Source organism: Xenopus laevis, chromosome 3L (assembly GCF_017654675.1).
Source record: "Xenopus laevis strain J_2021 chromosome 3L, Xenopus_laevis_v10.1, whole genome shotgun sequence".
Taxonomy (NCBI): Eukaryota; Metazoa; Chordata; class Amphibia; order Anura; family Pipidae; genus Xenopus; species Xenopus laevis.
Window position 1 is genome coordinate 137,974,229 of NC_054375.1, and position 133,493 is coordinate 138,107,721.

The following is a 133,493-nucleotide window of genomic DNA, read 5'->3' on the forward strand; positions in this document are numbered from 1 at the left end:
AAAGAGAAAAAAGAAATAAGAAGGTTGACCCAGGATCGTGTAGACCAAATTAGGCCGGACAAACAAAAAGTGTTTTTTGTCACTGAATACAGTGAGGAGTATGGCCATATTTGTAAGATCATCAAAAAATATTTACCTATATTAAACGGTGATGTAAAAATGTCGGGAATCTTGGCCCAAACCGAGGTTAAATGTGTCCCAAGAAAGGCTCCTACTTTAGGTAGTATGTTGGCACCGAGTCTAGTCTCATCGGTTGCACCCAATGTGGCAGAAAATTGGTTAAAAGTAAAGGGTACATAAAAATGTGGGGCGAATACCTGCAAGACATGCCAAGTGATTTTTACTGGGCCGGAGTTTAAATCTAATGTATCAGGGCAAGTCTTCAAAAATACTGGCTTCTATAATTGCAACACTAGGAATGTTGTATACTTACTTGAGTGCAGTCACTGTAACAAGCAGTATGTGGGCCGTACATCCCGCATGCTGAAGGAAAGGACAAGGGAACACATCAGAAGTATTACCAATAGAGAGGAGAACACCCCGGTTGGCAGGCATTTCAAAACATCCTCACCCAATGGTCTAAAAGACCTAAGGGTGAAAGTTATTGAAAAGGTACGGGTTCCCATCAGAGGTGGTGATATTATCCATAGACTAAACCTCAGAGAGGCTTTTTTTTTTAAATTACAGACATGACATTAGCTATTTGTATTAAAGGGATGAACACAGGGACCCCCATTGAATCAAGAAAGCTTACCGTGGATGGACGTATTCAATTGGTTGTATCTAAGTAGAACTTTTCTCCAGCCCCCTCGTTGTAAATGACGCTCACTAGAGGGGTAATATATCTGAATCACCTTCTCCATAAGAGCTACTCCGACAGTTTGTTTGGTTTTTAATTAATGAACACTGTTTCCAGGAAATCCTTTTAACTGTTTCATTTTATTTTAATTGTTTCACTTTGTTTCAGTTTTTAATTGATTTGAATAAAGATGCAATTTTACTAAGAGCCCACTAGAGGGCATTATCACCTTGTGTATAAAAAACCCAGCTGTAGCAAGTGAACTGCTAACCTATGACTAAGGGATAACTCCCGAAACGCGTTAGGTTTTTCCAGCAGGAACTCCAATAAACCCCATTTTCAGAAGTGCCGTCTGCCTTTCGAGTCTTTGTCGTACTTACAGTGGGGACACTGTTTGACTGTGCACCTGATCTGAGGGGAGAGCGGTGAGCATGTGCGGTCCTTATATGCTTTTCTATTCATTGCCAAGTCAAACTTGAGTCAGCCCTGCCCTTTGAGAATTCATTTTTATAAGGCGCAATTACACTAATAATTGGATGTAGGTGGGGGTGATCTTAACCATTGTCATATTATGGGCACATATGCTTTTAAAATGTAATATTGGAAAGCAGAAGCCTGACAGAATCTTTGGGGTATCAGAAATTCCCGCTCTTTCAATTCATTGGTAGTTCAGTTGCAAGGCAGATTAGCATGAGCTTCAATGTGAGATCAGGTGTTCAGCACTGTCTCCCAGTTTTCTGCTATAGATGATGTGCCTAAAGCTGCCCATATACTATGACATTTGTTTTCTATCAGAGCTCATTTGGCAAGGTTGACATACGAGTGTATCTTTGACCAATATGCCTGCTTTGACGACGAGGTGGGAACTTTGGGCCGATCCAGTCCTTTGACCCTTGGTAGTAATTGGATAATGTGGGCTGTCAGATTGAGGACCGCATCAATGCGCTGATGCAGACTCCGGTCCCACAGGAATATCAAACCTCCCCAATTGGCATCCATCTGATCTGGCTAGATATCAGTCAAGTAGGCCTGTTGAAGGTCTGTCATACACCGGCAGATAAGCTGCTGAATAGGTCTGAAGGGCTCCAATCGGCAACCTAAAGGCAGGGGTGATGCTGAACTCTCTGCCACCTGACGCGGCTTTCAAGATGGCGCCCCCTCTTTCCCCCCCCACTCACCTTTTTGGCGCCGGAGGGGGTCCCAAGGTCCTGTCAAAATCTGCACTAAGAGACAAATTTCTGGTTGGAAAACCAAAAGTCCGGCTCTTAAAGTTACCAGGAGCATCTTTTTGCCTCTCCCAGTAACCTGCAGGGGGCTGCCCTCAACTCCCCTCATTGACCCTGCTCCCCTGCTTAAAGAGCACCTGTCATCTGAATTTTTAGGGAAGACTCGCTCATTATGTGCATATGCTCTATACAACATGGCAGCACACACCAGGAGCTCCCTCCCAGTGTGTGTGGCCTAGCCCTGAAAACTATTGTTTCCCCCCAACCAGATTGCGGGCTCTGTTAGTGACAATTCAAGTGACAGGTGCCCTTTAATTATGCCCGTGTATGGCCACATTTACTTACCTTTGCCATCTCAGGTTTTAAGTTGCAACTATTATATATTTGGTGGTCACAGTGACATGGTTATGGAGGTTGGTATTAGATTTTAAACCCTGGATTGGAGCATAGAATAGACTTGACATTGGGACAACCAGAGTGAATAAACAAAGCTATAGCTCAATTCCATTTCAAACTATAAGTTAAATTCAAGCTTTGAAGAGCAGACTCTGTTTTTCATTGGGGGTGCAGTAAATGGCCACACTCATCACTATCCTATGCCTGTTCTCTTGGATTTAAATCTGCCTTTCAGCCTGGAGGATCTACCGTGTGATCCATGCATCTCCCAACCCCACCCTTCCTTCCTTTTGTTTTTTACAGTTTAAGCCTGTTGGATAACTAGTATGTGACCTACGCTATGACTCCCATGCTCCCCAGGCACTCACACCTTTCCTTATGTAACATGGGAAAGTTTCCCTTTCCTTCCTTTAGCCTGACATACCTATCTCATGATTCTGGGGCTCAGTGTGCATTTCTATTCCACCCACAAATACTGTAGTTCATTCTGTTCCGAAAGAAAATCACATTTACTTAGTAAAGCATTGTTTATGATTTATTTTATTTGGATCCAGTTTATATCTTAAATAAACTTGCTGACTCAAATTAGTTTTAAAATGAAGTATATGTTACCTTTGAATTATTTTTCCGCTGGAGACAATTTCACTGTATTAAAAGGCATCATGATAACCCATCATAAACAACATGGCAGTCACTTTTGCAGAATTACAATTTGGAACATCAGCGCTTAAATATAGTTTGAATGAACAGCACTTTATGCAAAAGATTTTTTTTTTATGATATACACACTAGCTATGAATAACCTATTACACACACACACACACACACACACACAGATATATATAGATATATATATATATATATATATATATATATATATATATATATATATATATATATATATATATACGTGCTGCTCAGATATTACATCACCTGGTGCTTAGTGACTTTGCTTTTCCTACATAACATAAAACAGTATATGACTTGTATAACAGCACTCAGCTTGCAGCTATGTGCCATTATATGGGGAATAATGTACCCCCTATTGTAAAATATAAGGATATTATAAGTCACAGAGGAGTTCCATGAGCATAAAGGGACAATGCCGAAAGCCAGGTGCATTTATAAAGGTCATGGAACCCCAAGGTGATGTCTAATAACCTCATATTTTACAGGGTACATTATTTATTATAATATGCAAGTTTCAGTGAGTCATGTGATAGAAATTACATCATTAAAGGAACAGTAACACTAAAAAATGAAAGTGTTTTAAAGTAATGAAAATATAATTTACTGTTGCTCAGCGCTGGTGAAAACTGGTGTGTTTGCTTCAGAAACTCTACAATAATTTATATACCGTAAACAAGCTGCTGTGTAGCCGCGGGGCAGCCAATCGTGGCTGAAAAAGGAGAAAAGGCACAGGATGCACAGCAGATTACAGACTAGCTTTGCCAGGCCCGGATTTGCGGCAAGGCCGCATAGGCCCGGGCCTAGGGCGGCAAAAAATAGGGGCGGCATGCCGCCCAACCGCATTATGGGGACGTTCGCGTCCCCGTTCAACCACACCAGCTGCGCCGGCGTTTTTTCGCCGGCGCGCTGGGAAGGCGGGCGCTAGGACCACGCGGCCGCCTGGTCGGACCGCGCGGCCTAGGGGCGCCCAGAAATAAAATCCGGCGCTGAGCTTTGCAGTATACAATGTGATATAACACAGCTACTGTGTATCCTGTGCTTGTATAGATGCCCCCATGGCTACACAGCAGCTTGTTTATATAGACAATAGTTGTGTTTCACCAGTGCAGGGCAACACTACATTATATAGTCATTCCTTTAAAACACTTTTATTTTTTTTGTGTTTCTGTACATTAAAGGAAAACTTTACCTTCAAAATAAATACTTAAGCAACAGTTTATATTATGTTAAGTGGCATGTTAAAGGGTTTGTTCACCTTCCAACACTTTTTTACCTTAAAAAATACTTTTCTCAATTACTTTCCATTATTTATTTGTGACCGTTTTTCTGATATTGAAGTTTAAACTTTCATTTCACCTTTTTATGTCATTTTAAAGCAGCTCTGGGAAGGGGGTCGCTGACTGTTCTAGTTTGATACATGAGTTGATACATTTTTTATTTTTGGCCCTGCTGAGATGGCTGACTACTTTGCTGAGCTGGCTGACTACTGTTACTTTGTATCAACAGCCATCTGTCCTCAGCCAGCATCCTCCAAATCCCACAATTCCCTGCACATGTGATTTCAATAAGGAACGGAACATCCCAGTGCAATGCATTGTGGGTTATGTAGTTCCTGCATGCTGTCTGTAAGCTGTGGAGAAGTTGTTACAATTTGTAACATCAGTGTTTAGTCCCTCCTTCCCTGCCAGGATTTCAAATGACGCAGAAAGAGAAGAACTGCTAAACAGCTGGATTTCAGCATAGAAAATGGCATTTATTCATACTTTATGAAGCAACTGGTAACTATGATGGGTATATTAGGGGTTTCTGTGTTATGTGGGCCTCGCCGCCTCTTTATCAAATTTTGGTTTGGAAGCCGGAGTTCCCCTTTAAACTTCTGTGATTAAAGTAGGTATAAGACTTTTTTGTTCTAATGCAGATACATAAAAAGCACGTTATTTAAGTATCTTAAGTATTTATATTAAAATTTTCTCTAGATTGTGAAGTCACGTAAAAACATCATTAAGGTCAGACAAACTGCCATTGAGACAGAGGAAGCTTCTGAATGACCATTACTAAGAGCAAGAGGTTTTACAAGTAAAAAGTAAATTAGCTAATTACAAGTAGTGAAGGGTGTAGCAACGTTTTATGCATTCAGATTAAAACAATGCTGGAGAAATAACAAAAGGAGATTGTCATTTTAAATATTTTATTTTTTACAAATGGAAAAGGGACTTGCTTGAATATGTACTATCAAATATGTAAGACTGAATACTATCATTTGCTTGCTCAGACACCACACCAGATTCATGCAACCGCAGTGGTCTGTATGAAACTGCTGACACAACCCACATTCTCCTGTATTGACCCACAGAGTTATTTCTGGAAAGGGATATACTTAAATGATTAATAATATATATTGTAAGGAACAGGGCTAAAGCTGTCCCTCCAGTCCAGACTGAGTTTGCAGCTTACTGACCCTTGTATAAGGTGCCTCCCAAGGAGCTGCCCAACCATTTGATCATAAATCAGACGCGTATCGATCGGGCAGGTCTGAAAGTCCTCTTGAGTGAAGGCTGCAACTGCACATTGATGTGGTCCATGTGTAAAAAGGTAAAATATACTTTATTATTAAAGTATTAATTGTAAACAGTGAGGTATCATTTAGTTTAGCCAACAGGTGGCACCAATCCTTAAGGATGGCCTGTAGGGGGATACCTTTACAGGTGCTAATGTAAGGAAGTTCAGGAGCCAGAGACTTCTTCTTTGGCCTGATAATATCAAAGGCAAGACAGACTGTAGATACCAGACCAGTATATAGGCTGCACCCTGCTATGATAAGACAAGGTTATTACCAGGCCAACCTCAGAGGTTAGAGGTAGCTGTGCTAGTCAACTAATCACAGCCTGTGACCCCCATCAAGGAATTAGGGTTTGGGGTAAGGACCCCAGACAGTTGTGTGTGAGTTAGGGAATTGGAGTGTTCAGGAGTAGGTTAGTGGTAACCTAAGGAAGTTATTATGAGACAACTAGGGAGAAACTTATGAACTGTAGGCTGGATATGACAGAGATGCATGGCAAGAAGGTGTATTTGGAGTGGAGGTCCACTCAATGGCTAATGGCACTCTGCTTGTGCATCTTCCACATGACAGTGGCTTCTGGAGATGGAACACTGTGTGTGAGGATATGAGAGGATCCTCTGGAGAAGTGTTGTTGTGTAACCGATAAATATTGAAAATGTCAGGCCTCCCATACCTCAGTCTTCATCTTGCCGTCCCTGTAAGAAGCTGCTAAATAAAGTCTTTGCTTCAGTTCATCACATTAGATGCCTACTTCCTACAGCAAAGGCCTACTTAACTACTTTCCCTGAGGTGGGAGTCGACCAGTTGCGGGTGGCCCTGTTACATATGACCAAAGGCTCCCTGCACACCCTTACTACAATCTCAGAGAGTGGTTGGCCAAATCGCCAAAGGGGGACCTTCTACACCTGACAAAAATCATCTCTTCTTCCTCTGGTTAAGCTGCTGATCAGGGCCGGATTTACATAGTGGGTGCCCCTAGGCCCACTGCCAATCGTTGCCCCTGTCCCTCCTCTTTATTTGTGCAATTTTTCATAAACTGGAATGGAGCAATGGGGATTGGCGTATGGGAAATTAAAAAAAATTATTGTATCCCCAGCATGCCGCCCCCCTAAAATCCTGCCACCCTAGGCCCGGGCCTAGGTGGCCTTTCCACAAATCCGGGCCTGCTGCTGATTACTAACGGATTTGCAATTCACGTTGATGTGTGAGCGCAACCTGAAGTAAAAAAAAAACCTCTACATTATGGGTGATAAAAATGTCAGTTGTGCCTGAAATTGCACTGTATGCACCACACTTGTGGTTTTAAATTTTCACTTTAATGTGTCCATTTCTGACTATTTTCATCAGTTAAACGGTTACAATATTCAAAAATGTTCTCCCAGTTCCCCTTCATTGGCTTCGACATCTGAGACAAAAGAACTATAAAAGCTGAAACAAACAGCGTTATTTATGAGAACAAAAGGCAAAGGTTTTACTAGCGTTAAGGTGGATGTTTTTCAACTTTGGGAGAAGATTAATGTTCCTAAAGTTCCTGAGACACTCAGTAATGTAGTCTTGGGAATTTAGTAAAATAGCTGATTTCCCATCGTCTCTGGGTGTCCAATGATCCAACCTTTTAGAATAATAAGTACAGATACTAAAGTCTCTAGAAATAGAAATGCAAATCTCATATTGCTTGATACTGCTTGTTGCTGTGAAGACCATTTGGAGTCCTTTCATCATTCCAATAAATGACAGCATCGATTATGAGGATAATGTCAATTCAATCATATTTTATAGCATTTTATTGAGATGGTAATTTCTCTCAAGGTTGAGTGCCTAAGTTTGCAATCTATCCGGGTTTTGGACTGGCCAGTCCTGTTTTAGCAGCTCCTGACCTGGAAGGAATTTTTTGATTTTAAAAGCTGTGAAAATTTGAAAGAAGCCAATAATTAATAAGGGATGTATTTTCCTTAAAGCATTTGTATACAAATGTCATCACTTCTGGCACACAGCCGCAATAACAGCACAGGAGGCAGATATATTAGAAATCAAGTTTCAAGGATTTTTTCAAAGTTTTTCAAAATCTCAAATGTGCCCTTATTTATTAAAGAACACAAATCTCTCAAACTTGATTGTGTAAAAAGATGAAAAAGCAACTAAAAGACAGTGAAATCATATTCAATACAATTCACTAAAATTTCAAAATAATATCAACACCTCTAAATGAAATACAGTTTAGCTTGAATTTTGCCAATACAACTCCTATTGACTTCCACATGAACTCGCCAGCTTTTACTTGCCAGCTTTTACTTGCCAGCTTTTTAGCAAAAAAACTCAAATAGCAATAAACAGATGATTGTTAAGTGTACTGATGTGCATGAATTCCACAGTTCCCTTGGGTCCATTATAACCTTTGCATTTTTTCAATTTGCATGCAACAATAAGCAGTTCATCAGAGCAACATATGGGGGTAAATTTACTAAGCGGCGGAAATTCTTCAGCAACGGCTTTGCAGCCATCGCAACACTTCGCCAGAACGAAAATTCACCTGGCTATAGAGTGCGAATCACCGCTAGCATCTATCTCCTTCACTAGCGAAGTGATGCCTGCGCTCTTTAGTAAATCTGCCCCATAATATGAGCCCAATGAATATCCAAGGTGTACAAAATGTGTTTTGGAGCAGTTTCTCCTCTGACATCACATTTTATGTATTTATTTCCACACTAGAATTAGTGGAAGTGTTTTTAGGATTATTGTATTATTGTTTTCTTTAGCTCTGTGTTCCGCAGATGATAGGTTCTGTATTTGTGGGTTATATGTAACTCTATGCGAAAAATGATTTACCTAGAAAATTGTGGTGCCGGTTGTGGTCCTCATATTAAAGGTAAATCTTTATTACATTTGATTTTTATTGCATTTTATTACATTTGAAGGTATCAAGTAAAGAAAATGCGGATTTTTGTAAGTAGGTATTAAGAAGAAAGTGGCTGCACTGAAACATTTCAAATAGTACAGTATAGTATTAGTGTACTGGCGGGCATATAGCATGATTTGCTATAATGTTATTATAAGTAGGGATGCACCGAATCCAGGATTCGGTTTGGGATTTGGCCGAATCCTTCTGCCCGGCTGAACCGAATCCGAATCCTAATTTGCACATGCAAATTATGGGCGGGGAGGGAAATCACATGATTTTTTGTCACAAAACAAGGAAGTAAAAAATGTTTCCCCTTCCCACCCCAAATTTCCATATGCAAATTAGGGTTCGGCTTTGGTTCGGTATTCGTCCGAATCTTTCGTGAAGGATTCGGGGGTTCGGCCGAATCCAAACTAGTGGATTCAGTGCATCCCTAAATATAAGGGTTTACTGTAAAATGGGGCATTGTATTTGTATGGATGTTGGTATAAGAAATGCAAACTTTATTTTCAGGGTGTATTGTCCTTATGGTGTTTTAAGCTTTTACAGAAGAGGGAACTCTATAGGTTTGGGGTTTTGGACTCTAGCTTTGGGAATTGTCATCCACGATGTTTTCCAGTACCACTTTTAGCTTCTGCAATAAAGGCAAGCTTTTTACACAGGGTTTATTTATTTGTTTATTTGTGATGCCCGAGGCTATTACATAAGGTGGAATTGCCATAGCTTTTGGGTTACGGACCCTAGCATTAGTAAATAGCTTATAAATGATTTTTGGTTCCACTTCCAGCTCTACAGATAAGGAAAAGGCAGTTTTTTTTGTTCAGGGTGTATTTGTGGTGCTCCCATCTTTCGGGGTTATCAATATTTCATTAGTTGCTATTTGTTAAATGACCTGGTAGAAACTGTGGCTTTTTATTTACTACACCCATATTTATGCTAAGCCCACAGGCAAATCCTGTTCATCATCCTACGCTGCAAGTTAAATAAACCACGTGAGGCAATATTTGTAGGCCATGCTAATTATTAGTCATGATTTTCTACTGAAACCATTTCCAAAGCCACTGTGAGTAAAGAGAAAATAAAGATAAGTATCTAGTAGAGGCTTGCAAGGGATGGTGAATTGTTAAAATATCATTACATGGGGCACAAGATAAACACAGATCACAAAAAAGATTAAGTTACTTATGCAAGTTTGACAAGATATATCGCTCACATACTGAAATTCAGAAAACATCTAGAGGCAATAGGGTAACAAGCAGATCTTATCAGTAATGGATTGAGTCATGAGCCCCAAGGTTATACTCTCAAATACATTAAATACAAAACCTTTCTTAAATATCATCAAGGGAAAAAGAACAATATAAACAAAAATATATATATACCCACCGGCATTGCCAGTAATGGAAAAACGAACTCCAGTCTTCTGAGGATACAAAAGGGAGGACATGTGAGATTAAACATGTTATTTTAGTCCACTGATGAGGCGTGTTTCATGTTCCAATTAAGTTACAATACATAAGTGCATACTGGTATTCGAGGCTCCATTCATCAGGAAAGTGCAGGGTGCTGACAGGGAGCAAAGTATGAGAAACACTGTGGCATATGTTTGTTTTTTTGTACTTTGCACCCTGCTCCACCATTTTTGAATTGACACTAATAGGTGCTCTTAACACATTATACAGTTATCTACCCCACCTAGCTGAAGATCCAGAGTGCTGTATCTCATCCCCCTGTTAGTCCTTTGAATTTCACTTCATACCTGTCAATATATTATTATTGTCTACTGTCCAGAAGACCAAGACAGATGTATTCATAAAAGACTTAGCCGGTGACGCTCGCTGTTTGCTTGGTTCCATACAAGGCCATTAATTCTATCCTGGGTAAAAGTCTAGAACGGGAGTCCCCAACCTTCATTACTCTTGAGCAGCATTCAGATGTAAAAAGAGTTGGGGAAAAACACAAGCATGAAACATATTCCTGGGTGGTACAAAATAAGTGCTGTGATTGGCCATTTGGTAGCCTCTATGTGGATTAGCAGCCTACAGGAGGCTCTGTTTTTCAGTACAACTGTTTTTTATGCAACCAAATCTTGCCTGCAAGCTGGGAATTCAAAAATAAGCACCTACTTTGTGGCCACTTAGAGCAACATCCATGGGGCTGGTGAGCAACATGTTTCTCACGAGCCACTGGTTGGGAATCACTGGTCTACAAATGGTCTCTTAATATTCTGGTGTCAACATTTTAATTATGTTGGTGAACTTTTGTCAGTGCAAACACAGCACTGTAACAAGACCGTAACCGTGGCAAAGTGAGGTGGTGATTTCATCCGAGATCCCTAGTGCCAGCTGCCAGAAGTATATATGGATTATTTTCTGTTGGATCACTGCTTGTTATTGGTAAAAGGATGTGGTGGAAATACCACCTAAAACTGGATTTGGTTAATGGGTCAAACTGATCATCTTCCAGCCCCACCTGTTCCCTAGTCAACAACCTTATGCTTAGGATTTTTTAATGCCATTGTCAAAAAAGCCCACAGGTTCCTCTTCCTGCCATATATAATACTTGCTATACAATACTTACATCTGGGACTAGGTCGAGGAAAAATCTGGGATTGAAAAAGTCCCATAGGTTGCTCTTCCCGCCAGATACAATACTTGCTTCTCGTGTTCTGTGGCTTAGAGGATCTACAGCTACATCTGGGACTTCTGGCTCCAGGTCAAGGATTCTCTTCCACTAACACCAAGCAATATTAGAAAGAAGTCTGGCGGAAAATTCTTGACTACAATGGCTCTGGTAAACATCTTTGCTGTCTTGCACAAACTGTGTTGAAAGAGCTATTCTAAAATATGAGTCCCACTCTAAAGGAATGTCAATTAGAAGACTGGAAATAATGCACCGATATTCTGCATAATGCAATGAACTACATATATTTATCATCATCATTCAACTGGCAATTCTCTGTAAAGTGTGGTGTATGAAAGGCAGCAATTACAGCAATCTGAAATCTAAATATAAAAATCTGAATATAAAGTTTAAACCCTTCGCAGACTGTGGCAACAAAGCGTCAATTATTAAATCCTCTTAAAAACCCTAGAAGTGCTTCTGTTCTTTAAACACAAGTAGAGTATGAACAAACACTCAGGGATGGGGTGGGAAGCACTTCATCCCTATTATTCTTAACCAGCAGATATATATAATTTGGATCAACCTCAGCAAAGGCAGACTGCTACAATACCCTGAAAGACATGGAGCAAAGCAAAGCTGTCCTGATGGAGAGACCACCCGTAAGTAACATGGATGGGTTAACTTGGGATCACTCTGCAGATTGTGTGTATCTAGTCAAAGAAGGGGCAGTCACAGATAATTTAATGCCAGTATCGCTGATAACTTGACTTACATATCAGTAAGGAACAGACAAAATAAATATCTGTATGGGTTTAGGATGACAGTTGAGCTCTGCAGATACATGGCAGATAGTTAATGGAGATATGTCCTGCTAAATCAGGGGTCCCCAATCTTTTTATCCATGAGTTACATTTAAATGTAAAATGAATGTAGCTCACAAGCATGAATAAAGTCTGTGATTGGCTAATAGGTAGCCCCTATGTGGACTGGCAGCCTACAGGAGTCTCTGTTTGGTAGTACCTCTAGTTTTATGCAGTTAAAAGTTGCCTCCAAACCAGGAATTCAAATATAAGAACCTGCTTTGAACCCATTGAGAGCAGCATCTAAAGGGTTGGAGAGCAAAACATTGATCAGGAGCCACTGGTTGGGGTTCACTGTGCTAAATTTTGTATCATTGGGGTTTAAACACATCTTTTATTGCCTTAAAGAATTTTTTTTAGCTAGATTATACTCAACACCCTCCTTTTCTTGCAGGTCTATTCAGAGTTGCCCATTCCCAGCATCCCATGTCTTGGTGGAGTTAAGAAGCTTGTCTGCGTGGTCCTTGTGGTGGTGGTCCTTGTGCTGGTTCTGGTTGGGGTTCTGCTGATGGGGCTACACATGAGTCAAAAACACACAGAAACGGTGAGATTTTAAATTTTACAACAAATGTCACCATTATCACAGCTAGAAAACATAGGGTGTAACCAATAGACATCTCCTGAATAATAAAGGAGTACCACTTACATCTCTAAGCTTTTCACACACACAACAATTTGTACTCAAGCCAACCCAGAACAAATTAACCAATCTGATTTTTATCTGATGGTCTGATGGGTGATTGTAACGATCGCCGCCCGGAGCAGGCCCAGGAGCTCCGGGCGGCGCGTCCATCTTCGCCGGCGTCGCTCCCAAAATGGCGGCGCCCATGGCCGCCACGTGGGTAGCGGCGCCGGGCGATGACGTCAGCGCGCCGACGTCGGCGCAAGAGCGTCAATGACGTCAGAATGGCGCCAAATTTGAAAATAAAAACTCCAACTAGACGCCAGAATGGCGCCCAAGAATAGGATTACTTTCCTGAAGCATATCCTGGGTTTCCTGTGTGCCTTATTGCCTAATATTGTTCCTGCCTTGTATCCTGACCCTTTGCCTGGACTTTGGACTTTGATTGTATTCTGCCTGCCTGTGAACTCTTGCCTGATCCTGACTATTCTCCGTTTAACCCTTTGGATACCGCGACCTTGTTCCCTCAAGAGGGCTTCCTCCTTGATCCAGACAACCTCCCTGGAGGGAGCTCCCGGCTCCCTGACATTATTCTTGGGCCATTTTGGAGAAGCGATCAATAACAACCCAGATCACAGTATTCCCACCGGAGGGAGGAAGTTCGACAATAAAGTCCATAGAGAGGTGCGTCCATGGACGAGAGGGTACCGGCAAAGGCTGTAACAACCCACTGGGGCGGGAATGGCTAGGCTTAGAAGTGGCGCAGACATTACAAGCAGCCACAAAGTCCTTTACATCCTTGCGGATATCAGGCCACCAGACTAGGCGCCTCAAGAGTTCAAGGGTCTTAGCCGAACCAGGATGTCCAGCTTGCCTGGAGCAGTGGGTTTGTTGCAGGATGGCCAGGCGAAGTTCTGGAGGGACGAAGGCCATGCCAATCGGAGTATCTTGAGGAGCCGAGGACTGCCCAGCCAGAATCTGGTCGGCAAATTGGGGATACAGAGAGGCAATGATCTTGACTGGTGGAATGATTGGTTCCTGTCTCTCAGGGTCACGGTCCACCGGAGTGAAGCTACGAGACAAGGCGTCGGCCTTCAGATTTTTGGAACCTGGGCGATAAGTCAAAACAAAGTTAAATCGGGAAAAGAAAAGGGCCCACCTGGCTTGTCTGGGATTTAGCCTCTTGAGGGACTGTATGAACTCCAGATTCTTGTGATCAGTGAAAATCTGGACAGGAATTTCAGAACCCTCCAGGAGGTGACGCCATTCTTCAAAGGCAAGCTTGACTGCCAAGAGTTCTCGATTCCCGACGTCATAGTTCTGCTCTGCGGATGAGAACTTCTTGGAGAAAAACGCACAGGGGTGCAATTTTCCATCAGAGGAATGTCTCTGAGACAGGATAGCTCCGGCTCCGACTTCAGAAGCATCAACTTCGATGCAGAAGGGTAGTGCAGGATTGGGATGTCGAAGAACAGGAGCGGACGTGAAGGCCTCTTTCAAGGACTGAAAGGCTTCTATAGCAGATGGAGGCCACAGGCTGGGTTTACCCCCTTTTCGGATGAGGGCCAGGATAGGTGCAATGCGGGAAGAGAACCCCCGGATGAACTGTCGATAATAATTAGCAAATCCGATGAATCTCTGGATTGCTTTGGTACTCAGTGGGAGAGGCCACTCCTGGATGGCCGACACTTTCACGGGGTCCATCTCAAATCCCTCTGGAGAGATAATGTATCCTAGGAAGGGGATCTTGGATACCTCGAAAACACACTTCTCCAACTTGGCGAAGAGAGAGTTCTTCCTCAGACGAGAGAGTACCTCCTTCACCTGGGAGCGAAGACTTTCAAGGTCCTTGGAAAAGATCAGGATGTCGTCCAAGTATACGACTACGAACCTTCCTAGGAGATCTCGGAACACATCATTCACAAACTCCTGGAAGACGGCAGGGGCATTGCATAGGCCGAAGGGCATAACGAGATATTCATAGTGCCCATCCCGAGTGTTGAATGCCGTCTTCCATTCGTCACCCTCCCGGATGCGAATGAGGTTGTAGGCCCCCCGGAGATCCAACTTGGAGAAAATCTTGGCCCCTTTCAGCTGGTCAAAGAGCTCGGCAATCAGGGGCAGAGGGTATCTGTTTTTCACGGTGATCTTATTCAGACCCCGATAGTCTATACAAGGCCGAAGGCCTCCGTCCTTCTTCTCCACGAAGAAGAACCCAGCCCCTGCAGGAGAGGTAGAAGGGCGGATAAACCCCCGCTGGAGATTTTCTTGGATGTACTCCTTCATAGCGGTAGTCTCTGCAGGAGAGAGAGGGTAGGTGCGCCCTCTGGGGGGCATAGCTCCAGGCAGGAGTTCAACCGGACAGTCGTAGGAGCGATGTGGAGGAAGGAACTCTGCAGACTTTTTACAAAACACATCGGAAAATCCCTTGTAAGTGGAGGGCAAAGTCTTTAATTCCGCAGAGGAGACATTCACCTTCTCGAGGGGTTTTGGCGGAAGGCAATGTTGCAGGCAAAATAAACTCCAACGAGAGATCTGCCCAGTGGACCAGTCTATGGTGGGGTTATGCAGACGTAACCATGGAAGACCCAATATCACTGGAGTAGAAGGACAGGGGATGATGAAGAATGAAAGTTTTTCTTGATGCAGCGCCCCAACTTGTACAGATAGTTCCGCCGTGAACTTTGTGACGAATTCAAACTCCAGGGGTTTGTCATCTATGGCAGTAATTCGCAGGGGAGAAGACAATGGAAGCAGAGGAATCTTCATGCGTTCGGCAAAAAAGGCATCCATGAAATTGCCATCCGCTCCGGAGTCGAGGAAGGCCCTTTCGAAGATAGACTTACTTGCCAGGTGAATCTGCAAAGGAAGGAGAAGCCTGCGTGAATTTTCTTGATACTTCTCCAGAGAACCTCGAGTGATGCCCCCTACATAAGAAACCTGAGACATACCTCGGGGTACAAAACTCTTGGCTTTGGCAGGACAGGCGTAGGCAAAATGGGAATGCCCACCACAGTATAAACAGAGACCTGCCATACGTCTTCGGAGTCTTTCCTGCTCGGAGAGGCGAGTCTTTCCTACTTGCATGGGTTCCTCCAAGGGAGACGTCGACACATGGGTCACAGGAACAGCGGGTGTTTCCAAAATGGCCCATTTCATCCCTCTGAAGAAGTTGCCCTCTGCGGTGGAGTTGTCCCAGCTTTTTATCCAGTACATCTTCCGCCTGCATGGTTTCCCGGTGGAGATCGTCTCCGATAGAGGCACCCAGTTTACTGCCAAGTTCTGGCGTTCCTTATGCAAAGACCTGGGAATTGTTCTTCAGTTTTCATCTGCATACCACCCGCAAACGAATGGGGCAGCTGAACGTGTCAACCAAGCCCTGGAGCAGTTCCTGAGGAACCACGTATCCCTCTGCCAGGATGACTGGTCTGATCTCCTCCCATGGGCGGAATTCGCTCATAATAATGCTTGTCATTCCTCTACAGGAAGGTCTCCGTTCATGTCGGTGTATGGTCAGCATCCTCAAGCTTTTCCCCAAGACTTTGTGCTATCTGACGTCCCGGCTGCTGACGACTCCGCAGCCCATATGTCTGCTATTTGGGCTGCGACCAAGTTGAACCTAGAGAAGAGTGCTCTTGTTCATAAGACTTTCGCGGATCGTCGTCGAAGATCCTCTCCTCTCTACAAGGTGGGTGATAATGTCTGGCTCTCTTCCAGGAATATCCGGTTGAAGATACCATCTCCCAAGTTGGGTCCAAAATTCGTGGGACCATTTCCCATCTTGGAGATAATCAACCCTGTGGCTGTCAGACTCCAGCTTCCACCAGAGATGAGAATCCCCAACGTGTTCCACGTGTCTCTGGTGAAACCCGCCATCACCAACCGGTTCTCTGGCGGTCAGTCTCCTCCTCCTGCCATCTCAGTGGAGGGTCAACTCGAGTACGAGGTGGAGAAAATCCTAGACTCCAGAATCTCCAGAGGGTCCCTTCAGTACCTCATTCAGTGGAAGGGCTTTGGCCCTGAAGAATGCTCCTGGGAAGGACACCGTGATGTTCACGCTCCTCGTCTGGTGAGGGAGTTCCATTCCAAGTTTCCCCAGAAGCCAAGTCCTGGTGGTCCAGAGGCCCCCCGTGAGGGGGGGGTACTGTAACGATCGCCGCCCGGAGCAGGCCCAGGAGCTCCGGGCGGCGCGTCCATCTTCGCCGGCGTCGCTCCCAAAATGGCGGCGCCCATGGCCGCCACGTGGGTAGCGGCGCCGGGCGATGACGTCAGCGCGCCGACGTCGGCGCAAGAGCGTCAATGACGTCAGAATGGCGCCAAATTTGAAAATAAAAACTCCAACTAGACGCCAGAATGGCGCCCAAGAATAGGATTACTTTCCTGAAGCATATCCTGGGTTTCCTGTGTGCCTTATTGCCCAATATTGTTCCTGCCTTGTATCCTGACCCTTTGCCTGGACTTTGGACTTTGATTGTATTCTGCCTGCCTGTGAACTCTTGCCTGATCCTGACTATTCTCCGTTTAACCCTTTGGATACCGCGACCTTGTTCCCTCAAGAGGGCTTCCTCCTTGATCCAGACAACCTCCCTGGAGGGAGCTCCCGGCTCCCTGACAGTGATTAAGTGGCAAGTCAAGCGAAAAATAAAAATTTGCCTATTAAAAGAAAACATAATATTTGGCAACTTTCCAATATACATTTATTAAAGATTTCCAGTGCTTCTGAAAGCACTATTTTATTAGGTAAAACTATTTTTTGAGTTTACATTCCCTTTAATTTTACCAGACATAAGTCGGTTTCGTTACAAGGCATAAACAAGTCCAGTAGCCAAGCAGCCCGTATGAGATTCATAATCTGTAGCCCCATCAAAAAAATCTCCCATTAATTAATTGTACAGATTATTGTTAATGAGTAGACAAAAAATGTGTGTCCTCTGTAATGAGTAGACTAACAAAATAGCAGAGCCTCAAAAATAAGACTATGCCTGTAAGAAACAGCTCCACTAATTAGAAAGATCAGATTAATTAGCAGTTCACTGCAGAGCAGAAATCGTTTCTATAAAGAAATGACCCTACTAATGAGAAGAGCTAAGACAAATTAGGACATGCCTCATGTATAGAGACATTCACTTAATTCAGTTGCTAATGTAATGGGCAAAGCCCAGCCTCATTTATTGTGCAGAATCCTAATTAGTCAATAATCTTTTACAGCAAAGAAGATACCAATTAATGAACAGTCCTGGGGACACAGATGCATTTAATAGTCCAGTTAGTTTCCCATAGGCTGAATTAAAATTCAGAGGATTTGGCCTTCCCATCACAGTGGATGAACCCTAGATGGAATGTCCTCCTGAGTATTTCATTACTTGTGAAATGAACATTTTCTGCCTATTCCATTACTGTTGGTGGTAGTTCCATAACTGATGGAGCAAATATAAACACTGTTTATGTTCGGGTTATATATTGTTTCAGACTGGATTTAGAAGCTCCTATGGGGAAAACAAAAGGGTTATATATTTACTATGTGCAGGTTATGGTGCAAAGTGTAAAAACCAGGCACAGTCCGTCATGTGATTTCCACTTTGTGCTGTACCCTGCATGTAGGTAAATTGCTGCAGGTCTCTGCCCTCAAAAATGAAGTGCAGAGACCGTATTTGCCCCATGAATACAGCAGTGCCTTCATTCAGCAGCCCTGTATTTATTGACAGGTGCAATGGGCAGCTAAAATAGTGTCCCCCCTGCCTGTCCTCTTACTTATGCACTTTTGCCCCGCTTTGTGCTTTTGCACTTGTGTCCAGGATCTCAGTGAATAACCCCTTATGTCTCATGAAAAGTCCAACAGCCAGAGACAAAAAAATATTAATAGGCCCATAACTATGTTTAATAGGCAGGGATTGGTAACCTATGTGTCAGGACCCAAAAATAGTTTCCTTTCCTGTTTAGGGTGGAACTTTCTTCCTACAATACTAAATAGTAAATACAATGAATGGAGTGTATAACTTGCTCTACACTAAATTTAGGGTTCTGAAGCTAATTTGCTGACTTCATTTGGTTCCCCTGAGAAGCAGTTTAAGCACTGAATTGGACACTAAAAAAGCACTATATTGGACTAATTTTTCAACACTGGGCAAAGTTGCCCGTGGGCAGTAACCTATAGCAACCAATCAGTGCTTGGCTTTTTTCAGGAAGCTGCAGGAAGAACAATGAATGCAACAATTTAATTAGTTGCCATGAGTAACTGCCCAGTGTTGATAAATGACCCGTAGTTATTTTAGAGAATACTAACCCTTCCCAAGGTGCAGAGAGGGAGGCTACTGAGCACATTTACTGCCTAACTCCCATAACTGGCAGATAGCATTGAAAATCTTGTCTTTGGAAAAGATGGCTGGAGTTGCCAATATGGAAAGCTAAGCCCAAGGAGAATAAATATGTGCCAGGTCAGAGTCTGGTGATTACAGATGAAGCAGTCTATATTAATTCATACACGGCATACCATCCATTTCAATGGCAAAAGGGTGTGGCTGCATGTGCCAGATTCTTCAGTTAGGACTGACCCCATCTGTAGGTTAATTATTAAATCGGCCAAAGCTTGCAAAAGCAGGATTAAGAATACATGTATATCAGATTCTCTGTGTGTTATAATGGTGGCAGCAACACATTCCTGAAAACAATGCAAAGCTCTGATAGGCTGGAGATATTATTACAGCCTATCAGAGCTTCATGACACTCCTCCAACACTTGTAATGGCTGAATGCACGGTAAAGAGAAAAGGATCCTGGCACTACATGGTAACGACAGGACAGGCAGATTTTTGAGTGAAGCAATCAGTCCTTCCCAAAATGATCATGGCATTACTGAGTAATTATATATTTTATATTCGTCAAATAGTAATGGTTATCTGTATATAAGAGAAATAACAGCACCCTGACCAATAATACGCTTCATTCCAGATTTTTCAGATGTCTCTGCAAGAAGGAACCGGCTCTGGGATCCATGGGACAGGAGCGGCAACTTTTCACCTGGATACAGGAATCAATTCCTCTGCCTCTGTTGTGTATGATTACAGCAAGGTATGTCACATGATCTATTAATAAATACATACATATCATTGGAGATATCTGACTCAACTTTCTCTGTTGAGATATTACATTCAATAAACTATATACTGATCATAAGCTGGCTAACCCATAGCTATTGAATTTACCTGCACGGCTTTCAGTCTGTGGGCTGAACCCTGCCCCTTGTTTAGTAGAGGTCATCTTGGTGGCAAACATGTGGGTTTCCTTATGTATAGAGCTTGCAATAAGGGTTCCACCTTTTGGACAAGGCAGAGTAACACAAAAAGGCTGAAACAAAATGTTAACTGCTTTTCCTAGGTGGACACTTAAGCGGGTTCAGGGGCGATCCTACCCAATTTGCTGCCCTAAGCGGCCTTCGTTTTTGGCGCCCCCACCTCCCCACGGCATTCACCTTCAGCGACAGATGGGGGGAGGTCGGGGGGGTCCACGTCGCTAGTGCAGAGATCGCAATTGTGCTCTCTGCACCTAAAGACCCGAATTTCCGGGTTGAAAACCGGAAATTCGGCTCTTAGTTACCAGGAGCGGCACTTTTGCAGCCCCTGGCAACCAGGGGGGCACTGCCCCCTGAGGCGAGTGCCTCAACTCTCCTCATTGGCGGAGTGCCCCTGAGGGGGTTATTTATTAAAGTCTGAATACCAAAAAGTTTTTTTTAGCTATGAAATCTAAATTTTAAGTGAGAATAAAGAACTCAAATTTTTCGAGATTTATTAAACCCAGATGATGGAAAAAGTCCAAATCCTGAAAATCCGGCATCTCAGACTGTCCAAACTTTTCTGGGAATTGTGATTGTGATTTTTAATAAAAGAATTGTGATTTTTTTTTAATAAGGTCCAATAGTGGATTCTAGTTTGGTCTGAGTTTTTCCATCAAAATAGTCAGTTAAATTCGGATAATTAAGGTCATACGTGTTTTTTTGCTGTTTTAGAATACTAGGTTTGATTCCATTATACTGGTAAATAGCTATATTTATCATGCCTTTATCCTGGTCTGCTTCAGGTCTTGTAACCCATAGCAACAGAACATCAGGTATCATTTAATGATTATCTGCTTGGAAAACAGGAATGATAACAAAACTCCATGTTTGCTGTTTTAGAGTTCAGTCTGGAATCAATAGAAGAAGATTGTGATCAATAACCTCCCTCATTCTTTCTCCAAAGCTGCTGATTGCCACCCGCCCCCGCCCTGGACATGCATGCTACGTCACACCAATGGATCCGGAACAGGTTCAAAGCCTTGAAACCATTGCAGAAAGTGTGCTCAGCAAGGTGAGGATGTTACTGTCCTTTACAGTCTTGTATAAAATAATATTTATATTGCCCTACCCAACACTTAAAGAAATTCAATAGGACTTTGTGGTCAAAAAAGATGCACCAGATAATTCCAACAATCCAGTTGTACTGTGTGTATCTCATACCAGTGGGTACATCAAGTGGGTACAAGGGGTACCATTATAGGGTTTTTTAAAACAAATAAATAGTATGAGACATAAGGGGCCCCCATTTCTGTACTTTTCCCCTATTCTTAATGCAGCCTATCTCCCAATGGATCAAGGGACTATTAAATTGATTGACTGATGACTATACATTCCTTCCTCTACACCAGATAACCTCTAATGACTCCATGAAGCTTGTGACCGACCACTCTCTGCTGGGCACAACCATTAAAGTCCTGTGTGGAAGCCTGCCTGTTTACTGGACTTAATAGCCTTCAACTTTACACAAATTGATCCTTCTGTCTTTCCCTCCTACATAACAATGTGAAGAGCCATATGCTATAAAAACACTTCCAATGCCTCAAACACATATGGATTTTCCTCTCAATAAATGATGAGGTCACCAAATTACTTGTTCAACACAGGGAAAGTGTCAAACGTTTATATGTTCGCCCTGGATTTATAGTCATATTTAGAGTCAAGGCATACAGTCAAATTCGGGGAGATCAGTTGCCCCGCAACAAATCTCCTCTTCTTCGGGGCGACTAATCTCCCTCTAATCTGCCTCCCCTGCCTTCCCTTGCTAAAATGTAAATCACCGGTGGAATGGCACTCGGCAAAATTCATTTTCCGAAATCGCCCGAAGTTGCCTCACGAGGCAGGGTAGGCAGTTCAGGGGGAGATTAGTCGCCCCCAAAGAAGAGGAGATTTGTCGCCGGGCGACTAATCTCCCCGACTCTGCCTGTGTGCCCTGACCCTTAGAGTTCATCTTTTAGGATACAGAGATACAAGAGATAATATCCTAGTCAGCACTTGATACAGCTCTGCCTTGAGTAGGAAATATCATCTTTACCCTTTTCTATCTTGTTGTTTCCTCCAGAACCCATCCGAAATGCATGACATGGCATCTTCACCCTTATCATAGCATGTTCCTTAATTACAGATACATCTTATTGTAACATCCATCCTACACCCTCTGTGTATTGTCTTTCTTACATAGACTTGTCTCCCTGTTCCTCAAAACAGCATACCTCCCAACTGTCCCTTTTTCGGAGGAACAGTCCCTCTTTTGACAGCTCAACCCGCAGTCCCTCATTTGTACTGGAAAGTCCCTCTTTTCTCTGCACTGAACAGCCAGAAAAAGAAACAAAGTTTCTCACTTAATTGGCTTTTAGCAGAGAGCCCAGAACAGCTAACAGGTGCAAATAAGATACTTTGTAACAATTTTGAGACACAAAAACACAGTTTAGATAAGGAGAAATATTTTCAAACTTTCATAACCTGCCAAATTTTGTAAAACAAACATGGTAATTAGGGGGTGTGGCCACAGAAAGGGGTGTGGTCAAAAAATTGCTTCGCTACGTGCGGGGAAACATTTTTTGTCCCTCTTTTTACTTCCAAAATGTTGGGAGGTATGAAACAGTTCAAGTGACAGACCCACCACTCAGAGCACTGGCATTACCCTCTCACCAATCCCTTTATTCTTTCTTCTATCCATCCTCCTTTGTTTGTTTCTTGTCCCACTTTCAAACGCAATTCTACAGGTTTTCTAAAAAGATGCCTCTTAATGCCCTCGGTATAATATTATATATATGGAATAGTTGAAGTGTACACATGCTTTTCTTTATAGCTGTCATTTCTAATGGTATTTCAAAGGAAATTGGTGTTTCAGAAAATAAAGTTTCAGCATTTACTGTTGTGTATCGTGTGTGTATTTATTGTCTGCAAATCTGTAACTATTACAATATGTGTATGAGACAAGCAAGGGCTAAAAGTGTGACGGGAAGCAAAGTGCCAGGATATTTGCCTACACTTCCTTCTCAATCCCTGCTTCCAATTTTGCCCAAAGGAAAACAACATTATAGAAATAAAAGGATCACAGAATTAAATTATTTTTCTTTTAATAATCTGGGACACCTTACTGACTAATTTGTAGCCAATATGGCAGACACATGACCACTTTGCAGGTATTATGGGGACATCCAACCCGATGCAGGACTCTACACAATGGGCACTGGCTGATTCACTGTTTCAATATTTTCCAGCCTATCTAACATAGAAAACGCATGGGCAGGCAAGAACTATTATGTTCCCTGCCATAATACTATGAATACCCTGCAGTGAATCAGAACCCCCATCAGCATCAGACTGGGGGGGGTCTGGGCCTACAGGGGCTGCGCATTCAGGGGCCCACCGGTGTGTACCTTCTTATTTCATCATGCAGCCATGTTTGGTGTGAATGGGGTAGGTCACGAAGCAGCGCAGGCAAGCAGAGGCTCTGGCAGTCATGGGGAGTGGGTCTGGGCCAGCAGGGCCCAGAGGGTTTTTTCCAAATGTCCTGTCTGCCCGATCCAACCCTGGCCCCCATTAAAAAATAGGCAAAGCCAAGGCAGAATATAAGCACTGATCCCTTATCTTACCCTAACTGGGCAATAGGCCCTTAACCCCCACTGAACATATGTTAGGGCAAGGTCATACATGGCGTGTTTACGTTGTGTTTTTAAAAACGTGCGGTCGAGCATACATACACCAATGAAAGCCCACACGCATGATAGTATGCAGTGGCAAAACTAGATGTTACTGGGGCCCGCAGCAAATTTAATTTAGGGCCTGGGCCTAGGGTGGCAGAAATTAAGGGGTGGCATGCCGTCCAGCCACAGAGGTAGTTGGCTCCCTTCTGGAGCACTAAACGCTAGACGATTAGTGCTCCAGTATGAAAGAATGCGCATGCATGCAATTCTGTTGGAGGAAGGGGGCGCCGGAGGGCGCTGGCCTCCGGGCGCCCACCTTGGAAATCCGCGCTTGGCCCTAAAATATTGATAAGTTGGCCTATTCTACCAAGATATGTTAAAATTGCTCATTAATTAGGGTCTCACTGGGCTCCCTAAACTCCTGCCCCCCCCCTGCAACTGCAGGGTCTGCTTCCTCTGTAGTTACGCCCCTGATAATATGCTTTTTTCAGCCTGTAGTTTTCTTTATCAACATGTGAAAAAAGCAAAGCGCAAAAGCAATTTACATGCAAACTGTAGCCATAATGATTGTCAATATGCAATGTAATTACGTCACCAGCATACAATGCCACAAATATGTACAGGTATATGCGTTTGGCCACCATATTGAAAATGTGCGGCGTATTTCAGCGAAGTGTGTTTCCAAACCTGCGGATCCCATAGAGTTCAATAATACGGTGTTTCCTTGGCATATTGGCATTTCTGCTGAGAAACGCAAATACTGGCATTGCGTGGTGGATGTTGGCTCGCATTTGCCCCGTGGGAATTGCTATATTGAGTTTTCCATTATTTTCAATAGGGCTTCATTTTGTGCATACTTACGCTCAACCGCGCGTTTTTAAAAACACAACGTAAAAACGCCACTTGTGACCTCTCCCTTACAGGTGTTTGCAGTAAATATTTCAAATAAGGTATTTGAGCGCAATTTAAAAACTTCAGATTCAGTTGAAAAAAAGAGCTGAATCCCTAAACCTGTGCAGGGCTGGATTTACATAGTGGGCACCCCTAGGCCCACCGCCATTTGTCCCCCCATCCCCTCCCCTTTATTAGTGCAAATTTTCATCATCGGGACAGGAGCAATGGGGATTGTTGCATGGGAAATTAAAAAAACTATTGGATCTCCTGCGCATTCCCAGTGTTTCTGAACCAATGGTTGAGCAGGATGCCGCCCCCTAAAATACTGCCACCCTAGGCCCAGGCCTTGGTGGCCTTTCCACAAATCCGGGCCTGTATTTCTGTATTAGAAGCAACATTCCCAGCAGAATTCTCATCCCAGAGATGTCAACCTCCTGGCAACTGAATTCAGGAGATTTAACATGTCCTGTAAACTGAACCACCCCCTGCTCATGCCTTATTACAACTCAACCATGCCCTTGCTCTGCCACCACCTGGGGTATAAATATTGGTGTCCCCCAAAAAGTTCAATCTCATACTGCCACCTACACCCTTGTTTATGCAGTGAGTCCTGACTAAAAGGGATGTAAACCCAAAATTATCTTTTCTTAAACTATGAAAACAATGACATTTTCTATCACTAGGGAAACATTAACTTTTGTACTCATATTGCCTTCAACTTAAATCATGCTTTGCTCTCTTGTTCTCTTTGCAATCTTTGGTGTTCCGGCCAAGTCTGCCCCTACCCTGTCCCTTTCTAGAGGTCGCCATGACTTTCCCTGTTTAGTTGTGTCTTCTCTTCCAGCCTTGCCCCTTGTCCTCCTTACCCAGCACTTCTGTACAATATGGCACAATTAACCTTCATCGTGGACTGGAAATCTTGCCTTGTTATCACTGGTGGATTGATGACACGTGGGGCCCCTGGGCTACATCCACACATGCCCCCCTTCTAGGCTACTGCAGGGTCTGGATGTGTGCAGATCCAGGCACCTAAGCTCTCTACTCTGGGTCAAGTTTGTTGCCCGATAGTGACATCACTAGATCTGCACATGACTTGTCTGTCTGCTTCTTCTTCAGAACGGTTGGGCTATGCCTCTCAATTTGATACATCATTATAGACATACTGTACATTTCAAGGGTCCAGTTGCATTTGTTTGTAACCTGTATACATAATGATACATCCAAGAACATATATATATAAAGTCCATAAAAAACACATTGGCCCCATCTAATTTAAATACACATTCCTATAGACCCATCTCCTAAATATTTTTACTCTCATACTTATCTTATCCTCTTAGGAGACAATAGTGAGCCTAAACCTAATCTAACACATGCTTTAAGTAAAGCATGTGACGTCAAACTTATAATTAAGGCCAAATGGCAAGTGTGAAAATCCAAAAGACTTCTCTCTTAAGGTGGCCGATAAAAGGGTTGATAAAAGTTGTTGACAGACCGAGTTGGCAGTTTATACAATAGGCCTGTGTGTGGGGTCCTCCGACGGGCTTCCCCGATTGATATCTGGACAAAAGCCGGCCAGATGTCGATCGGGCAGGGTTAAGAATCCTGTCGGATCGTGGCCACATCTGTTCGTAGATGTGGTCCCGCGATCCGACACCCATATTGGCAGCATTGGGCCCTAGGGCCCACAATCGGATCAGCCCGATATCGCCCACCTCAATGTGGGCATATTGGGGAGAGGTCTGCTCGTTTGGCGAAATCGCCAAACCATCGGATCTCTACATGTATGGCTACCCCCTCTTGCTCCTAATCTCACTTCTCAATGCTTTGAACTGAGAAAAAAGAAATGTCACCATTGCTACATTGTGCAAAATGTCTTGTGACATTGCTCTTTTTTATTTGGTTCAAATGCTCCCTCACTCTTTCTTTTTACTTTCTACTTGTGCACCCTACGTATTGTTTACGACATTGGAGGCATGTGATGAAGGGGTATTACAATTTACATATCCTTTAATTTCTTATCCGTTACTGTCGACTCAAAATTCCTTGACACTTTCACATACCAACATGTAATACATCTATGGCTACCACACTTGTAACTACCTGATACTCCAAGGGGCCCTAGATTCCTCTTGTTCTTCTCTCCCACGATATATACCCCTGTATGGAAAAAACATATTTGATTTGCTCAGATGTATAAAATTGTACCCCAAGGAATCCAAGTGAAGCAGAACTCTGGGAAATGGTTTAGCCATGAAGTGGAGAATAATGTATAGCAATAAAAAGCATATATATTTTACATAATGGCATATATTGAAGCTATTCCAGTGGGGGCCACAGGATGTCACTGTCACACACAAACTCATCTGAATGTGCTGCTGCGGGGCAAATACGGAGAATTATGCAGAATTATTGGGAAATGATGAGGTAACAATACTGGCCTGAATGGTTGGTATCTCCATTTTTATTTTATTCCCAAGGGGCAGTATGTGAGCCAGCCATGCTGAAAAGAAATTCATAGTTTTACCCATGAGCAGGAGCACCATCAGGGGGGCACAGGCGGTACTCCTGTACCAGGCCGGGGCCAAAAGGGGCGCCTGGCTGTGCTGCACTTTTCAAAATATCCGTGCCTCCCTTAACAGTACTGAAGCTGTGCCGCACCTGACAAAGTCCAGAACCGCCAAAGTCTCGAACAGCCAAAGTCATGAAAAGCTGCAAAAAGACCCAAAGCCACAAAAGGAGCCGAAGTTGAAGTCCTGAAGCCACAAAAGGAGCCGAAGTTGAAGTCCGGAAGCCTCAAAAGGAGCCAAAGTTGAAGTCTCAAAGCCGCAAAACTACCTGAAGCCACGAAAGGGGCTGAAGTTGAAGTCCTGAAGCCGCGAAAGGAGCCGAAGTTGAAGACCCAAAGCCACAAAGGGAGCCGAAGTTGAAGTCCCGAAGCCACAAAAGGAGCCGAAGTTGAAGTCCAGAAGCCTCAAAAGGAGCCAAAGTTGAAGTCTCAAAGCCGCAAAACGACCCGAAGCCACGAAATGGGCTGAAGTTGAAGTCCTGAAGCCGCGAAAGGAGCCGAATTTGAAGTCTCAAAGTTGAAAAAAGACCCAAAGTCACGAAAGGAGCTGAAGTTGAAGTCCCGAAGCTGCGAGAGGATACAAAGTTGAAGTCCTGAAGACAATTTCAGTTCTGCTAAACACCAATGTGGTTTTTTTTTCATATTATTAAATCCCTGGCCACCAATGTGATTTTGAGATTATAAATGCACCTGCCACCAATGTTTTTTTTTTAAATATACTCTGGGGCCCCAATATTTCTTTTTAATTTATGGGGGCCCTGACCACCAATGATTTTTTAAAAACTTTTATGGGGGGGCCCTGGCACCAATGGTTTTTTTTAACTTATAGTGGGGCCCTGGTCACCAGTTATTTTTTTTAACTTGTAGGGGGACCCTGACCAACAATCTTTTTTTAATGGGGGGCCCTGGTGCCACAGTTTTTTTTTAACTTATAAGGGGGCTCTGACTATCAATGGCTTTTTATAACTTGTGTGTGGGGGGGGTTTACCGTTGTTAGAGCTGATGTCTGTGTGGTCTTTTAACTGTGGAATTTAATAATAATCTTGTAGCCTTACATAGGATTTGTTTTTAGATGGGATGAGCCCCATTTGAAAGATGAAAAGACAATAGTTTTAAAAAACTCCATAAAATAAATAAAGAAGACCAATTGAAACGTTGCTTAGAATTGACCATTCTATAACATACTAAAAGTTAACTTAAAGGTGAACCACCCTTTTAATTGCACCAATGCAGTTGCCTATTTAAATGTGTCAGAACTTTGCTTTTGCCCTTTATACCACCTTTATTGGTCAGTATTTATATATAATACACAAAAGCCATGAATATCTTGTAAATTATATCCTTATAAACGGTGAGTTCTGATGTCATCAGTTATAAACGGTGAGTTCTGATGTCATTTCTGTCACATGACTCACTGACATTTGTGTATTATAATAAATAAAGTTTCCCCAGTTGTAAATTATGAGGATATTAGAAGTTACCTTCGGCCTCGTGTTTTTATATGGTCATGAAACTCCTGGGTAACTTATAATATCCTTATATTTTACAAGAGGGGCTACTTTGTTCACTATATAATGTAACCTGTTGTACAGCAAAGAATTTTTTGACAATTTAGAAATACTTACGTATAATAATATTAATAACTGGGAGTAGACTGATCACAACTAACTTATTTGTTGCTAAGGGCATCTGCACATGTGCAGTTTAGCATCTTTGTTAGTAAATTAGTAGGGTTGCACCGAATCCACTATTTTGGATTTGGCTGAACGCCCGAATCCTTCGCAAAAGATTTGGCTGAATACCGAACCTAATCCTACTTTGCATATGCAAATTAGCGGTGGGAAGGGGAAAAATTTTTTACTTCCATGTTTTGTGACAAAAAGTCATGCGATTTCCCTTCCCGCCCCTAATTTGCATATTGAAATTAGGATTCAAATTTGGTTCGGCCACACTGAAAAACGCCGAATCCTAAACCGAATCATGGATTCGGTGCATCCCTATAAATTAGCCCTAATGTGCGCTAGATGCTACTGTTTAATGTAGGAAGGTATCGTTTATAATATATAATATATATTACATGAATATCCTGTAAATGATATCCTGTAAATGATATCCTTATAAACGGTGCTTAGTGATGTAATTCGTTATAATCAAAGCTTAAAGGAGAAGGAAACCCAGTCGGCGCAAAAACCCTCCCCCCTGGACCTGCGCAGAAGGGTAAGTAACAAGTTAGGGGCATTTGCCCAGCGGGACGGGTAGGCCAGGGGGGAGGAGGGAGGGTGGGCAACACACGGGAGGGGGGAAGGGTTTTTGCGCCGACTAGGTTTCCTTCTCCTTTAAGGATTTTATATGGTCATAGAACGCCTTGGTGACTTATAATATCCTTATATTTTACAAGAGGGGGTACTTTATTCAATATGTAAATAAATATATTTACAAGCGCAGAGCAGACTGCAAAGAGCAAACCACAGTTGCAAAACATGTTATGTTGTACTACGAGCAAAGGTCTTTGCATGCCAGATTGGAGCCCAAACACCCTGTCGTGCTATATTCATAAAGGGCAGTCACATAGGAACCCCCATACTGCCCCCTAATGCCAGCAGATTCAGGGTGCTAGGGATCGCTGTAGGCGGGTGGAAACGACATGGCTTCCTTGCAGGCCTGGACTGGGACTCAAAATAGGCCCTGGCATTTCAGGTACACAGAGGCACAACCAGTCTCCCACCAGCCCACTCCACAGTGACTATGTCTATGGCATCTTACAGCAGCCCCTCTGGCATTTGCCAGAACTCAAAGATTGCCAGTCCGCACCTGCTTCCTTGCACCTACCAGTGCTGTGCTCTGCTCCTTGCAATGGATTTGTAATCTGGCGGGAGGTGCAGAGTGCGGTAAGCCCCTGAATGCAAGTTATTCCTGAATTCGGCTAAGGTGAAAAATGTTGATCCCCTTAGTGGCATAGGGCTTATGACCAGTGCTTTTGTAAATGGTCCCTTGACTATGGAATGTAACAAATGCCAACTCTCGTTCAGCCGCTATTTCATTTTTCTTCTCATAAAAGCCCTTTTCATCAGCTGGCTTCTGCTACATTATTTCAATAGTCAGAACGAGCAGTGCAGAGAGCAGATAGGTACAGACTCAGTGAATACAAGTGATGTTTCCAAGCAACTGAAATGCACCTAAAAAATGGAAACAGGGCAAATGAATTCAAAATATGTTTTTAAAATATCTAAATAATTTTTCCTGTTTCCAGGATTTTTCCCATATGTACAGATGATGTGATGGGGCTGTACCTTTCATTAATGCAGCCTGGGATTTTTATGGCAACTGTTAAAGGGATACTGTCATGGCGCAGAATTCAGCGCTGAAATCCATTTCTCAAAAGAGCAAACAGATTTTTTTATATTCAATTTTGAAATCTGACATGGGGCTAGACATTTTGTCAATTTCCCAGCTGCCCCTGGTCATGTGACTTGTGCCTGCACTTTAGGAGAGAAATGCTTTCTGGGAGGCTGCTGTTTTTTCTTCTCAATGTAACTGAAGGAGTCTCAGTGAGACATGGGTGTGAAGTTTATCAGAGCACAAGTCACATGACTTGGGGCAGCTGGGAAATTAACAATATGTCTAGCCCCATGTCAGATTTCAAAATTGAATATAAAAATTCTGTTTGCTCTTTTGAGAAATGGATTTCAGTGCAGAATTCTGCTGAAGCAGCACTATTAACTGATTCATTTTGAAAAAAAATGTTTTTCCCATGACAGTATCTAAGGTATACTGTATGTTTAGTGATAGTTCCCAGGTGTTCTATACATTACAGCAGCGTATCACAGAAATTGTGATGTAAGGCCGTCTGGCAGCTCCACTAGGGACCACAACAAAAGCCTCAACATTTAAAGAGATCATATAATCGTATCCCATTAACCCTTTACTTGTCGACTATGTAATTAAAAGTCATGTTTGAATCTTACATAAATGCAATTAGTGGCAGTTAGTGCAAGTGGCATTTATTAGTAGTGTCTCTGATTATTTCAGCCTTAGCTTAGATTGTAAGCTCCATGGGGCATGGACTGATGTAAATATGTTATCTCTACAAAGCTCTGCACATTATGATACATTAGCAATACCGTAACAAGTAGGGGGCGGGCCGTGGTGTGTGACGCGCAGCCGGGCCCCGCCCCCTCCGTACGGCCCGCATTTCAGTGGCGCACAGGCTGCCGGGGGGCCCTGAGGGGGTGCGGGCCCTGGGTAGGTATAGTTACCTTTTAAACAGGACACACACAGGCTAAGTATCATAGTGCTACATCTTATCCTGCAACCAACACCACAGTCATAATATCCATTGCCCTGTGGCTTTTATTACTTTATGCTCCACCTTATGAACATAACCTCTGCTTCTACAGTGCTCTCTGGGGCAAAAGGAAACATAGCAGGGCTCAGACACACAGACACCTTAGGGCACAGACACATCTACACGAATGAACGGAAATCACTGCTGCCCTACATATGTATTTTACCCTACATTTCTCTGCTTAACAGGGAATCCTTATAGCTGTAACGTAAATCCAACTCTAGGTGATCCTTCCTATTTCATAATCGGCAGTAAAGAAGTTATATTACTTTAGATAAAAGCCAGGGTTAGTTTCCTGGCCGAGGATGATGTTGTGGCTTTACACCCATGGGAGGAACAATACTAAATTCCCCTAATTTCTAAGGTCACATAAAACATTAGGAAAAAATGAGATATCTGTATAATCAAGTCCCGGATTCTTTATGGGTTGCTGCAAATGTAACAGCACCTGGGATTACTTAGGACACAACTTGTTTCCCCCCGCCAGGCACAGACACTGTGTAGGGGGAGGAGAACACAACCGCATAGCCTGCCGGATATTTTATATACATGAAATCTTACTAAGACTCTTCCTTATCCACAGTGCAGCCAGCAGGTCTCAATAGCCATAATAGTGGGCAAGACTGTAATTCTGAACATATTTCCAATACAAATTCATTGCAAAAAGCCACATCTGTCTGTCCAGTGCCCTGCTTCAGTTCCACTTTTGAAACAATGTAGCCATGCAAGGCTGATTTCTGCTACATTGTTTCAAGAGGCAGAACCAGCAGTGCAGAAAGGGACAAATGTTGCTCTCAACTGCAGTTTCATTTAAAGATAATGGAATATTCGTAAACAAAGGGGTTGTTTACCTTTGAATTAACTTTTACTACGACGTAAAGAGATATTCTGAGACAATTTGCAATTGGTTTTCATTTTTTTTTTTCATTGAAGGTTTTTGAGTTATTTTAGCTTTTAATTTAACAGCTCTTCAGATTGATATTTAAGCAATCTGGTTGCTAGGGTCCAAATAACCCTCACAACCTTGCACTGATTTTAACGAGAGACTTGAATATGAATAGGAGAGAGCCTGAATAGAAAGAGGAAGAATAAAAACTAGCAATAGCAATTTTACAGAGCATTTGTTATTAGATGGGGTCAGTGACGCCAAATTGAAAGCGGAAAAGAGTCAAAAGAAGAAGATAAATAATTCAAAACTATAAAAAACATAGATAATGGAGACCAATTGAAAAGTTGCTTAGAATCGGACATTCTATAATATACTAAGGGCAGAGGCACACAATGCTATTTGGGAGAGATTAGACGCCCAGAGACAAATCGCCTTTTCTTTGGGCGGCTAATCTTCCCACAATGCCTTCCTGCCGTCTAGAATCTAAATTGCCGGCGGGATGGCACTCGGAGCGCTTCATTTTCTGAAGTCGCCCGAAGTATCGAGGAAACTTTGGGCGACTTCGGAAAACATTCTAGCCAGCGGGAAGGCATTGTGGGGAGATTAGTCGACTGAAGAAGAGGCGATTTGATTGGCGACTAATCTCCCTCAAATAGCATCGTGTGCCTCTACCCTAAACGGTGAACCACCCCTTTAATGTTTATTAGAAATATGCTTAGAATGGAATTTTATTTTATTCTTATTTATTACCCACTTATATAAAAGCATATCTGATGTCTGAATTCTTTGGTGCGTCCGTAGAAACCGCATATAAATGCCGAACAGTATTTGGTTTCCCCACCCTGCATCCCATCTTTCATTATGAATAACTGGGATGATTTATAATAAATTCCCAGCAGCTCCCATGGTGGAACTCCCTAAAGTTCAAGTGATGAGAGCATCCAGCAATAAGTGCTCACTTAATTAAACAATTAAGCCGGCTGAGCTCACATTACCACTTGAGAGTAGCAGATGGGAAGCAACAGTCTGTTGATTTTTGAGAAGCTTCATGTGCATCTGGGATCTACTATTACTATTACAATACAAATGTGCCTTAAAGTCCTCACAGTATTGTGACTGCAAAATATGCCTGGACACATGATAAGCCACCATAGATGCTTCATCCCTTTTAATATAAATCTTCAATATTGCTGAATGACTGATAAAATGCTCCGTACATAGGGTTGCTTCAGTTCCCCTTTAAAGGTGTTATTCACCTTTGAGTTAACTTTTAGTATGACGTAGAGAATGATCATCTAAGACAATTTGCAACTGATTTTAATTATTTTATTATTTGTGGTTTTGGAGTTATTTAGTTATTTTTTATTTGGCAGCTCTCCAGTTTAGAATAGCAGCCGTCTGGTTGCTAAGGACCAAATTACCCTAGCAACCGTGCGTTGATTTGCACAAGAGACTGGAATATGAATAGGAGAGGGAGGAGATAGCATTTGTTTTTAGATGGGGTCAGTGAACCCCGTTTGAAAGCTGGAAAGAGTCAGAAGAAAAAGGCAAATAATTCTAAAACTATAAAAAATAAATAATGAAGACCAATTGAAAAGTTGCTTGCACGTTATATCTACATGCTGCCGGCCTATTTCATTTAGATTCACACAGCAAACTGTACTTCAGGGCTATGTCATATATTATAACTGAGATGGCAAGACTTCGGGACCCCATAGCCACGAGCAGGATCTCTGCAGATGAGATTCCCATCTAGTAATATAAGAACTCTGATCAGGCCCAGACTGGCAATCTGTAAATTTGGGCAAATGCCAGAGGGGTTGCTGTTAGATACTATTTATTGGGGCTGTATGGGCCTTTCTTTCTTGAAATGCCAGGTCCTATTTTGAATACCAGTCCAGACCTGACTCTGCTAACACCTGTGCAAGGGTAAAGTCTTATGCTTATACATCTGTGTGTAAGAGCAGCGGCTGCACTCCCCTGCGTTCATAAAGTAAAAATAATTTCATGCAACTTTGCAATATACATCAATTAAAAAATATGCAGACTGTTCATAATTTTTAATGGTTTGGAACAGTTCCCTAAGCCTAGCCCTCTGCTCTCCTGCTGATCTGTCTGACTACTTTGCTGAACTGGCTGACTACTGTTACTTTGTATCAACAGCCGTCTGTCCTCAGCCTGCATCCTCCAAACCCCACAATTCCCTGAACATGTGATTTCAATAAGGAACAGAACATCACAGTGCAATGCATTGTGGGTTATGTAGTTCCTGCATGCTGTCTGTAAGCTGTGGAGAAGTTTTTACAATTTGTAACATTAGTGTTTAGTCCCTCCTTCCCTGCCAGGATTTCAAATGATGCAGAAAGAGAAGAACTGTTAAAACAGATGGATTTCAGCATAGAAAATGGCATTTATTCATACTTTTTGAAGAAATGGGCAACTGTGATGGGTATATTAGGGGTTTCTGTGTTATGTGGGCCTCTTTATCAAATTTTGGTTTGGAAGCCAGAGTTCCCCTTTAAACTTAAATTCAGTTTCTGCCGTCTGTCCATAGTCCCTCCCTCTCCGCTAATTTGCAATGTCTCCGTGGAAGGAAACAGGTTCAGGCCTCTGTTCCCTGGACCCCCCAGCCACTGCAGGGTCTGCCAGGTCGGGACTGGGATTCAAAATAGGCCCTGGTATTTTAAATACACAGAGGCCCAAATAGCCCCCCACCAGCCCAATAAATAATGACTGCCTATGGTATCTTACAGCAGCCCCTCTGGCATTTGCCAGAACTCACAGATTGCCAGTCTGGGCTTGATGCCCACAAATACCCATCCTGGGAGGAAAACAGACGCCGTATCTCGTTAGAAAGCAATATATTACAGATGCCAATGAGATAAAGAAATGCCAGTCCAGTGGGCAGTGCACGGGCCAGTACATTCTTAAAGGGGTTGTTCACCTTCTAAACACTTTTTCAGTTCAGTTGTTTTCAGATTGTTCACCAGAAATAAAGACTTGTTTTTTTCCAATTGCTTTCCATTTTTTATTTTTTTACCATTTTTTCCAAAATCTAAGTTTAAAGTTGAATGTTCCTGTCTCTGGTGCTTGAGTCTGGCAGCTCAGTAATAAAGGTGCAGATTTTGTTACACTTTGCAACATTAATTGATCCATTTCTCAGCAGCATCTTTGGAGTATTCACAACTATTGTATCAATTCTAACAGCTGCCTGTAATGAAACTCAGGGATTCTTTAGCGCTGCTTTAGAAAAACAAAAGAAGGTGAAAAATTAACGGAGAACTAAATCCTAAAATGAATGTGGCTAAAAATGCCATATTTTATATCCTGAATTTATTGCACCAGCCTAATGTTTCAGCTTGTCAATAGTCACCATCTTGGAAAGTGTCTGTGACACTCACATGCTCAGTGGGCTCTGATTGGCTGTTGAGAAGCTAAGCTTAGGGCTCGTCACTAATTATCCAGCAGAAAATGAGGTTGGTCTGTAATATAAGCTGATGCTACAGGGCTGATTATTAAATTCTGATGCTAATTGCACTGGTTTCTGTGCTGCCATGTAGTAAATTATCTGTATTAATTACTAATCAGCCTTATATTGTGACATTTCTATTCTGTGTACTGTATATTGTGAGTGGGTCCCTAAGCTCAGTAAGTGACAGCAGCACAGAGCATGTGCAGTGAATCAGCAGAAAAGAAGATGGGGAGCTACTGGGGCATCTTTGGAGACACAGATCTTTACTGCTAAAGGGCTGTGGTTGTCTTGGGCTGGTACACAAGCACAAAACATAATGTACAACCTTTCTAGCCTACTTCTTTAGTTAGGCTTTAGATAAATGCTCTGTAAGGCCTCTCCTATTAATATTCCTGTCTCTTATTCAAATCAGTGATTGGTTGCTAAGGTAATTTGGACCCTAGCAACCATATTGGCGAAATTGCAAACTGGAGAGCTTGCTGCATAAAAAGCTAAATAACGTAAAAACCATGAATGAATAAAATGAAAACCAATTGCAAATTGTCCCAGAATATCCCTCTCTACGGCATACTAAATGTTAACTCAAACGTGTACAACCCCTTCAATATTATAAAAACAGTCACACATAGAAAATAGAAAGTAAATGAAAAAAGTCTTTATTTATGGTGAACTGTCTTAAACCAACTGAACTGAAAAAAGTGTTTGAAGTTTAATTTGGGGGTTAAATATCATTTAAAGAATGCCAGATTCACACAAGCTTTACTTTAATACTGGAATATGGCATTTTTGTACCCCCCTTGCCCATAAATTGTCATTTTCGGATGCCATTTCAAAATCAGTCAGAAACTCCTTCCAACGGTTTATAATTGGGTCGAGGTTTCTGGTGTTGTCCTTAATAACATTGAATTTAGAAAAAACTAAGTTAAAGGGCAAGTCAACCCCAAAATTAGAATTTGCCTAATTAAAAAAATATATAATTCTAAACAAGTTTGCAATATACGTTTATTTAAAAAATTCAATGCTTATAAAGTTATTTGTATAGGCAATTTGCTAAACAATTTGCTCAATTCCTGGTTGTTACTTTTTAAACAATGTTGTAAAGACTGGTCTGTTAATCAGCTGCCTTGTCTTACATTGTATCAACCGTCTGAGCCATCAGGACAGAGAATAGAAAGGGACAGACACTGCTTTAAATAGAATAGAATATACGTATAACTTTAAAACCATAGAAAATTGTAATGAATGCATGTTGCAAAGTTGCTTAGAATTTAGTTTTCTTTTATTAGGCAAATTATTTTTTGGGTTGAAATTCCCTTTAAAACGCTGAAATTTTGTTAGCTCAAATTTTGACTTCATTTAAAATAAATTCTTCAGCAGAGCGGCAATCAGACAATTAGGAATTTGTTATAAGATCAGTTTCTGGTGTAAATTAATATTTTAATCCAGTTTAGTGCTGAATTTGCCGTATTAAGAGCGGAGCAAAAGGAGCAGCCCGGATGGATAAGAGATCTCAGTGCTTACCATCAGATACTTGTTAATGTCCAGGGATATCCCAAACTAGATTTTGCAAGAAGTCAGATATTGCTTCCCCCACCCCAAGGACTACTATAACTCTCTGAAAGGGGTAAAAAAAAGTCCAGTCTCCTCTTCCCCTCCCCATCAGGTTGGCTGTTTCCCAGGGACACAATGATATCCCACAGGCTGTAGGGGGCTGATCCGAAAGAATCACGCCTCCCTGAAACATCACATCCCCAAAAAAAAAAAAAAGAAAAAAAAGAGAAAGAGAGAAGGAGAGCATAGGCTGCCCAGAGCCCAGGCAGATATAGCTGTGCAGGAGCAGTAGCCAGGATGCCCTGGTTAGGTAGCCCCCCTTTGCTCCTCTGGGCACTGCTTGCAGGGATGCTCCATCTTGGACAGGGGCAGGAATTCCTGGACTATTCCTATGATCTGGAGGAGGTGGTGGAAGAAAGCATAGATTACAAAGACCCCTGCAAAGCTGGTAAGGGGGGAAGAAAAGGAGGAGGAGGGAGGGAGAGAAAGAAAGAAGGGATAGTGTGAGTGTGAGAGACAGAGGGAGGAGGGGGAAGGGATAAAAGGGAGAGAACTTTGGACAGTTCAGCTGAGACTTTATTTGCAGCTGTGTTTTTGTGTATCAGAGTGTCCATTGCTGTGTGTATATACACCTTGACAGTTGGGATGGTATATACTGTGCTCAATACTTTGTGTTAGTTCCGACTCAGTATCACTCTGTATCTATGTGGTGGCGGTTGTAAGAGCCAGGAGTATGCCTGTGTTATCTGTTACAGCTGTGTGCTACATTCCTGCTAGTGTGTGTGTGTCTTAAGGCCCCCATACACGGGCCGATAAAAGCTGGAGACACAATGAGTCGACAGCTTATTGGCCCGTGTGTGGGGCCAATCGACGGGCTTCCCCGATCGATATCTGGCCGAAAGTCGGGCAGATTTCAATCGGGCAGGTTAAAAAATCCTGTCGGATCGCGGCCGCATCTATGCGTGTATGCGACCGCCCGTATTGGATCTATTTTGATCCATTCTTTGGGCATATCGGGGAGAGAACCGATCATTTGGCGACTTCACCAAACAAGTGGATCTCTACGTCTATGGCCACCTTTAGTGTGTGTGCATTGTAGCATTAGGCAGTTTAGTGGGTCTCCCTCAATGTGTGTATGTCACTGAGTGTGTGAACTTTGTCTATTACTGGTATGATTGTTGTACTGATGATTTGCATTTGTGTGTGTATAACGGCTGTATTGGTTTGATGGGAGGTGTTGGAAATTTATAGGGGGGGGGGGAAGTTGGTATTGCCATACAGACTACAGGAAATACAATCTGACAGTTTATGGGATTTGTCTTTCTCAAAAACAACAGGGATTTGCCACGGTGGCTCTGTAGCTGCTGCAAAACTACAAATCCCAGCACCCCCTGACAGCCTAAGGAAGAAAGTGTTGAGCATGGTCTTTGTTTGTGTGGAAATGCATAAAAACACTTTTGATGTTGGAAAATCTACTCATGAGTTGTATTCTCTTTACTCCCTTAGAGGGCTGTAAAATAAAGCCCAGGGTACTGCTACATAAGGGTATTGGTAAAGTCAGGGCACTGATCCTTAACCAGTTGGGCGCAACACTGACTTAAACTGAGTCCCCGGAGAAAGGGGTTAAGAATACTGATGAACAGCATAAGCTCTTAATTAACCAGAACCGGCTGGCATAGATGCCCATACACATGGGTACCTACCAACACACATTTATCTCTGTACTAACACCGCTGCTGTCACTCGCACTCCTACACTAAGTTGTATACTGACACATAGACATCTTTTCTCTCTCTCCCCCCCTCCCTCCCCACACATGAAGAATCAGTGCCACATAAACACAAAGGCAGACACGCAGACACACACATTCCCTGACACACTCATTTATATACAGAGGAGCGGTGAATCACGCACACAGTGACTCATGAGCTGCACACAATACACACATATGGGCATGCCCGAGGGTGCTGCAGGTCACACACACATTTCTGAAAGGTGATGTACTGAGCTGAACTCCTGCCCTGATCCGCTATACTGCATGGTCCATATTCAAAGCTAAAGCTGGCTTCTTAGTATCCGACTGATGGACAACCAACCCTAGTTATTATAATATGGCCACATATATTGGTGGTATAATGGCTGAAAATGGAGATGGACCTGTCTTATGTGTGTGTGACAGTTCCCAGCACTAGACACCCACATCTGGGTCTTAAATGATCTCAGTGTGAACATGTGCTGTAGTGTGAATATCTAGGTCACTGTGCCTGTGTATTTTAGACAGTAGGGGTTACTTTCTGCAGGAAGAAGGACAAGAGCACAAAGAGTGCACCCCTTAAAAAAATCCAACATGGGGTGCACAGTGCAGCATCAAGGGGTACAGGTCAGCCCTGTCCTTTCCAGCCTGCGTCCTATAGCGCCTGCTTAAATTGCACATCTGAGTGACACACAAGCAAGTTAGGGGACAGGTATTGCATGAAAGGGGAGGGTCACCTGAGTGCTTCCCTCCACCCACCCCTCATTGTATTCATGGAAGGGGGTAGCAGCCAAAACAGAGCCCAGAGATCTGTAGCAATTCTCCATGCAAGGAAGGCAATGGGCAAAGTGCAAAAAAAGTTCATATTGCACCCTGTTTTTTGCATTTTACACACTATCTTCCTTATAGTAAATGACCCCTAGCATGTTACATATGAATAAGGGCTCATTTTTTAATCGGAGAACAAAGTTCTCCCATGTTTTTCTTGGTACATCATGCCATCATCTTCCCAACTTGCCAAAGAGAATTCCCTGCATGATAAGAGGGCAAAAGCAAGATGTGTGCAATGGCATCACCATGTGATACTGGGAATTTCTGTAGTGCTGTTCACTGGGCAGACTGGCATGAACTGTATAACCGGTCTGCAGTTCAGTCATAAGGTGTGCAAGAGTAGATAGCAAGCAATACACTAAATCCTGATCTTAAAGGAGAAGGAAAGGCTTGGTGCACTTGGGGGTGCCAAATGTCAGGCACCCTCGAATAATTGTATTGACTATCAGCAGAAAACTGCACCGGCTCAGGGTTATAGCACCACGGAGCGATCCTTTTCCGTCTTCCTCTGTCTTTGTGCGGCTGCGCATGCGCAGTAGAACAAAAGCCAAACTTTAACTAAAAAGTCTTCGATTTCATTCACCTGCGCATGCGTTTGCCCCAGGAAATTTGAAGAAAGAATAAGACCGAAGTGGATCGTTCCGTGGTGCTCACTGGTATAACCCCGGGCCTGTACACCAAGCCTTTCCTTCTCCTTTAAAGGGATACTGTCATGGGAAAATGTTTTTTTTCTTCTTAAAAAGCGCATCAGTTAATAGTACTGTTCCAGTAGAATTCTGCACTGAAATCCATTTCTCAAAAGAGCAAACAGATTGTTTTGTATTTAGTTTTGAAATCTGACATGGGGCTAGACTTATTGTCAGTTACCCAGCTGCCCCAGTCATGTAACTTGTGCTCTGATAAACTTCAGTCACTCTTTACTGCTGTACTGCACCCCTCCCCCCCAGCAGCCTAACAACAGAACAATGGGAAGGTAACCAGATAACAGCTCCCTAACACAAGATAACAGCTGCCTGGTAGATCTAAGAACAGCACTCAATAGTAAAATCCAGGTCCCATTGAGACACATTGTTACATTGAGTAGGAGAAACAACAGAAAAGCAGTTCCATCCTAAAGTGCTGGCTTTTTCTGAAAGCACATGACCAGGCAAAATGACCTGAGATGCACCTACACACCAATATTACAACTAAAAATTACACTTGCTGGTTCAGGAATGACATTTTATATTGCAGAGTGAATTATTTGCAGTGCAAACAGTGTAATTTAAAAATAAAAACATCATAAAAATCATGACAGAATCCCTTTAAACTTGTGCAATTTTTATTTAAGTGGCCACAGCTGCAGAGCCCTATAATATGGCCCCCAAAAGGCAGTGTAGAAGCACAGACGTATACAAAGACTGTTTACTTATGTCACATTGTGTGCACTGTAAGGTGTCGCACTAGGAGCAACATGATGCTTCAGTGTTGCACCGTGGGTAGTAAAAGTGTCGGCTGAGTGGGTGCCTAATTTTTGTTTATGTGAACCAGATGTTGCCCCAGATTGTACATGTGCCAGTGTGTGTGACTTGTGGACTCGCAGTGCTTGTTTCTCACTATTGTGTTGCCTGTCGGCTGCTACTCGATGCGCAAATTATGAATTGTGTATTTATAACTTTCTGTATGTAGTTAGTGGGTCTGTGTGTCATGCCATGTGTTTGTGTATCCAGTCTGTGTACTCTCTGCAAGAATTTTGAGGGAAAATTAGTTTACACAGCTCCCTCTGTCTACAGATTTCATTGCGGACTCTGTTCTCCAGCACACAGCGACTGCTTTAGCATAAGCAATCTATTCTAATACTTACCTGGGACATCCCTAATACATTCTCTGGTCTCACTATAAGCCTTATGTACATATATCAGGGAGAGAGATCTCGATTTTGGTTTTCATATATGTAACTTGTCACAATGGTTACCACCCAGGCCTTGGGATGCAGAGCAGTTCCTAAAGAATCCAACCCACACAAACCCAAATACAAAACTCCGCCATCTATAAGCTGTCTTCTGAGAAAAGGAGGTTTTCAGTTTGCTGAATAAATGTCATGTTCCAGTTAACAGAAGCTCTTAAAGGATAAGTAAACTTTAAAAATAAATGAATGTAAAATTGACGAGGGTGCAATGCACATTCATTGTTTTTTAATTCCAAGATATTAAAGGATACATGTACTGTTAATATAAATGAATTTTGTTACAACAGTGCCACCTGCTGGTCATTTTCTGACCATTCTGACCAACAAGGAAGTTGTCAGGAAAAAAGGAAGAGGCTGCTCTGATGTTCTTCTGGTTGGGAATAAAATTAGAAACCTTTCTCAAATCTTTCCTAAGTAGAAGAACATCAGAGCAGCCTTTTTCTTTCTCCTGACAACTTCCTTGACTACTTGGTGGTCAGACTGGTGAGTAAATGACCAGCAGGTGGCGCTGTTGTAACAAAATTCATTCATATTAACAGTACATGTATCCTTTAATATCTTTGTAAAAAAAAAAAAAGTAATGCATATACATTGCAAAAGTGCTTAGAATAGCACCCTCATCAGATTTTCATTCACTTATTTTTAAGGTTTACTTATTAATAAGTAGAGCCCCAAATTTTCCAGCATTACTTCTTTTACAGTATCAGGCCCATGAGCCTACACTTGGCATAAGATATTTAATCGCTTGTGTAAAGAAAACCTTTTCTCACCTGACAAAGGGGCTGCCCCTGAAATGGGGACTGGTTTGACTCACCATTAGAGTTTCGGTACCTTTCTTTACTCAGGATTCAAAATCTTATCTTTTTCATATTGATGTTCTCCCTGTTAATGAGATTAATGAGAAATTAAATAAACATGACTTGTTACTGTCTATTCCCACTTGAGACATCTACTCACTTGTGGTCTTAGGGAGTATTCTTTGCCCAAATTGGTATAATCCTTCTATAGGTAACTGACTGTGCTCTCTCTCCTTACAGCTGCCTTCTGGGGGGACATTGCTCTGGATGAAGAAGACCTGGCAAATTTTAAAGTTGCCCGAATAGTAGATTTAACAAAGCACACAATATCTACAGGTACTGGCATAATGACTTTTGTGCAGCTCTTTCCACTGAATTGTGTGTCCATACAAAATTGTCTTTCGTTTTCAGGGGTGCAACTACATAGGAAGCAGACCCTGCAGTTGCAGGGGGCGCAGGAATGTAGAGGGTCCAATGAGGTGCTAATTAATGAGCAATTTCAATATATCTTGATAGAATTGGTCAAATTACTAATGTTTCTGGGGCCACTGTGGGGCCCAGTAACATCTACTTACGCCACTGCTCATTTTATAACTTGCAAGAGGGAATACAGTCCCTTTAACATATTATTCACTCGCTCTTCCCTTTATTTTATCCCCTGTGTTAAACGAATCCCGATTCTATTTAGGGTTATCCACATAACAGAAAACAATAAGTAATACAAGGGGCCTCACGAGCCCCTTGTCTTACTTATTGTTTTCTGTTATGTGGACAAAAATGTTAAAGGGGATCTAGACCCCTTCAAAAATGTCTCTTTTTTGAGAATTTGCAATTTACATTGATTTTCTATTTCTTTTTTTTTTTTAAAAGATATTACCAGTTTTATACTGCTGATGTCCTGTTCTTGGCACAGACGCTCTGACAGCTGCTGAGCTGACTTTCCGCCAAAGGGTTAAATAACTGAAGTAGGAGGCATCTCCAGACACTGCTCTGCTCTCTTGTTTTTATCCCAGACTCATCCAGTCCTCTCTGTCTACAAATTAACGTACACATCTGACTTTTGCATCTCAAGCACTTGCTTTGTCTTCCTAAACATAGCTTTGACTTTTCTGCTGTGCTTGGCCTTCTAGGCCCTTATCTCTCTGCGCCACCTTTCTCCAGCATATACCCCACATTCTCTTCCTGTTTTGCTTTGTTTCCTGTTTTGGTGAATCCCCTTGGAAGTCAGGTTCTGATTACATTGAATTGAATACAGACATGGATGCTAAGTGCCTGCTTTGTGTACATGCGAGATATATATATATATATATATATATATATATATACATATATATATATATATATATATATATATACACATATATATACGCATATATATATATATATATATATATATATATATATATATATATATATATATATATATATATATATATATATATATATATTAGGGATGTACCGAATCCAGGATACGGTTCGGCTGAATCCTTTTGCCTGCCCGAATATGCATATGCAAATTAGGGACTGGGAGGGGAATCGTGTGACTTTTTGTCACAAAACAAGAAAGTAAAAAAAGTTTTCCGTTTCCCACCCCTTATTTACATATGCAAATTAGGATTTGGATTCAGTTCGGTATTCGGCCGAATCTTTCCAGAAGGGGGGGTTCGCCCAAATCCAAAATAGTGGATTCGGTGCATCCTTTATATATATATATATATATATATATATATATATATATATATATATATATATATATATATATATATATATATATATATATATATATATACATACACACATATATTCAGGTATATCACTGTAGGAGTACACAGTATAAATCTATTTATAGAGAGAAGATAAACAGTAAGGCTATGGAGCTGTCTGAGTGTACGGACTATCCATACATACCATCCATTTACATAAACGATGGCTGTTTTTAGCAATAATAAACAGATTGTGCATTTATTGGTAACCATCATTGCACTTAACATGCTAGAATTGTTTAGATAAACGTTAGTGATAAACGGTTAAAACATATGTTAGGCGGCTGTGAGACCTTCGCAAAAAATCCTTTACTTCCCAGAAAATGAGCTCGGCCGCATTCATAGAAATGCTAATGTCTTGCAAATACACCCATCAGCTCCATTGTCAAGGTTCCTATCTGTGTCCTGCCAGTTAACTTGTCATAAAAAGGTTAAAAAATGAAAAAACACAGCCTCTGTCTTGCCCAAGAAGCCACTATCCATCATGAGATGCCCATTGTCCTGCTGACTCAGTCTGAAAGGAATGGGAATTATTGACCCGTGTATTAGGCCTGCCAATGTCACAATTGATATTTGGCCCAAAATAGGGCAGATCTCAATTGGGCAAGTTTAATTTTCCTTTTGGGGCAATAACTGCGTTGACTGGTTGATGCCCTTCTCCCCCAACAGCTTGCCTTAACTTTTACTATGATCAGCCCAGTATTGTCCAAGGTTGGCATATCTGGGAGAGATTTGCTCATTTTGTGACCTTGTCAAATTGAGTGATTCTAAAGGTGTATGGCCAGTTTAAGAATGGTGGGCAACATGATGGTAATAGGCATTACTGCCTTGAGTTGTTGAGTGCTTTAAAGTCACATGACTTCAAGGATTTTATTTCTGTTCAGCAAAGCACTGAGGATTCAGCCAAATCCTGGATTCACTCCATCCCTATTATTTTTGACAGTTCTTTAGTTACGATGCTACCAAGCTATAATGTGCAATCATCCCTTTTTCAGCCTATTTTTTAGGTGGCCATACACGGGCCGATAAAATCTGCAGACACACCGAGTTGGCAGCTTATTGGCCCGTGTATGGGACCCTCCGACGGGCTTCCCCGATCGATATCTGGCCGAAAGTCGGGCAGATGTCAATCGGACGGGACTAAAAATCCCGACAGATCGCGGCCGCATCTGTTCGTTGATGCGGTCCCGCAATCCGACCGCCCGTTAGCCATCGTTAGGAGCCGATCGTTGGGCCCTAGGGCCCACGATCGGATCAGCCTGATATTGCCCACCTCAAGGTGGGCATATTGGGGAGAGATCCACTCGTTTGGCGACATTGCCAAACGAGCGAACTCTCCGTGTATGGCCACCTTTAGCCCAGTTTCCCTCTTGTTGGTATGTTAACGTCACCTTTTTTTTGGCAACTTTAACAAGGCCACCAACACTGAGATGCACATTTATCAAAGATCGAATTTCGAGTTCATGTGAGTTTTTAACAGCTCCCATGAACTCGAATTTCGACCAATCGAAATTTATTTAAATAATAGAATTTTCCAAACTCGGGTGAATAAGATTGACCTGAAAACCGATTTCGAATCGAATTTTCTCCGAAAAAAACTTGAATGTCAGAAAGGCCGCAAACAACTCCAAATTGATCTCAGGACGTCTTCCATTGACTAAAACATCAAGTCGGAAGATTTTAGGTGGCGAGTAGTCAAATTTGAGTTCTTAAAGGGCCAGCGTATGATAAATCTCGTAAATCGAGTTTGAATTTTTTAAAAAACATGAAAATTTGAATTTTCACTTCGACCCTTGATGAATCTGCCCCTGATTGTCAGCTCTCTGTTGTTACAGACCACTTTATATTGACTTCACATGTCTTCTTCTCAGTACTAGCTCTACATTTCTGGAGACAGGCACCAGGTTCAGAGAGAAAACAAAAAAAACGTGTGATCTGAAGTTTTCCTCAGCCCTTTTAAGAATCCTTTGACATGGAGGTAGTCCCAACACTGGTTGGTCATCTGGGTACAGTCTTTTGTACTTTTAAAGGGGTTGTTCACCTTCCAAACATTTTTTTTAGTTCAGTTGTCTTCAGATTGTTCACCAGAAAGTCCTTTTTTTTTTTTTTTCTATTGCTTTCCATTTTTTTTTTTTTTACAAAATTGAAGCTTAAAGTTGAATGTCCCTGTCGCTGATGTTTGTCAGGCAGCTCAGTGTTGAACTGTTACAATTTTCTACATTAGTTGATACATTTATCAGCAGCATCTGTGGAATATTAGTAACTAGTGATGGGCGAATTTCTCCCGTTTCTCATCGCCGAAAATCTTCGCTCAAAATTTGTGAAACGCAGAAAAATGAACGAAACTCAAATATTGACACCTGCGTCAATTTGCATATATTTTGCCGCCGGCGTTTTAGTCAATGGGCATCCAAATAGTGTTGACATGCAAAGGTTTTCACGTGAGCGACTTTTCCGACGATCACCCAAATTTTTTTTCCGCGCGAGTTCCGCAAATTTTTTCGCCCATCACTATTAGCAACTATTGTATCAATTATTACAGCTGCCTTTAAAGAGCTTGTTCACCTTTAATGTAACTTTTGATTTATTTAGCTTTTTATTCAGCAGCTCTCCAGTTTGTGAGTTTCCCCAGTGTCCCTCTGGACCAGTCTGAACCTGCCCCCCATTCATTTTAACTGGTATGCTTTTATTTCTGGATTAACCAGTGCACTCAGACCTTTGCGTTCTTGTTAGTTTTCCTGCACCAGCCAATGGTGAACATCTGATTAGGGTGCCATGTTTGTTTATAGGCTCACAGTCCTGGTAACTAATAATGGAATGTTTTATTATATGTTGCACTATATACACTATAGGCAAACTGACTACCATGATTTATAAATTCAGGGCCAGATTTCCCGGGTGGGCGCCCTAGGCTGCACAGTCCTAGTCCCCACCCTCACTTTCCCCTCCCACGAGCGCACATGCACCTCATAAAGCGGCTGGGCGACATGCCATCCCTAATCATTTTTCGCCCTAGGACCAGACCTTTGTGGCCTCTCGCCACAAATCTGGGCCTGTTTATATTTAATGTACAAGTGCTACAAGCTTAAAAATGGATGCCAAGATTTAAGTGGCTGCTATGTAAATTGGCCCTGGAGAGTTTGCTCCATCATTAATTACACTAACTAACATTCCATTTATTTTCACCAATCAAAATTTTTATCTAAAAATGTGTTTTTTTTTTCAATTTCTCTAAAACTAAAAATGAGAAATTTATAAAGTATATACACCACAAAAAAACTCTTAATAAAAAACTTTGACAAGTAAGAGCAGTCAAGGTCCTATAGAAGTCAGTGGCAGCCAGGGGTGTAACTATAGAGGAAGCAGACCCTGCGGCTGCAGGGGGGCCCAGGAGGTATAGGGGCCCCACGCGGCCCTAATTCATATACAATTTCAATAAATATTGGAGAAACAAGTCAACCTCTAAATTTTTTGGGGGCCTGAAAAATAATTTGCTGTGAGGCCCAGTAATATCTAGTTACGCCACTGGTGGCAGCTGCACTGATCCTAATGCACATTTTTTTTCAGCCATTTCGACTTGTTTTCAGGGTTTTTTTTCTCTAGTAATTGTTTGAAAAACTCAAATTTTTTTTTTAAAAAAAATTTTGTACATCATTCAGCCTTTTTTTTTTTTTTTTTGTCCGTGCTTTTTTTTACATTCGAATCTTTTAATAAATGATAAGCCATCCGCGATTTTACAGAAATAAGACTTTAATCGTAGATTTGAAAAAAAACTCTAAAACCACCCAAATGAGAGTGTTAATAAATGGGCCTCCCATAATATCATATCATGTTTAATAGATAAGCACAGTACCAAATAGTAGGTGACGGGCTGCATATCTAGATGTCAATCATGATATTTATAAAGTAAGAAAAGTGTCTATCAAAGGTTTTTCTATGACTTCCTATACAAGGGGGATGAAGCAGAGACAGGTCTAGTGAGTTCTCATTTATCATATAAAGCTGAAACCTACAGTAAACTACAGTCACCAATTAGAGATTTACTTGTATTGTTTCTTTTTCTAATTGTGCGATTTCAGAAAAAAGCAACTGCTTATTTGTTGCTATGGGATACAGGGTTGTTGCAAACTTTTCCTATGTTTAGGCATAACCCTGAAATACATCTAAACACAAATAAATAAATATGTCAGACTGGTGCTCTGTAAATCCCTCGGACCTGTTCCTACAGCAAACAAGTGCTCCATCACTAGATACACATTTATTCAGTCTGGGAGTCATGATTCCTCTCGGCAGCTGCTGGTGCTTTGCCTGGTATGGTGCTGGAATGCACAGTTACACTAAAGGGGATATACAACCAAAAATAAAATATTGCCAAATGAAAGAAAATTTAATTTCTCAGATTATAAACATTTTTAAAGGTCAAAAGTGTTGAGGCCAAGTTGTTACACAGCCCCAGTCATCCTAGCTGCTAGACAGCTTCTCTTCTTTTAAAATGCACCACCCTGGGGTACTTTTCAGTGCCAGGCCACCATACTGTTCCATTGTCCCATTAAATTTTACACATGCTCTCAGCCAGGGCAGTGAAGAATATTATATATAGAGAAGAAAAGTACCACAGGCTGTTGTTTTTTTGAAAGAAGAGAAACACTTACTCAGGGTCTGAAGTAAGCGACTAGTATCACTGGGGAGATTTCAAGCAACTTGGCCCTGCCATGTGACTCTACCTTTTCTTGTCCTTTCTATGTCCTTCATAGTAACTTGTAAATATACAGCAACTGTTATTGAAAGCAGTATCTGTCTGTTCCTTTCTAATCTCTGTTATGGTGGTTCTGACCAGTGTCGGACCTGGGGGTGACCGCAAGGGCCTGCGCACACACCCCTGTGCCCCCCTGCTCCAACCACAACCTCCTCTGCCCCTGGCCCCTCTATCCCAGCAACAACAACCCTCATCCACCCCTGGGCCCCCATTCCAGCTGCAACCTCCTTCATCCTTGGGCTCCCAGCCCTAGCTGCAACCCCTCCTGCTGCAACCGCAACCTCCTCTGCCCCTGGGCCCCCTTTCCCAGTCACAATCCCCTTCCGTCCCAGGTCCAACTGTCCCAGCCACAACCCTCCTCCACCCCTGGGCCCCACACCCCAGTCGCAACTCCCTCTGCCCCTGGGCCTCCATCCCAGCTGCAACCTCCTCCATCCTTGGGCCCCCTGTCCCAGCCGCAATTCCCCTCTGTCCCTGGGCCCCCCAATCCAACCAAAACCCTCCTCCACCCCTGGACCCCCCGCCCAGCTGCAACCCTTCTTTGCCCCTGGGCCCCCTGTCCCAGCTGCAACCCCTCTCTGCACCTGTTGCAACCACAGTGGGGGCCAGGGGAAGGTAAGGGTGCAGCTCCTAGGGAGCAGATCTGGGTTGGCGGGGCTCACCGGGTTTTTTCCTGGTGTCCGACCGAACCCCATTGTGTAGAACATTTATTGGATTGTTGCTCAGAATGACTTTTTTATTAGGCACAATGTTCCCTCTAATTCCTTCTCGGTATGTGCTCAAAAAATTATTTTGTGCGCACGGTTTAACCTGCGTGCTCAGGTTAGAATGAATACAAAATTTAGTGCTTTCACACAACATTCTTTGTGCGCAGCACAATATTTTGTGAGCGCTGGCCTCAATATTTGTGTGCACGGGCGCATACCTTCGAGCAGTGATCCCCAACCAGTAGTTTGTGAGCAACATGTTGCTTTCCAACCCCTTGGATGTTTGAATTTCAGGCTTGGAGACAAGTTTTGCATAAAATCAAGATGTACTGCCAAACAGAGCCTCAATGTAGGTTGACAATCCACATAGGGGCTACCAAATGGCCAATCACAGAACTTACTTGGCACCCCAAGAAAATTTTTCATGCTAGTGTTGCTCCCCAATTCCTTTTACTTCTGAATGTTGCTCACAGATGAAAAAGGTTGGGGATCCCTGAGGGAACATTGATTAGGCACAATATTGTTTTAGGGTTAACATTTCCTTTGACACAGTCCTGAAGAGGCAGATGGATATCTGAAGAATTCTGGGGAAAGTGCAGAGAAAATGCTGTATTGTGCCAAAATCTTGCCCTGGCACAAGAAGTGTGTATGGCCATTTGGTGCTGGAAACATTTGCACAACTGTTATATAGATTAAACCCTGTGATTTCCCTCCTGTGTTTAAAACTCCTTATGCTGTTTATCAAGGGCTCAGTGCTTGGCTCCGCAGAGTTGGTTTCTGGAATGCTCAGGACCTGGGGTTTTTCCGGATAAGGGAACTTTTCCCATAATCTGGATCTCCATACCTTAAGTTTGCTTAAAATCATTTCCTCATTTGATAAACCCAATAGGATTGTTTTGTTACCAATATGTGTTTTATGTAACTTAGGATCAAGTTCAAGGTACTAGTGTATTATTACAGAGAAAGGGGAATTTATTTTTAATCATTAGAATTCTTTGCTTAAAATGGCATCTATGGATATACTGTGTATCTAGACAAGAGAATAATAATATTATTATTACTTTGAGTGCTTTCCTTAAACCCTTAAGGACTTCAAACTCATCCCTGCACAGTACCTTTTCCTTTTGACCTGACTCCCTGTTTTCCTTTCCTTCTGTTACGTGATCTCCTTATGCAACCGCCCCTGGCAGAAATGGGATAATTATTTTACCAGAACTGAACTCTTTTCAAAGATCCTGCTAATAAACAAGGCTAATCTACTGTGAATGTAGGAGGCTGATCGGAAGCACAAAAACATGTAGGGGGGGAAAAACTCATTAAATCTCGGACTCAAGGAATCTCATCGGCTGTGTCATGACATCCCATGTTAATCCCCCATCAGTCTTTCCTACTGACTTTATCCTACTGACTGAATTATGTAATGCAATTCTCTAAACAGGATGTTTTCAAGAGTAATTTGTCCTATTAAATGTAATAACACTTTAGTCAACGGTTGGCTTCTAGTGCTGCCAGGAATCCTTCATCCAAGACGGTGCTTGTTGGAATTTTTCAATTTAAAACCCTTTTCGAGGTTCAGCCTTTGACCAGGGGTTCCCCTTAGCTGGTTGCATAACTAGATGTTACTGGGCCCCACAACAAATTTGAGGGCCCCAAAATATTGGTATGTTGACTTTTTGTATCATGATATATTGAAATTGATCATTAGTGATGGCTTCACTGGGCCCTCTAAAACACCGGGCCCCCCTGTAGGGCCCCAAAATATTGGTATGTTGACTTTTTGTATCATAATATATTGAAATGAATCATTAGTGATTACTTCACTGGGCCCTCTGCAACACTGCCCCCCACTGCAGGGCCCCAACATATTGGTATGTTGACTTTTTGTATCATGATATATTGACATTGATCATTAGTGATGGCTTCACTGGGCCCTCTACAACCCTGGGCCTCCATGCAGGGCCCCAACATATCGGTATGTTGACTTTTTGTACCATGATATATTGGCATTGATTCACTGGGCCCTCTACAACCCTGGTCCCCCCTGCAGGGCCTCAAAATATTGGTATGTTGATTTTTCGTACCATGAAATATTAAAATTAATCATTAGTGATGGCTTCACTGGGCTCTCTAAAATACCGGTCCCCCCTGCAACCTCAGGGTCTGCTTCCTCTGTAGTGATGCCCCTGCCCTTACCTCATAAGGTAACAGATATAGGAAAAACATTGGTGTATCAGTCATTCAGCCATAGTTCCAACAATTGCTCATATTGTTTGCCTTAAAGCCTTCTTATAGCCTGACTTCATTACTAAATACTTTCCTTTTATCTAAGAATGATTTATTTTTCGGAAAGGAAGGAGAATCCACCTGTTCAGTCAAAGTTAAAGCTGGAAGACAAAGAACTTTCTGAAATAAGTCTATTGACTGGGGCTCTAAATCATATTCTCAAAAGAGAAGATGAAGTACAGATGTAGAGGTCACAGTGACCCCTTATACAGCTATATTAGACTGTTCCCACAGGACTGTACATGTATTTGCTATATAAGGATATGGGGTCTTTCCATAATTTGGCTCTCTCTCTCTGCAAAAACTTTTACATTTTCTCCTCCACTTAATTCATCCACCCCAATAAGCACTTCCTAACAATAACTCTTCCTCATATCTATCCGCCCGTCCTTGTGATTGAATACCCTCATATCTTATCCACTCATTGCCCTTGGTCAGCTGCCCGGTACTTACTCATGGTTTAAATATGTATTTACACTGACCTCACATATGCTCACACTTCCATGGGACACAATTATAAAAAGATAGTCTCTTATAAATTGGTTATTCCACCCATCCTTTACTTTCCACTTACTGGCCTGTGCATCTCCGCCAATGGAAAATTCTGCTTTAAGATCCACCTACTTCAGCCATGATACCCATGTGGCCTAAATCTTTCTCTTTCTGAACTCTTAAAACAAGTCACCAGAGCAGAAAACTATTCAATGAATTCATTTTTGCTCTATATCCAACTTTCCTCCAGCTCATAAAGTTTTAAAGGAGATATAAACCCTGGAAACAAATGAAGGCTCTTTTACAGTTTTATATTTCTTTTTTTTATTTCTTTTTCACTCCATTAGCAGTTTTTACACTAATATAATGAATCTGCAACAACTGTTCCATCTGCTGTTGATTTCGGCTGGCTGGACACAGCCGGTAGAAAATTACATTACTGAGAAAAGGAAAGCGATGACACTGCTTAGAACAGACCAGAGAAACATCAAAGGACTCATTTTCCATAATTTGGATCTCCATACCTTAAATCTACTAAAATCATATTATTTTGCCTCCAATAAGGATTGATTATAACTTAGTTGGAATCAAGTACAGGTATGGGACCTGTTATCCAAAAATCTCAGGATATGGGATTTTCTGGATAAGGGATCTTTCTGTGATTTGGATACTCATACCTTGAGTCTACTAGAAAATCATGTAACATTAAATAAACTCAATATTCTGGTTTTGCTTCCAATAAGAAATAATTATATCTCAGTTGGGATCAAGTACAAGCAACCGTTGTATTATTACAGAGAAAAAGGAAATCATTTTTACAAATTTGGCCTATATGGATAAAATGGAGTCTATGGGAGACAGCCTTTCCATAATTCTGAGCTTTCTGGATAGTGGGTTTCCAGATAACGGATTACATACCTGTATAAAGTACTGTTATATTATTACAGAGAAAAAGGGAATCTTTTTTTTAAATTTAAATTATTTGGATAAAATGGAGTCTATGGACTTCCTGTAATTCTGAGTTTTCTAGATCTCGGGTTTCCGAATAAAAGATCCTATATCTGTACTGTACCCTGTGTCTCACCTTTCCCACCCACCCCCGTAAGAGCATTCCCTTATGTGCAGTACTGTAGACAATGTTGGCCCCCCATAAATCAAGGGTATAATAATGCAGAATTTTGGGCATCTTCAAACATTTTCATGTTCAGTGAGCAAGTGCTTGCTTTATAATGGGGGACAAATGTGATTGAAAGAATGAGGGATAAAACTTGCTCACAGGAATCGGCTGCTGCTGATATAATGGGACCCTTGTATGTGTTGGGGTGATAAGGAACTTGGATTGTAAGCTCCATTGGGACAGGGAATGATGTGAATTATATAAAGAGCTGTGGGGTATGGTGGTGTTGATGAGGATAATGATAATAAGAGAGGAGCTGTTTAGAACAGTCTGAGTGTAAATCAGATATGTTGGCCAAGGCAGGAGAACCAAGAGACATCTTGTGTGAGTGCAGAGTAAATAGGAGTGGGTGGCTGCTTAGATCCGGAGTTAGGGAATTTACCAGCAGTGCTTTAATGTGAATGGGTGGGCACCTAAAGTGTAAAGATGCTGCGGGCCTCTGATGTTTTGAGTCAGTTAAGGACATAAACAGCTTGACAACTCTTGTCTATTAGCCTTTTGTGAGCCAACGTAGACTGGAGGAATATAATTAGATTGTGGAACTTGTCCAGTTGGCTAAAATAGTGGCGCTCAGCCTGCGTGTCCTGACTCGAGGCCACAGATCACGTTTGGATCATATGATTTTGAATACGAAACCTGAAGATTTATGGCAGATCTCTATTAGGAAAAAATCAAAATATATAGGAAGGCCGGTATTTTTTTACGTAGTTAAAAAATACGAAGTAGCTGAGGTTGAAAAAAGCAAAAGAAATCATATACGTCTGTCAAGTTTAAGCTTTTGCCAATGTAAATCCTATTTAGATGACCCATAAATAAAAAAGCTGCCTGCAGTTTGAATGGGTAAAAAGATCTTTTGACTCCAATAGGCTGTCCCTATACAAACTGTATACTAGTATTAGTAACTTTGTATTTTCTCAACCGTGCCTGGAAAAAAATCAAGTTAACTCAAATTGTTGCTCTGTGGACAGTATTTCAGGCTAATATAAATTAAGGTGGCCATACACAGGGAGGTCCGCTCGTTTGCCGATGTCACCAAATGAGCGGATCTCTCCCCCCCTATGTGCCCACATTGAGATGGGCGATTTCGGGTTGATCCGATTGTGGGCCCTAGGGCCCAAAGATTGGATCAGAATGGAGGCTATATTGGCAGTTGGATCGCAGGACCGTATCAACGAACAGATGCGGCTGCGATGCGTCAGGATTTTTTACCCTGTCCGGTCGACACCTGGCCGACTTTTGGGCAGATATCGATCAGGAAAGCCCCTCGGAGGGCCCTACACTTGGGCCAATAAGCTGCAGACTCGGTCTGTCGGCAGCTTTTATCAGCCGGTGTATGGGGCCTTTAGAGCATTTTGCTCTCTTGTTTGCATGGACTCAGAATTTATGGTCCTACATAGCTGTGTCCTTTCCACTACAAACTTCCAAAACTGTCCTTCTGCAGGAGGACTGCAATATAAGCTGTTTTTATGGCTTTTAAGCACTTTTTGCGAACACACCAATCTGAACTAATAATGTTTTAGAATACTGATGAGATGCTGCGTTCTCCAGAGAGAAGCTACCCAGGTAATGGTCACCATGTTTTATTGATGACGTCAACTCAAAATCTGTCTTTCATCTGATACCTATTATAGTGCCATTGTAAATGCTAGTTCCCATAATGCTACACGTATGGGATCCATTATCTGGAAAACAGTTATCCAGAAAGCTCTGAATTTCAGAAAGGCTGCCTCCCATGGACTCAATTTTATCCAAATAATCCACATTTTTAAAAAATATTTAGTTTTTCTCTGTAATAATAAAACCGTGATTTGCACTTGATCAAAACTAATATATAATTGATCCTTATTGGAAGTAAAATCAGCCTATTGGGTTTATTTAATGTTTAAATGATGTTCAATGAGACTTAAAGGAGAAGCAAACCCTCCTCCCCCCTAGCTTTTTATTTACCCCTCGGTGCAGATTCAGGCATCGGAGTTGAAGTATTGGGTCTGGAGGTTTCTGAAATAAAAGCCCCAGGTTCATCTTATAAAATGATAGCATCACTGCCCGAGGCTATTAAATCTCCAGCGCTTGGTTCAGTAATACTTGGCAGGCCAGACACATTGCAAGGTAATAACTAGTCTTTGCTAATAACTACCTCTGGGAAGCAGAACCCAAGAACACTTCTCTTTTTACTTCTATAAATACATTCCATTGGAATTCCACCTCAATCCTCCACAATCACGCACTGAATTCATTTTCCCTGGAACTGTAACCAGGGAGAGAGAAAGGTGAGACTAGAATACAAGCTGAGGGGCTCCCACTAGGGGTGGGGGTTACATAACCAGAAGGGGGAGGTGCAAGAACATCAGTTGCCCCTCCTTCTTTGATTGTATGTTGGTCTTTGTAGGGCCTGTTATAACTATGCCTAAGGCTACTGATGCCCCATAGACGGCAGGCACAGATTTCACAGGAAAGTTAGCCCTGAATGACTTCAATTTTCTTTTTAATTTTATAGAAATATTATATTCAGCACCCATTTGGGCTCTTTACAGACTGCACGCTGTACAAAGGTAGCAGATCCCATTAAAGGGGAAGTATCATTAAAATGAAAATTTAATACAAGCTTCATCATACTGAAGTAATAAACTTTCTAAATACAATCAATTAAATATTCTGTAGCGTTTCTGAGATAATCAAGTTTATGTTCACTATCCCTCTCTCAGTATCTGTTTCTCTTCATTCTGTCTTCATGCAGCAGTTGGGTGTCAGATATTCATTGATAGTTAGATCCAATATATCTTATAGGTGCACTACTTTTACCTTGAAGATGTATTAGAGCTCACTCTAGTAAAATTTTGTTTGTACTGGAATCAGTTATTGGAGTGAGCTCTAATACATCTGCTAGGAAAGGGAGCCCCCTATAGATATATTGGATCATTCATCTGACACCCAACTGCTGCATGAAGAGAGAATGAAGAGAAACAGATGCTGAGACAGGGACAAACTTGATTATTTCAGAAACATTACATAATATTTAATTGATTATATTTAGAAAGTTTCTTATTTCAGTATGATAAAGTATTACATTTTAATTTTTGCAATAGTTCCCCTTTAAGGATAATGGGAGATGGGGAGATTTGTCACCCAGAATATATTTTCGCTACTGCGGGTAGACAGATTTCCCAAAAATTCTTCTCCGCTGGCAATAATAGAAATTGCTGGTGGCAAAAGCTACGATTCATTTCTTTTATGAAGTCATCCAAACGTTGCCTCACAAGGAAACTTCATGCTACTTCACTACATGTAGGTTTTACCACCAGCCATTTCAATTATTGCCGGTTTTTAGGAGATTTGTCATCTGCAGTAGCGCAAATTTATCTCGTGCGACAAATCTCCCCATTCCCCTTCAAACAACCAGATCTTTGCATCAGTTGGACAACACACCACCTGACATCCCCGTACTGATATTGCAGTGCAACATATCTGGTGGGGCACAATTCTGTTCTGGAATGCAAAGCAGTGGCGTAACTACTAGGGTGCTGGAAGCGCAATCGCACCTGGTCCTGCACCCCCCTTGAGGTCCACCAGAGACATAATAAAGATGCACGCCGGAATGCTGCCATATGAGGGGGGGGCGGCAGAGGGCCCAGGTTGCGCTACTGGTGCAAAGATGAGTATCTGAGATGGAAATTACAGAGCAGGTTGCAAATGTGCCAAAAACATGGAATTTTGCAGCTACTCTTGTAAATGATGACTCCTGTTTATTTTCCCCCAATGCAGCATTTTTTCCAGAATTCCAGTGTAACAGTTGTCCAAAAAATAGTGTTCTGCAAAATGCATGGAATTAACCATTGCATGCAAGTTCATTCATGTTTTTCTTATTTCCATGAGATGACACCTATAATATATGTTTGTTTACGTGATAGTTCCCTTGTGGTGTTTCTTCAAAAACCAGATAGTTTACCTCCCGTGATTTTCCACCAATGGCTGCCGGTGCTACTGACCAAAATGCCTGCTGCATCCATATAATATATATCTATAACAAATCTATGCAAATAAATATCACTTGATTCACGAAGAAGAAAATGGTGTGCGGCTCTATGAGAAATTTGTACATAATATTTGAACCAGCACCCACATTTACAAAAATCCGGATCCGAGTGCGGCTGCCTGCAGGAAATTATATATATATATATATATATATATATATATATATATATATATATATATATATATATATATATATATATATATATATATATATATATATATAGAATAAATCGTCACTCACCATTCCTGTAGTTAAATGGCCGGGTGCTAACCAAATTCATGAATAGCAGTCCAGTGAAAGCACTCACAGCAATGACCCTTCAGGGTTATATCAAAATATTTTTATTAGTGCATGGTGCATCTCAGCGCATTTCGACTCGCAGAGAGCCGTCATCAGGATAGAAACAGGAAGTGAAGCAAACCATTATATCACCCTCATATCCAATCAACATGTCAGTAATTAAATAAATATTTAAAACACCACATATATATAAATTAAGAGTATCACCCAATTCTCATTATAATATATATAAACAAGAATTTACCTGTAATCATTAAGTAACTATTAAAAATCACTATATTGTAAAGCCGTATCAAGGCCTATATACATCTCGTGTTATATAAAAAAAATTTTTTTAAAAAACGCGTTGAGATGCACCATGCACTAATAAAACCGTGAGTGCTTTCACTGGACTGCTATATATATATATATATATATATATATATATATATATATATATATATATATATATATATATATATATATATATATATATATATATATATATATATATATGTGTATATATATATATATATATATTAATATATTCAAAAAGAGAATAAACTACATCACTTAGCTATATATATATATATATCTATATATATCTATATATATATCTATATATATCTATATATATATATATATATATATATATATATATATCCACAGAAAAAGGAGAGCACTCTCAGGTCTTAAGGATGAAAAAAGAGACGTTTATTTAAACAAAAAAGTAGCTGACATTTCTGCTAGCCCTCTAGCCTTTCTTAAAGTGAAAGCCGAAACGTTTGCAGTTTTTTGCTGAATAAACACCATTTTTTCACCTTGGATAAGACCTGTGAGTGCATGCCTTATTTGGCACAGTTAACTTATTGTTTGCATTTTGCACCCAGGCACACTTAACCTTTATACGTGCTGTGCCGGCTTCAAGCAAGTTTTCGTATATATATATTGAGCTAAGCGATGCAGTTTATATCTTTTTGAATCCCATATCATAGCTGCTAAAAATAAATGAAGCTTCTTGGAAAGAAGGCTCCTGGTATGTCCAAGGTAGACAGGGGTTCTTCGCCAATGAGGCGAGTTGAGGCTGTCGTCTCAGGCGGCAGCGCCCCAATAGGTACCAGGGGCAGCAAAAATGCTGCTACTAGTACTTTAAGAGTGAATTTCCTGGGGAGGGGGGGGGCAGCAGCAACTGCTGCTGCTTCAGGCGGCGGAGGGGCCAGGATCACCCCTGAAGGTAGATATGCACATATTGATTCCTGGTGCTTTCCTGGACAGAGTGTTCTGTGTCCAAAATCCTGCCCTGATAAGACGGGTCACGGGAGAATGATAGGGAAGTGCAAACGCAGACATTTGTGCATCCGTGTGATTCGCAACATCAGCAGAAAGTCTATTGCATGGCTTTTGCTCATTTGTTTCCAACCCTTATTTATGTTACAGGATTTCTTGCCTCCTTCTCCTCCATTCTGAAATAAAGTTATGAACTGTGATATATCTCATGTATTATAAGCAATATTCTGTAGTCCCCTCCATTATTTGGCCAATCAGCAGGCTGTAACTGACAGGCTTCCATAGGGGCAGTTAAAAATCATGGAGAACGAGTATTGAAGCAGAATTTAACTATGCAATTTAGCACTGCAATAATTACAGGCATGGGATCCATCTGGAAACTCATTATCCAGAAAGCCATCTCCTGTAGACTCCATTTTATCCAAATAATCCAATTTTTCACTAAATGGATTCCTTTTTCTTTGTAATAGTAAAACAGTACCTTGTACTTGATCCAAATTAAAGCGGGCCATACATACAGACATCCGCTAGTTTGGCAAAGTCGCCAAATGAGTGTATTTCTACCTGATATGCACACCTTGAGGTGGGCGATATCTGGCTGATACGATCGTGGGCCTCTGGGTCCAACGATCAGATTACAACGAGGAGAATAAATAATTCTTATTGGAAGCAAAAGCAGCCTATTGGGTTTATTTAATGTTTACACAATTTTCTAGTAAATTTAAGGGATTAATATCCAAATTATGGAGATCCCTTATCTGGAAAACCCCAGGTCCCGAGCATTCTGTATAACAGGAATTCTGCCGGAGCTGAACATTTATCCAGCCTGCAACTGAGAATCCATTTGGGTTGTCAGGATCACTAACCCCAGTAACAGCAATAAAATGAGCAGTGAAAGTTCACTTTTATTGTTCTTTTTTTAAGTAGCTTTTCTTGCTTTTCTGACACTGCTGCCTGGTTGCTAGGGTAATAAATTAAAATGACAGTTTGTAGTGCACATCCGTCTCTTTAGTCACAAAGAAACAAACTTAACCTGCCTCTTTCTTGCTGTCGCCCCAGTCTCAGGTGCTGCATCCAACAGCTCCAGGCCACAAAGAGGCAGGCGCACACGGAAGGAAAGACGGCGTTCTCGAGAAAGAAGAGCTGCGACATCCCGGCCTGAGAGGGTTTGGCCAGATGGGGTCATTCCTTATGTAATTAGTGGAAATTTCAGTGGTGAGTTGGAAGCTAGTGGTCCAAGAAACATTGTCATGTCAACAGTTTCCTAGGCCAGTTTATTATGGTGAGGCCAAGTCAATCCCATTCCTGTTCTCTTTCCATTCTACTTCTCTATCATTTCCCAATCTCCTCTAAAACTTGGTTTCTCTACCATGTTTGTTGCTCTTTATTTCCCACTCTGTTTTCTTTTTTTTTCTTTACTTTTTGTTACCCTTCATTTTAATCCTTACTTCATATCGCACCATTGTGTTTCCTTTCTGGCCTATTCTCCCCACCCAATCTGTCACAGGCAGTCAGAGGGCAATATTCCGGCAAGCAATGCGCCACTGGGAGAAGCACACGTGTGTTACTTTCCTGGAGAGGACAGATGAGGACAGTTACATTATTTTTACATACAGACCATGCGGGTAAATACAAACCACAAAAGCAGTCCCCATGTTTGATGTTCTCCTTGGATATACTTCATAAGCCCAGTCTTCTCCACCCTTGACTGTATATACTCATCTTCTCTTCCATAAATAATCATATTTTGTCCATTCTCTGCAGATGCTGCTCTTACGTGGGCCGACGTGGTGGTGGCCCGCAAGCCATATCTATTGGCAAAAACTGTGACAAATTTGGCATTGTTGTTCACGAGTTGGGTCACGTGATAGGATTCTGGCACGAACACACAAGGCCTGACCGGGACGATCATGTGTCCATCATCAGGGAGAATATTCAACCGGGTACTTGTTAAGGGTTGTGTTAGAAGAAATTTGGGAGCTTGGGTAAATGGAACCGGTTGATCTTAGGAGATTCCCTTCTGATAGGAGAAACCTCAGGGGGGAGGCTGATTTAATAACATCGGTGCTAAATTTCATTTGGATCAGGCTATTATAAGTGACAGCAAAGATCTGATTGGTTGTTATAAGTAACTGCACTGATTCAGTTTAGCACCTCGAATACCCAAAAATAACTACACAACATTAATAAATTGGCATACTTCTCCTGACCCACTGTCCATATGCTCCCTAATTTTGTGTTATTCCCTCAGGACAGGAGTATAACTTCTTGAAGATGGAGCCAGAAGAGGTCGAGTCCATTGGAGAAACCTATGATTTTGACAGCATTATGCACTACGCACGCAATACCTTTTCCAGGTGAGGATGCCCCAGGCAATACTTTCTAAAGCTTTACCCAAGTAAACGAGTGCAATTGCTCAATGCAATGTGTGTATAGACCAAGCTATGCCTTATATCTGCTGTTTATTTAAAGGCAAATATAATATTTACCTTATCATCTTAGTTCTGTCTTTCGTTTTGTGTTGTAATGTTTACTCTTATGAAGGAGGATATCCCTTCTGTGCTCATATGTAGATCTAAGTAGCAGAGATGATGCTATTTTTGTAGGAAAATAAAGAATGATGGGAATCAGGGAGGACAGAAGGAATGAGATTCGCACAGTTTGTAAAGCAATTGGGTGAATTCATGTATATGTGAAATAATTCATAAAAATATTTTGTTGGTTTGACCTAATGACAGAGGTCTACACTTTACCATTTTATTTTTATGCATGACTTTTTGGTGTTGGACTTTTTAATGTTACTAATGTTTAAATGTTACTAAAGATACCCACTTTTCTTTTTTTAAATAAAATAACTGATGTTAAGGATGATGGCACAGCTCCCTGAAAACACATTAAACCACCTGCTGTTGTTTCCACTGACTTGAATATGGAAAATGTCTGGGAGCTTTAGTTCATTTCATGCCTTCACCATTAAACTAAAGGTATGGGATCCGTTACCCGGAAACCTTTTATCCAGAAAGCTCCAAATTACCAAAAGTCTGTCTCCCATAAACTCTATTTAATCCATGTAATTCAGATTTTTAAAAATTGTTTCCTTTTTCTCTGTAATAATAAAACAGTACCTTGTACTTGATCCAAACTAGGGATGCACCGAATCCACTATTTGGGATTCAGCCGAATCCTCGAATCCTTAGTGAAAGATTCGGCCAAATACCGAACCAAATCCGTATCCTAATTTGCATATGCAAATTAGGGGCAGGAAAAGAAAAAGTGGAAAAAATTCTTCTTTTGTGACGAAAAGTCTCATTATTTCCCTACCTGCCCCTAATTTACATATGCAAATTAGGATTCGGATTCAGTTCAGCTGGGCACAAGGATTCGGCCGAATCCTGCTCAAAAAGGCTGAATCCTGGCCAAATCCCGAACCGAATCCTGGATTCGGTGCATCCCTTATCCAAACTAAGATAATTAATCCTTATTGGAAGCAAAACCAGCCTATTGGGTTTATTTAATGTTTAGATGATTTTGTTGTAGACAAGGTATGAAGATCCAAATTACAGAAAGATCCGTTATCCGGAAAACCCCAGGTCTCGAGCATTCTGGATAACAGGACCCATACCTGTACCTGATTGCCTTGCTAATCTTTCTCATTTCATTTATTCTGCTAATCAGCCCTATTGAATACTCTGGTATAAAGAATCTCAGCCATAAAGCAGGACAGGACTGTTTTTTTCTTACAGTTGTTTCTATAGTCAACGATTTATTTGTTCTTCAACCTAACTTAACTTTCTGATTGCAACCAACATTCTCATGCCTTGAGTCGCTGACAGATATTCCCTGCTCTAATTAGCTGATTCCAGCATGTGTCAGCAATTTACAATGCACTATTTGCAGTTAAAAAAAAAGTTAGTTTGACAAAATGCACTCAAAAGTCATGTATTCCTCAAACTATAAGGAAAAATAATAAAACCTAATCAGAAAAACGACAGTGCCAATGATGGCTCTGTTTTAAAATAAATTGTCCTGAATTGTATTTGGGACAACCATTGATCTTCTTAAGCTCAACTTCTTGGAAAGCTTTCATTTGTTCATTTGTGGCTTTGTTGCAGAGGAATTTTCCTGGACACAATCCTGCCCAAATATGATGTGAATGGCGTGAGACCTCCTATTGGCCAGAGAACGCGGTTAAGTTCTGGAGACATTGCACAAGCCAAGAAGCTGTACAGGTGTCCAGGTAATACACATTATTTTATTGGCATGCCTGTATATTAGATTACTGTGAAGGAAGTGGTGATGGGATGCAGAGATTAAGGGATGGGTATCACTAGGTATAGAGGGTAAGATGACCTGAGAATCCTTTTAGCTAGGCTGAAGTCTTGCAGAATCAAAGCCACCAGTTGAAGATGAAGGTGTTGGTAGCTTTGAGGGGTAATTCAACTGGACATTAACAGTTTGTTGGAGATAGTGGTATTCCAAGTCCTCAGTCCCCCAAATATAAAGGCCGGTTGGTATCTCTTGGTCCCAGATTCTGTAGTAGGTCAGCCTTGTTGCCTCTTGTCCCCGCCACTTCTCTCTATTCCTTTATTTACTCTCCTTCTTGTCGTTTTCCTCTGTGGCTTGTTAGTTTTAACTTTCCCCCCATTACCATGACAACATTTGGACGAATTTGTTTACCATCCTGAGAAACTGCCTGCATGAGATCCTCAGGGTGTAAGAAACAGCCACTGTATTAACCGACTGCAGTCCCAAAGAATAGCAGGGCCGCTACCTCCATGACACTTCTCGGAAGAGAACCGAAGAACAGTCATTTGAGTACCTCTTGCATGCCACACGTTGGACCTCTACGGCAAGTTAAAGGTTGCCCCCATGGGATTGATTATGTTTCTTAACCCTTTCCCTGCCAGCCGTTTTGTCCTAGATGCGAACATCTACTGCCAAGCAGTTTTTAGATATTTTGCACTCTTTCAATTTTAGGCCCCTTCCTGGGGCGGTCTTTTAGTTTACCCAGGAAAACAATATATTCTTTTTTTCAGGACAACCTGAACTTTGAAAATATGCAAGAATTTTGGTGTAATTCTACTTCTGTAAAAAAATATAGGCTTCTAAGTGTCCAATAAAATGAAAAAAATCATGTTTCACAAAGAACAATCACATATATCAGAAACATTATTTACTTTATGTATGAGAACACAGCTGATTTGGAAAGGTCTATGTCTCCTGAACGCGGCAATACCAAATATATATAGTTTTATGGAGATTTCTCACTTGTATAGATCAAAATCTAAAAGCAGTACACTAGCAAATGTCCAAAGCACCGCTCCCCAAACGGCATACTTCTGATTTCAAGGCCAAACATTCCACTAACAGTAGGTTTACCCTAGAAAACTACCCATTATTAGAAAGAACAGATTCTGGTGAATCAAAAATGGGTAAACATATCGTTGTACTCCAAACTACCAAGTTGCAATTGTTTCCTAAAGTTATAATGTTTTATAGAAATTGGTGAATTTTTTGAAAAATGACCTCAAAGCTTCCAATCTACAGAATCGTATCTCCCACACATCATTAGGTATCAATGTAAAACACCCCAAATATGAAAGCCTGGGGTCCACTGAACAGTTTGATGCAAAATATGTATAGGTGTACCCAAGCACGTGACATATAGGGGCCCTAAAATGTAGATACCTCATTTGAGCTATCAGTTCTGTAATTCCAGATACTGCAAAATCAACACATTTGCATCGTTTTGGGGTGGGGTAAAAGTAAAAAAAAATAAGTTCATCCCAGAAAACCATATATTTTCGGAAAGTACACATTCCCACGAATCTAAATTGGGTATGCATGTGTTTGTACTACAAAGTACCAAGCCGCAAACGATTCCTAAATTTGGTGATTTTGGCGACATTTCCAAAAATCACCTCAAAATTTCTACCCTGCAGCATCGTATTACCCACATACTTTTAGGTATCAAGAGAAATCACCCCAAATATGAAAGCCTAGGGTCCTCTGAACAGTTTGATGCCCAATATGTATAGGTGTACCCAAGCACGTGGCATACAGGGGCCCCAAAAGGAAGACCCCCATATGGTCTGTCATTTCAGGTACTGCAAAATCAACACATTTACATCGTTTTGGGGGGGTCAAAAGTAGAAAAAAGTGGGTTCACCCCAGAAAACCATATATTTTCGGAAAGTACACATTCCCACGAATCTAAATTGGGTATGCATGTGTTTGTACTCCAAAGTACAAAGCCGCAAACCATTCCTAAATTTGGTGATTTTGATGATATTTCCAAAAATCACCTCAAAATTTCTACCCTGCAGCATCGTATTACCCACATACTTTTAGGTATCAAGCAAAATCACCCCAAATATGAAAGCCTAGGGTCCTCTGAACAGTTTGATGCCCAATATGTATAGGTGTACCCAAGCACGTGGCATACAGGGGCCCCCAAAAGGAAGACCCCCATATGGTCTGTCATTTCAGGTACAGCAAAATCAACACATTTACATCGTTTTGGGGGGGTCAAAAGTAGAAAAAAGTAAGTTCACCCCAGAAAACCATATATTTTCGGAAAGTACACATTCCCATGAATCTAAATTGGGTATGCATGTGTTTGTACTCCAAAGTACCAAGCCGCAAATCATTCCTAAATTTGGTGATACTTCCAAAAATCACCTCAAAATTTCTACCCTGCAGCATTGTATTACCCACATACTTTTAGGTATCAAGCAAAATCACCCCAAATATAAAAGCCTAGGGTCCTCTGAACAGTTTGATGCCCAATATGTATAGGTGTACCCAAGCATGTGGCATACAGGGGCCCCAAAAGGAAGACCCCCATATGGTCTGTCATTTCAGGTACAGCAAAATCAACACATTTACATCGTTTTGGGGGGGTCAAAAGTAGAAAAAAGTAAGTTCACCCCAGAAAACCATATATTTTCGGAAAGTACACATTCCCACGAATCTAAATTGGGTATGCATGTTTTTGTATTCCAAAGTACAAAGCTGCAAACCATTCCTAAATTTGGTGATTTTGGTGATATTTCCAAAAATCACCTCAAAATTTCTACCCTGCAGCATCGTATTACCCACATACTTTTAGGTATCAAGAGATATCACCCCAAATATGAAAGCCTAGGGTCCTCTGAACAGTTTGATGCCCAATATGTATAGGTGTACCCAAGCACGTGACATACAGGGGCCCCAAAAGGAAGGCCCCCATATGGTCTGTCATTTCAGGTACTGCAAAATCAACACATTTACATCGTTTTGGGGGGGGTCAAAAGTATAAAAAAGTGGGTTCACCCCAGAAAACCATATATTTTCGGAAAGTACACATTCCCATGAATCTAAATTGGGTATGCATGTGTTTGTACTCCAAAGTACCAAGCCGCAAATCATTCCTAAATTTGGTGATTTTGGTGATACTTCCAAAAATCACCTCAAAATTTCTACCCTGCAGCATTGTATTACCCACATACTTTTAGGTATCAAGCAAAATCACCCCAAATATGAAAGCCTAGGGTCCTCTGAACAGTTTGATGCCCAATATGTATAGGTGTACCCAAGCATGTGGCATACAGGAGCCCCAAAAGGAAGACCCCCATATGGTCTGTCATTTCAGGTACAGCAAAATCAACACATTTACATCGTTTTGGGGGGGTCAAAAGTAGAAAAAAGTAAGTTCACCCCAGAAAACCATATATTTTCGGAAAGTACACATTCACACGAATCTAAATTGGGTATGCGTGTCTTTGTACTCCAAAGTACAAAGCTGCAAACCATTCCTAAATTTGGTGATTTTGGTGATATTTCCAAAAATCACCTCAAAATTTCTACCCTGCAGCATCGTATTACCCACATACTTTTAGGTATCAAGAGAAATCACCCCAAATATGAAAGCCTAGGGTCCTCTGAACAGTTTGATGCCCAATATGTATAGGTGTACCCAAGCACGTGGCATACAGGGGCCCCAAAAGGAAGGCCCCCATATGGTCTGTCATTTCAGGTACTGCAAAATCAACACATTTACATCGTTTTGGGGGGGTCAAAAGTAGGAAAAAGTGGGTTCACCCCAGAAAACCATATATTTTCGGAAAGTACACATTCCCATGAATCTAAATTGGGTATGCATGTGTTTGTACTCCAAAGTACCAAGCCGCAAATCATTCCTAAATTTGGTGATTTTGGTGATACTTCCAAAAATCACCTCAAAATTTCTACCCTGCAGCATCGTATTACCCACATACTTTTAGGTATCAAGAGATATCACCCCAAATATGAAAGCCTAGGGTCCTCTGAACAGTTTGATGCCCAATATGTATAGGTGTACCCAAGCACGTGGCAGACAGGGGCCCCAAAAGGAAGACCCCCATTTGGTCTGTCATTTCAGATACTGCAAAATCAACACATTTACATTGTTTGGGGGGGGTGGGACAAAGGTAGAAAAAAGTACGTTCACCCCAGAAAACCATATATTTTCGTAAAGTACACATTCCCCTGAATCCAAATTGGGTATGCATGTCTTTATACTCCAAAGTACCAAGCCACAAACCATTCCTAAATGTGGTGATTTTGGTGACATTTCCAAAAATCACCTCAAAATTTCCACCCTGCAGCATCGTATTACCCACATACTTTTAGGTATCAAGACAAATCACCCCAAATATGAAAGCCTAGGGTCCTCTGAACAGTTTTATGCCAAACATGTATAGGTGTACCCAAACACGTGGCATATAGGGGCCCTGAAATGAAGACCCCCCCCCATATGGTCTGTCATTTCAGGTACTGCAAAATCAACACATTTACCTCGTTTTGGGGGGGCAAAAGTAGAAAAAAGTAAGTTCACCCAAGAAAACCATATATTTTCGGAAAGTACACATTCCCACGAATCTAAATTGGGTATGCATGTCTTTGTACTCCAAAGTACAATGCCGCAAATCATTCCTAAATTTGGTGATTTTGGTGACATTTCCAAAAATCACCTCAAAATCTCCAACCTGGAGCATCATATTTCCCACATACTTTTAGGTATCAAGATAAATCACCCCAAATATGAAAGCCTAGGGTCCTCTGAACAGTTTGATGCCCTATATGTATAGGTGTACCCAAGCACGTGGCATATAGGGGCCCCAAAAGGAAGACCCCCATATGGTCTGTCGATTCAGATACTGCAAAATCAACACATTTACATCGTTTTGAGGGGGGCAAATGTAGGAAAAATTAAGTTCACTCCAGAAAACCATATATTTTCGGAAAGTACACATTCCCACGAATCTAAATTGGGTATGCATGTCTTTGTACTACAAAGTACGAAGCCGAAAACCATTCCTAAATTTGGTGATTTTGGTGACATTTCCAAAAATCACCTCAAAATTTCTACCCTGCAGCATCGTATTACCCACATACTTTTAGGTATCAAGAGAAATCACCCCAAATATGAAAGCCTAGGGTCCTCTGAACAGTTTGATGCACAATATGTATAGGTGTACCCAAGCACGTGGCATATAGAGGCCCGAAAAGGAAGAACCCCATATGGTCTTTCATTTTAGGTACTGCAAAATCAACACATTTACATCGTTTTGGGGGGGGCAAAGGCAGAAAAAAGTAATTTCAACCCAGAAAACCATATATTTTCGGAAAGTACACATTCCCATGAATCTAAATTGGGTATGGATGTCTTTGTACTCCAAAGTACCAAGCCGCAAACCATTCCTAAATTTGATAATTTTGGCGACATTTCCAAAAATCACCTCAAAATTTCTACCCTGCAGCATCGTATAACCCACATACTTTTAGGTATCAAGAGATATCACCCCAAATATGAAAGCCTAGGGTCCTCTGAACAGTTTGATGCCCAATATGTATAGGTGTACCCAAGCACGTGGCATATAGGGCCCCAAAAGGAAGACCCCCATATGGTCTGTCATTTCAGGTACTGCAAAATCAACACATTTACATAGTTTTGGGGGGGCAAAGGTAGAAAAAAGTATGTTCGCCCCAGAAAACCATATATTTTCGGAAAGTACACATTCCCGCGAATCCAAATTGGGTATGCATGTCTTTGTACTCCACAGTACCAAGTCGCAAGCCTTTCCTAAATTTGGCGATAAAAGCAACGGTTTTTTACATTTCTGAAAATCGCCTAAAAATATTGCAATTGGCCGCATTTATCTCACCCAACTTCTTACATACAATTGTAAAACACCATAAATACTGATGCCAAGGGTCTACTGAACAGTTTTATGCCCAATATTCATTGATATACCAAGGCAGCTGGCATGTGCGGATCCCAAATGTAAATAGTGAATATGAGTTTTCTCTGCTGCCGATTCGCCTTCTGTAAACATAGACCATTGACTTCATATTATGTGCCTCAAGACCCTCCTAACAGCAAAGACCCCCCAAAACCATATGTTTTTGGAAAGTACACATTCTGACGAAAACAACCAAGATAAAGACGTCTTTCTACAGCAAAGTACCAAACTGCAAAACTTTTATAAACATAGAGATTTTTACATTTCTGAAAATCGCCTAAAAATGTTGAAGTATGCCACATTTATCTCACACAATGTTTTACGTACAAAGAAAAATCACCCCAAATATGGACATCAGAGGTCTACTGAATAGTTTGATGCCCAATATGCATAGATTTACCAAAGTATATGGTGTGTACGGCCCCAAATGAAAAATGTGCATATGAATTTTCACGCTGGCCAACTAAGCTGCTGAAAAGAGAACCCCAACTGTGCATTATGTGCCGTAAGACCCCCAAACTGTAAAAAGACCCCAGAAAACCATATATTTTTGGAAAGCATATATTCTGACGGATCAATCTAAGTAAAATGATATACCAAAGCACCAAACAGCAAAACTATACTAAAGATACATAAGGAACAATAATCCAGGGATAAAATTGCAATAAAACCACAAAAATTGTGCAAATCAATGAAATAACAAAATAACTGCACCGACAGCATAATTAGTGGCCGAAATCGATTATCCAATAATCATGCTGCTGAAATAAACAGTTTTTATGGGTAAAAAAAACACAAATTGGTGAAATGAAAAAGTAAAAAAAATAAAATGTGTATACATGTGTGTACACTTCCAAGAATTGTGTGACAGTGTATAAGTGTGTATAAGTGTGTATATAAGTCCATATAAGTGTATATAAATGCATATAAGTGCATATAAGTGGAAAATTAAAAATTAAAAAAAACGTTTTTTTTTTTTTTTTTTTTTACTACTAAAATATGTGTGTATGTGTGTATAATGTAGGTAGGTGTATGCAAGTGTGTAAAATAAAGGGCACTTACCGTTTTTGGCTGATCTAAGAGCTGGAGAAGAGAGATCTGCAGATTCACAGCAAGCAGGAAGTGTGTGGGCGTCGCTGGAACACGAGGTGAGCAGGAGGAAGCAGAGCAGCAAGGCAGACACGCGATTTGCTGTGTCTGCCTCTTTTAGGTCGGCCCTGCGACAATCCAGTCGCAGGACCGACATGACAGCCCCCCAGCCTCGTTGCCCAGGGGGCTGTCAATGCTGCTAAACCTCTGCAGAGGCGGCTAAAGCCGCTGATGCAGAGTACAGCAAGTAAAACTGCAAGCACGTACAATGTACGTGCTTGGCAGTTAAAGCCCTTGCCTGCCAGAACGTACGGTGTACGTGCTTGGCAGGCAAAGGGTTAAAGGAGAACTAAACCGTAAAAATGAATGTGGCTAAAAATGCCATATTTTATATACTGAACTTATTGCACCAGCCTAAAGTTTCAGCTTGTCAATAGCAGCAATGATCCAGGACTTCAAACTTGTCACAGGGGGTCACCATCTTGGAAAGTGTCTGTGACACTCACATGCTCAGTGGGCTCTGAGCAGTTGTTGAGAAGCTAAGCTTAGAGGTCGTCAATAATCAATTCTGTGTTGCCATGTAGTAATTATCTGTATTAATTACTAATCAGCCTTATATTGTGACATTTCTATTCTATGTGTACTGTATATTGTGAGTGGGTCCCTAAGCTCAGTAAGTGACAGCAGCACAGAGCATGTGCAGTGAATCAGCAGAAAAGAAGATGGGGAGCTACTGGGGCATCTTTGGAGACACAGATCTTTACTGCTAAAGGGCTGTGGTTGCCTTGGGCTGGTACAGAAGTACAAACATAATGTATAACATTTCTACATACTACTTCTTTAGTTAGGCTTTAGTTCTCCTTTAATCATTTAGGTATTTGGGACTTCTAGTGCAGGAACCTTTACATGATTGTGACCTGCAGACCAACACTCAGATCACCCCTTGTGAGCAAAAATGTCGGCTTATTATCCGCCATTTTGCCTTTTCCTGTTTCTAAACTTCTATCATAGACTGAACCTGCTGATTAGGGTAAATAGGGGTAAGCCTACTACAATACAGCAGAAAACAAAATGTAATTTTGTCTCCAATACAAACAACCTATAAAAGTAATACCTGTGTTAGTTTCGCTATATAGCATTAGGCCTATTTGCATCTGTTCCTTTATAAAATTGAAACCTGTCCCTTTAAGCCTTTGGTGGATAAGGACATACTGTCACTTGCTAACCTGCCAGCATTTTTCATAGAGTTACTCCTAATCCCTTGTGCTAGAAAATGGCATGGCACCACCCATTAACTCCTTATAGGCCAGAGGCCTGCAGAACAGGGCTTCCATGAACTTCTCTTTTAATGAGGACCTGAAGCTGAAGTGTTGCCCGTGTTTTGCCCTTTGACATTGCAGTTTCCGCTCCTCACAAATAGCCTTAGAACATCTGTTTGACATCTGGAGATCATGTGGCAGTGACATCATATGCAGGGGAGCTATACCGCAAGAGAAATAGACGGGGTGAAAGACCAATGGGGGGGGGGTAGGGAGAGAAGTAGACAAGCAATGTGAGAGAGAGACAAGCCACAGAGAACCTATAATTTGATGGCCGCTCAGGCCGGTTTGCTTGATCCACCTTGTCTGAACCCTTTCCTATTTACTCATCATTTCCTGATTTATGAACTTCAGTTAGCCCTGTATTTATCCCACGTAGAGGGGAATTCCATGATTGGCCTTTCCCACGTGTTTTAGTGGAACAGACAGGGAATTAGGAGATGGAAAGAAATAAAGAGGCAGGGGAAAACGGCAACATAGAGAAAATCAACAAGTCTGACCTGCGACAGGATCTGGAACGTAGTGATACAACCAGCCTTTATGTTTGGGGAACATACCCCTGAGATCTGGGAATACCACTCTCTCCAACTCACTGTTAATGTCTAGTTGAATTGCCTGTAAGGTACTAACACCTTCATCTTCAACTGGCCTTCAAAGAAGGTTAGGGAAGGAGGCTGCAGGTAGATGAAGAAAGATGGACTTAAGCCTGTGTCTGATTTAGTGTCTGGAACTTAGTACTGGTTCTTTCTGTTTTACTGACCTGTAAGGCTTCTGTCTCTTGAGTGTATATGTGTGAGTGTGTCTCTGACTTGTCTCTTCAGCTTGCGGGGAGACGCTCCAAGACAGCCAGGGAAACTTCTCATCTCCTGGCTTCCCCAATGGATACTCTGCGTACATGCACTGTGTTTGGCGACTGTCGGTCACTCCGGGGGAGAAGGTATCTGAGCTCTTGTACAAGGCTTAAAATTTGTCATTCATTGTCTATGCTGTTCTTTCACTTTTTCCACTTTCTTTCCATGTATCCCAGTCTGGTGGACTTTACCCTTTTTGTAAGTCTTTCTTCCTTGTTCAATGCCCTTTTTTTAGCCACACACCATTTTACTGTCATCAGTAACCTCCACTATGAACCTCCCATCCCTAATTATAATGTAGATTACCTCTCATCCCTTCCAGTCCTGTATATATTTCCCTTGCTTTACTAAACGTCTCATTCAGCCCTATTTTTGTCAAGCACTCTATTTCTTCCCTTTAATCACTCACCCTTGCTTTCTAACCTTCCGCCACAGATTATACTGAACTTTACCTCTTTGGATCTGTACCGCAGCCGCCTCTGCTGGTATGACTACATTGAAGTCAGAGATGGTTTTTGGAAAAAGGCCCCACTCCGAGGTACGGCCCATTTCATTTTATCTCAGTGCCAGATGTTTGTGTTCCAGACTGGTGGTGTCTTGTTGAGTGATACTATTGTGTAAGTGTGCCCCATCCTACTTGCAGGGCGATTCTGCGGAGACAAGATACCAGAGCCCATAATATCCACAGAGAGTCGCCTGTGGATTGAGTTCCGGAGCAGCAGCAACTGGGTGGGAAAAGGATTCCAAGCAGTATATGAAGGTAATATCCAAGGTTGAAAGGCAAAGCTGAAGGCCAAACATTAGAAGAAATAGCATGAATAATTGGAAAGGACTCAAAATAAAGAAAAGAGTGGAATTATATATCTATATTATCCCTTTGCAATGTTTGTCCAAGTCTGGTAACTCATAGCAACCCGTAAGCAGTTACAGTCTAGTGCAGATCAAACATTTGCCTGGTTGCTGTGGGTTACTGGACTTATGTTAAAGCTTTCCCAAGTTCCTGTATAACTCCAATAATGTTTTAGAGGAACCCATCCAGTAAAATATATAATTTTTATTGCAGCTGCCAAAATAAAGTATGTTAATATTAATTGAAGGGTCGCTTCTGTTACGCACTAAAAAAGTGCCTATGACTTTTTGCAGTTGTAAAATAAAACACTTTGTATGATGAACATAGCACCCATTTGAAAGGGGCAGAATACATCTTTTATCAACATGAGCAAAATTATTTGAATGTAGGTTAATAAATACATTATTTTATTTGAAGGAGAAGGACAGGTTAAAACTATCAGAAAGGTCCACCTAAATATACCAGTAAACCCTCAAAGTAATGCTGATCTGAGTCCCCTGTCAAAAGAAACACTGCATTTCTTTCCTTCTATTGTGTACACATGGGCTTCTGTATCAGACTTCCTGTTTTCAGCTTAAACCTCCTTGCCCTGGGCGTGAGCATGCTCAGTTTGCTCCTCTTCCCCTCTTCCCTTCTCTGCTGTAATCTGAGCCCGGAGCTATAAGTGAGCAAGGAGAGACTCAAGCAGGAAGTGATGTCACACCAAGCTAATACTGCAGCTGCTATCCTAAACAAACAGAGAGCTTCCAGAGATTTTAACTCATAGTATGGTCAGTGTTGGACTGGCCCACCTGGATACCAGGAAAACTCCCAGTGGGCCCTCTTACTTCTAACCATTAGGCCTATTTCATGATCATTCTTTTATTCTTTATGGGGAAAAAATGCTTAATAAAGGAAGAATATAGCAAGTACATATAAACAATTAGAAGAATAATGATGTTAAGTGAGGAGAAGATGAATAAAAATTTGGAAAGTGGGCCCACGGTCTCTGGTTTTCTGGTGGGCCCCTGGCATCCCAATCCAACACTGTGTATGGTAAAACATTCTACAGAATAAATATGACATTCTATCTTGCACTACTGCAGCTAATCTATTGGCAATGAAATGCCTCCGTAGCTTTCCTTCTTCTTTAATAATATGAAATGTTATTTTCAGGCCTTATAACAAAGTAGTATTAGAGTATTACAGGGTCGTACTGGGGGGCTTGGGGCCAAACGGGGCTACTGCCCCAGGGCCCCCCTGCTGCTCCGGCACACTGCGTCACGTTTGTGCATACGGTGCCGGGTATGTGCGTATGCGCGTCCCCCGACAAAGAGGGGTCGCGCCACTGAGAAACCGATCCAGTCTGACACCGGCCCAGTCTGACACTGGAGTATTGTTTTGTTTTCACGTTTACTATTTTCCCTGTAATAAACTCAGTTAGTTTAAATACAATGAGCATGAGCTCTGTATAAACAACCTCTTCCCTTCAGCCTCTATTGTTTTGGCTCACAGATTAACAGAAGTACTTTATGCAGGGGGATTATCTATGCGCTGGTAATCTGATTAAATTGCTGCAATAAACAAACATGGAGTATCTTAAATTTCCCTGTTTGTCCTAGTTCTTACCTATTATTTAATTATGTTCAGCAGAGGTCCTATTCAGTGAACTCATAATGAACATGGCGTTATACAGCCTCTTGGAATGTGTAAACTTTTAGCCATTTTTTCCACTGAATGGTGATGCTATAGAAGTTATTGTGGTTGAGACGTTGCTAGCCTTACAACTTGTGTTATCCACTCCTCTTGTTTTCCCAGGAGGCATATTTGTTCTATAGACTGCAGGTGAACATTTCCACAAGCTATGACCTGTGCTGCAGACATACCAGCTGTCTGACATGCGATCACTTTTTTAAAGGGGCCATATTGCCTTTTGTGATTAAAATACTGCATATTAAATAATGAAAATGTAATATTTATTGCAGTAAAAGTTGAAAAATAAAGCTTTTCCTCCATATCTGGGATTTGAGCAATTCCAACCCCGCTGCCCAGGGTTGCAGCAGATAATTCTGTGCGTTGTAAATCATTTATGGAGGTTTGAAGTCAAGCCCTTTTGTGAGTTATTCTGTATAAATATATGTTTTGGCAGTTTGATTAATACTTCTATTTCAGTGGGGCAGCTCAACAATATTTACCCCCTTTACGTGAGTCTGTGATTTGTTGGTGTGCACTGGCTATTGTTCTTGCAGTGATATCTGGGTATAACTACAGGCAATGGAATTTATTGTTAATGGTGGGAAGAGGGAATATAACATCCTTTATGACTCAGAGCCAGCACTTAACCTATTCTAGCTCTTTTGCATTCCTACTTACTTTTCTTTCCACTTTGTTCCAGTTTGATTCACATTCCCATCAATGTATTTGTCTTGAGCTTCCTCCCATAACTTACTTGAACTGGTTTTCTTTCCCACCATATGTTGGTCATATTTGCTGTTCCTATGATTCTACTACACATCCGGCATTTGAGATTGCAACCCCCCCCCCCAAACAGTTTCTCAACATTTTAAATCGGTGGCTCCAAAGCTCTTTCCATTGCAAATAAAAAGAAAAGAGGTAGAAATGTAGTGGGGGACTTGGCTTGCATCTATTACCAAGTATAATGTTGCATTATTGCATAGGGACTATTGTTTTGTCATTCAGCTATTACTGCTATTTGACTTCTATTAATGTTCTTTGCACTTTACACCCCATCTAAAAAACAAACGCTCTATTGCCAATAGATTAGCCACAATAGTGCAAGCTACAAGACTATATTAGTTCTACAGAATGCTTTTCCATACCTGAGTAAAAAGCTCTAGAAGCTCTCTGTTTGTTTAGGATAGCAGCTGCCATATTAGCTTGTTGTAACATCACTTCTTGCCTGAGTCTCTCCCTGCTCACTCATAGCTCTGGCCTCAGATTACAGCAGGGAGTGGAGGAGGGAGGGGGAAAAGGGAGGGAGAGAGAAACTGAGCATGTTCAAGCCCTAAACCTGGAGGTTTAAGCTGAAAACAGGAAGTCTGATACAGAAGCCCATGAGTACACAATAGAAGGAAAGAAATGCTGTGTTTCTTTTGACAGAAGACTTGGAGCTGCATTACTTTAAAGGTTTTCTGATGTATTTATATAGACCTTTCTGATAAAGCTTACTTAATTTTAGCCTTTCCTTCTCCTTTAAGGGCAGTGGCACACGCTGCTACTGGGGGGAGATTAGTCGCCAGCGATAAATCGCCTCTTCTTCGGGTGACTAATCTCCCCATAATGCCATCTCGCCGCTAGAATGTAAATCGCCGGCGGGATGGCACTCGGATCACTTTGGCTTCCAAAGTCGCCTGAAGTTTCCTCGTGAAGTAACTTCGGGTGACTTCAGAAAACGAAGCGATCTGAGTGCCATCCCGCCGGCGATTCACGTTCTTGCCGGCCGGAAGGCATAGATTAGTCGCTGAAGAAGAGGCAATTTATTGCTGGGCGACAAATCTCCCCCAGTAGCAGCGTGTGCCACTGCCCCTAAGGCTACAAATGTATTACTTTTTAGTACTCCTCCTTCTGTTTAGGCATCTCCTATTCATATTCTAGTCTTTTCAAATCAATGCATGGTCGTTTGGACCCTAGCAACCAGACTGCTGCCATTGCAAACTGGAGAGCTGCTGAATACAAAGCTAAATAACTAAAACAACACAATAAAAAATGAAAACCAACTACAAATAGTTTGAGCATATCTCTGTCTATGTCCTACTACAGGTAGAGACACACGTGGAGATTCAGGGAGATTAGTCGCCCAGCGACAAATCGCCTCTTCTTCGGGTGACTAATTTCCCTGTAATGCCTTCCCGCCAGCTAGAATCAAAATCGTCGGCGGGATGGCACTAGGAGCGCTTCATTTTCTGAAGTCACCCAAAGCTTCCTCCTGAGGCAACTCTCTGAAAACAATGCACTCCGAGTGCCACCCCGCCGGTGATTTCGATTCTAGTCAGTGGAAAGGCAGTTAGGGGAGATTAGTCCCCCGAAGAAGAGCCGATTAATCGTCGGGCAAATAAATCTCCCCGAATCTCCGTTTGTCTTTGCCCTCAAAGTTGACCAACTCTTGTCCTTTAAGAGCTCCAAGTTCCAAGTCTTTGCCTTCCTTTGGAAACCCTCTATTAATGGTTTTATTACAGCCCTTGGTGAAGGCTGAGTGCTACTAATTTGATGTTCCCCTGGTACAGAAGAGCTGAAATAATAGTTGGCTTGATTGGGTTGAGTGCTAGGGTTGCTAGTACCCCCGTGTAATTCTCACTGAAAGGGGTCAAGTGTCAGGCAATTGATACTGGTGAAATTAACTGCCCGTTGCTAGTGATGAGGCCTGGAATTAAGCTCACGTCCCAGTGTTTCATTATAGTCCCAAGACTCCTAAACTGCATCACCATCTTTGCATTACCCCATTGTTATTTAGACCCCCTCTGTCTTGACTTCCTGAACCTTTTATAAAGATCATATTTTTCCAACCATGTCTTGAGTCTCATAACATCTTCATTTTGCAGCACTGTGTGGGGGAGACGTAAAGAAAGACTCTGGTCATATCCAGTCCCCCAATTACCCTGATGATTACAGACCCAACAAGGCCTGTGTGTGGAAGCTCAGCGTGTCTGAAGGGTTCCATGTCGGAATCTCATTCCAGTCCTTTGAGGTTAGTATCATGGGATAGGGCACTAGTAAAAATCACAGAGGCATTTAACCCAATTAGGTTGACACACCATTGGGTAAAATAATATGGCGATGGGGATTCTCTGAAATGAGCCCTGCATCTTTTCACAAAAGGATTGACCATAATGAAAGATGTACACTTACTGGGTAGTATATAAGAGCGTAAAACATAATTGCAGTATTAGGCTAGGATTAGAGGAGTGGAAGATCATATGTTTAACCTAAGTAAGTACTATTCTCCCAAAATTGGTGGAAAAAAATAAGCTGTTAGTAGATAAATGCAAAATCATATGCCCGTTTAAGATCGCTCATTCTTCCGCCAGATTGAACGGCACGACAGTTGCGCGTATGATTATCTGGAGATCCGAGATGGCAGCTCAGAATCCAGCCCACTGATTGGCCGTTTCTGTGGTTACGACAAACCAGATGACATTAAAAGCTCAACCAACCAGCTGTGGGTTAAATTTGTGTCCGATGGTTCCATCAACAAGGCTGGCTTCTCTCTTAATTACTTCAAAGGTCAGTAGGATTAATTCACCTATACTGTGATTAGAATAATAAAATAGGGCATTTGTGTAGATGCCAGCATACAGTATATACATTGGTCCTGTTATTATTGTGCCAGGGCTACCAACTATGGCTTCACATAGTGAGTGGTAATGATGTGCCCGTGGTTGGACATTGTCTTCACAAGTCTTTTCACCACAGAGGGGCCTTTATACTTTTCATCATGTGATATGTTTCTGAGTTATTGATTCTACCCAAGATATGTCCTACTGAGGTTCCATCTAGTCCCAGGACCAATTTCTTATTTACTTAGCTACTATCTACTCTTAATAAGTCCTTAAAAATACATAACTCAAATTACGAGATCTGAAAATGTCTTTTTTTAGTATCAGTTGCTATTGTTGTTAAAATAAACTTCCCTTTCCCCCTTTCCATTCATGATGCCTTTTCCCACAGAGGTGGATGAATGTTCCCGTCCTAATAATGGAGGATGTGAGCAGCGTTGTGTAAACACTCTGGGCAGCTACAAGTGTGCCTGTGATCCTGGATATGAGCTGGGACCGGACAAGAAATCGTGTGAAGGTGAGAGTTCAAGAGCTTCGTTCCACCCATCACTGCATAGCAGACATCTGGGCAGAGTTTTAACAGTAGTCTTCTTTCCTTTTCACCGTAGCTGCCTGTGGTGGGTTTCTAACCAAACTAAATGGCTCAATCACCAGCCCAGGATGGCCAAAAGAGTATCCTCCAAACAAAAACTGCGTCTGGCAACTGGTAGCCCCAACCCAGTATCGCATTTCACTCAAGTTTGATCAGTTTGAGACAGAAGGCAATGACGTAAGTGGAAGCCTGTCCCACTAGCATAGAAACATAAAACCCAAACAACACAGTTGATCTCTACGTTATGAGATACAAACTCTATTGCTCACAATCTCTTAGATTTTATGATGCTCTTATCCAGGGTTCCCCAACCTTTTTTTTTTTACCCGTGAGCCACATCCAAAAATAAAAAGAGTTGGGGAGCAACACAGGAATGCTAAAACTTCTTGGGATAGCCAAATAAGTGCCGTGATTGGCTATTTGGTAGCCCCTATGCAGACTGTCAGCCTAAAGGAGGCTCTGTTTGGAAGTACACATGATTTTTATGCAACCAAAACTTACCTCCAAGCCTGAAATTCAAAAATAAGCTCCTGCTTTGAGGCCACTGGGAGCGACACCCAAGGGGTTGGTGAGAAACATGTTGCTCGAGAGCTACTGGTTGGGGATCACTGTTCTTATCTATGTTCCCTAGTGTCATGCATACATTTGTTGACTTGTAGCATGACATAGGCGGACCAGTGGCTTACTTTATTATCCACATATATGTCCCCGGGGCACTATCTGCAAGGGGTTTGCATGCTGTCCCAGCATCCTCCAGTTTCTTCCCACACTCAACATACAATAGCATACAGACAGGTTCATTGGCTCCTGATACAATTGTCCATTATGTGATAGGGACCTTCGACTGGGGCAGGGACAGATCTGAACGATGTATAATCTCTGTAAAGAATAATAATCAGTGGGGCTCATTTATTAACACTGGGCAAATTTGCACCTGGGCAGTAATCTATGGCAACCAATCAGATAATTGCTTTCATTGTTCAACCTGCAGCTGGCTGAAAAAAGCTAATCACTGATTGGTCACTACGAGTTACTGCCCATGTGCAAATTTGCCCAGTGTTTATAAATGAGCCCCATTGACTCCAGCAGTATAAATTCCAAAACTGATAAGCCTTTTTAATATATCCCCAAAAACAAAATGTACAACTTGAAGGCCAGTTGGAAGTGTTCTAACACTACCAGCCTACATCAAAGTAAAATTTAAAATTGCACATCTGCATTAACTCCTTGTTAATTTCCATGTCCATTTCTACACTTGCTGAAAGATACACGACTTTCTCCTTTTGTATTTTCTCTTTTTTTACCTGCTCAGGTGTGCAAATATGATTTTGTGGAGGTTCGCAGCGGCCTGACCTCAGACTCCAAATTGCACGGGAAGTTCTGTGGTACCGAGCTCCCGGCAGTGATCACCTCCCAGTACAATAACATGCGCATTGAGTTCAAATCCGATAACACTGTGTCTAAGAAAGGTTTCCAAGCTAATTTCTTCTCAGGTGAGCCCCTTAACTGCACGCTGCTCTCACCTCCTTTCCCCTCCTTAAACTTTGCACCCGGGATGTCTGGTCTGTGACACCCCATAAAAACTAAGGTAATGTTTGTTATGAGATGATGACATCTGATTCTTTGTCACCTGCCTGCCTTGCTTAGGAATGTCATCATTTCCATCACATTGCAATAGGGAAAATGTGTAGTTTGTGGCTTAGAAGTTATAAATCAAAAGTTAGTCTCAGCTTTTAAAGAAGGTCAGGGAAACAAGACAAGTTGAAGGGAACTAAGGGCTGATCTGCGATTTCCCATCCAGGGTATCTAAGAGACACATATAGCAGTAGTTGTGGGACGTGCAAGTATCCATCACCCTGACACAATTGTGCACTATATGGCCTCAAGTATGTGGACACCTACCTGTCCAACAACTCATTCAAGGTGTCTTTACATGAAGTTAGTCCTCCCTTTGCTGCTAAACAACCTCTACTCTTCTGGGAAGGTTTCCCCTAGATATTGGAACATTGTTGATGGAATTTGGTTCAAGTCATATGTAAGGCCTGGGGAACTGATGTTGGACTAACTTCAGCATTCCAGGTTATCCAGACAGGTGGTAAGTGATGTTGAGGCGCCGGCAAGTCAAGTTCCTTAAAGGGATACTGTCATGGGAAAGAAATATTTTTCAAAATGAATCAGTTAATAGTGCTGCTCCAGCAGAATTCTGCACTGAAATCTATTTCTCAAAAGAGCAAACAGATGTTTTTATATCCAATTTTGAAATCTGACATGGGGCTAGACATATTGTCAATTTCCCAGCTGCCCACAGTCATGTGACTTGTGCTCTGATAAACTTCAATCACTCTTTACTGCTGTACTGCAAGTTAGAGTGATATCCCCTCCCCTTTTCTCCCCCCAGCAGCCAAACAAAAGAACAATGGGAAGGTAACCAGATAGCAGCTCCCTAACACAAGATAGATCTAAGAACAGCACTCAATAGTAAAAACCCATATCCCACTGAGACACATTCAGTTACATTGAGAAGGAAAAACAGCAGCCTGCCAGAAAGCATTTCTCTCCTAAAGTGCAGGCACAAGTCACATGACTGGGGGCAGCTGGGAAATTGACAAAATGTCTATCCCCATGTCAGATTTCAAAATTGAATATAAAAAAAATCTGTTAGCTCTTTTGAGAAATGGACTTCAGTGCAGAATTCTGCTGGAGTAGCACTATTAACTGATGCGTTTTGAAAAAAAACTATTTTTTTATGGATCTTTGTGCATGCGTACATTATCGTGCTGAAACAGGAAGAGGTCTTACCCAAACTATTGCTACAAAGTAGGAAGCACAGAATATAGTCCTGCGCTGGTTCAATCTAGAGATGCACCGAATCCGGGATTCATCCAGGATTAGGCCTTTTTCAGCAGGATCCTTCTGCTTGGCCGACGACAGACCCATGCCCGACTTGGACCCGCAGACCTGCAAGCCAACACTCACCCGCAACCCACTATGACACACCACCCAGGCCCACTATCCAGCCCACAAACTTTTACCCTGAAGTTACATCGCATGGGACCCTATTCCGCTACCACAAACTCAGTAGAGGGTAGGAAGGACCAAATTTCTGCCCAAAACCCGACCACTTTGGGGGTATTCTGCGCGTACCCAACCCGATGCAGGGCTCTAGCATAAAATTGTCAAAATGATATCTGTATAATATAGTGGCACCTGTGTTGGGGTGTTCAGATACTGCTGACCATATTGTGTACAAGGTGCAAATGCAAGTACCCACAGTGACCACAGAAACCAATACGCTTTGGCCAGGCCAGCGCAAGTTGAGTTGTCCAAACGGCAGCAGAGGTAGGAATAAAGGATAGGCACACACACACTTGAGATTCTGACTGACTAGCGAGGGCTTGAACTGACTTGTAAGACCGAACTGATGCAAAGCGGACAATAATGAAGGAATGTATTAACAAGCAAAAAGGCTGTTCCGGGTCTGGTAATCCATAGCAACCAAGGAACGGTTATCATTTACTGGTGTTGCAATTGGAAAAATGTAATTAAACTTCTGATGCTTGCTGAGGGTTTCTAGACCTGGAGAAACTTTACATCTGTTAATCAAATGGTATTCAAAAGTCGGTAGCTATGCAGAGTCACAACACAATGAGGCCATAATAATTGCTTGATGATAAAATACTTTCTCTAGGGGTGAAGGGTATATAGGGCTTAAATCTGTGCTGGCCTGCATCTCTCGGTATGGCTGCATGTGGAGCTTGGCATGGAGGCGCATGATGTCCCCTTTCTTCCTGCACGATTTCTTGGATGGTCACAAGTAAATGGTTACCCCTATCCCCGAAGCACTCCTTTCTTTGTCCGCCTCTCCCAATTTCCACCATTTTTTTAATCATTCCATCTTGAAATCACTGCATTTTCTGCCTGTTTCTTGCTTTTATCTCTTTCCCCTAAATATGCTTTCACATGCTTTCCACATATTCCTTGCCTGGCATATTTTCTGCGACCATCCCTCCATCACAGTCTTTTCTACACATGCCTCTGTCTCTCCTCCGATCCTCCCTTTCTCCCCCCTCTGTCATTACAGAGAAGAAGAACAACGTTCAGAAGTTACAACAGCAGAATGAAGTGAACCGGGGGCAGCAGCAGAACCAGGCTCCCAAAAGGGGCCGACCACGAATGAGACTCCGAACTATGAGAAAGACTCGTCCTCCTTAACGACAGCCCCACCTTTTCTTCCTGCCATCCTTAAACAACCCATACACATGTCTTCCTTCTGCCCCCCCCCACCCCAAATCCTGTCCAACCTCCTTTACTCTTATCCGTCCGGCACCCTCAACCCACAATAAAGCCCTAACCAAGAAAGGGGTATCACTCTTCCCTTCAGAGACGTTATGGGACTGGTGTGTGCTTGGTGGGAGGTCTTGTTGTTTATCTTTTTTTATTATTATTTTAGTAAATAAAGATTTATTTTTATCATTTTTTTTTAACCATCAGCATCAGTACATTAATGATTTGGATGACCAGGGGCAGACAAAATTGAGGGAAGGGGTGCTTCAGGGGCATTTCTGCTTCTCATTTCTATGGGGGGGCTTGGCCTTTATCAGGTAATGGTGGTATATACATGTATGGGAGGGGAGCGTGTGCTGGGAGGTGACGGGTGTTCACGCAGTATCTTCCATCCATGCACTCCACTGGCCCCTGTGCTACTCTGCTCTCTATGTGGTGCTCCCCTCTATCCCTCAGGTAATGGTGGTGGAAGTGCTGTATGGGGCGGGTGGCTGGGGGAAACCGGAAGTTACTTTTTCAGTCCATTCTCCCTTCTAGCACGCTGAATGTGCTCTTTACTTTGTGTTTCAGATAAGGACGAATGTTCCCAGGATAATGGGGGGTGTCAGCACGAGTGTACAAACACACTGGGAAGCTATATCTGCCAGTGTCGAAGTGGCTTCACCTTGCATGAAAACAAGCACGACTGCAAGGAGGGTAACTGATCCATTCATGACTTCTTCACGAGGCCCCTTGTTTTGTTTATTTTCTTTGTCCCTTATGTTATGTGTACCATTATACCATCCGATTTGCAAAAAAACATTGGGTCTCTGGGGCAAATGAATGTAGCACCAATGTTGGAAAGGGGTATACTGTGCCTTTAAATAATGTGCCTTTAACTAGGAAAATATTTTAAAGGATGTATAGTAAACTATAAAAATACGTGAATGTAAAATTTGTGAGGGTGCTGTTTACATTCATTATTTTTTTTTTTGTAATTCCACGATATTAAAGGATACATGTCCTGTTAATATGAATGAATTTTGTTACAACAGCGCCACCTGCTGGTCATTTCCCACCAGTCTGACCACCAAGTAGTCAAGTAAGTTTTTAGGAGAAAGAAAGAGGCTGCTCTGATGTTCTTCTGCTTAGGAAAAACATTAAGAAACCTTTCTTAAATCTTTCCTAAGCAGAAGAACATCAGAGCAGCCTCTTTCTTTCTCCTGACAACTTCCTTGATTACTTGGTGGTCAGACTGGTGGGAAAATGACCAGCAGGTGGCGCTGTTGTAACAAAATTCATTCATATTAACAGGACATGGATCCTTTAATTAATATCTTGGAATAGAAACAATAAATTAATAATGAATGTACAAGTGCTCAGAATAGCACCCTCATCAATTTTATATTCACTTATTTTTAATATTAACGTATCCTTTAAGCATCTTTCCAATACACTATAAATGAATCATTCCTTTTAAATGGAATTCAAGTTAAAATAACTACTTTTAAAAGCAGTATCTTTCTGCCCCATAGAATTAGAATAAACGTTTGCCTATGATAACACCACCATAATTTCATTTGGTGTCTTCAAAATGTTTAGGTCATCTGCGAATCTGACATAATGGGCAGTTTCTGCAGTTTGGTGGATTTTTATAAGTCACTGTCCCATTTAAAGGGTATATAAAATCAGTAGTTTACGGCATTGCATTGTTATATGTACTGTTAAAGTATTTAGGCACAAGTGAAATATATAAAACCACCTTCTGTATCCATGGCCAGGCCCTTTCCGTGAAGTTCATTTAGTTCTGAATCCATAATGACTTTAAAGCTTTAAAGGGCATGTAAAGGCAAAAAAATAAAACCCCATTTTTACTTTCTTCAATGAAAAAGAAACCTATTTCCAATATACTTTAATTAAAAAATGTGTACCATTTTTATAAGAAACCTGACTGTATGCAGTGAAATTCTCCCTTCATTTACTGCTGTGGATAGGAATTGTCAGATGGTCCCTAACTGCTGAGCAGGGAAACAATCATACTTATGAACAGCAGGGGGAGCCCCCGCCTTACTTCCCAGCCATGCAGAACTCAAGCAGCTTTGTTTATGACGATTCCTAAGCAGCCCAGACCACACTGAACATGTGCACAGTCTTAGTCTTGCAAAGCTGTTTAACAAAGTTACAAGATGATGACCCCCTGTAGCCAACTTTGAAAGCATAAATTATTTGTTTGATTAGGCTTGTGGTGCAGTAAGTTCATGTTTATATTTAGTATAAAAATACAGCATTTCTAGCCTTATTCTATTTTAGACTTTACATGCCCTTTAAAAAAATAACATAAGACCATCTTTTTTTTTTTTTTTTCCATATGTATTACATAGGATGATATTTTTTTTTGGATTTTCTTCAGAATCTAAAATGTAAATAAGGGGTTTGGATTTGGATTGATATTCAAATTTGATATCAAGTGACAATATATTTCTCTCTTTTTTTTTATATTGAATATATATATTTGTAATTGTTCTATTCCTTGGCCATATTTGACAAAGTATCCAGAACTATTTGCAGTTACACTGTCAGCTGACTATGAATTCTTCTTCTAGCTGGTTGTGACCATAAAGTGACGGGCAGCACTGGGACCATCTCGAGCCCTAACTGGCCGGATAAGTACCCAAGCAAGAAGATTTGCACTTGGCAAATTACAGCCACACCAGGCCATCGTGCCAAACTGGTGAGATAATTGTATACACACATATATATATACACAATATAACTATTATTACGCTAATAACGCTTCTTGCATGTCTTGGGATATGGGAGGTTTCAGACAAGGAATCTTTCCAAAACATGTAGAGCCATTCTCTAAGGATGTTAAAAAACATTTAAAAATAAAACATTATCGGATTATTTTGCCACAAAGTTCCCATAGAGTATGAGGTGCAGTTTTATTGCAGAAAAAAGGAACAATAAGAATGGTTTGCTTAAAGTGGTTGTTCACCTTCCAAATACTTTTTTCAGTTCACTTGTTTTCAGATTGTTCCCCAGAAATAGTCTTTTTTCAATTACCGGTACTCTCCTTTTTTTTTTTTTTTACTGTTTTTCCAAAATGTAAGTTTAAAGTTGAATGTTCGTGTCTCTTATGTTTGAGTCTGGCAGCTCAGTAATTCAGGTGCAGACTCTGAACTGTTACAATTTTGCAACATTGAGTTGATCCATTTCTCAGCAGCATCTCTGGAGTATTTGCAACTATTGTATGAATTCTAACAGCTGCCTGTAATGAAAGCCAGAGATTCTGCTCAGCAGGGACAAAGATAACAAATGTATCAGTTTACAGGGTCGGCGACCCCCCTCCCAGAGCTGCTTTAGAAGGTGAAAAATACACTTCAATATTAGAAAAACTATGACAGATAGAAAATAGAAAGTAATTGAAAAAAGTCATTATTTCTGGTGATCTATCTGAAAACAACTAGTTGTTTGAAGGTGAACAACCCCTTTAAAGAGGAAAATGGCATTTCTTATCTTGGAGCCTTTGGGATAATCAGTTTCTGGATAATAGATTCCAAACCTGTAATGCCTCTTCCATTTTTAACCCCCCCTAATGTCTCATCTGTTCATCTCTTGTTTTCACCTATTCTTCCAGACTGTGTCTGAAGTGGACCTGGAGTCCCACCAAGAGTGTCTGTATGACCATGTGGAGGTGTATTCAGGATGTGATGCTCAGTCTCCTGCACTCAATCGCTTCTGTGGCAGTAAGATTCCAGATCCCATTATTTCTCCTGGCAACACCATGTTCCTAAAGTTCATGTCTGACAACTCGGTGCAGAAGAGAGGCTTCCTAGGAGAACTATCATCAGGTCAGTCAACTGACTCTACATTTAATGATATACGTTAAGGAGCAGCATGATTTCCTGCTGCCATAGAGTAGCTCCTCAAGTATCCCAGATGTATGGAATGAATTATAAAGATAAATGTGAATGATAATTTCACCAGACCCCAAATTGCTCAACAACTCCACTATCAACTTTTGCAAGGTGATAGTAAATCTCTGGCATTCTTGTATTTTACATTGGTAATGATCTGGGCTGTTTGTGACCGAGCCTGGTCACCCAATGCTGGACAGACCCATCTCTTACATCTGCAGCATCTGGATTATCTGGGCAGAGGAAGCCATATTGACTGCTAATTACAGAGCTTGCAATCTGTCTCTCAGAAGTAAAGTCAGCCTTCCTGTTTTCAGACCTTAAAGGGATACTGTCATGGAAAAAAAAAATTCAAAATGAATCAGTTAATAGTGCTGCTCCAGCAGAATTCTGCACTGAAATCCATTTCTCAAAAGAGCAAACAGATTTTTTTATATTCAATTTTGAAATCTGACATGGGGCTAGACATATTGTCAATTTCCCAGCTGCCCCAGGTCATGTGACTTGTGCTCTGATAAACTTCAATCACTCTTTACTGCTGTACTAGATCTAAGAACAACACTCAATAGTAAAAACCCATGTCTCACTGAGACACATTCAGTTACTTTGAGAAGGAAAAACAGCAGCCTGCCAGAAAGCATTTCTCTCCTAAAGTGCAGGCACAAGTCACATGACCAGGGGCAGCTGGGAAATTGACACAATGTCTAGCCCCATGTCAGATTTCAAAATTGAATATAAAAAAATCTGTTTGCTCTTTTGAGAAATGGATTTCAGTGCAGAATTGTGCTGGAGTAGCACTATTAATGGATTCATTTTGAAAAAAATTTTTTTCCCATGACAGTATCCCTTTAAGGTTTGAAAACAGGAAGGCTGACTTTACTTCTGAGAGACAGATTGCAAGCTCTGCAATTAGCAGCGTTTTGAAAAAAACATGTTTTCCGATGACCGGATCCCTTTAATGTTACATGAGTTCTGAGAGAAGACATACCGTATACATTTATTATAGGTGACTACATGTCACCCTCGCAGGAATGCCATCTGAGGCAGAATTCAATATGTTGTAGGTGAGTCTTGAAATAAGCTCAGATGCTTTGTCCACCTTCAGATAATGTTACTTCTGGGATTATAAGGATGTCACTAGTCTACAATGAGGTCAACTCTAGTTTTATGAAAGGCCATCGGGCACTGGGTTAGGCACTGCAGATAAAGCAGGTGTGGGTTGGATGGAGTAGTAGGTCCAAGCAGGTAAAAATGCAGGTTATGGGTCTTGGGGGCAGGTCTACCCATTTAGACCCACACAGGTCTGTAACATGAAGCAAGCAAGTCATTTTAGCTTAAAAATTTGCAGTTGGACATTCTTTTTTCCTTAATATAAGTCCTTGCTCCCCATCTGAATTATATACACATGATTTACTGCCAGTGAGATTTTTTTCTCCATGCAAATATTAATGTTCTTTAGTCAACTGCAATGATGAACATGAAACAAATCGTTCAAAATGTGGTCATGCGCAAAATTTCCACATACCACTTAATTTAGGGAGTAAAGTGGGAACCACCTATTGCCATCTGTTTTTTTTTTTGTGGAACAACATGAGCAAGGAACAGGGGAAAGATACATATTAGTCACACTGTAGCTATGCCGTGTTTATATTATGTCTGCCTCATAAGTGACCAGTATTATCATAAGAATGGATATGTTGTAATAATGACCTCCAGATAATATACACATATGTAGTTTGACTTTTACGAGAGTTTGTAATTGCGTCGGCCGCATATCCTAATTTCTAATCATTACTGGATTCTCAACTGTTATTACCCACCCAACAGTTACGTGATGCAAGCAGCATTCAAATGAACTGCAAACAGACACATCACCTATCACGGCATGTTTTTTTGTTTTTTAGACTGAATTGTATCATGTTTAAAGGGGCCCTTCACCTTTAAATGGACTTTTGGCACGATGTAGAGCGTGATATTAAGAGACAATTTGCAATGAAAGCTGGAGAGAGTCTGAAATATAAGCCAAATCATTCAAAAACTTTAAAAGAAAGAAAAAAATAAAATAAAACCTAATTGAAAAACTGCTTAGAGTGAGCTAATCTATAAAAAAAAGTCAAAGTTAAGATGGACTACCCCTTTAATAGTAATAAAATGAAAGGGAGAGAAGCGAAAGAAAGAGGAGAGAGGAGGAAGGAAAAGAAGATTGGCTACATGCATAGATTAGTTAGTGGATGTGGCTGGTGACTGAAGCCAAGGAGACCAGAAGTTTTCTGGGGCTTTATCTCATTAGATAGGTCTCGTCAATCCATTTTACTAAAGCTGGCCATAGATGTTGAGATTTTTAAAAGATCAGATCCTGATCGTGAGACCACGATCTTCTCAGAACGATCGTACCATCGTACGAATTTACCATCAACTAAAAAGACCAATTTGCCACATAGATAAATTGCACTGGGACCGACAAAGATTTTTTGACCAGGCCGATCAATTTCCTGACAGATGTCAGCCAAAAAATTGTAAGATGTACGATCGTTCGAATCCCACTAAACGCACGATAATTTCGAGGGATCGGTCGGGCTTCCCTAAAATCGGTCGTTCGGCAAGAAGAATCGTCGTGTCTATGGGGAGCTTACTGTATCCATTTGGAAAGCAATGATGGTGATCGGCCCATCCAGTTTAACCATAACATAACAACAAACCCATAAGCATCTGGAGTTGTTTTGGGCACCAGGGAGTCAAACAGGCCCAAGTCAAGTCCATGTGACAGCCTTCTGAAATTCTGCAGAATCTGTCTGTTAAGATTTTATTTTTTAATAATCCCTCTAAAATGACTCTAAACAGCTTCTGGAATATGATACCTTTCTCCCTGCAATCAGATTTATTTTGTTTTTCTATTGGGGCAGAGACACACATTCAGATTCAGGGAGATTTAGTCACCCGGAGATATATCGCCTCTTCTTCGGGGTGACTTATCTCCCTGAACTGCCTACCGCCGGGTAGAATCTAAATCGCCGGTGGGATGGCTTTGTTTTCCATAGTCGCCTGAAGTTTCCTCGTGAGACAACTTCGGAAAACGAAGAGCTCAGAGTGCCATCCCGCCGAAGAAGAGATTTGTTGCTGGGCGATTAATCTTCCTGAATCTGAGCGTGTGTCTCTGCCCTTACAAACAGCTCAACTGCAGCTCTTTTAGTTACTTCCTTGTCTAGAGAAAAGCTCTGTCCCTTAGGGACAGGCCACACTAGGAGTTTTGGGGAGATTTGATCGCCTGTCGACTAATCGCCTCATTTTTGCGGCGACCAATCTCCCCAAATGCCGTCCCTCGGACGACTTCGGAAAACGAATCACTGCGTGTGATTAGCGCCAGCGTTTTTTTTTTTCATTTTAGCTGGCGCAGAGTGAGGGAAGGCGTTTGGGGAGATTGGTCGCCGCGACCAAATCTCCCCAAAACGCTCAGTGTGGCCTGACCCTTATGCTTTGAGTACTCCTTATCTCTCTGACTATGAGGATCTCAAAGAGGTGCCTACTGGGTGTGCTCGCTCCCTCTGCTCCAATGGAAATCAGTCAGGCATGCGCAGTCGGCACCTTTTTGAGGTTTGAGGTTGGTGAGAAAAGGAGTGCTGAGAAAGCAAAAGGGGAGGAGCTTCACGCTAGACAAGGCAGTTACCTTCAATAGCTGCAGTTGAACTGACTGTAATGGAGAAGCTAAATACAACTGAACGCAGAAAAAGGTTGTTATTCTGGAAGCTGTATTTTTAGAGTAAAAAAAGTAAGGTTTCTTTTTTAGTCCAATTAGCAATATCATTCCATGCCTTTTCAGCAGAATCAAGCACTGGTGGTAGTTTTTTTTCTAGTCCTTTATATACTTCATTGTCTAAGCTTTCAATTGAGGTGAGAAATAAAGCTTCAAGGCCTGAGGACGAATATCAAATATTTTCATCCCAGTATGTAAAACAAGCTTCGCATGCTAGTTAACTGCTCAATAATACAACCACAAATTACCTGAAAGTAATATATAAAAAGATTCCTGGTATCCATAAACCCTAAAAATTTCCTTTATGTGATCATAGTATAATTTTAACATAGAGAAGTGAACACACTAACCAGTCCCAGGCTGTTTTATGTAGACATTTGTATGTTGGTGGCAGGTCAGATGTGTGTAGCTATGTAACGTTGCATCTTTCTTTCATAGTTTGCGGTGGGACTCTTCATGCAGAAGTCCGTACTCAGGATCTGTACTCCCACGCCAAGTTTGGGGATGACACACACCCTTCTGGCACAGAGTGTTTGTGGCACATTGTGTCGGAGGCTGGGTATGGTGTGGAGCTGGTCTTTCAGAGCTTTGAGTTAGAAGAAGAACCAGACTGTGGATATGATTACATGGAATTGTATGATGGTCCAGATGAGGGAGCCCCCCGTCTGGGGAGGTACTGCGGGTCAGGGGTAAGTACTGAACTACAACACATTTGTCTTGGTTTTACACTGCAGCTATTCTCTTCACTGATTTATGCTGTGTTGCTTTTGGGCTCTGTATCTTATAAACCAACTTAATTAGGTACATAGTGTTTGCTGGCAGTTTGACAGCAATTCAAACATGTATATCTGAAATTATTTATCCCAATGAGCCTAAGTGAGATCTCAGTAAGTTTACAGAACTGGAATATCAAAGTAACATAGTAAGTTAGGTTGAAAAAAGACACACGTCCATCAAGTTCAACCAACTCTATTTTAACCTGCCAGTTGATCCAGAGGAAGGCAAAAAAACCCATCTGAATCCTCTTCAATTTGCCTCATTGGAGGAAAAAATTCCTTCCTGACTCCAAAATGGCAATGGGACCAGTCCCTGGATCAACTAGTACTATGAGCTATCTCCCATAACCCTGTATTCCCTCACTTGCTAAACACAATCCAACCCCTTCTTAAAGCTATATAATGTATCCGCCAGTACAACTGGTTCAGGGAGAGAATTTAATATATCTACAGCAAGCCTTTTTAACACCCTTATTTAAAGGACAAGAAAAGGTAGAAACCAGGCTGATTCTTTTCTTTCCATTGTACTTTCAATCACCATGTTGCCATATTCTTCCAGTACCCCAGCATTCTGGTTGAGAAAGAGGTATGGTACGTAATTAATTTGCTGATTTCTGTACTATGCATGCACCAATACAAAGGATGCTGGGGCAACAGTAGAGTATGGCAGTATAGCTCTGAGAAGGAAAGTGCATTTTTTGAAGAAGATGAGTGCAAGCCTGGTTGTCGCTTGTAAGCCACTCAGATCAATGGGAGTGGTAACTAACAAAATGCAGATGGTCCAGTGGTGACTTTTATACCACTTGCATATTGAGTTTTATTATTTACCTTAAAGTTGAATCTCTTGACTACCCTGTGTCTAATTCAATCCTAATATGTCGCCCACAGCCCCCGGAGGAGGTGTACTCTGCTGGCGATGCATTGACCATCAAGTTTCACGCAGATGATACAATCAATAAGAAGGGATTCCACGTACGATATACCAGCACCAAATTCCAGGACACTCTGCACGCTCGCAAGTGACATCCCTAAAACATTAGTTCCCCAAAGCTCATACATAGGACCCAGCATCTGTCTGTGGGGACAACTCCTGAAGTGCAGGATCCCCCAAAACAAGATCTGCATGTGTGAGGCCCCCAAACCCCACTATGCAGAATTATTGACAGGCAAAAGCCTCAGGGATATGCAAGGGCACCAACATTTGAGACATATAATGCCATAATATTTTACTTGGTATTCACCGCTACATACCTTGACACACATTTGATGTCCGTTACACACACTTTGAGATAAGCTCACACTGCCTCATAGACCATATGTCTGTAGCATATAAATACTGCCTCTTGTGGGGCCCGGTGAAAATTCTGGTTAGGAATATAATAGGGAGCTGGCCACTGCCTCTGATGTTCTTCTCTTACAAGCTCGGAACAATCAGATTCTATTATCTACCCACTGATAGCGGTCGGGACTTGACCCCGCTGACTTTATCTCCTGGACCTTTTAACTTGTGCCTTTTAATGTTTAACATTTATTGATTTTTAGGGATGTACCGAATACCACTATTCTAGGATTTGGCCGAATCTCGATTCCTTTGAGAAAGATTTGGCCGAATACCAAACCGAATCCAAACCCTAATTTGCATGTGTGAATTAGGGAAACGAGGGGGAAAGAGAGTAAAAGGATTAAAAACCCTTTGAATTCCTTGTTTGTGTGATGAAAAGTCACAAGATTTTTTGGATTTGGTTCAGCCAGGCACTTGGATTCGGCTGAATCCGAATCCTGCTGAAAAAGGCCAAAACTCGAACCGAATCCTGGATTCAGTGCATCCCTACTAAATTTTAAATTATTTACATTACCGTAGACCAATCCTTGTACCCAAGTTCATGTCCCTTACGCTTTCCTTCCAAAAATATGACTTGCCACACAATCTGTTCGACTAGGTCTTATGCCTTTACCTGGAGTCTTCTGTTTTTTACACTTTACAGTAGATCCCAGTAGTTCCCAGACTGATGTTTTGTTATCCTTACAGTAGCATAGGTCAAGGGAAATTCTCTGCATCTCTGCGCTATTACTAATTAATCCATGGTGCTTTGAGGATATCCACAATATCCCTATTGATGGTGGTTCCCAAAGACATGGAGGTTTGGGAACCACTGTCCTACACTCAATCCTTCTTAGTTTCCTTTATATCTTTGACCCTGATCACTACCATGTTTTAAAGACATTGACCTGTTTCAACCGGGTTGCAGACAAATAACCTTTATACCCCCTCTCCATAATGTGTTTCTCTGAAATTCCACCAGGATTGTCATTGCTAACTATGGACTCATTAAAGATGGACACCACTGTGTTTCTGAGTGTTGGCAAATTACTTTACTCACTGTGAGCATCCAGGTGTCAACATCTGCCAAAAGGCTAGCTAAAGCAGGGTCTATACCTGTGTGTATATGGCTGTGAATGGATGAATGGATGGACAAGATATAAACCCTGAATCAACCAGTGGTTGTTTGGATATCGGCTTTCCAGTACACATATGATGGTAGGCAAGGGGCAGATAGTTGCCTTGCAAAACAAGAAGTGAATTATTTAAGAGCATTGCTTCTATTATGCCTCAGCTCCTGCAGTTTTTTTTTATAGATATCTTTATTTAACAGGTTTTCTGCTTAGTAAATTTAGGTTTTTCTTAGGTGGTTTTCGGATTTTGATTGTTTGGAGACTTGTATGCATTATATCCTTACTTTTTTGCTTACACTTCTGACAATATAAACCTCCTTTTTGGGGGGCTACCAGATCTTGGACTAAAGGCTTCAACAATGTCCTGGCTCCTGATGATGTCAGTAGGAAGCAAAAGAAATTGCCCAAACAGACCGTTAATTCGATGACATTAAAGTCAAGAGTGAGAGAGGTCAAGTGACCTTAATTTGTCTAATTTTTGAGGTCACTGACAACAAACAATGTTTCAGGCCCAAACCTAGCCTTTTTTTCACTTTGATTCTTGGATGGTGCTGTGACCTCAGCCATTATTTATTTAGCCAGTTGACAAATGGACAACTTGAAACGGGCACCTGTTTACTCTAAAAAGGAGACGAGTGGTGAGTGATGACCAATTGCATTGTAGTGTTGAAGCTTAGTCAGGAAGGAATCATTCCGTTTAGAAAAGTGGTAGCCAAAGGCAATAGAAGAAACCGGAGAGGCCAGATAGTGGAAAATTCCAAGCCCACCCCAACAGCCTGTAGTTGTCAGGTCTTCCAACCCTTCAGCCACACGCTTTAAAAAATGTATTGAATATAATAGTTTGAATACTTCGGGACAACTGGATTGCATTTTGTTCCATAGGGTTTCAGACATTTCAATTCAGATAACTAAGAGGTCCACTAAGCTAGCTCACATCAGATATGGTCACAGCTAGGACTGCATAGTGTACCAGACTCAGGATGGACAAGTCATGTCTGTCATCAAATAAGCTCCAGATCCAGTGATACCATCATGTGTGGCCAACTTTGGTTCACATCTTCTGCATATAGTCATCAGTTGGCTGAAAAAATACGAAACTTATCTGCACATTGATTTTGACTCGTAACTGCTGGTGTACCCCAAGTGCAATAAACCCCTAATATAAAATATTTGTGTATGCTTCTGATTGGATGATATTTATAGGTATGACATAGGAGTAAAACACAAGTCTCCAGGGCAGTTATGATCTAATTGTAATAGTTTATTTTATAAAGAGCCAACATTTCCGCATTACAAATTGCTACTGTAACCAAAGCAGCTGTACAAAAAGCCAGAGCATTTAACTTGCAAGCTTTGGACATTTCATTGAAGACGTTGACATTGGCAAGAAATGGAACCACGAGATAAGGTAATTAAAATGAAATGGCATTAACAGTGGTCCTTCACATCACATGGAGATACTTCCTACCACATTCCCTGCTCAATGCATAGACTTCATTTTATTGTACTATGGCTATAAGTCCCTTAAAATCAAACAAATCCATTGTTCCATTTGTATCATATGATGGTTCCAGTCTTTTGCACATACTATACTGATGGTGCTGAATACATGTACACACTTCTGCACTGAACACACACGCATGTTTGTGTTTAATACTTCATAGTAACACTTTGTTTGACGGTTTAATTTTCCAGTTCTATTTCACTGGTCAACACAAGAACAAGATATAACAGGTTATTTCCATTATATACACCATCTTATTTCTTCCCTTCCATCTGTCCCTGCAGCTGTGGCCACTTGTCTCTGAAGCCTGCAACCTATAACTGTACTATTGTCAGATCAGCAGATATTGTTTTATTTCTACTTGGGTAATGCTTAGTGGAACTAAGAAACCATCCATTAACACTGCATCAATATTGCAATGGAATCACCAAAAACAGATAGTTTGGGTAGGGTAGAGCAGTTTGTATGACAACAAAGGGAAACCTAGGAACACCATGGCGTATGCCTCTGTCAAAGATGTTTAATCAATTAATATTTATATATTGATTTTTGCCTTGTGGATTTCTAGCGTGCCTAGCCTTGTTGTTCCCCCTAAGCTGAGGTGCTGGAGCATCACCACCCAAACCACAATTTATATATGGTGAATTCTGGAATGTCTATTTGTGCTATAAATATATTTTGTAGGTAAGTGCAATATCATATAATGCTACTAGCTGACCTTGTACTACTTATAGAGCTGGCATGTCCAAAGTCCGGCCCGCTGGCCAATTCCGGCCTGGTTTCAAATTTACAACGGCCCGCAGCCTCCGTCATGAAATTAATAATAATGCGGCCCACCAGCACAGTGCGATCGGGATTATTCACTCCCAGAGATGGAATCGCGCAGCAATAGACACGTAATGGAACGTAGTGACGCGCCTCGGAAGGTGTTACTGGCATGTAGTAACGAGCCAATCTCGCATACTTCTTTAGTTTACTTTACTGGCACGTCAGTACTTCTATTGACACCTTCAGCCCTAAAGAAGTATGTGAGAGAGGAGCATCATTATGTGCCAGTTACACCTTCAGCGGGGCATCACTATGGGCCAGTACATGTCTATTACTAACGCCTTCAGCACACAGGCAGCAGTATAGACCAAGTGGCAGATCATTTCACTAATGTGCCGAATATTACTGCTACGGCTACGCGATTCCTTGTTTAAATGAGGCGCGGAGAATAAGTCCAAACAGACTCCACTTCTCCACTGCCTAAACGCCGTGTACGCGTCCATCTCCGGAAGTGAATGATCCTGGAATGAATGATCCTGATCGCAAGCTAGCTACCTTGGAAGGGATAGCAGTGTCAGGCTGAATGGTTGGTCCCCACACATTTTCACTTTACCAAATCTGGCCCTTGTAAGGGATGTTTATTGAGATTTTTTGTTAGATGTGTATCAGGAGCATTATATCTTTTTTAGAAGCAGAATCTATTTTATACCATAGGACCTCCAGTTTATGTTTTTCAGGAAAAAATGGTGTAAAATTGGGAAAATACATTGCTTGTTATATATTGGAGGGAGCATAAAAATGGCATAAAATTAAGGAAATCTTAAAATCAGGGGGTGTAAAATTGCTGTAATTGATATCATCTAAAATATAAGACTCAAAGCAGAAATTGCCTCAAAAGCTCGATGAAGTTGGAGGGATAGTGAAATAATTGTATATGTTGGTCCAGCAATGTTGGACTGAGACACTGAAAGAAACCCCTATAGGCTCCAGGTCTGTGCAGTAGAGGTCTGTGGAGCTGGGGCATGAGGCATCAGCTGGAGGCAAGTGTTGATCAATAGCAACAGGCTGTGAAGATCAGTTCTTGGGTCTCAACTCTGCCGACTGCCATTGTGCCTGGACATTACCGGGGTCATTAATTTACAACTGTAAGTGCAGAAAGCATGAAATCTCCATGTTTATACCCACAATTCCAGCAGCTTTGCAGCCATATAGGAAGTCCTCTGCAGTTGCACCTGATGCATCAAAACAAATTGCCTTGCATTGTGACACAAATAGATTGCAGCTAAAGTGTTTGTAGTGGGGATGGAGCCACTTTCAGCACCTGAGCAGCAATAGCATGTGATTATTTGCCAGTCTGCAGAGCTTAATTTATGCAGAACATTGAGGGAACCCAGTAAATGTGACCGTGTTCTAAATTTGCCGGGTTTCCGGCATCAATAGGCGAACGTGTGCTCAGTTCAACGCAGGGGTGGAGTAGACAGACTGGTGTCAAGCATAACTATACAGAAGTACAATGTTACATTTTGCAAATTTTAATTTGTTTTCTAAAGAATGTTGCATCTGAAAGTCACCAACTAAGGGGCATGGAATGGACAGATTTCCAAGCGGCAAGAGAAAAATAGAAGCCTAATGACTATAAAGGAGCCCATGCAAATGCCAAAGCCAACAGAAACAGCCGCAATGATGCGGCGATGCAACCTTCATCCATGCATAAGTCCAACTTCACAGTAAAAAAAGCAATAATAGCTAGTGATGTAGAAAGACTCTTGTTCTGCTTCTCAAATGATTAGAACTGAAAGGAAGTATTCTAGGTAGACAAGTAGAACGAGCATCTATTTCACTCAAACATCATCAAGCTGCCCTTAACTGTTCCTATTAGGGGGGCAGCCATACAGTTTTGGAATAAATGTTCCAAAATTTTGCAGAATAGTGTGTGTTATTTGAAGGATTTAATATATATTGGTGTGTATTTTTTTTTTAAAAGTTTATAGCTGCACTTAGACCTTAACATCATGACTCCTTGTTCATTTCCGCATTGTTTACCACTTGAATATGTTTCAGGGGCACAGGACAAACCTGGAGGAGTGCTTTTAACAATCTGATATATAGATATAAAAAAAACATATATTTTGTTGTTCAGACCCTTTTGGGCTCAATATACTGTAGGATAACAGTTGCATATTAACGGGATATCTGTAGGGCTCCTACCAAAGGTTAGTTTGGCCCACTGGGACAACGTAGGACCAGAAGGTTTTGCTTATGCACCAATATCACACAAACACAGGACCCTCCTTACAGAAGAAACATTAACCAGTAAGCATGGGGTTTTTAGTGTTGCATCTCTGGGAGTTTCCCTACAGAAAAGATATATCAAATTTCAAATCAGCTTCCCATTATTACCTGAGAATCATGGGGCCATATAATATGCTTTGGGGAGATGTAGTGTCTGAGGCTTGTTGAGGGCAGATATGGAAAAGGGAATATATAGTAATAATCAGCATAGAATTTTGAATACCATTGCCCACATGTAATACCATTTACTATAATTCTACCCTATAATATGTAAGCTGATAATATGATGTCACAGGAACTTCCACTCGGTGATATCACAGATGCACTTAATTTGGATTGAACTTCTATCTACTTTGTGCATCACATTCAGTTATCTGGCACAAGCAGATGCTGCCCTCAATGACTATAAACTGGTTTTTCCTAAAGCTTTTAACTATATGCACTATTAACAATTTCCTATTTACATGTTACATGTTTACATGTCACTAATGTAACACATGCCTGATTTGACACCATATAATATTCCCCCAAGATTCTAAACGGAACTATCCTACCGGCATTGTCTAATTAGCTGTTTTCATTCTGAGCCTCAGTGCTACCATCTAGCGCCCCCCACTGATGTTGCACACCTTACAGCTGGGGTCCTTTTTGGCATTCGCTGTGGAAAGGCTCATCAGTTGATGCCCACTGATCTCTCCTAGCTGCCCCAGCCCAAGTGGAACTGGGTCTGTGTAGAGCACTTCTAGGATGAGATCCTGTGCATGCCTGTACCCTGCCTTCTCCCCACGGGTCAAGAAAGGGTTGTCCTGTGGGTCCAGCAGTGGAAGACGCTTACTGCAGAACACATCTCCTTGAGAACCTTGAGGTGACAAGACCAGGACAACATAGTGATAAGCACTGTACATACAGTAGAAATCAGCAAAGTACAGATTTGTACCCTCATGGAAGAAATGCCCAGCAGGCACGGTCAGCCTCCATCTGCCGTAGGGTGAGTCGTTTGGAGGATGCCCTGTGTTGAACTCGGTGTTGCAGCTAAAAAACACTCCATGGAGGGTTCCACTGACGGGTGAACCATGGCTGCCACTCTGGTCTTTTAGAGAAGGAAGCATTACGCACCCCCATTTATCCCTGCCAGAAACAGAACATGAGTTATTATAATAATGAGTTAGTATGATAATGAGTTCGTATTCATCGTATTTATTGAGGTTCTTAAAGTGAGAACCAACTTTAGAAATTGAGATTATACCTGTATTTACAAGGAATGAGGATGTAATTTTCTGGGTTCAAAAGATGCTATCTTCTTCATTTGTTAATTTAAAGCAAATTGCTGGAATGGGTACCTGCCTTCCCTTGGCTGTAATAAGCCATATGATTCTCCAGAGACAGGGCTAGCAACAATGTGATGTCCAAATATTATATAATGCCAAAAGAGCATTTGGTAATTCTAGAATTCACCTATGAGACATTCCCATTACCCCAGGTACTGAATGCAGACATCTTGCCAGCCATTGTATTTGCACACATGTTGACGGATCCCTTGGTAGAAGAATTTTAAAACAGCAACACCGTCATTTTCTTATTTCTGAAAAGCCTTTAATTGGGCATAGGGGCATCACAGCAACGTTTCAGGCCTTGCGGCCTTTTATCAAGCTTACTGACAAACAATAAAAACAGCTATTTATAGTCTACAGCACCACCTAGTGGTCATTAATGTGTACAATTTTACTTACAAGACAATATAGATCAAAGTGTAACAAATCAGTACAAAGTGTCTTTTACAATGTTGCCAACCGATAGTGAAAGTCTTAAGGTGAACATTTGAAAAGGTGTATTCAACAAATGTATCTGTAAAGCAAGTTCATATTCAATAATTTAATTAAAAAAAGGGGTATAAAGAATTATATAAAAATAGGACTCAAATTGTATTCTTTATTTAAACCCCATGGCTCTAAAGTTTACAAAGTTCTGATCCAAAATGCTTCACTATATAATAGTTCTTTTTGTTGATTACCTCCCTGTTGTTTAGTTTGAATAGTCTCAATTACTTGGAATTTCAGTTGGTTCACTCTTAATGAAATAACCAGCCACTGCTTGTTCCTTTTTTCCTGTATTAATTCCCGATTTATGTTCCCTGATGCGTTCACGGATTGCTCTCTTGGTTTGGCCCACATATGCAAGCCCACGTGGGCATTTAATTATATAAATTGCATGTGTTGAGCTACACGAGTAGCGATCCTTAAAGTTTATGGGGTATCCCTTACTAGGGTGGAAAAACACTATTACCCTGTTGTACATTAGAACAACAATTACAATTGTAGCAGGGAAATGTCCCCATTTTCCCATTCCTGTCCTTATCTGTGTTCCTATTTTGTCTTATATCTGAGTGCACCAGCATGGAGCCTAGTGATCTCCCTTTCTTATAGGCTATGACAGGTAGTCTATTGAACGCAGTGATTTGGGGTAAATTTTCTTTCAATAAGCGTATTGTGGCTGCAGATGAGACAGTTGATAAAAGATTAGGAGAGATGTGTGATAAATTTCAGGAGAGAGAATACACTGATAACCTTCTTAGGACACAAATAAATGAGATCCAGAAACAAAGCCGAACAGAGATGTTAAAGGACAAGCCAAGAAATAGGGAGAGTAAAGTCACATTTGTGACACAGTACAATACATTGAGCAAACAGATTGCAAGTATTTTGTGACACCAATGGCCTTTATTGATAGAAAACTTACCCCAAATCACTGCGTTCAATAGACCATCCTGGCATAGCCTATAAGAAAGGGAGATCACTAGGCTCCATGCTGGTGCACTCAGATATAATGCAAAATAGGAACACAGATAAGGACAGGAATGGAAAAATGGGGACATTTCCCTGCTACAATTGTAATTGTTGTTCTAATGTACAACAGGGTAATAGTGTTTTTCACCCTAGTAAGGGATACCCCATAAAATTTAAGGATCGCTACTCGTGTAGCTCAACACATGCAATTTATATAATTAAATGCCCACGTGGGCTTGCATATGTGGGCCAAACCAAGAGAGCAATCCGTGAATGCATCAGGGAACGTAAATCGGGAATTAATACAGGAAAAAAGAAACAAGCAGTAGCTGGCCATTTTATTAAGCATGCTCACAGAGTGAACCAACTGAAATTCCAAGTAATTGAGACTATTCAAACTAAACAACAAGGAGGTAATCAACAAAAAGAACTATTATATAGAGACGCAATTTTGGATCAGAAAATTGGAAACTTTAGAGCCATGGGGTTTAAATAAAGAATACGATTTGAGTCCTATTTTTAGATAATTCTTTATCCCCCTTTTTTTAATTGAATTATTGAATATGAACTTGCTTTATGTTCTTATTTTTTACAGATACATTTGTTGAATACACCTTTTCAAATGTTCACCTTAAGACTTTCACTATCGGTTGGCAACATTATAAAAGACTCTTTGTACTGATTTGTGCCACTTTGACTTATATTGTCTTGTAAGTAAAATTGTACACATTAATGACCACTAGGTGGTGCTGTAGACTATAAATTGCTGTTTTTATTGTTTGTCAGTAAGCTTGATAAAGGGCCGCAAGGCCTGAAACGTTGCTGTGATGCCCCTATGCACAATTAAAGGCTTTTAAGAAATAAGAAAAATACAGTGTTGCTGTTTCAAAATACTTCTACCTATGATTATTCCAATGGAAATGGTCATTGAAGCGACGTGCACTGTCTTCATAGAGTTTGACAATCGTTGTGCTAACTATTTGCTACTACACGAAGGATCCCTTGGTCCCCTGCTCAACATAGTGAACAATATTATATGAAAATGATCATAACATGGTATCAGTTGAACACAACCATTTATCTAAGCATCTAAGATCAGTAGAAGGTTGCCTCGGGTAAGAGAATTAGCTTTAAAGGAAACCAAAGTCCAAGAAAGTATTAGGCTAAAGATATTACACTGTATATATTGAGCTTCTGTACCAGCCCAAGGCAATCACAGTCTTTAAAGGATAAGTAAACCTTAAAAAATTTTGTTTACTTATCACTAAAGATATGGGTTTCAGAATTTCCCCCAGTAGCTGTTGAAGAAGAAGTTGTTTAGCCATGAAGGAATCTGTTTACCTAGTCTAAGGTCTATGTGAAGCAGATTTTGATGGACATGTCTCATATTGTTGCTGCAGCTGTCTTGACATTTTCAAGGTGTCCATGAAATGGAGGCAAGGTGGCAGTTACTACTAATATGAGGGTTTAAACGTAAATATACAATGAATACAAGATGTTATGACCTCATAAATTAAGCCCGCAGGGGTCCCCAACCTTTTTTACCCGCGAGTCACATTCAAATGTACAAAGAGTTGGGGAGCAACACAATCATGAAAAAGTCCCTTGGGGTGCCAAATAAGGGCTGTGATTGGCTATTTGGTAGCCCCTATATGAATTGCCAGACTACAGGAGGGTCTACTTGGCACTATACTTCGTTTTTATGCATTTAAAACTTTCTTCCAAGCCTGGAATTCAAAAATAAGCACCTGCTCACAAGCTACTGGTTGGGGATCACTGAATTAAGGTCTATTTATTGTGAGGTAAAAAAGTAAACATGAGAATAAACCCTGTTTGTTAGTAGATTCTATTTTCTCTTTATAAGGAATCACAGTGTGCTGCAGTCTCCCCAGTGCGACTAATGTGCCTCGTGTAACCAAGAGTTCTATTCTTTGATGAATCTGCACTTTTAAGTCTACGGTAAGCAGCCATGGCTTATAAATAAACCCATTCCCAAGAGATTAGAAGGAACACTGTACAAGGAGATGTGTTCCATTTTACTAGTTTTATAGCAGCATTTTGTTGTATGTACTCAGAATAAGAGGTGTGTATGAGGAAACTTTGTGGAGACCGCACAGGACTGACGTTATTTGTGTAGAGTTACTTTCTCTAACCCACCTGACATATTGGAAGTATTCCGAGGTCTGGTTCCTGTAGAAGACTTGGAAAGGTAACATGCGACCAGCGATGCCCTCTGCTTTTACCTGCAGCTGTCTCACTTGCTCCATGGCATAATCTGGATTGGATGTAACAAGAATCAGTTGCGTCCTTGGCTTTGGTTTGGTCAAGAATCCGTAATCAAATGCTGAAAATTGCCAACGGTGGGCCAGATTCAATTCAATGACAAAAAGATATCTGGATGCAATTCAGTTCAGAAAAACATATGTCACGATTTATCATGTGAAAACTCTATTGAAGGCTAAGGGAAAAAAACTGGAACTGAATTTGGAGAAAAGTATATTTTCTCCTCGAATTGAATCTCGTCCATGAGTTTTCACATGATAAACCATGAATTTTGAATCTGGCCCAATGTAAGAAAAGTATAAACTCTCCTGATCAGCACTTTACCACGCCAAGTATGGCTAGAAGTTGCTGTGCCCCACAACAAAATCCTTTAAAGGGATACTGTCATGGGAAAAAATTTTTTTTCAAAATGAATCAGTTAATAGTGCTGCTCCAGCAGAATTCTGCACTGAAATCCATTTCTCAAAAGAGCAAACAGATTTTTTTAGATTCAATTTTTAAATCTGACATGGGGCTAGACATTTTGTCAATTTCCCAGCTGCCCCTGATCATGTGACTTGTGCCTACACTTTAGGAGAGAAATGCTTTCTGGCAGGCTGCTGTTTTTCCTTCTCAATGTAACTGAATGTGTCTCAGTGGGACATGGGTTTTTACTATTGAGTGTTGTTCTTAGATCTACCAGGCAGCTGTTATCTTGTGTTAGGGGCTGTTATCTGGTTACCTTCCCATTGTTCTTTTGTTTGGCTGCTGGGGGGGAAAAGGGAGGGGGGTGATATCACTCCAACTTGCAGTACAGCAGTAAAGAGTGATTGAAGTTTATCAGAGCACAAGTCACATGACTTGGGGCAGCTGGGAAATTGACAATATGTCTAGCCCCATGTCAGATTTCAAAACTGAATATAAACAAATCTGTTTGCTCTTTTGAGAAATGGATTTCAGTGAAGAATTCTGCTGGAGCAGCACTATTAACTCATTCATTTTGAAAAAATGTGTTTTTCCCATGACAGTATCCCTTTAAGGACCCTTTAAAAGGACATGTTTCATTAAGATATATTGTAACAACATATACCATGCTTGGTCTCTGTACTTTCTGGGTCCCCCAGCAGACTCATAGGGGCAGGTTCACTAAAGGGTGAAGTGGCTAACGCTAGCAACTTTTCACCAGTGTTGCCATAGCCAATTCACTAACAGGCACAGGCGCCAATTCGCTAGTGAACGGGTCATTCACACTCTATCGTCAGGCGACTTTTCGCTCTGGCGAACGATCGTTACTCCGCAAATTCAATTAAGTGTGGATTTTACTGAACCATACCTCTTTAGCCAGAGTTGTTTTCACCACCTCAGACTGGCGAAGTGGTAAAAAGAAGCTCGACTTACATCATATCCTGTCTGCCAAAATGCATTAAAGTTCAATAAAACACTGGCGACTTTTCCTTTTTTTGAAGCGGGATTGGCTGCAAAAGTCCTAACTTGAACTTTTTTTGGGTAACCGGTTTTCTCCAGAAATTTCATAACATATGAATCATTTTACAGTGGGCTCACTACAGTGGGAGTTATATTAACTGTCTTGTCTTTATTAAGGTTCCCTGGACATGTGTAATAAAAACCGGCAACCTCCATATGCAAATTGACCTAAGCGCAAGATCACTAAAAATGTTTCGCTAGGCACAAATGAATGCTAGCGCATTTTTGCTATAAAAAACTTGCACACCCGAAGTAACGCTAGCGAAAAGTCGTGAGCGTTCGATGCCTCGGATGTAAATTCGCATTATAGTGAATTAGAGTATTCGGAATGCATTTGCGCCTGGTGAAGTGGAACAAGGGGTGCAAAGCTGATGCTGGCGAAAATGTGCCCTTTAGTGAATCTATCCCATGGTGGTCTCTTTCCTCTATAGTTACACCGTGCCATGAGCATCTCAGATCACACTGAGCATGGTTAATATTGCTGACACCAGGGAAGGTTGACCAGTCAGCATCTCTAAATAAATAAACCCTATCTATAAATCTTGTCTTATAGCTCAGCAACAAGTGGTTGAGTGGAAACTTCCCTCTCCCCCCCCAAAAAAACACTTTGCTCCAAATATATTAAAGACGGGCTATAAAAGGGCAATTCTAGAGATGTATGTTATGTGTTGATACACTTATGTTTGTGAACAATGGTAGGTCTCACCTCCAGTGCAGAAGCTGAGTGTTTCGCTCCAGCCAGACACAGTATATTCGCCATCACTGCGTTTTATGGCAGTCTGCACGGCCAGTGTGTACTCAGTGCGAGGGCTCAGGAACCAATGACCACGGACCATCATGGGTAGAGCTACAGCCTTCGCCACCAATTTGGTTGGCACATCCTTGGTATAAAAGATAGTTCCCATTAGATATTACAGCTCAGCTACACACATACAGACACTGATGGGTGGTTCTCAGTGCCATTTGGCAGGATCCAGGCTGAATATAATCTGGGTCTGTTTGCATCACCTCCACAAAAAAAAACCTCTACTTGAGTAATTGCAGTTTCCGGTTATTCTTCGTACTAACCTAATACAGTCCTGTGTTTTGATTCAATGTACCTCTGCTGCTGAGCTGCTTTCTTCACTCACTGTCAGATGATATATGACAGGCAATTTCATCTTGTAACCAAAGTTACCAAAGTTATCAGCTTGCTCTACAATGTCCATAAATGTTGAAATTTGGCTATGCAAGAGCGAGCAACAAAGCTTCAAAAAAGAACACGAATCAAAGAACTGTAATAAAATTACCCTAACACTGGAATTGAATTTATTCACTTGCCCGGATGCAATAGATCTACTAGGAGTTAGCTTAGCCAGTGAAGTAGATTTACCCTTTAAGATGAGCCCTGAATGTTATAACTCAATGTTATAATCCAAATCACATGTTGACATGATAGGACGATATGAAATTAGATTGTATGCATGGACTGACTAATTAGACTTGTGCCAGGGAATTGTACAGGTATGGGATCTGTTATCCGGAAACCCATTATCCAGAAAGCTCCGAATTACTGAAAGGTCGTCACCCATAGACTACATTTTATACAAATTTAAAAAAAAAAACGATTGACTTTTTCCCTGTGATAATAAAACAGTAGCTTGTACTTGATCCAAACCAAGATATAATTAATCCTTATTGGAAGCATAACCAGCCTATTGGGTTTATTAAATATTTACAAGATTTTCTAGTAGGTATGAAGATCCAAATTACAGAAAGATCCATTATCTGGAAACCCCCCAGATCCAGAGCATTCTGGATAGTGGGTCCGATACCTATATCTAAAATTTGAGTCCCTGTTATTTTCTTATAATATGTAAGAGGGATTGGTTGTCAATATTTTCAATATGGAGCAACCACATGTGCTGCACACAGAATGCTTCAAACATTGGTAGACTTATTTGTGACTTTCATAAGGATCATATATCATAACGCAGTTTGTATTTTAGGTTTGGTATAAAATAGAGAGGATTGCAAAGCCTTACAAAAGACTAGAGACAGACCATTCATCCATGATATGAAAATTAGAATTTTTGTGGTTGTAGACCAAGGTGCTTGCTCAGCAGGCAGAGGATCAATAACGATAACAACATTGAGAATAAGCACAAAAATAACTCAGCAGCTCACCCTGTGTTTGAACTTGTTCTCTTTCTGTCCTCCCTTCTTGTTCAGGTCTATGAAGTAATGAGTAATCCGGTGTAAGTCATATGGCGGGATGTCCCAGGACACGCGGAAGGAATCACATGTAATATCACTGATCTCAATCCCATGGGGGGCAGAAAGTGGAGGCTCCATTCCCTGTGGCAATCGAGAGAGAGCCCTTATGATTCTGGCTGGCAACAATGTGTAGTCATTAGGGATGTCGCGGACTGTTCGCCCGCAAACTAATTCGCGCGAACATCGACCGTTCGCGTCCGCCGAATGTTCGCGAACGTTGCGCAACGTTCGCCAATTTGGGTTCGCCTTAGCTGGCGCTTTTTTTTGCCATTTCTCCCCCAGACCAGCAGATACATGGCAGCCAATCAGGAAGCTCTCCCTCCTGGACCACCCCCACACCCCCTGGACCACTCCCCTTCCATATATAAACTGAAGCACTGCAGCGTTTTTTCATTCTGCCTGTGTGTGCTTGGAAGAGCTAGTGTAGGGAGAGAGCTGTTAGTGATTTGAGGGACAGTTGATAGTAACTTTGCTGGCTAGTAATCTACTTGATACTGCTCTGTATTGTAGGGACAGAAGTCTGCAGGGATTTGAGGGACATTTTAGGTTAGGTAGCTTTGCTGGCTAGTAATGCCACCTAGCTGTGTGAGCTTGTTCACATTCTGTCTAAATAATAACAATAATAATTCCGTGTCCGTAAACACCACCTGAGTGACGTTTTTCAAGCAGCAATAATATATTCCGTATCCACTACTGTATACGTTGACCTTGCAGGCATTGTTTCCCCAGTCTTTAACCAAGTGCCACCTAGCTGTGTGACGTAGTGTGATTTCTGCCCTTTACAGCACAAAACGCAGCGCTGTGTCAACAATGTATTTTTCAGAAACATTTTTGCCCTTGATCCCCCTCTGGCATGCCACTGTCCAGGTCGTTGCACCCTTTAAACAACTTTAAAATCATTTTTCTGGCCAGAAATGTCTTTTCTAGCTTTTAAAATTCGCCTTCCCATTGAAGTCTATGGGGTTCGCAACGTTCGCGAACCGTTCGCATTTTTGTCCGGACGTTCGCGAACATGTTCGCGAACATTTTTTCCAGCGTTCGCTACATCCCTAGTAGTCATCCTAAAGGCCACCATTTAACTTCCAAGTCAACCCAAAGACCACTATGTGACCATGTTAGACCTGACTGATCCAAGAGCAGTTTGTACTTAAAAATAAAGATAAATAAATGAAGCACATTTACGTGTTGATTGTTGGTTGGTACTGTAAATTTACAGATGTGAGAAACCTAAGAAAAATAAGGTGCCTGACTTGCAATGAAGTGCACCAGGGCTTATTTTGCAGAATCGGGCACTATTGCGTCAAGAGCATCGTCCTTTGTTACCGTAATGACACATTGATTCTGTGGGGAAAATGCTTCCTTGTGGTAAAAACATGGAGACTGTGCTCAAAACTGAACTTTTCTCTTAGCGCACTTGCAGATGTACTGTACATGTGGCCTCTAGTATGGATACATTGTGCATGTGTGACCTGTAGGAAGGTACAGTAACTATCTGTAGTGATAATAAGGTGAGGAAAAGCCCATCCCACACCCAACCCTAACCCACACAATCTTAACCTGCATCAATCTCTAACCAACAAAACCTTAACCCACACCCAACTCTAACCCATAAAATGTTGCCATTGTAGGACCCACACCGACCCGTACCCACGTCTTCTCAGTCTGTACGCTACTTCTATACAAGCCTCTGGTTCTAGGACAGGGAATCTTCAGGAGCAGTGGAGTAGGGTGCTTCCCCAGTCTGACCTGCACCCAACCCTAATCTGCAGAAATCTCAACCTGAACCCACCCAACTGGTAGTCAACCAGCAGGTCCCTGCTAATTTCAGGTCAACTCGCACATCACTACTGTATAGATGTTCATGTGTGAGCTGCAGGTTTGTGCAGTCACTATACAGATGACAAGGAATCTAGCAGTGATACATATGTGAGCTTTAGATTTGTTCATCCTCAAGTCTATAGTGTAAAAAGTAATATTGCAGTGCACATGTGTGATCTGTAGGCTGGTGCAGTCTCTACTCAGATGCCAGTATGTGTGTGTAGGAACACAAGGCTCAGTACTGCGTGACAAGGAATGCTGCCATAGTCACAAGGACCTTGTGATGCTGAGCTGGCATTGGGCCCATGTACGTATCTCTGAGTCAGGCTGGCAGTTGCACACAGGGGGTGGCAGCACTTCCTGCATAATTTGGATGCATAGAGTTAGCTTACAAGCATATCTGCCATTAGAGAATATAAGATATACCCCCCTCCCCCATAACTCCAGCTTTTGGGAATATTTACCAGAAACTGCCATGAGTAAGGCAACATAATACAAGTAAATACTTAACTTTTAGGGGCAAATTTATCACAGGTTGTGATATTCTCCTTCTGCTCAGTCTTAACTAAAAAAAAAACGCTTCTCCCTGCAGTTTGTGATTTTTCTAAGATTCATCAGTTAATACCCAGCGTTTTTATGTACAGACATCCCAGGAGCTCAGAGATGGCGAGACCCAACCAAATGCAAGTAGAATTTTTGAAGATAGTCGCACAGACAGCACGTTTGTTGCAGGTGGGGAGCATACCCCTTGTATTTGAACCACCCTCCTGAAGAAGGGAGTGTGTACCCCCTCCTGAAACGTTGATGCACGGGTTGTTACAATAAAAGGGGTATGCGCCCCACCTGCAACAAACATGGCGTCTGTGCGACTCTCTTTAAAAATATTGACGTGTGCCAACTTTTTAGACGATCTGCACCACCAGTCAGGAGAAACATAGGAAAGGTGAAGAGGTGCGGCCTATTCAAATATGAGACCCAACCAAAGCAATGGGCTCACAGCCTGAGAAAACTGACACAAGGGCAATAAATGCATGAAGGTGAGTTAACTTGAGAAATGGTGATCTCTATTCCTCCCTTGCAAGATAAATAAGAAAAATCAGGTGTTTATTATTAGCAGTTGCATATGTACTTCAAAGGACAAGGAAAGGCAAAAAAATAAAATCCCATTTTTACGTTTTTTAATGAAAAAGATACCTATGTCCAATACACTTTAATTAAAAAATGTGTACCGTTTTTATAAGAAACCTGACTGGATGCAGTGAAATTCCCCCTTCATTTACAGCTGTGGAAAGGAATTGTCAGACGATCCCTAACTGCTGAGCAGGGAAACAATCATACTTATGAACAGCAGGGGGAGCCCCTGTCTTACTTCCCAGCCATGCAGAACTCAAGCAGCTTTGTTTGTTTCCCTCTAGAGCAGACGGCGACTACGTAGAGATTTGTATTGGATTTTATTTTTGCCTTTACATTCCCTTTACTGTTTTCAACTCCAGCTGCAGGAACAAAGATCATGGAGCCAGATTTAACTTGGATAAACTAGGATTCTATTTGGAGGATACTTTGCTGCAGCCACTGGTTATGGAGAGTTGGAGAAAGTTTGTATTAAAGGACATGTAAACCCTTTAAACCCTTACCATGTCTTTAGGTTGGGCACATATTTCCCATACAAAATGCATTATTGTCTCTGTATTGGGTCCCCTCCAATAGCCTACACTGTAGTGTTTTCCTGAATGCAAACAGGCGGCCATTTTCTATCGGCTACATCATCATTTATTTTTACATATCCAGCCTGATGACCTTGCTCAGAAGTTTTTTTTTGGTAATGTAACTTTATTAGCAAGTATGTGTAATCCTACTCATTTGTACATATAATCCCACTCAGTTATATGCATAATCCACTCATACTCATAAATATGCATACTCATGTGCATAATCCAACTCACTTATATGCATAATCCAACTCATATTCATAATCCCAATCACTCATATGCATAATCCCACTCATGATCACAATCCCACTCACTCATATGCATAATCCCACTCATACTCATAAATATGCATAATCATGTACATAATACCACTCACTCATATGCATAACCCCACTCATGCTCACAATCCCACTCACTCATATGCATAATCCCACTCATACTCATAATCCCACTCACTCATAAATGTAATATCACTCACTCATGTATGAGTGGGATTATTCACATGAGTGGTATTATGCATGAGTGAGTTGTATTATGCATGCATAAATGGGATTATGATGGATTATGCATTAATGGGTGAGAGTGAGTGGGATTATGCGTGAGTGAGTGGGAGTGAGTGGGATTATGCATGAGTAAGTGGTATTATGCATGAGTGAGCAGGGAGCGGATTATGCATAAATGATCAGGGAACGGATTATGCATAAATGAGCAGGATTATGAATGAGTGATAGGGATTATGCATGAGTGAGCGGGATTATGCATGAGTGAGTGGGAGTGAGTGAGATTATGCATAAGTGAGTGGTATTATGCACGAGTGAGCAGGATTATGCATAAATGAGCAGGGAGCGGATTATGCACGACTGAGCGGTATTATGTATGAGTGAGTGGGATTATGCATGAGTGCGTGGGATTATGTATGAGTGAGTGGGATTATGCATGAGTGAGTGGGAGTGAGTGAGTGAGTGAGTGGGATTATGCATGAGGGAGTGTGAGTGAGTGGGATTATGCATGAGTGAGTGAGATTATGCATGATTGAGCGGGATTATGCATAAGTGAGCAGGGAGCAGGATTATGCATAAATGAGCAGGATTATGAATGAGTGAACGGGATTATGCATGAGTGAGGATCATACATCCTTACTGTTAACCTTTTAACAACCAGAGTGGCAGTTATCTAAAGATTTCAAAGAGACCATTCACTGATTACATTTTTATGGGGGGGTTTACATGTCCTTTAAACAATACAAAAACTATAAAATCCACATTAGATTACATGACAACACAGGACCCAGTGCAGTCTGTATATTCTGATTATTAATCAGTCTTGCTGTATCAGCTTCTGGCAGATATTATTTGACTTGTGCTGTTTTGATAATTTATGACAATTCCTAAACAGCCCAGACCACACTGAGCATGTGCACAGTCTTGGTCTTGCAAAGATGTTTAACAGTTACAAGATGGTGACCCCTGTGGCCAACTTTGAAAGCATAAATCATTTGTTTGATTAGGCTTGTGGTGCAGTAAATTCATGTTTATATTTAGTATACAAAATACAGCATTTCTAGCCTTATTCTATTTTAGACTTTCCTTGTCCTTTCAATGTGATACCCATGCTCCTCTACTGCCCTGGGCTCTGTTCTTGGCTGTAATCATTAGGGAACTTTGTATTTGAAGCAAACATGCTAACAAATAGGTATTGAATACACAAATTGATTCCCTTCCAGACCTAGGTAGCTTGCAGTTTCAGCCTTCTGTTAGCTGCCATTGTCTCTTACTACGCTTTCTCAAATTGGCCATTAGTTTCCTTAACTCTACATGGCAGGGAGAACCCTAATAGCCTGTAAAGAAAAACACCAAAAATGATAGCAGCCTAGGAATTCCCCTACACTAAGCACAAGGTATTGTGATGGTTTAAGATGATAGTGGTCCTTTCATTTTACAGAGTAACAGAGGTGTATATTTACTGAGGAACTGTGCACCTCTTTGAAATTAGTTTTCTCTGGTGGTAGAAAAAGTTTTAATTAAGATGAACAGTTGAATTTTTACTTTTTTACCTCTACCTGTTCCCTCTCCTTGGGGCATCTGCTTTCACTGTTCCATCTCCCTACGTACTCCTCCCAGTCATCATTAGCTGGCTGTTCTTATCTCATGGTACTTTCTCCTTGCTGAGACTCCTCTCTGTGTCCCCTTACTATGGGTGCATTCCTCTGGTTTCTCTCCATGTGTCCATGGTTTCCTTCTCATTGATTGTTCCTCTTTTATTGTCCCTTATCACGGTACCCTCTCCAATGGTTCTCTCCTTTCATTGTCCCGACTCTTCGGGTGCTTCTTGCTTACTGCCCATTCTACTCATGTGCACCCATCATAGTTGCCACAGCTGATGGATAATGTTCTCTAACTATCCCTTCTATCTGGATCCAGCAGAATTCTGCACTGAAATCCGTTTCTCAAAAGAGCAAACAGATTTTTTTATATTCAATTTTGAAATCTGACATGGGGCTAGACATTTTGTCAATTTCCCAGCTGCCCCTGGTCATGTGACTTGTGCCTGCACTTTAGGAGAGAAATGCTTTCTGGCAGGCTGCTGTTTTTCCTTCTCAATGTAACTGAATGTGTCTCAGTGGGACATGGGTTTTTACTACTGAGTGTTGTTCTTAGATCTACCAGGCAGCTGTTATCTTGTGTTAGGGAGCTGTTATCTGGTTACCTTCCCATTGTTCTTTTGTTAGTCTGCTGGGGGGAAAAAGGGAGGGGGGTGATATCACTCTTACTTGCAGTACAGCAGTAAAGAGTGATTGAAGTTTGTCAGAGCATAAGTCACATGACTTGGGGCAGCTGGGAAATTGACAATATGTCTAGCCCCATGTCAGATTTCAAAATTGAATATAAAAACATCTGTTTGCTCTTTTGAGAAATGGATTTCAGTGCAGAATTCTGCTGGAGCAGCACTATTAACTGATTCATTTTGAAAAAAAATTTTTTTCCCATGACAGTATCCCTTTAATGTCTTCTCTGCCAAGGTCCACCCTTCTCACTTGCTTCTCATGCTCTTCTCTAACTTTCCATTCTACCTGCAGACACGGCTCTCACTGTCATCTCTCCCTCGGTGCTCTCCTCTAACTCTCTACTCTCGCTGCTCACTGACCCCACCACTAGGTCTGTACTTCTTTCCATTCATTATGAATATCAACTGCTTGTCTTCTTGGCACTCTTTTCCCAAACTCTCTAGTCCTTCTTATTCTAGATCCATTCTACCTCCTCACTCCCCAATTTTCGCTTCCTACGGTAAGAGCTGTGGGTGTATGTTATCTTTCCTTATCTCTACTTACAAGCCACCCACACATGTTGAATATCATCCTATCTGGCCTAGATCCTGCTTTGCAGCCCTTCTACCTTTTCTATATACACATCTACGCAACCCTGAGATCCAAATGTGTGCCCTTCTGTTGGACTGGGATGAAGACCAGCATCACCTTTACACTCATCTCCAACTGCAAAACAAGTACCACCATCAATGGTATGGTGGTGTTTATATCTAAGAGGAACATCTGTACTTATCTCATATTATATGTAATGGAATATCCACAACAACCATATTTTCCCCTGCCATTGTTACGCTTGTGCTGTAGGCAAACATAAAGATTACATTTCTGCATTAATGCCTGCACAGCCACTGAACTCTACCAAGCAAATGCATTATATAACATTTCCAGCTGACATAGGGTAAATTCCTCTTATTATTCCATTTGATAGTATATATTTCCCATGAGCTTTAGCATAACTACAGTTGCCAGTATCACCTGCTGGAAGTTGTAGTTCAACATCAAGTGAAGGCTACATGTTGAAAGGATAAAGCATTACTGACACTACTTTCCCTTATGGTACACATAGCACAGCACCAACCTCTTCCCAAAAAAGAGATCTATCTTTGGAAGGCAACAGATTCACTTTACTTTTCCAATCTACAAGGTCCCGGGAAGGTTTAGGGAAGCCTTGCCTTCTTGGTCACTCTGATTAGAGTATCACATATATATGTTCTGCAATGGGCATAACCCAGACCCCAAATACACCATTACGCATCACCATACAATCTGCACAGTATCACACTAAGTACGTGAAATTGTTATCTAATCAGTGCAAAAACTGTTCATACTCTGAGAAAAGAGACAGAAAGAGACAGGCACACAGAGGTTAGAGACACTCTAATGGGAGAGACAAGCATGTACTTATTTACAAAGCACTCTGAATGAGACATACCTTTGAGATATCTGGGTGCCTTACAGAGGAACGAGAGAGAGATGCAAGAAAGAATAGAGAGCGAGAGAGGAAAAACGCATGAGTAGGTGGGAAACAGCAAAGCATCGGGAGAGAGAGAGAGGTGATAGAGACTGGGGGGAGGAGAGAGAGAGATCAGAATTAGAAAGAGAGAGAGAGAGATCAGAATTAAAAAGAGAAAAATAAAGGGAGAGAAACATAAAACAAAAACAAATCATAAGTATACACGGGGAGAAAAGAGTGTCCCTTTTTCCATTTTCCTGGCACATATAAACCCATCAGCTGCTCCCCTAAAAAAAAAAGCTGAGTTAAAAACTCTCACTGATTCGGAATGACACATTCACGGCCCTGCGACAATGAAAGGGTTAAACGTGCATTACGTCACTTGTGCATCACACCAGTACAGCAGTGCTCTGCAGGAGGGGGTGCCGCAATCATTCAACTTAATTGGTCACTCAGTGCCATGTACCAATTACTAAGGAAGAACGTATAATAAAGTGATGCTATTGCTGTTAAGTATCTCCGACTGATACAGGGTGACAGTGATCTGTACAGCGGCTCAAGGGATAATGGCATGAAGGGTTAAAGGAAACATATAAGATAAATGAAAAAACCCTCATTTTGTAGGCAATTATGTATACTCTATATGGTTGGTTTCACGTGCAAAAAATTAATATTATCTTTAAAAATGGCGCCTATATTTGAGCTCTTTATAGATCTATAGTACTCTGGTCGCTGTTTCAAATGAGGAGTGGGCGTGTCCTGATGGTCCCTGCCAGAAGCACAGTAGAAGGGGGGCAGCCAATCACAGCCCAGCAGTCACACAAACAAAGACAGGCTTCAGTTCCCTATCAGGTCAGCCTAGCTGCTGATTGGTTCCTGTCCTACAGTGCAGTGGGCTGAGCGCCGCCGGCTCCCCTGCACATCCTGGGAAAGGAGGCAGCAGGAAGTGGAACAGATGGGTGGGACTAGTAAGGTTTTTGCAGAAATTTTCAATAAATTAACCAGAAACACAACTTTTTCAAGCACATTCCTTCTATAGCTAAAATAGTAAAATGCACTGGCACATCTTGTTTTTTACATGTCTCCTTTAAAGGAGAACTAAACATCCCACTTTGATAAGTCCCCACTGGCCCCCCTCCCTGCCTCCCCCTGCTAAATGTTACCCCAATTGTGTCCCCTGTAGGATTACTGACCGCACATGGAGAGCAGGGGGGATCCTGGCCCATCCATCACCCGTGGCAGCTTGCAGTTGTGGCAGAGAGGGCCAGGACGCTAGCGCAGAGAGCATAATTGCTCTCTCTGCTCTAGAAGAGCCGAATTTCCGGTTTGAATAACGAAAATTCGGCTCTTAAAGTACCAGGAGCGGAGCTCTCGGTCGCCCTCTTCCAGCGATTCGGTAATGTTCGGGTCTTATTCCTTCCCTTCGCAATTTCCGTCACTTCGGGCGCATGCGCAGTTGTAACGAACCAGAAAACTGTTCCAACTGCGCATGCAGTTTATGAGGATTACCGAAGAGCCAAAGATGGCGCCGGTGAGCTCCGCTGCGCTCACTCTGCATGTGCGGTCAATAAGCCTACAGGGGACACAATTCTGGGATAACACTTAGCAGGGGGCAGGCAGGGAGGGGGGCCAGTGGAGGAGCCAGTGGGGACTTATCACAGTGAGGGGTTGAATTCTCCTTTAAGGGCTAAGGACATAAAGACTGATATAGGTGGTAAGAGGGTCCCTCTTCAGTGGACATGTATGATATTAAAGCATCAACCATTATTATATAGAAAGTAGAAGTCCGTATGAACAAACATTGACAGACAGAATAAATATTTAACGCATATTGATGATGATTATGATAAACTATGGGGGAAATTTACTAAGGGGCGAAGTTGCTAACGCTGGTGTAATTGTGGCGCAACTTCGCACTCTAACGCCAGGCGAATTTTCGCTCTGGTGAAAGAGCGTTACTACGCAAATTCACAAAGTTTTTGATTTTACTGACCGTTACCTCTTGCGCCAGACTTGCCTTCGCCACCTCAGAACAGGCAAAGTGCAATAGAGTAAATAGGACTTCCTGTTGAACATTTTTCTAAGTCCCAAAAAACGCTGGCATCTTTTCTTTTTTACAGGGTGATAGGCTGAAAAAGATCGAAAATTTTTTTTGAAGTACCCTCCTTCCCCCCTACATTTGATAACATATGGCGCCTAAACTAAACTGTGGGCACATGTGTAGGGCAATATAACAACTTTATATAATTTTATTAACGTTCCCTGGCCTTATGTAGTGTAATGTATTTGCTGCAGAATTTACACCCATTGTACTGTAACTTTGAACTGCTGAGCATATTTTTGCTAGCACAACTTCGCCAGCGTTCGGTACCCTGTGCACAACTTTGGATCTTCATGAATTAGCGTTGTCCAGGCGAATTTACGCCTGGCGAAGTGTTGCGATGTGCGCAAAGCCAGCGCTGGCGAATTTTCACAGGTTAGTGAATTTGCATAATGTACAGGGGACCAAAAAGGATTCTGCTGTGGGGCCCAGTAGCTTTCAGTTATGGCACTGCAAGTCTGCTGTGAGTCTGCAATTACCCTCTCTGTTGTTAACTACAAGTTCCAGCATCCTTAACAGCACAGTTGCTATAAGGCTGTGACAACCCTGATGTGGAAGATCTATAACGGAATGGAGAATGAAGCAAAAGCCTTGAATTTCTGGCAGTGCTACAGAGTTGAGCAGGTGGGAAACAAAGTAGATGGTGGCAGATTAAAATATAAGATGCTTTTCTATAATAATAACATTCTGCAACTTTCAGATATTTATAAAAACAATCCAAACCTTGCACTTTCCAGAATAACCGGAAAAAAGCAATTCCGATTATCCTTATGGCTACTGTAGTGGTGCAGACACTGATTTCTGATCATAGGATCCATCAATGTTCAATACAATGTCCAGGGATCACTCATGGGGGCAAATTCACTAAGCGCCGAAGCTCCGAACACTAGCGTTAGTTCGCTAGCGTTAGTTCGCTAGCGTTTGTCATTTTCGTTACTGCGCAAATTCACTAACGAACGCTGGCGTAGTTTCGCTAGTGTTACGTCGCACCCTTACGCCTGGCGAATTTTCGATAGCGACGTAACTACGCAAATTCACTAACTTGCGCAGTGTACTGAATGCTACCTTTTACGCTAGACTTCCTTTGCCACCTCAGACCTGGCGAAGCGCAATAGAGTAGATAGGGATTGTTTCAAAAAAAGTCAAAATTTTTTCTAAGTCCCAAAAAACGCTGGCGTGTTTTCTACAATCTACATTATGGGTGATAGGCTGAAAAAGATCAAAAATTTTTTTGGGGCTCCCCTCCTTCCCCCCTACATTTCCTGACTCATGGCAATTTACCTAGGCAGTGGGCACATGTGTATGGCAAAATAAAATTTTTATTTGCTGATTTGAAGGTTTTCTAGGCATTTGTAGTGCTGGTACGTATTCCTCCATTGAAATTTGAATTTGGCGCCGTATGCAAATTAGCCTTCGCTAGCGTAACTTTGCTTTACATAGCGAATCAACGCTAGTGCAACTTCGCAACCTTATGCTACCCCTGAGCGCAACTTCGGATTTTAGTGTATTTGCGGAGCGCTGGCGAAACTACGCCTGGCGAAGTGCGGCGAAGTGTGGCGAAGTGCGGCGAAGTTGCGCCTGGCGCAACCTCGAATCTTAGTGAATTTGCCCCTTGGACGGAGATCTTAAAGAGGTGGATCACCTTTACATTAACTTTTAGTATGAAGTAGAGAGTAATGTTCTGAGACAATATGCAATTGGTTTTCATTTTTTATCATTGAGTTATTTAGCCTTTTATTCGGCAGCTCTCCAGTTTGCAATTTCAACAATCTGGTTGCTGGGGTCCAAATTACCCTAGTTGCCATGCATTGATTAGAATAAGAGACTGGAATACGAATAGAAAGATGAGTAATACAAAGTAGCAATTACTTTACAGAGCATTTGTTTTTATATGGGTTCAGTGAGCCCCATTTTGAATCTGGGTAGAGTCAGAAGGAGGCTAATTAATTAAAAACTATAAAAAAAAACATGAAGACCAATTGAAACGTTACTTAGAATTAGCCATTCTGTAACATACTAAAGGTGAACCACCCCTTTAAACATGCCCTGGTAATTCAACTACACTGAGGCCAGACAGGGCCATAACTAAAGGGATGGCTAGCAACTCTAAGCATAGAAATTGATAGCAGAAGGAAGCCTTGACTTCCAGTATGTTGTAGATGGCCGTAGACGGGACAATAAGCTGTTGACTCAGTCTGGAGGGGTCAAGTTGGTAGTTTTTATAGCCTAATGCAGTGATCCCCAACCAGTGGTGTGTGAGCAACATCTTGCTCATTGACCCCTGGGATGTTGCTTTCAGTGGCCTCAAAGCAGGTGCTTATTTTTGAATTCCAGGCTTGGAGGTAAGGTTTGGTTGCATAACAATTAGGTGCACTGCCAGAGACTCCTGTAGGCTGCCAGTCCACATAGGGGCTACCAAATAGGCAATCAAAGCCCTCATTTGGCTTCCCAGGGACTTTTTTCATGCTTGTGTTGCTTCAAAAACTCTCTTTACATTTGAATGTGGCTCACAAGTAAAAAAAAAATGTTGGGGACCCCCTGGCCTAGTGTATCTGACTTTGGGCTGGTGGTCCTCTTTGCTTAAAAATGCACTATTTCGGGTATATTCAGATCAGCACCACCTTATTCAGCCACTTCTTATTGCTTACTTTCAGCTGTCCAGGACTGTGAAGGGGAAAAGTACAGCTGTCTGGGAGATTTACTATACTGCTCATGCTCACGAACCTGGGCAGCAGAAAGCAAATCATGTATTAAGGATCCAATATGTACAGTATATGAGGGGTGAACTCACCACTTCCAATAGGGAGTCCAGGTGCACATGCCCATGTCTTCAGCAGATCCTTCATTCCATAGTTAATCAGGCTGGCATACAATTGTAGATGTTATGATGCAGATAAAAAGTATACTGTGATTATAGATTCAAGGAAGTTCACCAATGAGAATTCTGTTGATCAAAAAGATTGTTATAAATGCAAAAGAATTCACCAATGAGAATGCAGATTCCCTGCCAGGCATCTCGCTGTTATCCTACAGATAGAGATGATAATGTCATTTTTCTTCATTATATTACACTGGAATCAAACATGGGAATAAAGGAGAGCCTTGTGTAGTATTGGAAAACTTGTTAATGACTCCTACTCCAATTGCAGGAACAAAGAACATGGAGCCAGATTTACACATATAAGCTGGAATTCTCAATGGAGAATTTTTTTTTTCCATTTTAATGCAGCCATTGACTGTGGGGATTTGGGGAAAAGTTTTATTGTGCAATATTACTTTAAGAATACAACCCTGTTGTTGCAGGACTACAGCTCTCAGCATGCTTCAACCTTTATTATGGGGCAGAATTATAAAGGTTCGAGTTGTTTTCTCCACGAAAATTTGAGTATTCGAGTTGTATTTTTTTGGTCAAAACTCACATTGTCAGGTTAAAGAAAAAAACTCGATCAATAAAAAAACAGAAAATGAGAGATTTATTATACCTCAACCCTGGAAATAGCTTGAATCCGAAAATACACCACCTAAAACCTGTTGAGGTTCTATAGAAGTCAATGGCAGAGGTTCCTTGTACCATTTAAAGAGGTTAACAGCCTGCTTGATGTTCGAGTTTTTTCAGAGGGTTCAGATTGAAAAATGGAGTGATTCAAGCGATTTGAGGTTTGTTTGTTTGTTTCGTAAACTCCATTAATTCGAGTTTTAGGGTTGTGGGACTCGAACTTGCAGAATCGGGTTTTAGCCATTCCGGTTTTGAGGTCATTCATGTTCGTTCGCTGTAAAAAAAAAAAAAAAAAACACTCGACCTTTGATAAATCAGACCCTATATGTTACATTATTCTGGGATTTGTTGTCCAGCAACAACTGAGTAAAGTTTGGTTGAGAGTTGCAGTGCAGTAGGGTTTACTACCCCTTTAAGAAAATACATCTCAGAAGGCCTTTTGTGTTTCCTGCCAAAAGGGGCACTTAATCATGTGATATACAATCAGTGTTTGTCTTTTATTGGGATGTCGGGAGTTGCAGGTTATTTACTTCTTCATAACTTTTATCTAGGTCCCACCGATGAGCCATTATATCTCTGGGGGCACTAGGCAAATGCCCCTCTTCCCTACATTATAACTTGCTGCCCAGGGTGTTTTTCTCCAGCACAGCTGCACTTTTATATGTACTTTAAAATTGATTTGTTCGATGTCTTGCCTTGAACACATCAGAACATTCGGCCAAGCAGCAAGAGATACTGTGGCATTGGGTTCATCCTTAGGGAGCAGATTAGCAGGAAGAAATGAGTAGTGAAATAGGTGGTAAAGGGCAGTATCATTGTGAATTAATATACTTCTAACTTTAACTGGGGCACAATAGAGATATCATTGAGATGACTAATTCTGCTATCAGAGGTCCATTCAATGAAGCCATAGAGTAAATGCCTTCCTTTTAATGAGTTTATGGCTTAGCAGTGCTTTGAGTGGGTAAGTGAGGCTGTGCGCCAGAACATGATCATGCCCTAGAATGTGTCACACTGCTGGCTCCGTGAGTCACTCTGCTCTTGCTGTGCTCAAGATTGATCTACTGTAAATCAACCCTCTATCAGGAGGACAAAATGCAGTACTAACGAGATTGCTTTGGAATTGTAATGACCGAGAATGCATTCAAATTAGCCAGACAGTCTGTCATCATATATTACTGTCAACTACCCAGCAGGATTGTTTCCCCCCAGAATCCTGTTGGCCTAAGGCAAAAGCGAGAAGGATTCAGTGAGATGTGTCTGCTCAGACTTGAAAGAAAAAGGTGTCACGTGTAGCAGGTTCCCAACAGCCCTGAATCATAACTTTTACTGTAATATCTTTTCACTTCAGGTCAGGGATTGTCAGACTTTTTCATTTCAGTCCCCTTTAAGGTCCAACCTTTGGTGAGGATGCCCTTTGAAGGTCCAATCTTTAGGCCCTATTAGGTCATGAAATGAGTACAGATATAGTAAGATATTAGTGTAATGGTCATGTCAGTATCCAGGACATACGTTTTACTGTAATATCTTTTCACTACAGGGATTGTCAGACTTTTTCAGTTCAAGTCCCCCTTAAAAGGTTCCACCTTTGGTGAGGACACCCTTTCAAGGGTCAACTTTTAGGCCCTATTAGGTCATGAAATGAGTACAGATATAGTAAGATATTAGTGTACTGGTTATGTCAGTATCCAAGACATTAATTATATCTTTACCCTAAATTTTACCCTGACCTTCAAGCTGGACTTTCAGGGGTATTTAAGAGAACAAATGGTCATTCTCCCCATTCTCACCCCTAACGGGCCTTCAAACTGATGTCATCCGCAGTAATATTTAATTTTACCCTCCGAAATACTTGTAAGCTCAGCGCAGCTATACCATGTTGTGAGTTTGTAACTACAAGCATATTATTTGTGCTGTATGGGACACACTAAGGGGCACATTTACTAAGCTCGAGTGAAGGATTAGAATAAAAAATACTTCGAATTTTAAAGTATTTTTTGGCTACTTCGTCCATCGAATTGGCTACTTCGACCTTCGACTACGACTTCGAATCGAACGATTCAAACTAAAAATCGTTCAACTATTCGACCATTTGATAGTCGAAAGTACTGTCTCTTTAAAAAAAAACTTTGACCACCTACTTCGCCATCTAAAACCTACCGAGCACCAATGTTAAGCTCCCCATAGACGCGACGATTCTTCTTGCTGAACGACCGATTTTAGGGAAGCCAGACCAATCCTTAGAAATTATCGTGCGGTTAGTGGGATTCGAACGATCGTACATCTTATGATTTTTCGGCCGATATCTGTCAGGAAATTGATCGGCCAGGTCAAAAAATCTTTGTCGGTCCCAGTGCAATCTATCTATGTTGCAGGGCCAAGCAGGCAGCTCCCCTTTGTTTTCCTGGCAAATTGGTCTTTTTATTGATGGTAAATTCGTACGATCGTTCCGAGAAGATCGTGGTCTCATGATCAGGATCTGATCTTTTTTAAAAATCTCAACATCTATGGCCAGCTTTAGCCTATGGGGGAGGTCCCCATAGGCTTTCCTAGCAATTTCTGATCAAAGGAAAATCGCTCGATCGATGGATTAAAATCCTTCAATCGTTCAATTCGAAGGATTTAATCGTTCAATCGAGCGATTTTTCCTTCGACCGTTCGATCGAACGAATTGCGGTAAATCCTTCGACTTCGATATTCGAAGTTGAAGGATTTAACTTCGATGGTCGAATATCGAGGGTTAATTAACCCTCGATATTCGACCCATAGTAAATGTGGCCCTAAGTAGTAAGAATGTTGAAGATATGGTAAAGATGATGTTACCAAAGCCCCGTGTGTGTGTGTATTGACTTGGCAACCACAAAGTTAGTCTTTTTGGGTCTTATAATGGCTGCTGCTCACTAGTCACTGGCTGAATCTAGATTGAACATCACTCTGTGATGAATGACATTCCTCTTTTAACACAGGATTCAACAGCTTTGGTTGGAGCTAACATATACCAACATGAAGCTTGAATTTCCAGATATAAGCTCGCCAGATGTAAGCTCGCCAGATGTAAGCTCGCCAACCATTTGTCTTCTGGGCACATAAGGGGGGAGTTATCTTTAAAGTCATACTGACACTAAAAAACTACTTTTTAAAATATGAATGTACATTACAAGTTACCTATAGGTCATGTTGATCGTTTTTTGCTGAGAGGTTTGTTTTTGTAAGTAATTATTAGTTGAAGTTTCTAAACCTGACTGTTTTGTTTAGAGTTTCTACTGCTAACGGACTCCTGCTGCACAAATATGGTCACATGGAGTCAGATAGGTAATGTAAAAGCATTGGGCAAATACTTTATGGCAAAATTATAAGAAGCATGCAAAGTCAATTTTATGGTAGATGTAAAAACAAAAAAAAGGTTCATTTTTCTTGTGTCAATATTTCTTTAAGGATACAAGTTTCTTTCTTTTACAGCTCTAATAAATGCTATACTGATGACATGGAAGGCTCCTCTGATCCTTGGATGATGAATGGTCGAATTTGGCATACTCTAGAGTAGATGGATGAAAGTTCACATGCAGATACTAAAATAAATCATTGAAGCCAGATGGGGTTTAAAAACTAATTCAAAATGATATGCCATGAAACAACTAGTTGCAGCAATTCTTCTCTTTCTGCCTAATAAAAGAAAATAATATTTGAAGCAAATTTGCAATATAAATTCATTACGCATTTTCTATGGTTTTTAAGTTAATTGTATATGTATTGCTAATGAAAGCAATGAAATATTGTATTACCGCACACCTCCTTCCACTATTCTGCGTGGTGGTGCTGGTTCTCCGTTGACCAAGCCCGGTCTCCTTACTGCTGTGCAATTTCAAAAAACGGTCCGCACACACCAATGTTGCAGTCGGGGATTGTGCCCCTTTTATTAATGCCACCAACAATCAACGTTTCGTTGATTGTTGGTGGCATTAATAAAAGGGGCACAATCCCCGACTGCAACATTGGTGTGTGCGGACCGTTTTTTGAAATTGCTAATGAAAGCAGCATCTGTCCATTTCTATTCTCTGCCTCGATGGCTAAGACTGTTGATACAATGTAAGACAAGGCAGCTGATTAAAAGACCTGACTTTGCAGGGGAACTAAGACTTTTGCAACAATGTTTAAAAAGTAAGCAGGAGTTAAGCAAATGCTGCTTTTAATAGCAAACGTTTTTACAAATAACTTTAAAAACACTAAAAACTTTTTAATAAATGTATGTTGGACAATTATGTTTTCTTTTTTTAGGCAAATTTTTATTTTGGGGTGGACTTGCCCATTAACTATCGAAAAAAAAGGAAAAATGTTGTGCCCATAGTTCATCCTAGTTCCAGATATAGATATATTTCAACATTTTCTGTTTTGGTAGCATCGTTTTACAACCCCTTTCTTGAAAAAGAGTTAGGAAACTGTGTAAAATGTAAGTAAAAAAAGAGAATGAGATGAATTGCAAATCATTTGTAAATCATTTAAACTGTATATTTACTTGCAAATTATACAAGACAACTTATCAAATGTTGAAACTAAATCATTTAAAGTATTAGTTAAATAAATGTTTAAATTGTTATTGTATTTTTTCCTATGCTTATTTGAATAAGATGGCGGCAACATGTTTAAAAAAAAGTTGGGAAAAAGAACTGGAAAGGTTGTGCAATGCTAAAAAAAAAAAGGCTGGGTCTCTCAAAAGTGTAAAAGTGAATTTACGCAGTCTGTGACACACTACAACATTTAGGGGCATATTTATCAAGGGTCAAATTTCGAATTGAAAAAAATTCAAATTCGAATTCAAAAAGACCAACCGAAGTTTTTTTGGGTCGAATAGATCTGTTTTCGATCGAATAAGTCCGTATTTGGCTGAATTTGAATCATTCGAAGGATAGGGCCCACCGGGCTGCAGCATTGGGGCCCACACTCCTCTTGGGGGCCCCCTCCACCAAGCCGCAACACCCCTCCACCCCCATGTACTTCTTTCCTTTGCTCTTTGTGATTGGGGCAGGGGAAGGTCAGGGAGCACACATCTAATGCAGGTCTGTGTCCCGACAGCCAAGTGCGACCCTGATTATATCTAAAACTACATGTGGCTTGTTCAATAGGTTTTAAATTTAATCAACAAATAATGATGATGATGATTATTTTTATTATTAACACATATTTTTGAAGTGCCACCATATTCTACAGTGCCATAGATGATAAACATGCACAATATAACCGAGACAAGAGGTAAAGAGGACCCTGCTCAACAGAACTTACAATATAAAAGGTTAAAACTGAGATACTGCAGATTGATTGCTTCTTTTTATTATTTTTTTTTATAGAAGAAGGGATGTAATGCTGTTATTTTACAGTGCCAAGGCTTGTCTTGCTAGATACCAACATGCGTTGCTGTTGCTTAGTAACTCGGGCTAAACCTGTGATGGCATAAGCTATAATTACCCTGAGAATTACAGAAGGGAAGTTATGTGCTAACAATGCAAACTTTGCCTGTTTTTTCATGTCTGGATGGTTTCTTTTTTTTTTTAGCATTAAATACTTTGCAATGACATTTGGAAATCTAGGATTATGGATCACGTGAGTATAGAAAAATGTAGGTATAGTGGCCCCCAAACTGTGGGTCTGTTTCCCCTGGACCGACTTGGAGCAGTGGCTGAAGGGCTCAGACTGAATGTATGATTTTGGGGACAATGCTTATACACTTCTAGATACACCTAAAAGTTCAGCTTAATGGCCATTGTGTGAGCTTCAAGATGAAAACGTATTAGATGTATGAAATACTCTTGGGACTATGGCTGAATGGTTGATACATCAATATATATATATATTTATATATATAGGAAAACGTGCTTGTAGCCGGCACAGCGCGTCTGTAGGTTCAAAGTGCCTGGGTGCAAGACGCAAACACTAAGATAACTGTTCCAAATAAGGCATTCACTCACAGGTCTTATCCAAGGTGAAAAAATGGTGTTTATTCATCAAAGAATTGCTAACGTTTCGGCTTGCACTCTAGCCTTTCTCACTTTGAGAAACGTTATGCATCACATAGCATAAGTCCATTGGTCGGTACTTGCCTCACTCACAGCCTTCAATAGTGTTTTAAACGGAATTGCACCGAAGCAGTCAGTTGCAAACCGATCAGTGGTGTTTGACTCGCCGCAGGCCGTCTTGGAACCTCCCGCAAATATCTTGTGCCGCCACGACCAGCTTCCGCACTTTTTCCGCACTTTTTGCTGGGCCACTTATACAGGGCCAAACTAAGGGAACACAGCGTCATACTCACAGGCATCTGTAGCGCCTCTCCAGCCCTCTTGGCCACCGTACACACTGTTCATCAGGCCCAGTATAGAATGTAGAGCCTGATCAGTCATAGACCAGTCGGAGGCACTTAGCCATATGCAATGCAACCCTTGGCCCGAGAGATCTAATGGGGCGGACTAACCCGATGCATCTACTTACCATGATGCTAGATCTGTGTGCCGGTGGCACTGGGTGAATGATGCACTAAAGACCAGGCATGATGGGCGGCATCGAATGATCTCTCAGGCCTGTGACTGTATCGGCTTTACATTCTATACTGGGCCTGATCAACAGTGTGTACAGTGGCCAAGAGGGCTTGAGAGGCGCTACAGATACCTATGAGTATGACGCTGTGTTCCCTTGGTGTGGCCCAGCAAGTGAGTCAAACACCACTGATCGGTTTGCAACTGACTGCTTCGATGCAATTCCGTTTAAAACACTATTGAAGGCTGTGAGTGAGAAAAGTACCGACCTATGGACTTATGCTATGTGATGAACACTGGGACTGTTAATGACATTGATGGGTTTCATTGAATGAATTTTGGATCAGACAATAGGATGCAACACCTACACAGAGGGTGTATATGTATTGTTTTACTTTATTTATTTTTTATTCTTTATTCTTTTGTATTGTTTCCTCATTTATACACTATTGTATTTTTTGTTTTATTAATTTAACACATTAATCGCTGGTTATTGATTATACATATGGTGACTTTGTAACTACACCGATAATGAGTACTATTTTAGTATGGGTTCTGAATACACGAGAGGGCCCATAATAGGGGTTATGTATGTTGGAGGCATTTTAGCTTTACTCTTAATTCTAAGGGGTTACGCTTATTTGGGGGTTATTTGTCAGAGGTGGAAAACAGAGGTTGTGGGGTAGGAGAATCCATAGCAACAGCGGTCTCCCGTCCCCTGCTAAGTCAATGATTATAACATAACACACAGCAGAACAGTGGGATGTTTGGAAGGTCGTACACTTATATAATTTAGGGAAACCAGAACTTGAGGTCACCTGGGGTTAGTTTGCATTCATAGATATAGCCTAATGGGATTAATTATAGAACCAAGAGTTAATATACCAATGTAAGTAAAGTTTTATAGTCCAACCAAAGCAGAGGAGCCGGCTGTGTTTGTCTCAACGATTTTCACAGGAGCAATTTAACTAATCTTTTCCCTGAGTGCAAGTTTAATGTGAATAGAAAATATGTAGATTGAACTGGTAACATTTATGAACACTTTTGTGAAGAACCAGGATAGTTTTAACAACATTATTGCTTTTTGTTATTTGTTTTTAATCTTGTCTGTGTAATAAATCTGATGTGTATGTACTAATATTTTGTATACAAATTGACCAGATGTAATCATAGCTGAATATTTAATTGATGCTTAACTATAACTATAAAGCATGTGATATCATTACAGCTGGTGGTTTTCCCGCCAGCGAGTGTTTAAAAGACATGGTTTAAATTGTATTTGGCACTTTGAGAAAGGCTGAGGAGTCAGCCGAAACGTCAGTCTGTTGCTAAATAAATGAAGTTTATTTTTTAAGACCTGTGAAGTGCTGATCTTTTTTGCAAGTGTTTTGAGAGGTTTTTGATCGTGCACCCAGGCAAATTTATACGCTTTATTGTGAGTTCCGGCTCCCTGTGGATTTGTGTATACATATATATATATATATATATATATATATATATATATATATATATATATATATATATATATATATATATATATATAGATAAAAGCTATACCTAAAACCTTGTTATGAGCTAAGGTAGACCATAACCAAAGGTTTGACCAAGGAGGCTTGAATGGAAAGCATCTGACATCCACTGCCCAAAGGAAGATTTGGATGACCCCACACCTGGTGGCACCTAAGAACCATAACATACAAAATAGGAATGGGAAATATGAGTCTTATTAGAAGAGTAATTTTGCTTCCATGGCCAAGAAGAGAATTTGAGAAACAGACCTCGAGGCAGCAGGTGGTAGTTGGCTCTTCCGCCTCAAGCAGCATATTGGTCTGATAAACCCATCTGTTACTCCACCAGTAGCTGATGTTATTCAGCAGTATCTCTGTATATACAGCAGTATCTCTGTCCAGATAAGGGGGTTTTCTGTCATTTGGATCACCATACATTAAATCTGCTAAAAATGATTTAAAATGTTTAATAAACTAAATAGGATTGTTTTGCAACCAGTGTTAATTCATGCAGATTAGTTAGAATCAAGACAAGGTACTGTTAAATTATTACAGACAAAAATAAAATCAATTTTAAAAATGGGAATTATTTGATTAAAATTGATCTACAGGAGATGGCCTTCCCATAGTTTGGAGCATTCTGGATAAGGGATCCCATACCCATACCTGACCCAGTTCCTTATGTTCACCCCACTCTGTGACATACAAGAATCCATGGGATACCCTTGCTCCCAAGTCAGTTCCACTTGTGTCTTTTCATCCATATCCACGTAGTCCATAAAAGTGCAGTTTTAGTCGCCAGTGCTCAAACAGATATTAATGAATTAGAGAGAGGTCAAATAAGAGCAACTAAGCTGATAAAAGATATGGACGTTCTCAGTTATGAAGAAGAACTGAACGAGTCTGGGTTGTTTACTTAAGGGGGATATGATAAGTACATATAGGGGTACCATATAATAACTCTCTGATGCATTATTTACCAGTAGTTCCTTCCAGCAGATGTGAGGGCATCCATTCTGATTAGAAAAAAGAAAATTCCATCTAAATATTTGGAAAGGGATTTTTTTTACAGTGAGCTGATACATATGATAGCTTCAAGAAGGGGTTGGATGGCTTTTTAGCAAGTGAGAATATCCAGGGTTATTGAAAATAGCTATTAGCAGACGTTGATCCAGGGACTGGCCTGATTGGCATCTTGGAATTTTTCACCCTTTGAGGCAAATTGGAGAGGCTTCAGAAGATTTTTTTCCCTTCCTCTCAATCAACTAGCAGTTAGGCAGGTTTACTATAGACCAGTAGTGATGAGCGAATAAATTCAGCAGACACAAATTTCCAGCGTTTCAATACCGGCAAATAAACTTGCAAAACTGCGGCAAGATAGTCACATGCATAAAAATTGTCGCATGTCAAAATTATTTGGACGCCCATTGACTTTAATGCATTTGGACAAAATAGGCGCGCGTATAAAAAATTTTCGGCGTCTAAATTGACGAGCATCTATATAATTTTGAAGCCCATTGACAAATGCATTTTGCGAATTTTTCAGCGAAACGGGACAATTTCGCCAATCACTACAGACCAGGGCTGTGGAGTCAGTACATAAATCCTTTGACTCCGACTCCTCACTTTATGGTACTCCGACTCTGACTCCTCTGTTTTTAAACGAACAGTAACTGTGTGTTGTCTTCAGAAAGACTACTATAGATTATATAAAAAAGCTGCTGTGTAGCCATGAGGGCAGCCATTCAAGCTGCTGTAAAAAAAGAGAAAATGCACAGGTTACATAACACATAGATAAAACAGCATTGTATTGGACAGGGCTTATCTATGTGCTATGTAACCTGTGCATTTTCTCTTTTTTTACAGCAGCTTGAATGGCTGCCCCAATGGCTACACAGCAGCTTGTTTATATAAACTATAGTGGTGTTTCAGTGCTTGTATTTAAAGTTATTAGGAGTCTGAACATTTTTAGCGACTCCCACTCCATTTACCCAAAATTGCTCCCAACTCAGACTCCACAGCTCTGCTATAGACGTAAAAAGGTTGAACTCAATGGACTTCTGTTTTTTTTTCAAACCAGGTTGCTACAATAAACCCAGCAGCAGTAAAGAACCCCCAAAGCTACGAGAACGCTGCATCTTGGGACATGTGCCACCATATATGTGGGAATACAACTTTTTGCTTTGACCTTGATCACGGGTAAATAACATAAGTAAAAAATACCATTATGAGAAAATCTACACGCCTTAATTGTTGAGCACTTCCCACAGAAACTGAACTAATGGCAACGAATGTGTTTTTTTTTATAGGAGACATATAGGATAAACCAAAAAAAAAGCCTAATTTTGTAAGCAATTATGAATAATACAGTACATACCTCCCAACTGTCCCGTTTTGAGCGGGACAGTCCCGCTTCTGACAGCTCAACCTGCAGTCCCGCCTTTGTACTGAAATGTCCGACTTTCTATTTGATCTCCTGTACTGTACAGTCAGAAAAAAGAAACAAAGTTTCTAACTTAATTGACTTTTGGCAGAGAGCCCAGAATAGATACTTAGATACTTTTGTAACAGTTTTAGATAAGCAGGTCTCTTGGAAGAACTAAAGGTGGCCATACACGGGCCGATAAAAGCTGCCGACAGACCGTGTCGGCAGCTTATTGGCCCGTGTATGGGGGCCCCCGACGGGCTTCCCCGATCGAGATCTGGCCGAAAGTCGGCCAGATCTCGATCGGATGGGATTAAAAATCCCGTCGGATCGCGGCCGCATCTGTTAGTTGATGCGGTCCCGCGATCCGACCGCCCGTTTGGCGAACGCTAGGATCCGATCGTTGGGCCCTAGGGCCTACGATCGAATCAGCCCGATATTGCCCACCTCAAGGTGGGCATATCGGAGGGAGATCCGCTCGTTTGGCGACATCGCCAAACGAGCGGATCTATCCGTGTATGGCCACCTTAAGACTCACATCTTAAAGGGCAATTCACCTTCCTTAGGAAAACTGTAATAACACAGAAACATAGAAATGTGTTCAAGTCTTTTTGTCCCTCTTTCTGTTTCCAAAATGTTGAGAGGTGTGATATGTGGTGTTGGTGTCAGAATGTGCTAAAAATTAATATTGTCTTTAAAAAGAGCCCCTTTATTGGAGCTCCTTATAAATATTGACTGGTCCCTGCCTGAAGCCCATTAGGACGCGACTACCCCTCATTTGAAACACAGACAGGGACCAGTCAACATCTATTGGGAGCTTTCATAAAGAGGCTCTTTTTAGAAATGAAATATAATATTAGGAGGGGGACAGCCAATCACAGCCCTGCAGACACAGGCTTCAGTTCCCTATAGGGTTGCCACCTTTTCACCCAGTGGAGACTAGGCAGGAGGTGGGGCCGTGATGTGGCGGACCACGACAGGTGGGGCTATGACGCGGTGATCGGCGATTGCCCGATCACTGTGTCAATCATGGGGAATCCTGGCCAGTTTTCCTCATTCGGAAACAGGGCAGGGAATTTTGATCCGGGCAGCAGTGATGCGCAGGCCGGCCTGATACACGCGGAAACCACGGGTCGGGCGGGTTCGGGTCGACCTCACACTCCTCTTTGTGGGTGGCGGCTTTATAGCCGCACGCCTGCTCGCCCCGTCCCCTTTGACATCATTGGCGGATGAACCTGAAGTCGGATGAGGGCGGGCGAGTGAGAAGAACCTGACCCGCCATCACTTCCGGGCAGCCCTTCAAAATACAGGGCTGTCCGGGTCAAAACTGGACAGGTGGCTACCCTAGCTAAATCCCTATCAGGTCAGCCTAGCTGCTGATTGGTTCCTATCCTACAGAGGAG

At 41.4% G+C, this 133,493-nt stretch overlaps 3 protein-coding genes across 4 annotated transcripts; 2 read left to right on the plus strand and 1 right to left on the minus strand.

The window, feature by feature from the left end:
- The first annotated feature begins 11,749 nt into the window (after positions 1–11,749).
- sftpc.L (surfactant, pulmonary-associated protein C L homeolog) lies at positions 11,750–22,878 on the plus strand. The gene is made up of 5 exons (XM_018253512.2): positions 11,750–11,854; positions 12,450–12,599; positions 19,625–19,744; positions 20,911–21,018; positions 21,356–22,878. Exons 1-5 carry the CDS (start codon positions 11,816–11,818, stop codon positions 21,452–21,454), a joined length of 516 nt encoding a protein of 171 aa, XP_018109001.1. The 5' UTR covers positions 11,750–11,815; the 3' UTR covers positions 21,455–22,878.
- A 14,660-nt stretch (positions 22,879–37,538) lies between these two features.
- On the plus strand, positions 37,539–94,781 carry bmp1.L (bone morphogenetic protein 1 L homeolog). Of its 2 annotated transcripts, XM_018250790.2 has the most exons (20): positions 37,539–37,824; positions 42,946–43,041; positions 60,542–60,697; positions 60,990–61,107; positions 61,247–61,425; positions 61,734–61,839; positions 63,595–63,719; positions 72,977–73,092; positions 73,442–73,544; positions 73,650–73,766; positions 78,395–78,540; positions 78,881–79,076; positions 79,521–79,646; positions 79,738–79,898; positions 81,034–81,214; positions 84,576–84,701; positions 86,588–86,715; positions 87,625–87,838; positions 92,094–92,344; positions 93,320–94,781. In XM_018250790.2, exons 1-20 carry the CDS (start codon positions 37,674–37,676, stop codon positions 93,452–93,454), a joined length of 2,931 nt encoding a protein of 976 aa, XP_018106279.1. In that variant the 5' UTR covers positions 37,539–37,673; the 3' UTR covers positions 93,455–94,781.
- A 3,043-nt stretch (positions 94,782–97,824) lies between these two features.
- phyhip.L (phytanoyl-CoA 2-hydroxylase interacting protein L homeolog) lies at positions 97,825–116,138 on the minus strand. Its single transcript, XM_018253513.2, has 5 exons — positions 116,019–116,138; positions 108,146–108,316; positions 106,686–106,860; positions 104,390–104,507; positions 97,825–100,577 (listed from the first exon to the last, which is right to left on the minus strand). The coding sequence occupies exons 1-5, from the start codon at positions 116,121–116,123 to the stop codon at positions 100,052–100,054; spliced, it is 1,095 nt and encodes a 364-aa protein (XP_018109002.2). The 5' UTR covers positions 116,124–116,138; the 3' UTR covers positions 97,825–100,051.
- Between the last annotated feature and the right edge of the window lie 17,355 nt (positions 116,139–133,493).

Excerpts from the sequence above, each read along its gene's own strand:
- sftpc.L (XM_018253512.2), top strand. The coding sequence starts at position 11,816 with ATGGAGCAAAGCAAAGCTGTCCTGATGGAGAGACCACCC. Across the intron at positions 11,855-12,449 it reads TCCTGATGGAGAGACCACCC|GTCTATTCAGAGTTGCCCAT; the intron begins GTAAGTAACATG and ends CTTTTCTTGCAG. Across the intron at positions 19,745-20,910 it reads TTGTGTATGATTACAGCAAG|CTGCTGATTGCCACCCGCCC; the intron begins GTATGTCACATG and ends CTTTCTCCAAAG.
- bmp1.L (XM_018250790.2), top strand. The coding sequence starts at position 37,674 with ATGCCCTGGTTAGGTAGCCCCCCTTTGCTCCTCTGGGCACTGCTTGCA. Across the intron at positions 60,698-60,989 it reads AATTAGTGGAAATTTCAGTG|GCAGTCAGAGGGCAATATTC; the intron begins GTGAGTTGGAAG and ends AATCTGTCACAG. Across the intron at positions 79,647-79,737 it reads GGACAAGAAATCGTGTGAAG|CTGCCTGTGGTGGGTTTCTA; the intron begins GTGAGAGTTCAA and ends TTTTCACCGTAG.
- phyhip.L (XM_018253513.2), bottom strand. The coding sequence starts at position 116,123 with ATGCTTTGCTGTTTCCCACCTACTCATGCGTTTTTCCTCTCTCGCTCT. Across the intron at positions 104,508-106,685 it reads ACTCAGCTTCTGCACTGGAG|ATTATGCCATGGAGCAAGTG; the intron begins GTGAGACCTACC and ends CATCCAATCCAG. Across the intron at positions 100,578-104,389 it reads GAATACTTCCAATATGTCAG|GGATAAATGGGGGTGCGTAA; the intron begins GTGGGTTAGAGA and ends TGTTTCTGGCAG.